The sequence below is a fragment of the Sturnira hondurensis genome, unplaced genomic scaffold (assembly GCF_014824575.4).
Source record: "Sturnira hondurensis isolate 20B ecotype Veracruz unplaced genomic scaffold, ASM1482457v3 Scaffold0018728, whole genome shotgun sequence".
Lineage (NCBI taxonomy): Eukaryota > Metazoa > Chordata > Mammalia > Chiroptera > Phyllostomidae > Sturnira > Sturnira hondurensis.
In genome coordinates, this window is record NW_028091359.1 from 9,436,495 (window position 1) to 9,574,949 (window position 138,455).

At 37.6% G+C, this 138,455-nt stretch overlaps 1 protein-coding gene, 2 long non-coding RNA genes and 2 pseudogenes across 4 annotated transcripts; 3 read left to right on the forward strand and 2 right to left on the reverse strand.

Moving 5' to 3' along the window:
* Positions 1–7,976: 7,976 nt before the first annotated feature.
* On the reverse strand, positions 7,977–8,726 carry LOC119003577 (spindle and kinetochore-associated protein 1-like; annotated as a pseudogene).
* Positions 8,727–27,169: 18,443 nt separating this feature from the next.
* Positions 27,170–27,505, forward strand: LOC119003672 (uncharacterized). The gene is made up of 2 exons (XR_005070005.1): positions 27,170–27,257; positions 27,469–27,505. It is a non-coding gene; the product is annotated as an uncharacterized LOC119003672 (long non-coding RNA).
* Positions 27,506–31,587: 4,082 nt separating this feature from the next.
* ABCA5 (ATP binding cassette subfamily A member 5) lies at positions 31,588–97,987 on the reverse strand. Its single transcript, XM_037069958.1, has 39 exons — positions 97,798–97,987; positions 90,911–91,027; positions 89,126–89,330; positions 86,225–86,386; positions 85,279–85,367; positions 83,505–83,734; positions 81,770–81,911; positions 80,674–80,862; positions 79,107–79,254; positions 76,372–76,540; positions 75,237–75,295; positions 71,663–71,773; positions 70,353–70,528; positions 69,769–69,888; positions 68,572–68,710; positions 67,222–67,312; positions 66,669–66,808; positions 65,622–65,741; positions 62,374–62,575; positions 59,588–59,757; positions 57,221–57,348; positions 56,675–56,812; positions 52,689–52,802; positions 49,920–50,090; positions 47,268–47,381; positions 46,725–46,859; positions 43,612–43,686; positions 42,991–43,082; positions 41,046–41,172; positions 38,872–38,986; positions 38,678–38,769; positions 37,682–37,857; positions 37,258–37,333; positions 37,055–37,149; positions 35,937–36,056; positions 34,390–34,539; positions 33,673–33,752; positions 32,392–32,447; positions 31,588–31,889 (listed from the first exon to the last, which is right to left on the reverse strand). Exons 2-39 carry the CDS (start codon positions 91,010–91,012, stop codon positions 31,782–31,784), a joined length of 4,926 nt encoding a protein of 1,641 aa, XP_036925853.1. The 5' UTR covers positions 91,013–91,027; positions 97,798–97,987; the 3' UTR covers positions 31,588–31,781.
* Positions 52,938–53,063, forward strand: LOC119003837 (uncharacterized; annotated as a pseudogene).
* Positions 97,988–98,190: 203 nt separating the features above from the next.
* Positions 98,191–112,819, forward strand: LOC119003721 (uncharacterized). 2 transcript variants are annotated; one of them, XR_005070011.1, is made up of 3 exons: positions 98,191–98,303; positions 101,155–101,295; positions 111,992–112,819. It is a non-coding gene; the product is annotated as an uncharacterized LOC119003721 (long non-coding RNA). The 2 variants fall into 2 exon arrangements; XR_005070012.1 differs by lacking the exon at positions 111,992–112,819 and adding an exon at positions 103,121–103,355.
* The last annotated feature ends 25,636 nt before the right edge of the window (positions 112,820–138,455 follow it).

The following is a 138,455-nucleotide window of genomic DNA, read 5'->3' on the forward strand; positions in this document are numbered from 1 at the left end:
AAAATAGATCGCTCAAGTCTAAAAAGCATATTAAAAGAAAGAGATTCAGGTCAATTTTTATGCATGACAGCCAGGCAAACAACCTGAAATTTATTCAGCTGCTCTTGCATAGTTTATCTCTCCCTGCAAAGAGTTGCAAACTTTTCTTGACCCACCAAAGTAAAGGGCAAAACAGGAAGCCAAAGTCCATGAATTGGGAAATCTCAAATATTTGACATGGCTCCTCCTGGTCCACAGATGTTAATAATCATAAAACTAAGAGATGTTCTGGAGAAAAGGGGGGTAATTTAAAAAATTAAAACCATGAAATTATTTATGTACATTTCTCTCATTGGTTATTAGTTCTGTTTTTCAAAAAAAAATAGTCAACAGTGAAATATTACACGTCTCTTACTTTTAAATCTGGCAAACCCAAAGGTAATAAAGATGTTCTAAACGTCTTGTCATTGGTGGGGGAGTAGAAGGCCAAAAACACTGTTAAAATTGTGTTATCAGTAATAGGTCAAGGGTCCGAACAAAAATCCTGTTTCTTTTCAATCACCTGAACCATATGTCAGGCTTTCCATTAGTTTTCTTGTTGTTACTGTTGTTTTACACCCTATATATTCTATTTAAAAAATCATTTTCCCACCCTGCCTTTCTTACAATTACATTGAAATTCACAACTGCAATTTCAATAATTATTTAGATTAAATATTTTACTAGGTTCACTTTTTGTCATTGATTTTTTTAATGTATTCTTTGTGTTCCTTTTTCTTGACTTATTTACTCTGATTGTCTGTATCTGGAGGGCCGCTTTTCATGTTTATACCTGGAGATTAGCCCATAAATCTGACCTGACTTGTTAGAGATGCGCCCAACTTTCATCTATGGAAATGGTGGGTAAAATAGATCTAAATTAGCTGTTCAGATATATAACCAAACTTTAAAAGAAAACAAGAAAAAGACAGAGAGAAGAGAGTAAGAATCAACAAAAGAAACAAAGAGAAAGATATGTACATACCCAGGTGTTAAAAAGTGAGACGGGAAATTAAAGCTGGAACTGTGAGCAGTATGTCAGAAATCCAGTAGTTTAAAAGGTATTTTTAGTCCTGGCTGGTGTAGCTCGGTGGATTGAGCGTGGGCCTGTGAACCAAAAGATCGTGGTTCGATTCCCAGTCAGGGCACATGCCTGGGTTGCAGGCCAGGTCCTGACAGGGGACTCACAAGAGGCAACCATACATTGATGTTTCTCTCCCTCTCTCCTTCCCTTCCCCTCTAAAGATAAATAAATAAAATCTAAAGAAAAATAAAAAGGTGTTTTTAGATGCCTGTGACCTGAACTTGGTGCTTGATAGATTCTGAAGCTGGACTTCCTATCTCTGCTTGAATCCAGAAGCTTCACAGAACTGTTCAGCTGTAGAAATAGAGACAAGAAACAGTTCACTTCCTACCCCAATGAAAAGTAAGGATGCATTAATGGGTTGGCCAAAAAGCCTGTTTAGTTTTTTCCATAAAATAAAAGACACTTTTCATTTTCACCTATAACTTTATTGATCTGGATATTTTGAGTATGTTAGCTATCTCCTGCTATTGGCTTCTAAACATTTTCCAATGCATAAGACAGTCCCACAGCAAAGAATTATTTGGCCAAATGTCAATAGTACCAAGAAGCTTTGCAAACCACTTTTGACATGTTCAATCAGTCATAGCACCTTCTTCATACATTGCACAAATCTTTTTTCATACATCCGTTGTGTTTTTGCCTTTCTTGAAATAATAAAGCATAATACACCAAAAGCGTTGCATAGTTTCCTCCATCTTCAATATTAAAATAGCTACCCAAAAATTCACCAATTTAGATAAGTGTTTTTACATGCATGCTAATAATGACAGCTATCACAATACAGTCTAACAATGTTTTGGCCAACCCAATATTTGCCAGTCTCTGGATTAAAAAATACATACCCTCTATAGAAAACAAAACAAAACAAGCATATGTAGCACATCTCAGATACCAGGACACAGGAGCAGGACCTGAATTTATTCTCCCTGTGTAGCAACATGTTTAAGGACAGCATCCTTGCAGTTAGTGTATGTGCTCTAGAGACAAACTTTGGTATGAATTCTGCCTCTGCCATAGATATGTGACCTTGTACCACGTACTTAATTTTTCCCCTCAGTTTCTCATCCATAAAAATGGAGATAATTGCCCTGGCCAGTGTGGCTCAGTTGGTTGGAGCGTTATCCTGTAACCGAAAAGCTATGGGTTTGATCCTCTGACCAGGGACACGTGGGAGGCAACCAATTGATGCTTCTCTCTTGCATCACAGTTTCTCTCACTCCTTTCTTTTCTCCCGTTCTCTCTCTCTAAAAGCAATGGAAGATGTACTAAGGTAAAGATAAAAATGGAGATAATAACTGCATATATATATGGCTATTGGAGGATTAAATTCATTAATATAAGGAAAGTTCACAGAACAATGCCTGAAAAACTATAAAAGCTCACAAAACTAGCTGTTGTTCTGCTAGCCTTCCTCCTCCTCTTATTGCTGCTATTATCCTAGAACCCTACAGAGAAGACAGAAAAAAATCTATAGAGGTATGTTGAGAACACAAGGCACAAGTATATATATATATATATATNTATGTAGCACATCTCAGATACCAGGACACAGGAGCAGGACCTGAATTTATTCTCCCTGTGTAGCAACATGTTTAAGGACAGCATCCTTGCAGTTAGTGTATGTGCTCTAGAGCCAAGCTTTGGTATGAATTCTGCCTCTGCCATAGATATGTGACCTTGTACCACCTACTTAATTATTCCCCTCAGTTTCTCATCCATAAAAATGGAGATAATTGCCCTGGCCAGTGTGGTTCAGTTGGTTGGAACGTTATCCTGTAACCGAAAGGCTATGGGTTTGATCCTCTGACCAGGGACATGTGGGAGGCAACCAATTGATGCTTCTCTCTTGCATCGCAGTTTCTCTCATTCCTTTCTTTTCTCCCTTTCTCTCTCTCTAAAAGCAATGGAAGATGTACTAAGGTAAAGGTAAAAATGGAGATAATAACTGCATATATATATAGCTATTGGAGGATTAAATTCATTAATATAAGGAAAGTTCACAGAACAATGCCTGAAAAACTATAAAAGCTCACAAAACTACCTGTTGTTCTGCTAGCCTTCCTCTTCCTCTTATTGCTACTATTATCCTGGAACCCTACAGAGAAGACAGAAAAAAATCTATAGAGGTATGTCGAGAACACAAGGCACAAATATATATATATATTCCTCCTAGCAACTACAATCAAAAGTCCAGTATGAAAGAGAATCAGGAGACCAAAATAATGGGACTATTGCCAACCTCAAGAACCTAATAATAATAAATAGTATGACAAAGACTATAAAGATATGTAATTAAAGAAGTAATGTAAGTAAGTAAAAACAGGAGGTAATGAAAAGGAAGACTAATAGGAAAATGATCCACTGGAATTTATAAATATTTATAAGAATTAATAAAAGTCAAGTTTAAAAACTTAATGGGAAAGTTTTATAGCAGACTAGACACAGGTGAAGAGAAAGTTAATAAACCAGAAATACTTCTGATGAAATCATATAAAATTCAGTGCAAAGAGAAGATAAGATGGAAAATATTTCAGAGGTTAGAACATGAAAGACAGGATGAGGGCATCTAGAATATATTTAATAGGCACTTTCGCTGAGAAAACTAAAGAGAATAAATAAGAATATTCAAAGATAAACTGTATAAAAATTTTCCAGAAAGAAGACATGAAACCTCAGCTCCAAAAAACATACAAGTATCCAGTAGTCTTTTCATTTTACAGCAGTCTTTCAAAACATGAGAGAAAGAGAGAAAGGAGAGAAGAAACAGGGAAATATTTAAAAACCAATAAAGTGATAAACATAGATTATCAACTAAGACTCAACAGTTAACCAAAAGACATCATAAAACAATGCAATAATGTCCTCAAAGAGCTGAGAGAAAAATGAACCACTGACCTCAAATTCTATACCCAGCTAAACGTACTTCATTCACATTACAAACAGAGTGAAATAAAGATATCTCCTCTTCCATAGCCAGGCTGAAGGAATACTAAACAATGTACTTCACATTACAAACAAAATAATTATCTAACAGAAAGTGTATTTCTGACAGGAAGAGTCACGCGTCAGAAGAAGTTGGTGAGTTGCCAAAACTGAATATTCATTGTTGTAAGCAATAATTTTGTGGGAAAGAAAGCAGAACCACCAACTAACACATTTTTTTCAGTTTGTGCTGATGGAATTGTAGGGGTTTCTATGATTTTTGTAGAGTTTTAATTACTGGTTAAGAAAAGGGATGGTCAGTATGGGAGTGAAGACTGTTAGGGGTTTTCACAAGTGTCCTATGTCATTGTTTTCCTCAATGACAGTTGTGGGACCCAAGACTAACTGAATAGCATTGTCTTTTTTTTTAATGTATTTGTCACTAGAAATTCTTCATTCTCCTTAAAAGGCAGCCCTTGTAAGCTGGAATCTTAAAATAATGCAGGCTGGTCAGGGAGGCATTTGACAGAGTATGTTCTCGAATAAGGGAGAGGGAATGATGACGGGGTCAGGGGCACCACTGCGGATGACAGTCTTACACAGGAATATCGTGCCTTTTCACTGATGAGAAGAAAGTTGGAGCATATAGGGACAGTGAAAGCTGGTTGATTGCTGGGTTGTGGAAGCTTATGACAACGTCCTCATCCAATCGTCTCCATTTCCACACTCACGTGGGAAGCAAGATCTGCGGAGAGTGAGGAGAAGGAGACGTTAGAGTTTGAGAAGCAAGGAGATGGGATAAAGTTATTAGTTATCCAACTCAGTGAAAGAGTGAATCAATTAGGGGGCTATAGTGCAGTTGGCAGGCAGAACCAAGGCTCCCCTGGAGGGCAGTGGTCATTTAAAAGTGAGACTAGGCATTTTGTTTGTGTGGATCTTTTACCAGCGTTCACCTGTCACACATGCAGCCACAATTGGGGTTTTGCCAAGCAATTACGAGGAAGGGGGAGAGGATCATACATTCATGTTTATATAATAGAGCGACTGCTGGCTGAGGTAGATGATTCTTTTTTCTTGCCAACATCATTTGGTCCACTAGCTCCTGAATTATGCTTTCGAGCCCATGGCAGAGGGCTGACTCATGTCCAGGAAGGTAGTGAACTTTGCGCTGGGCGGCCAAAGATTATGTGAAGGCTTTATTGAGGTCAAACAAAATATGTGGTCATGGTTCAGTTTCTAAATAAAGAAACTTTCCAAGTAAACTAGAACTTAGCAGTCTGGCATATTAGAGCAAACCACAAGTTTTCTGGAATTTCAGCTGCAGCAGTAATTTTATCCACCTATTTCTTCTGTTTTGCATGTTTTTCTCTTACAAACTTTAAATTTTTGCTCATGTGCCTTTTGGAGAAGATGAACAGACATGGCCAGAGGGACTAGGGTCAACTTCTTGGCACCAGGCGTATGCAGACCTCTCCACAGAGCTACCGCAGCTGCCAGCACCTCGGTACCTACCCAAACCAACCATTTGTCCAGGATGGCGCGGCTCCGGCTCCAATCTCTGTTATCCCCAGTGGGGTCACATGATGTGGGTGCAGGTGCTGCCCCCATGAGCTTCCAAAAAGGAGATAAAGCTGTTCCCAGAAAAAGGGAAGTTGTGAACTCAGTAAACACGTCCAAATGTGACCAACAGAATTTTACATAGTATATTTAAAATCTTCTGTTTCTGGAATTGTTTCTTTCTCTAGAGAACTTTGCTGATTGTGCTACTTAGGTTCACTCTTTCTGTTGTCTATTTCTCCTCATCTGGCCGAAGATATTTTTCATTAATGGTTCATAGTACAGAGATCTAGACTGCCCCACGTGGTGGTTGGTTGTTGACAACTCTCTCAGCAACTGACTTCTGTCAATTTTTCCCCCACTGCCCATAATGCACCATGTGATCATCACAGTGATGGTGTTAACGAGGCCACCGGGGCTGGTGAGACTGTTTTGTCTCCACTACAGAAATATACCTGCCAAGCCAATAGCATAGGCAGAGATGCAGCAGACGGTCTCTCCCTGAGGAAGAGAAATGGCCGAGTTCTTTTTTTTTATCTTTAGAGATGAAAGGAAGGAGAGAAGGAGAGAAATATCAATGTATGGTTGCCTCTCATGAGTTCCCTGCTGGGAACTGGCCCACAACCCAGGCATGTGCTCTGACTGGGAATCGAACCGCGATCGTGTGGTTTGCAGGCCTGCACTCAATCCACTGAGCCACATCAGCCAGGGCTGGCCGAGTTCTTAAAATCCATGCACCTGTTTCCTACGACCACTCCGAGCCTGCTTACACATTATCACCTTTTTCACCTGGTATAATTTTCACGCAATTTTATTACAGGCTGATGTTTTCTTGACGGGGTCAGCTCTTCCCTAACGACTCCAGGACAGCAGATGGATGACTTCCAAATCCAAGAAGCTGGCCTGTAGACTGAAATGCCATTGATGGACTTTAGACGCTAATGATTTTTCAAACTTCATTTTTATTGTTGACACTATTACAGGTGTCCCCATTTTCCTCCCTTTTACCCACCTCCACCCAGCCCCTGGCCCCTCTTCTCTCTGGCCATCACCACACTGGTGTCTGTGTCTATGGGTCATGCATACACGTCCTTTGGCAATTCCTTCACCTTCTTTCACCCAGTTCCCCTCCTCCCCCTCCCCTCAGACAGCTGTCAGTCTGTTCCATGTAGCCATGACTCTGTTTCTATTTTGTTTGCTAGTTTATTTTGTTCTTAGATTCCACATATCAATGAGATCATATGGTATTTGTCTTCCTCTGACTGGCTTAGCACAGTACCCTCCAGGTCCATCCACGCTGTGGCAAAAGGTGAGATTTCCTTCTTTTTTATGACCAAGTAGTATTCCATTGTGTAAATGTACCGTATTTTTTTATCCATTCATCTACTGACGGGAACTTGAGGACACACAGATAGCCAACAGACATATGAAAAAATGCTCAACATCACTAATCATCAGAGAGATGCAAGCTAAAACCATAGCGAGATATCACTTCATGCCTGCCAGAATGGCTATCATCAATAAATCAACAAACAAGTGCTGGTGAGGATGTGGAGAAAAGGGAACCCTGGTGCACTATTGGTAAGAATGCACACTGGTGCAGTCACCATTGGAAACAGTATGGAGTTTCCTTAAAAACATTAAAAATGAAACTGTCTTTTAAGCCAGTGATCCCACTTCTGCAAATATATCCAAAGAATTCTGAAACACTAATTCGAAAGCACATGTACACCCCTACACTCATAGCAGCATTATTTACAATAGCCAAGATCTGGACACTCATGATTTTTAATTCCAAAGGGTCTGGGCATCACTGATGTTATCTATCTTTCTGATCTTTGTCTTCCAGTAGCACATATGTACCCATCTTCCTGGTGTCTGCAGCATTATCTACAAAACAGAAAAACTAGACATGAACTTTTTTAAAAATAATGCTTATTTTTATTTTTTTAAATTTTTTGTTCTATTTATTTATCTTTAGAGGGGAAGGGAAGGAGAGAGAGAGAGAAATATCAATGTATGGTTGCCTCTCCTGAGTCCCCTGCTGGGAACTGGCCTGCAACCCAGGCATGTGCCCTGACTGGGAATCGAACCACGATTGTGTGGTTTGCAGGCCCGCGCTCAATCCACTGAGCTACACCAGCCAGGGCAGACATGAACTTTTTTTATTTACATCATGTGCCGAGCACAGAGCTGCAAATGGTAGGTGGTTAAATATTTGCTGAAGTAAATTTTACTGTGTATATACTTTATCAAAAAAGTTGTATTTTTATAAGAAATAAGACAATGAAAAAGCTAATGAAGTTATATACCCATATATACAGAAATTCTGGGTGTACCCTCTAGCCCCAGTCTTACTGTTGGTGGTTCAAAAGTTCACAGGAGCCACAGGTTATAACCTCATAGGCAAGTCCTCCCCTCGGAGAACCTCTGATAGCCTCAGGCAGTGTCATAAAACATTCAGTATCACACGAGATCCCTTGTCCAATTTCAAAGCTGTGAGCTTTTTAATGTCAGCTTCTACTACAAAATAATGACTTTTGCTATCCTCTATTTATTTCTACATCGAGAAATCTGTGATAGAGATTACTGGCCACAGAACTTGAAGACTTTGTGGTTGATATAGGATCTTATGTTTACTAGTTAGTACTTTAGTACTTTGTTGATGAATAATATCATTACTTTGACAATAGGTTCGGTGAGATTTCATACATGCAGGCACACCACAGATCCTGTTAGAAGTTATAAATGGCATTTCTTAAATATTTCTGTGTGGACTCAGGTTCCTCACATGGCACTGGTTCTCCAGGATCAAAATCTGATCTCTTAATACAGCTCTAAGACACTGTTCCTTGAGGCAAATGGGAGGATTGTTTTCTTTGAGATGTTCTGAATCTATATACAATTTTTCAAGAGATTCACAGAAGTCCATGAGTAAACTGTCAGTTTGTTCTTCATACTGAATCCCCAGTCCAAATTTATTTAGAAGTTCACTGTCTAAAGCGATCTCATCTCTCATTATATTTAAGGTAGTCTTTCAGGTAGGTTCTTGGTCACGGTTTCTTAATGATAGAGTTTTTAAAATATTACCAATCTTTTCATTAATATGAGAACATAATTGCTCCAGATCTGAGGAGTCCATTCTTTATGCTTCTCAAGCCAGCCCAGAAGCCAAAACCAACGATATTTCTTTTTCTTTTCTCCTATTTTTTTAACCCATCTCTTTGCCTTTTGCTCTGCAAGATGAGAAAATTCAAGAGTCCTCAGGAACAAAGTCCCTCTTTACTTAAATCACTACCACAGCCAGGGGATGGCTTTAGCTGAGTATCCAAAGTCCTCCCTCGTATTTCTTCTTCATGCACATGAACCTCAAGCTGGCTCTAAGAGGGGAGAAAAGCAGTAACGTGGTAGAACCTGGTAGAGTGAGCACTGACCTGAGCATGTTTGGCCTCGGCCTAAGCTCTCCCGTCTGTTCAGTGGTGCAGCGGGCTTTCCGCGAGCTCCATCATGCTTGCAGATGCCCCCGACAGAGGGGGAACAATGGAACGGGTGCTTTCAGACCCCACTTCACTTTCCACTGGTCACACGGCTCTCAGAGAGACGTAAGCTGGCTGTGGCATCTTCCTTTAGTTTAGTAAGTAAGTGCCACAGAAGCTAACGAAGCTATGTAGGGGTTATAAGAGGTTGATGTCTTTCTCTGTTCCACTTCTGGCATCATTTGGGGGCTTCTTTGTTTGTTTTGTTCACTTAGTGGATAAAAGGGAGGGCACTGTGGAAATGGTGCTTACCTTGGCTCTCTTGCCATTTCTGAAGCAGCCACATTCTACGTAGATGGTGTTGCCTTCCTGACCTCCTCACCTCACCCCATAGGTATTTCGTGGGTCACTTTTAGGCTGACTTTTTTTTTACCTTTATTAAGATATAATGAACATATCACACCGTGTAAGCTTGAGAGGTACAATCACTCATTTGCCACGCTTACGTGTTGCAAAATGATTACTACCACGTCCTTTGCCGACACTGCCATCATGCCTCATGGTTATCACTGCTTTCTGGCGGCGGAACATTTAAGATCCGGCAAATTTCAAATACGTAAAATAGTACTGTAAACTCTTACCCTCCTTCTGTGCGTTCGATCCCAGAACTTCCTTATCTTATGACTGGAACTGTGTACCAGTTGATCGACATCCCTCTCCTTCTCCGCCCCCACAGCTCCTGGTGACTACCATTCAACTCTCTGTTCCTCTCAGTCCATTCGGCTTTTTCAGAGTCCACACAGAAGTGATATCAGACAGTATGTCTTCCTCTGACTCATTTCCCTCGGCCCATAATGCTGTCACAGAGGGCAGGACTTCCCTCTGCCTCCTGGCTGAGTGATATTCCAGTATGGATAGTCCAAATGCTGTATCTTCTTTTCCACTCATCTGCAGAAGGACACGTAGGTGGTTTTCCCCCATTAGCTGTTATGGATGGTGCAGTGAACGTGGGAAGGCTGATCGCTTTTCACTCTCCTATTTTCATTTCTCTTGGTTACACAGCCTGTAGTGGAAATGCTGGAACATATGACAGTTCTATTTTTAATTTTCTGAGGAAACTCTGTGTTCTTTTCCAATATGTACCAGTTCGCATTCCCTCCAATGGTGCCAAAGAGTTCAGTATCACACTCGGCTTTTCCAACACAAGCTGAAGCTTATTGCTCTGGTGGCTTTGAAGTGGGTTTGTTCTATTCTATCCAGAGTTTCATGTGTTTGCAGTGGGGGGAGCATCTGTGTTAAAAGTCATGAATTCTGTGGGTTAAACTCTCTATATATGGATTTTATTAAGTATGACAGGCATGGGCTGACCAGATTCATAGAGGCTTCATGGGAAACGGCCCTCTGAGGGGTAAGGGCCAAGGCTGCTCTTAATGTAAGGCTGGCCATAATTTGTATCATGGGTACAAGGCTGTAGAACATTCATCCTATGTGTTGTTGATGGCAAAATGCTCAGTTCAAATAGAGACAAAGTTGATCACAAGGTTTGGCTCTCTAGAAACTAAACTGGGAAATACGGTCTTTACAACACTGTGCACAGAGAGAGGCAATGAGGCAGGAGGGACCATGTAGGTCATGCGGAAAGTTAAAGCCAAAAGTAAACTACAGCTCAGTCAGCAAAAGATGTGGGCTGAGAAAAGAGGTCCCAAGCAGTGGGTGCCGTAGCCAGTTACCTGGGGGGAGAAGTAAGACTCTCTGTATTGATAAGCACAGCCGTACAAGAAGCTTAGATTCTGCCACTGGTGGACAACTCTGTTGAAGTTTCACAATCTCTGGTCGTGAAGATTTCTGTGGCTCTCTCAAATTCACACTGACCTCCAAGCTATCTCTCCCAGTCCTGTGTTTACTCTTAGACACACTTGGGATTACACGAAGCCCTTCACTGCCTGAGTTAGCACGTGTGAGTCTATTTCTTGCGACCCGAGAAACCACAGAAATGCAGAAATAACTGTCAGAAACAGAATTTTGGAAATAAGAAATCACCAAGATCATGGAGATTTTGCAATAAGTTAAGACATCATGACTGGAAAGCACTGAGAACATTCTATCTATTCCAAATACGTGTTCCCTTGGTAGCCATACCTGTGGCCAGAGATGATGAAGCAATGGGTAATGACTAACCTGAAGGGTGTGAAGAATGAAACCATGAAGACGTGAGTGCTTTTAGTTTGTAGAAGTAGGAACTTCACAAATTTAAGTCCAAAGTACCCTACTCAAAGCAGCTAAAGACATCAATGAGAGGAAGTCTTTCCTCCGACAGCTGAGAGCATCCATTACCCACCAGTTGCCTCAGAAGAAATCACAGAACAATGCTGTATCTTTTTTTTTTTTTTTTGGTCAAGGCAAATCCTGTTTGACAGGAATGAGAACACTGGTGGAAAGTGGAAGGCCTTAGTTTTTCCTGAGCTCCTCTTTTTGACAAATTGTCATAATTTGTCATAAATATGTGGCAAACCTGAAACCGTCACCTTCTCTGCTGGTTAAATTGTTAAGACCAGGAAGAAAACTCATTAAAAAAGTCTCAAGACTGCAGTAGGGATGTGAGGCCGTCTCAAATGCCAGATGTTGAGTAATCAAAGCTTAGAGGATGAGCTCTAAGCTTTGCTTTTGGTTCCACAAAATCAGGGTGTCTCAATATGGGTACTATTGACATTTTGAGCTGGATAATCTTTGTTGTTGGGGGCTGTTCTGTGGATCGTAGGGTGTTTGGCAGTATTCCTAGCCTCTGCCCGCTAGATGCCAGCAGCAACTCCTACCTGCGAGATAATAAATAACTGTTGCTTGAAGACACTGGGCTTTGGGGTAGTTTTATATATAGCATTTTTCTGGCACTAGCTAAATCACACAGGCATTATATATACACTTTTTTCTTCAAGTCAGAGAAGCACAATCCTCATTTATTTTCTACTGCTAACATCTTAAAATCTAACACAGGTAAACCAATTAATTAGAATGCTTGCAAGAAAAACTTGCAAATGCATCCAATTTCTTTTATAAACTAGTGAGTTTCTCTATTTATTAGTGTGTGGTACACAGGTAAAGTACACTCAGCAGAATGCTGACACTCGGAGACCCACCACTGTCATCAGTTTCTTACATTGTTTCCTTTCTTTTGTAACATCTATGATGCAAAGTATTTAAAAGGGGAGAATAAACAATATGCATAAAAATAAACCACTCATTTATAGTTTTTTCCTTAGAAATTAAAGCTAGTGTCCTCATAGTTATTCCGATAACTGATCATCATAGAATGATTTGTTGTGACCTCACTTGGGATATTAACAAATTTATGGTGTCAACTATAAAAAATATATTAGAAAACGATTCAGCTTTTCTTTCTTTTCATGTTCAGTATTAACACATTTCCATTAATTTAAAAATGGTAAACTGTTAATATTATCCAAATAATCTTGACGGTCTTTGGTATTAATGGATATTAACTATGCGCCATCTGAAAAATCATGGAGGGAGTCTATCATGACCAATGTATTGTGGTAGGCGATTGAGGGAGAGCAGCCCTTTGGCATGAACATTCTCACTTCCAGGAAGTTTCACAGTTTACGATGGAGCTGGAGAAAGGAGACAGTTAGTAGCCCATTGCACAATCAGCTCTTTAATAACAACTGAAGAACTGTATTAAAGGAGAAGTAGAGAGTGCTATGAGAGCAAAGCCAGGGAAAGCTTCCCTGAAGAAGTGACATTTATACTGACAGCTGAAGGCTGTGATCTTATCTGAACAAAGATTATGTGGAGAGAGTAGAGAATGGAGAGGGAAAGTCGGGGCAGCTGAGACAGCATGTGCCCAGGAAAAAAGCAGCACAGTGCGGTGCATTGGAGGCGTGGAAAAGAGGTCTGCAGCAAAAATAGAAACAGATATGGCTATACAGCTAGGGAGTACATGAGGCTGCAGAGATAAACTACTCCCAGAGTTCAGGCTAGAGATGGCAGCGGCTTGGACGAGTGCTGGGGTGGTGTTGAAGTACATAGATTTGAGTCTAGGATTAACAGGGCCAGATGAGAGATCAGAGGTAATGGGTGAGGCAGAGAAAATTATCACTGATGATCCCCCGGTTTTTATTTGGTCCACAAAGTGGGTGGCTTTGGCATTTACTAACATAGAGAAACAAATTTTAACCTCAGTCACATCTAAAGAAAAATACCCATATTCAGTTTTGAACATGCCGGTTTTAATTGTGTCTGAGGCATCAAAGAACTGATCACCAGTCCATGATCACATACATGGGTGGGATGAGCGCAAAGGTCAGCAAACTATGGCCCACTGACCAAGTCTGGTCCACCATCTGACCCATGATAAGGTTTTACTGGGGCACAGCCACTCTCATTCGTTACGGTGTTATCCAGCGGCTGCTTTCACAGTACAAGAGCAGAGTCGAATAGTTGCTATAGAGACAGTGGCCCTCAAAGCCTAAAATATTCACTACCTGGCCCTTTACAGAGAAACTTTGCCAGTCTGCAAGTTGAAGTAGGGTTCTTCGAGTAATAAGCATTAAACTGTAATCAAAGTTATGGAAATGAATGACATCATCTAGAGAAAGTCATAGGACGCAGAAAGATGCCCAGGATAGAACCTTGTGGAACTACGATTTAAAGAAGCAGGAGTATAAGAATACTTAAAAGAAGCTGGCAAGAAGACTGGGAAGGAAGGGCTAGAAAAGTGAAAGAAAACCAGTGCCTGCTGTTATTTAGCTAAAAGGCAGAGTAAGACTAAGAATGAAAAAGGTCAGCTGTTCACCGGCATGGGGGTTAGCACTGATCTTAGGAAAAGCCAGCGTGGGGGTAGCATGGGGATGGAAATCATATTGAGCTTAGTTAGCAGTTAAGGGAAGGGAGCTAGAGTACTTGAGGGGGAAATGTGGAAGAGGGAGGGTCTCAAAAACAAGTGCAGAAATTGCCCTGGTTGGTGTAGCTCGGTGGATTGAGTGCGGGCCTGCAAACCACATGATCGCAGTTCGATTCCCGGTCAGGGCACATGCCTGGGTTGCAGGCCAGTTCCCAGCAAGGGACACACCAGAGGCAACCATACATTGATGTTTCTCTCCCTCTCTCCTTCCCTTCCCCTGTAAAGATAAATAAATAAAATCTTACAAAAAAAAGTGCAGAAATTAACAGCTTTAAATCCCAGGGAGAAGAATCTAGTTGAAAGAGGGAAGTTGAAGAAACAGGAAACAGAAGGGAGTGTTCATTGTGTGGCTTCCCTAGTAATGTTGACAGAGATGAGATCCAGCCTATGAACTGAGGAAGGATGTTAGGGGTGACTCAGAAGGGAAAGGATGGGTGTAGTGAGTATGTAGGTCTGTGGTTTCACAGGAACCAAGAGGCAATGTGTCATCTCCTAAGAGTGTAGTGACAAGGTGGAGGGTGAGGCAGAGGTTGGAAGAAAGAGAAAAATTACTGACGATTTAAAAGGGGTCTTTGATGTTAGGCACTTACCACTATAATTGCAGCATTAAGTGTCGTTTGAAAAGCCACAAACCCTCTTTCCCGGTACTTGTCAAGGAACAAAAAATTCATCTTCTGTAGCCGAACAGTGTTCTGTAAAGAAGAAAAACATGCCCATTGTTATGCGAAGGAATCAATGAACTGAATTGCAAACTTCACTTTGGCTCTATAGGAGAAGAGCTAAATGTGTGCTCAGAGTCCGTAATTACCCAATCTAGAGCCCTTGAAAAGCACTCTGCAAAGTGAAAGAATGTTGTCGAATGGTTGCCCATCCTGTAGCAAAGACCAGTCAAGTTCAGGAATAGAAGTATATTACTTCTTTTCCTGATTTTATTAAGTTTTCAACCAGTCATTCCCAACTAGAGATTTGACGTTCTAAGTTCTTGTGTATTTACCTGAGTATTAAAGGCATTCTTTTTGACTCTATATCCCTGATTAAATTTCAGCCTGCATGAGAAAGTACCAGTGAACACAGTCCCCACCCTGTCAAAGTGGCTCTCTGGAAGTACTGCATCCGCGCTTTCTTCATCAGGAGTCCCAAGGATAGTCCTTCCTGCCATGCATGAAAAATATAAATACTCCTATAAACTTACTGCCAACACCAAGTTGCAATTTAGGTCTTCATAAAATTATTGGTGTTGCAGACTCAGCCTAAGTAGGTGCTGCTAAGTTAAGGGCTGAAAGTCTTTTCTATTGTCCTAAGGTCAATGTAAACACGTAAAAAGATGTGAATGATGTACTGTTTTTAACAACTAAATTGCAGAATTTGTTTTAGCATGCTTCCTTTTTAGTAAAGAAACAAGGAGTTTCTGTGCCTTTATACACCTATACAAACATTAATATCTATGTGTGTGATCGTGTGAATGAGTGAGTACCTATTATCCTAAAAAGATACACACACATTTAAATGGGAGGTGTGGTGAGGGAGGAAGTAGTGGTGAGGATGAAAGCAAAGGTGCTCATATTTTTGCTTCATAAAAGTGTGTACTGCTTTTTTTTTCAGGGTGGCTAAAGTAATTAATAATTAAAAAGAAAAATATTTAAAGTAATTAACAGAAATACTTGAGAGCTGGGTGGAGCTTTTTTCTGCCAAGACTATAAACTACTTTTATCACATGAAAATAATATGCCAGTAAAAATAAGCTCTATGCAAAGAATCAAGTACAAAAGTCAGAAGTAAATGGCCCTAAAGGATATTATGCTAATAAATATGGCAGATGGAGAAAGATAAATACCATATGATTTCACTTATATGTGGAATCTAAACAACATAATATACATATAAACTCATAGATACAGAGAAAAAATTGATGGTTGCAGATAGGATAGGGGTAGGAAGGGTGGGTGAAAAGGGAGAAAGGATTAAGGTGCACAAATTGCCGTTAGAAAAACAATCATGTGAATGTTGAGTACAGCAGAGAGAATCTAGTGAATAATATTGTAATAACTAGGTACAGCGTCACATGGGCACTAGGCTTATTGGGGTGATCATTTTGTAAGTTACATGAGTGTCTAATCACAATGCTGTACACTCCAAACTCATATGATATTGTATGTCAACTGTACTTTTAAAAAATATTCTAAACAAAAAATAATAAATGGGACTTTGGGAGTGGAAAAACAGAAGTGAAGTTACACTTCACTTCATGATAGCTTCATGTAGCTATCACCCTGAGTGAGATTTAAACAGTGTCAGAATTAATAAAAATTTTAGAACATAAAATACATGAAAATATAAGAAAGTATTCGGAAAAAGAGCTTGAAAATTGGACCTCAGAGGTTTCCAAAACTTCCATTAGTAACAGACTGATTCACCACCTACTGGTTGGATTATTTCTGTAGATTGTAAAGTCATCTATTATGTTGTTATCTAGTATATTATTTAGTATGTTGTGGGCTTAATTCTTTGAGTGTATTGACTCCCGAGAATCACTCCACTGTGGGGAACCGTTCCACGTGGTGTGGGAATGTAGCACAGCCCCCACTCAGAAAGGCCAGTGGGAAGCAAGGTCCAGTACACAGAAGCCATGCCCACGGGGAGGTTCTCCTGTGGGGAATCAGGCCTGCATTATACCTAGGCTGCTATGAGACTTGCTTTTGCTAAAACTCCCTCACCCTGGATTGAGGCAGAAAGTACTTACTGTAACTTCCTAAAATCTGAGCCAAACCTCCCAAGCATGGAGTGTGAAGTCCAACTACTCTTCCCTTTACATTTGCAAATATCCTTCTTCTTTGATGTTATTAGCAACATCCTCTTCTTTGTTATCTGTAAAAGGCAATCACCTACAGCGAACCTGTGCATAGTAAATGAGGACCATCCTCAAGGTAATGTGCCCAGAAAAACAATAAAAGCCTGTCTAGGCGGGGGGTCAGGACCCTCTCTCTCTCAGTGAGTGGCATCCCTTTTCCCCACAGGACTTCTGTAGTCTGTGTGAATTTGTGCATAGCCTCCATAACACACAGATCCTGCTGGCCAGGATCCACATCGCTCCACCTGAAGATTCTCTAGAGTCCATACACTCAAAGAATTAAGCCCACAACATACTAAATAACATACTAGATAACAACATAATAGATGACTTTACAATCTACAGAAATAATCCAACCAGTAGGTGGTGAATCAATCTGTTACTAATGGAAGTTTTGGAAACCTCTGAAGTCCAATTTTCAAGCTCTTTTTTTGAATACTTCCTTATATTTTCATGTATTTTATGTTCTAAAATTTTTATTAATTCTGACACTGTCTAAATCTCGCTCAGGGTGATAGCTACATGAAGAAGAAAAAGGCATTACTTTTATAGTGTGGCCACATCTTTCAAAACCACTCATCTTTCTCAACATAGAGAAAAATATTAAATTTTTAGAGGACAATGCTGATTTCACGGATTTTCCCTAGAGGGATACAAGCTCTGTCACGGTCAGAACATGAATACTTGTGCCAAAAAGCATGTTAGATGACACGCATTGAGACGGGGGGAGAGGAGCTGTGATGGGGACAGGCTGGCGTGTTTGTGTAAGAGAAAGGCAGACTCGAATGAGCTAGAATAGGGGCCCTTTTTTCCTGCTCCAGCCTCACTTAGGAGTGCACATCACAGTAACAATGACTCACAATGGCATGCATTTCAAGGATGAGAGGAGTGAAGGGTATGTACAGTTTAAAAAAAAACAATTAAATCCCTTCCACGTCTTTCCCACCTATTCTTACCTATAATTCCACACCAACCCCTGACATATAAAACATATAATAATTTAGAATTATCAGGACAATATAATAATTTTAACAATGTCAATTAAGACGCTTGACATTGGCTAAGTACTTTATGCCTTAATTACCTTGTGCAAAGTGAAAGGTAAAAATTTCGCTTACTGTCAGGAAAATAAGAGTGAGGAACTTGAGTCACTGGTCCGTCTCTCTTTGTCCAGGAGAATGGCTGAGAATTCTTCAAGGACTCTCCTCTTGAAACTGATTTTACTCAATTTGGCTTCCGAAAACAGGCCATCACCTCTGTATAAAAAGCCTGCCATGCGTTTTTTGCTTGATAAGTTTTTTACTTTTTTTTCCATATCCTTCTTCTCCAGTTACTATGCAGGGAGGGCGGAGTTAAGAATGGTTGGCTAACTGTGTCACATAATATTTGTTTATTGCTCTATCATTCTGGAATATTCAAAAAATGATCAGATTCAAAAGAAGGAAAAACCTCCAGTCCTGGAGTCTGTATTATCTTTTATGATCAAAAATTCGAGAGGCAGCCCATAATGGAGCAGATTAAAAAGAAAGGGAGTTTAACAGAGAGAGGAAAAGGGAGGATCAGTCATCTCAGAAATCAGAATAATTAAGTGCTTCATCTAAGACTTAACTGTACTTCAGTTCAATGACACTTGTACTGACCAATTCCTCTGTGCTAGGAAGTCTGCTAGGGGTTTAAAACTAATTCTCATCTAATACGCTAAGCAAACCTATGAAGCTAGTGCAATATTTATGCCCATTCTACAGATTTGAAAAGTGAGGTTCAAAGGTCAAGTTATTTGCAGGTGCTCAAATGAAAACAGGTCTAACGTGAGAATCCAGAAAAATGTCTGGACTCCAAGCCCCTCACTCTTAAACATCACTGTGAAAATTATTCTCATCAGAGCACTATCTAATACCCAGTTAAATATTTTAATAGTTTAGACTAGACAGGTAAAACTTTATAAATTGGATATTGTCAGAATTGTAGATAGTTCCTACTTATCAATACAGAAAATCTCATTATGTGATTTTTACTGTATGCTGCTGTAACACATTTCTTGGTATGAATATACAAATTAATAACCACTCATGAGACCTGGCTGGCGTAGCTCAGTGGATTGAGCGCGGGCCTGCAAACCACACGATTGCGGTTTGATTCCCAGTCAGGGCACATGCCTGGGTTGCAGGCCAGTTCCCAGCAGGGGACTCATGGGAGGCAACCATACATTGATATTTCTCTCCTTCCCTTCCACTCTAAAGGTAAAGAAAGAAAGAAAATAACCACTCATGAAAGTGAAAGTCAAAAAAAGGGTGAAGCATTCTGAGACTGTTTAAACGATTACAGTTTTCAGTAAGACTATGGACATAGGCATTTCCTTCGACTTTAAATGCATTCCCTCCTCTGTTGTTAGTCATATTTCTCTTCCCCTTCTGCCAATCATTACTAGAGGTGAAAATCCATGAACTGGAAAACACCAAATATTTAACCTGGTTCTAAATTCAGATATCAATGATACTATTTATTTTAATAGGTGGGGGCAAACAACTATAATTGTATAATATACACATATACTATGTTAGTAACACAATTTTAAAAATAATTTATGTTTATAGTTTTAGAGATTTGAACCTCCAGTATGGTACAATGAAGCGGTCACAGGGGTAGGAGTCTGAGACCTACATTTCAAACCCGTCACTATGTGGCTGAATGCCTTGGACAGGTCACGCAAAATCCCCGGGCCTCTGTTCCACATTTACGACAGGGCCTGAACGTCTCTGTTCCAGGCCTCTCTGTACATTGACAACTGTGCAGCTCCGCTGCAGGGTCACAGTGCCTAACTCCTCCAAACATGGATTTAGGGATGCCCATGCAATATAATTTTAACCCAGCCCTCCTCATCACACTTTTTACAGTTCTCTTAATTCTTCCTTACTCTCCTGGGGTCCTTAACCTTATTCCATCACGCTCGCTCTCAGCAGATACATTTCCTGCTCCACTGAAAAGTCAGAGAGCATTTGGCACATATCCAGTTCAGTGATTTTCAACCTTTCGCATCTCACGGCACACACAAAGTAACTACTAAAATTCTGTGGCACACCAGATGGTTATGTTGGTTTGAGTGTTGTGATTTTTTAAAATTGACAATCTACGGGAAAAGAGGTTGGGGAACATCTTAAGGGCAAATAAGTACTCTGACTAAATAGTCAGGTACTGCATATTTTAAAGATTCTTGAGGCACACCGACTGAAAATCGTTGCTCTGGCTCATGCTAACTTCACAGAGGAAACCGGGCCAGTCCTTTCCAAACTTAGCCCCACTGTACAATCTCTCAGTGTGGTCTCACAACCAACTGTAAAATCTGGCTCCCTCTTTATTTGGTCGTTAACTTCTACTCTATCTTCTCTCCTCCCCCCTTTTTTTCAGACACACCTAGTAATTAAATTTGGGAAAAATTTTGTTACTGATGCCTGCCACCTTTAAGCTACCTTATCGTATCAACTACCTTATACACTGGCTCATCTTCTCACAGTTACTGCCTGAATCTCCATGGTATGAGTTTCTCAGGGCTTCTGTAACAACAAGGTACCGCACACTGGGTGCGTTACAACAGAAATGGATTCTCTCACAGTTCCAAAGGCTGGAAGTTCAAAATCAAGGCGTCAGCAGGGCCATGCTCTCTCCCTGGCTCCTGGTGGTTACCAGGAGTCCTTCCCATTCCTCCTCTGCCTTTGGCTTTGCCACTACGTGGTCGACTCATCTCTGTATCTGCCTTCGCAGGGCATTCCCTCTGCGTGTGTCTCTCTCTTCCCCTCTTCTTACAAGGATACCTGTAATTTATAAAGGTGCTTTTTCCAAATAAAGTCACACTCATGGGTACCAGGGTTTGGGACTGCCAATGTATCTTTTTGAGGGACACAATTTAACCCATAACCACCACACATATGGTTCAGTATCAACAGCTCAATTACATCTGATGGTTATTCTAGTTTTCCTTACCCTCGCACTCAATCCAAGGACATTAAGCTCTCAAAGCTTGTCAGAGACTTTGACATCTTGACACCAACATCTTCAGTGGCTTTTTAAAATTTTCTAACCTCTTTGCAGCATTTGACACTATTAAACTTATTGCTAGGAACTCTGATACAATTTACTGTGTTCTCCCGACTTCTCTTTTAAAAAGCCTCCACATATGTCCTGTGACACTCTTCACATCAAACTTTACCCTTTCTTTAATACATTCTCAGCTTCACCCCAGATCTATTCATATCCATGACCTCTACTAGATCTATTGAATCCATCTGTACAATTTCAACATGTCTCATCTCAAGTTGACTATTTATCTTCTTAATACTTAGTTCACTTGATCATCTCTTTTTTCTCTGAATAGACACTGGTTCAAAATTTTAATGGCGGGTTGATGTTATTAGTTATTATGTAATATCTCTACTTCATAATCAAAATTAATTTAAATAGCAAGCTCTATGGGCTCTTTCGGATGCCTCCAGAAAGGACATTATTTTTATTTGTCCTGTTGGATTAGTCCTTTTCCTGAACTGTAGGCAGGGATAAAGCAACCAGTTCTTGTCTCACATTCATCTTCTATGGTGACGCCGGAAGCTAGCTTCTTGAATTGTCTTCTGGTGTGGGTGGATCTATTTTAAACTCTTCAATTACGTGTTTTGCATCCCAGATTTATATTCTGAGTAAAGAAAAACAGTCCGATATCTTTCAAGAAGTAATTGCACTTTTAATACTCATTTTCTTCCTCTCTTGTTCCCTAACATGGACCATACAATTTGTGTTAAGAACAGCTTTAGCTTTAATGACGGAATCTATTATTTTACCTTTACTTAATTAATTTTTACTTTTATTATGAGCTCTATTATGAAATATCTAAAAAAGGTAGAGCAGAGGAATGTAAACACTTTTTGTATGCAACCTCCTCAAACTCAAAAGTCCAGACACATTTGCTTTAGTGAGGAAAAAAGTTATCCACCTATTTAAAGTGCCCTTTGAAAGCCCCGCCCAGATCTTATACCTGCTCCTCCATCCCAGATCATCTCATCCTACTCATCTTTACTTGTTTATATATTAATTCCTAAACAGAATATAGCACTTTGTTTTCTTATAAAAACGGCGTGATACTTTATACAAGGCCTGTCAAGAAAGTATCTGGTCATGTAATATGAAAAAGAGAGATTTTTATTGAAGATACAAGGTACCAGAAGCATTGTACATAGGTCAAGGACACCTCAGACCCCTTCAAAGTAGGCACCTGGGACCTCACATGGTTCGCCCAATCACCATCAGTGGTCCCATCATATTTTCCTGAATCTCATCAATAGTCTGAAATCTCTTCCCTTTCAAAGGTGATTTTAGTTTGGGGAAAAGCTAGAAGTTGCAGGGTGCCAAATCTGGGCTCTAGTGGGGCTGAGTCACCTGGGTGATTTGATGTTTTACACAAAAACTCTCCACGAGATGTGATGCATGAGCAGGCACGTTGTCATGGTGAAGCTGCCAATCACCAGTTGCCCATAGCTGCAGCCTTCTGAATCATCTGAAGTTTCCAAGAAGGTGCTTAATGCAAAATTTGATGCAGATTCATTGCTCTGCTCACCCCGTCATTCTGAATGTGACAGCCACATAGTACACATGCTCCCTTAATGACATCTATCTCCCCCACTGACTAGTACAGTGAAGTCGTCAGTGTTCACACACGTGCATTCCAGTCCACTCGCGTTGGCTACCAGGTTAAATTGATGTTGTGCAAACTGTTCTTGTTATATTAACAATGGCTGGAATTTTTCTGGGCAGACTTCGTATATCATTCAGCAATATGCCTTTCTCACTTAATATTTTATTTATATCTTATATATCCATGTTGATACATGTAGATCTAGTTAATGTTTTAAGTTTTTAAAAAATGAAGTACACCCTCAAGAATACATTCATATGAAAATGTTTGAACTTCTGTGCACACTTATTTTTCATCAGAAATATTAACAATTACTTACATTTAATAGATGGATTGAAAATGATGACCTCATTCTGTACACCTATAAATCAAAAATCTCTCATGGATACTACACAAAATATTTGAACTGTAAGTGGGAGCCTCATAATGCTAAGGCATTGTGGTGGCACATTTATCTTCTAACCATATAAGGTGGGGTACTTATATGTATTTACATATTATACTATTTCAATTTACCCTTGACATGACTTAAAAGGATTTCTGCAAAGGGGTTGTATACTGAGATTATTCTAATAATGAACATAAAAGTGGGAAATAAGAAAATGGCAGTCCATATTACAAGGTAAAATTATGATCACATATTTATAATTGACAAAAACTCATCTTTGGGGGTTAATTTTTCTTTTTTTAATTTTATTTTTCAGTTTACATTTAATATTATTTTGCATTAGGTTCAAGTGTACAGCATAGTGGTTAGACAATCATAAAATTTACAAAGTGGTCCCCTAATACTTCGAGTGCCCACCTGGGACCATACATGGTTATTACAATGTTACTGAGTATTTCCCTGTACTGTACTTTACAGCCCTGTGACTATTTTGTAACTACAAATTTGTAGTTCTTAAACCCCTTCACCTTTTTCACCAAGACCCCTAACCCCCTTCTCCTCTGTGACCACCAGTCTGTTCTCTATATCTGTGAGTCAGTTTCTAGTTTAAGAACTCTTTCATCTTTCTTATCCTTTCTAGTTGCAGTTGTGAATGCTTCATATTAACTCGGTAATACACATACATAATGTAGTTTCGAAAACTAAATTTATACACATATCAGGAGTGTATGACCAAAATTATTTTACTAATAAAGTTTGTCAAATTTTAAAATGCAAGGACATTGCTTTAGAAGTGGGATTTCTTTGTCCTGAGGTATGTACAGCCTTGGCTTTATTAATGTTATCAACCTATGTTCCAAAATTTTTTAAACATAAATTTTAACTAACAACATGTTAAAGTTCCCATTTCTCTATCTCCTCGCCAACTTTCTGCTATAATGATTATTACTATTTTGAAAATGGTATACGAAGTAATTGTTGGTTCATGAACTTACAAATCCTGAGAGAAATCTGGTACTGCCTATACCAGGGACAAGGAAAGACCCAAGAGAAGATGCTGCAGACAGGTAGGTGGTGGTTTCACGAAGCAAAGGAAGTTACTTACAAGACTGGTCTTGGGCGACCGCAGACAGACCTCTATTCCCACCAGCATCTTCACACAGAGGTCTCAACACAATACTGTCCAGATGGTGTCAACAGCACACTGCCCTCTCAAGGCTGCATCAGAGTGACTCCCACTCTGTGAAGGGTGGGCAGAATGTACACTCCAAGGACAGCTGATGGGTGAGGAGTCCCACGTAGCCTGTCCAGCTTGGGAGTCAACCAGCAGTCACATCCTCTTGATGACCTCCTCCAAGAGTATCTGATTTTTGCCTTTATAATTTAAGAGAATTTGCTTCTGTACCATGTTGAACTTTCCCTTCCCTAACATGACAAGACTGTTCATTTGGGTAACTTTTATGATCTTCAATAAAATGTTTAGGTTTTATCCTCAAAGTCTTCCAGGCTAAATATTCCAAACTCTGTTTCCATAAAGAACACTTACCTCCCTTAGCTCTTTCATGACTTTTGTCCAGACCCCCTCAGGTTGCACTCTATTCAAGATCTCAAAGCAAGAGATTCAGACACACATCGAAGTCTGAAAAACCAGTTTAACTAGTATCAGTTCTCATTGTACCTCGCACTGTGTAACTGCCCACCTTTGATTGTCTTCGGTTGACTCGGCAGGAAGACAAAACCATAGTGGAACTTCAGTCCCCTCCAGACCCCACCAGCCCCCTTTGGCAACACACAACCACAGGTGTGGGGAGGTATGGGCACACCCAGAACAATGTGCTACTACGCACACTGCTCTTACCAAGAGAACTCAGTATTTTACAAGTGAAGCCAGATACCACGGAAAGGCTAAGTAGCACTCTCTTCGAGGGCGAGAGATAAAAAATAAACTCTTCAAGTCACTATGCCTGGGGTCGCATCCTAGCTCACTATGGTTGTATTTGTATTAACAACGCTACCCCTTTCCCACAGCTTTTTGTTTTACCATCTCTGCCCATCCCCCTCCCAGGTATCAGTGAAGTTTACTTTCAGGATAAGAGATAATTACAGAAAAAGATTCCTGGCCTGCCTCTTGGAGACAGAGAATCTGAAAAGTTTCCGACTTTGTGGCTCCTTTAAGGGGACCAAAGGAGGTATTAAAACCGGTGTTTTAAAATTGCATCTCAAAATCTCTTGTCTACCCCTAATTCCTGTCCTTCCTACGGGCTCTTCTTCTGATTGTTGAATGGTGTGAACCGTTTCCCAACTGACCCTTCATTTCTTTTTTATTCTGACATCCTGAACTCTGTTGTCTCCTATTTTTCAACATGAACCAACAAAAGAGGACCCTTGGTTCAGTCGAGTTCACCCTGGAGCTTCCCAGACAGCCTTCCTGGCTCCAAGCTGAGCTCTCCTTAAGCCACTGCTCTAGCAGCCTTGCTCCCACCCCCGTTCTGGTACTAACAAGGTGCTGCTATCGGCTGGTGGTCAGAGGGTCCAAACTCTGCCCCCTCTCTACTAGGCAGGCACCGGAAGCATATACTGTGCTAACAGAGTAAGACACTGTGTCTCCTGGTCCCTGAGACGTGATGAGGAAGGAGAGAAGAGGAAGAGGAGGAAGAAGAGGGGAGGGGCAGGAGGGCAGAGGGGGAGGAGGAAGGGTCCCCCTTGATCAGTCCACAGAAGTCTCGCTGATCCTGTGTCTCTCCCTCAACTATTCCACACACACTGCCTCAGGGCCTTTATCCTTGCTATTCCCTGTCTATAATGCTCTTCCACCAGCTCATCTTGTCCTCAGCATGATGCTGCTATTCCAGTGCAGTCTCACCTGCAACATCCGCTCCATCTCCAGCACTCCTGTCTCCCCTTTTCACCACCTGACACATTATGAATTTTTTAGTAGTTTGTATCACTCCACCACAGCGAAAGTTCAGGGAGGGCAAAGATATTTGTTTCTTGTTTAATAATATATTCCCAGTGTTTGTGACAGTGCTCAATTTATAATAGACATGCAACAAAATATCTGTGCAAACGTAAGCAAGAAAACAGGACCTTAATGGTTTTGGACACTACCATGGATGGTTCCCAAAGACTAGCTGGTGCCTTAAATTTGGGGAAGGTAAATTCTAAAGCATGCGTACTTAGTGAGTATAGGACCCTTTTTATTTAATCAGCCAAATAAAAGCTGTATTTGCATGTATTTGAAGACTAGATCTTCCATTTTCTACTTTCTCTTTTCTTGGAAGGAAAGATGTATTCTTTTCTTGGAGAGTCAGAAGCGCAAAATGACTTACTTTTCACCTTTAAATTGTAAACTATGGTGTGTGTATTACCTATTTATTAAAAGGTTAAAGCAAAAGGTAATCCTGAAAAGTTAAAATACGTAATGACATTAGAATTTAGAATTTATCAACTTGTAAAGCTTGACCAAGAATAATTTTGATCTCACTCAACTGATTTCACATACTATTGATATGTTTGTTTGAATGTAGTCAACAGAACACAAATACCAACAAAATAATAATTATATAATAACAGTATAATTTGCCCCCCCAAATTATAGCCAATACATAAATAAAACAATGGGCATTTAGTATCTTTCCCTACAACTATGTAACAAAGACAATGTATTAATAAGAATAAGGTGATCCAAAACAATATCACTTTGTTAGTAAAATGACCATATACTATGGTTAGTGAAACACAGAAGCATTACAAAACACAAAGGGAAATACAATTGCAGCCCAAGTGACAGTTTAGCCAGCTTTTAATGAAAAGGGTATACTATAGTCACAACAGAACTTGGAAAACTCGACTGTAATAAATTTAGATGAAACCTAACCATAAAACTTAAGTAAAAAGAAAAATACTAGGTGGTAAAAATCTGGAACTTCGGTTAAGTCCCGGCTGAAAGCTCAAAAGGTCGAGGCACAAACATACAACCAGGGCCACCTGCCCGAACAGCTGCCAGTGTGCTCTTTGGGAGGAGATCCAGGTTTCATGCTGACATTAGCACTTCGCCACGTCACAGACAGATCGACTCCAATCATTAACTGAACAACCTGACCAGCACTTGCTTCTTATCTCGAGTTATCGAATGTGACCTTCGTGACCCGAGAGGGTCCTTTTACTGGTATATGTGTAACCCTGGGAAAGGCATGTGTAGAAATGGTAAAGTTAAGTAATAAAAATGATTGTAGTGATATTTTCTTGGCATCCTGTATTTATGCAAGTGTGGTAGCAAGCCTCCTAACAGGTAGTTTTTTTTTTTCTGTATGCTATTTTGAAAATGCTTGAAATTATTAAGAAGTTAATTTGCTTAATTTAAAAGGTAATTGATTCCCTGGCTGGTGTAGCTCAGTGGATTGAGCGCGGGCCTGTGAACCAGAGGATCGCGGTTTGATTCCCAGTCAGGGCACATGCCTGGGTTGCATTGCAGGCCAGGTCCCAGCAGGGGATGCATGAGAGGCAACCATACATTGATCTCTCTCTCCCTCTCTTTCCCTTCCCCTCTAAAGATAAATAAATAAATAAATAAAAAGGTAATTGATTAAATTTGAGAGAGTTGCTTAGATGCTTGGAAAAAAGTTCATTGAATTAAAAATCTTTTTTAAAAATTTATTTTCCAGTGACAGTTGACATACGTTATATTAGTTTCAGGTATACAACACAGTGATTAGACATTTATATACTTCGCAGTCAGCTCGATAAATCTACTACTCATCTGACACCATCCATAGTTAGTTATAGCCTAGGTGTTTGACAGAATCAAATCTCTTTGAAAATTCTAAGAAAATTAATAAGTATGTAAGTAGTATTAAATATCTGGAAATAATTTAATATGTTAAATATAATGAACATATTTACTCTGTACTTGAAAACAAAATTACTAACAATTATAGGGCCATATTTTTCTTCATTTTTAATATGAGCCACTTATTTTCATTTATCAACAATAAATAATAAACAATTCATTTTAGTATACAAAATAAAGTGTTGTCTTACATTTTCAGTTCTTAAAGCTGATTATGAACCATATTTATTTTTTCCTTAAAGGGCAACATCGAGACTTACCTACATACAACATCTTATGAATAAAAAATAAGTAAACTTTTACCTTATAAGAATAGCTGATATAAAAATTGTACACCCAAGAATAAATTTTCATTTTGTGTTATATGCTCTCTCAGAAAAGAAAAAAATCAATGTTAGAAATATTAAAAATACATTAAGGATAAGCATTTCTTATTTTTAAATAATTAATGCCTACATATGTATTACATGAAAATACCATATGGTACTTCATCAGAGTATAATCAATACAAAACATTGACACAAATAAACAATGACAACACATCCTAAGTAGAATTGTCTTCAATAAAAGTGTGAGTACAACCAGCGAAGTGTTTGTCACATTGGAGCGAGTTACACAAGGATCTCTCTTCCTCCTGTTAGACTTTGAGATCTTTCGGTCCAAAGGAACCACTGCTCAAAACACAGTCACTAATAAGTCTGTTAAGTTAAATAATTCTAAAAACATTTTCACGATTAAAATCAGAATATTAGTTTAAAGCCGTTTGTATCAATTTAAAGGACAAAAGAAAATCTACAGCCATTTACTTACTACTAAGGACAAACTGGAAAATAAAATTAAGAGCCCACGAAGTGAAGTACAAAGTACACGCAATCATGTTTTTAATTGTTACCAACAGCTGGATTCCTAAGTGTTGCAGACAGAGGTTTGCCTTATTCGTCAGTACCCAAAGACCGTCACTCAAATCAGCTTTTACTTTTAAAATTTGATCATGGACAGAAAGCATAAACGAGGAGGTAATGAGTTTCTTGCCAACTTTTGCCTAATGTATGCATTTACATGTATTTGTATTGCTATAGAAAAAATGTTTGAGACCCATAATGTAAGACGTTTTGAAATAAATATGTATTCAGTAACATAATCAGTACTCTGCAAATAAATATAAACTTTGTATTTGACTTTCCCTCCTAAGAATTAGTTAAATTATACTTCTGAAGAAGAAAAAATTTATTACTGTGAAAAAGGAAACAGAATGTTCCTATAATATTTAATTCATGACCAAAATATTTGCTCTAAGTATGTAGAAACTAAAAAAATTAATTAACATATCTTTTAAAAATACTTACAGGAACATGATAACAAGAAAGAAACAACACAGTAAAAAGAACGTGATTATGACTAGTCAGCATAAGTGTAACTCTCGCTTTGTGAGAAAACAGTTTTACTTTCCATTGATCACACACAAACAGACGTGAGTGAAAGTGACCAAATACTGTGCGAGAACAGGTCATGTTCTACATTAGTCACACTCTACTTCAAAAGAATACATCCTTCTAAGGATGGTCAGGTTCCAGAAAACTACTTTTTTAGTCACTGCCCTAGTAAATTGTAGGTTTATTCTTTACCCTCAGTTTAAGTGCTCAAGATAATATATAGCTGCAAAAACACATCCCAAAAGAGAAACCCCTGAGTATATATATGACTATTGGACACTAAACAACAGCTCTTTACATTTATGACACCAGTTATCAATGACTTGTTTAAAAAATGCAGTATGTCAGCCCTACCCAGCTGGCTCAATTGGCTAAAGCATCGTTCCATGCAGGTTGCAGGTTCGATCCCTAGTCAGGGCACAGAGGGGAGGCAACCAATCAAAGTTTCTCTCACACATCATTTCTCTCTCACATCAATGTTTCTCTTTCTCCCTTCCTCTCTCTCTAAAATCAATTTTTAAAAAATACAATGTGCTATTTACTAACTTATCTACAAAGGTAAAGATTTTTCTTTCAAATGTGTCTGGAATTATATTCATTGTGCACCTACCTATGTTTGGTACTAAAGACCTAAAAGTAAGATTCTCAAACCAAGATTCCAACAGCTTGGTATCATGAGGCAAATTACTGTCACTTAATAATAAAAGATTAAAAACGAGTGCCAAGCACATCTTACAAGAAAAACTAACTTAGCTGTGGGTTACGGATTCCAAGCCGAAGCTGTGAGACAGCTCTTTTAGGTTAGTTAGAAGACCTCTGAGACAGCCGGTAAAGACGGCATCTCTAGCAACACGGACGGCAGCTACCGAAGCAATGGGGGTGGGAGGATACCAGGCTTGTACCTTGAGCTGAAACTGAAACGGAGCATTATTTTACATCAGCTGCTAGAGTCCAAAATCACAGATGTCTGATTACACAGCAGAGCTAAAAGTTCATTGAGTTTGCCTATTTTAAATAGTTAATATTAAATAAAGGGCTCGGCTATTCAAAGTATATAACTTAGTATCAAATTCTTCTGTTGCTGCCATTATCACACTCCTAATATATTTGCTTTGGCAAAGTTAATACTTTCATTCATCTGGCTGAAATATAATGTCAACTAGTATTATTTATAGTATATTTTACCTATAGTCTACACATGGGTTCTACATGGAAGTACAGCTGACCCCTGAACAACATGTGTTTGAACTCTGCAGGTCCACTTACACACAGGTTTTTTTTCCAATAAATATGTACAGCACTGTAAATGTATTTTCTCTTCCTTATGGTTTTCTTGATAATATTTTCTTTTCTCTAGCTGAATTTATTATAAGAATACAGTACATAATACTCATAACATACAAAATATAATTAAATGACCGCTAATATCCACAAGGCTTCCAGACAACAGGAGGCCATCAGTAGTTAAAATTTTGAGAAGTCAGAAGTTATACACAAATTTTCAACTGCATGGTGGGGAGGGGATCGGCACCACTAACCCACGCGTTGTTCAAGAGTCACCTCTATTTTCCGAGTTTACATTAACCATAACCTTATTTCAACTCCAACAGAGTCAAGTTCTGCCTTCTTACTAAAGACAATTATGTGTGTATGAATTTGACTATAAGCAAAAGAAATGTAACTTGACATAGTTAAGCTACCATATTTTTCCATGTATAATGTGCACTTTTCCCCAAATATTTGAGGGAAGAATAAGGACACACATAGGTAGTACCTGAAATACCTTGTATCTGGTTCTTGTGTTTTGTAATTATTTGTTACATAACATTTCTTGTACCATATGTTCAAAAATAAATGCTAAAATTCCTTTATAATACAAAAACCAAAGAAATAAAAAACTGAAATAAAATTTTTTTAAAAAGATTTTTTTTCCTGAAAGTTTGTGCCAAGAACATGGGTGCGCATTATACACAGCAAAAGACTGTAGTCTAAAGACCTTGTCTGAAAAACAGAACAAGGCCTGATTTGATTTATTATGACTGATGAGCGCCATCTAGTGGATGTCACTTCCCACACACTTCTATCTGCAATAAGATTATTTAGCTTCTTAGAATGTCAACTTTCCCTCAAAATTTCTTTTTAAAAATAAAAAGGAAAAGCAAGAAACTTTTGATTTCTGTCTCCTTTCTATGTATTATTTATATATTAGTTTTTTACTTAGTTTGGAACATTCCATACTTGTGTAACAAGATTACATAAACTGAAAAATAAAGAAAATTGAAATAAAATTATTCTATCACTATTTCTTTAAATCATAAATTTAGCAGCACTGTTTTTGAGAGGAAAAAGGGTCAATATTCAACTTCACATACAGACTACAGTTCAATATACTTTAGATATAAACATGCAGTTTCAATTAATTATACATCAGGTTTTATTTGAAGAAAAGAAAAACATACAACCACAGCATTTCAATTAAGGAAGTTAGGAAATTTCCAAGTGTTTTCACAGTTCTTCAGTTACCACTAAAATAATACACTTTTTTAAACCAAAGTTAAAATAAAGTGAAAAAGAAATAAAGTCAGTAAGCAGAGTGAGCAACACAAATTCAAAATACTACTCTGTCTTCCTGTGCTCTGTCCCACCAAAGGGTGCTGTTGAAAGTTCCACAGCTGTTATCTTCTTCCTCTTGTTCTTTAGTGAGTTCAACAAAAACCTACATGAAAGTAAAGAAGTGAATACAGAATTCTGTATCTCATTTACCTCAAAGACTTTTAAACTAAATCAGAAATGGTATAAGGCTGTATCTAGTTACATTAATGATTCAAGTACTGAAATATTTGTTACTATTAATACATTTAAACAGAAAAATCTCCATTAATCACATAACAAAGATGAATATTTTGGTCAATTAATGGTCAATTATTTTTATTAATATACTTAAGCAGCATTGTCATAAATTATATAATTATTTAAATAATGTAATTTGATATGCCAATATGAAATACCATCATCATGACCCATTTACTTTACTAAAATTTGAGCTGTTCAAAATAAACTGATGGAGAACCTAGAGTTTTTTAAAATTATACAAAAGTTTAGAAATACTGTATAACAATTTGTCTCCGGTTCACGAACTCCCTTTCCAGTGTAAACCTAAACACTTAGATATTAGACACTTCCTTCTATAAAAGAATTTTTAAAAATGTTTAAAGTACCTGTTCCAATGTTGCTTGAGAAAAGCTATATTCTTCAATGGCAAAAGTATGTTTAGCTATGAAAATATGAAAACAATATTTTACTCACTAATATTTTAAAGAATTAAAATGGCAGTAACTGCTAAGTAGCTAACAATCCATCTTTAAAAAATATCTCTGTAATGAACTTGTTTAAATTGGAAGCTACCAAAACATGTCACTTTCCTGTATCTTGCTTAGGTTCTCCACCCCCACGCCCCACCCCCCGCCACAATCGCTGGGGGCCTAAGCACACTATAATTAACACCACTTGCCTCTTGCCGCCTTTTCCAAGCATCTCCTCTCTATCTTCTTCCTCATTATTCCTTTTCTCATTTCTTTTGATCTCTGCTCTCTATTTCCCATTCCCCAATTCCAAAACAGCCTGTTCTTGCCTTCTTGAACTAGATTCAGAACATTGTTCCCATGTCTAATATACTTCTTAATATTTATTTCAGGTCTTTTTGCAACCTAACACAAAATTCCCTGGTTTTTTATTTAGTTTTTAAAAGTTACTATTACTATTTTTATTCTTGTTTATTCTATTACAGTTTTCCCAATTTTCCCCTTTCATCCTCCTCTGTCCAGACCACCTGCCCCCTACCCCTGCTCTCACAGTCTACCCCCACACCTTTGTCCATGTCTATGGGTCTATTTATTCTTCTAATTTAATTCTCCCTGAGTAGTTTGGGGATTCTCTTTAATAAACGGGAAAGCACCAGGAAACACAGGTTGTTCTGTAAACACAGCCTGCGTTTGAATGCTCGTCCCATCCAGGAGCTGACCTCCCTCTACAGCCACCGGCGCATCTTTACCCTACCTACCACTTATTTTACAAAGGCCAAGAGTCAGCTGAGCTTCTTCAAAGGTTTCAGGAATGACTCCCCTCCTGCACTGTGAATTTTCGTCTCCTCTCTCCTTCTGGGATGAAGTCTTGCTACCATTGCTACTTCTATGGACTCAAGAAACTCAGTGCTCCCAGTTCCAGACTGAACTAGTGAGGGCTACTGAAGCTGAACTCTACCACAGATGCAATGTGGAAAACTGTGGTCATGCCTATCCAAACAGTAAAAGGTTCAGGTTGCAATACAGGTGATCTACCAAATCCCTACAGTATTAGTACTTATCTGTACCTTAGGTTAAATTAATAAAAGGTGACAGTACTTTCCTATTTATCACAGTAAACTGAGTCCCAGCTTCTAAACTTTTAAAATAAAATTCTTTATAACTTGAATCTTACCACATTCTTCAAATATTACTTACCTTCTTCCAGCTTAGAAAAAGATTGTGAAAGGGACTGAACATCTTCTTTAGGAATTTTAAAAGCCAAAATTGAAGAAAAACTGAAAACAAAGATAAAATTTTAAATTACTACTACTGTGTTTAGTAATAGTGTTTTAAAGCTAAAGTTCAAAATTATTTATAGTTTATAGTTCAAAATTATTTAGATAAACACTTAGATTACAACTGCTTGACATCTTAAAATTTTCCACGGACAAAACATGCTTGCAATCTTAAAAATTTCCATGTACAATAAAATAATAACTCTCATTACTACTAAATAAGACCTGAAAAAAGTTTAAGTAGTATCATATATATTAATTGGCTGGTTGATTGATTTTTGAGAGAAGGGAGGGAGAGGGAGAGAGAAAGAGTTAAACATCAATTTGTTGTTCCACTTATTTATTCATTCATTGGTTGATTCTCATACAATATGTGCCCCCCCCCCCCACTGGGGGGATCAAGCCCACAACCTTGGCATATCAGGACAACGCTCCAACCCACTGAGCACCCAGCCATGGCCAACAGTATCATGCATTGAAAGATCTAATACTAAATTAGATACAAAACTCCAGTCATTAGACTATATTAATCCAATATTGGTACCAATACAGACTTTTTCCCCTTATCCTTAACATAATAACAAATTTTTATGATTATTACTCTACAAAAATATAATTAAAATGTTAAAATCTTTACCTTTCCTGACGGCTTGCATTTGGGAAAATACACTGAATTTCTCTTTGAAGGCGGTCTATCTCTAAGTTTTCTATCCAGTCCTTCAATTTAATTTCCAAAAAGTAGCCTTTTCCAAATTTACTCTTTAGATGCTGGACTGTCCCAATACATCTGCAGTGATTTTTAAAAGAAAGCTCAGATAAAAGATGATAATTTCAAAAAATGGCTTCTCAGCTAAAGAATGATTTAAATAAAATGTTTATGAGGGAATACTTTTGAATTTATAGAAAAGTTGCTAAGATAATATGGTGAGTCTCCATAAGCCCCTCCCCCAGGTTCAGTGTCCCCAATATTGTCACCTTACAATGCCACGGCACATTTGTCAAAATTAAGAAACCAGCCTTGGTATATTGCTATTAACTGTCCCTGGGTTTCACCAGATTCTCCACTCGTGTCCTTTTTCTGCTCCACGATCTCTCTAGGACACCACCTCACACTTAGTTGTCAGCGCCCCTCTGTCTCCACTGATCTGTGACAGTTTTTTAACACTTTCTTTCTTTCTCGTGACTCTTGAGAATTTTGCGAAAGAACTGGTCAAGTGTTTTGGTAGAACGTTCCTCTATTTGGAGTACTTTGATCTTTTCTTACGATTAGACTGGGGTTATGGGGTTTTTGCAGAAAATGCCATGGGTCTGAAGCACCTTTCTCATCCTATCGTGCCAGGCGGTACACGATGCCCACAGGACACTGTTTGGTTCAGGTAGCAGTGTTTGTCGGGTCTGCCCACTGTAAAGTGAGTGTCTTCCCCTCTCTGTACCTTAGAAGAGACTGGCTACGCTGAGACCACACCTGAGGAGATGGGGGATCACACCCCCTTTCCAGAGGGGAGAGTGCCCATGTATTTTTTCAAATTTATTTTTACTGTTTAAACTACTAAAGATGTCTCCATTACCCACCCTTTCCTGTAAGGAAGATTTGCTTCTTCAGCTACATTTACTTATTTACAGAATCAGTTATTTGTATGAGTATGTTCATGCATATTTATTTTATACTTTGAATTATAATCCAATACACTGTCTAGCAATTTTTAAAAATAACAGACCTTATACCTGAGAATAACACTGGAAATTGTTGAATAATTAAGCCAGTTCCAAATGCAAAGAAACCAGCCATATTTGGGGGGGGGGGGGGGGAATGTACATATCCCTGAGTAATTCTACAGAAAGCAAATTGATTTAAAAACTCAAACAAGAAAAAAATGTTTTTGATCCTCACCTGAGGATGTTTACTGATTTTAGAAAAAGTGGAAGGGACAGAGAAGAGAGACAGAAACACCAATGTGAAAAATATCAGTTGCCTCCCCACACGCCCGGACTGGGGATCAAAGCCACAACCTAGGGAGGTGTCCTGACCCAGAGTCAAACCCTCAACCTTTTGGTGTACAGGACAATGCTGTTTACAGAGCCACCCAGCCAGGGCAAGGAAAATATTTTTAACGTTTAAATTAATATGCATTTTTCAATGATCCAGCCCCACCCCATTCCCCAAATGGCTACTCAGACACCTACCTTAACTGCCCAGACACCATGATGGCCACTCGGTCACAGACAGCCTCCGCCTCTTCCATATAGTGAGTGGTCAGAATAGCAGCCCGCTTTTTGTTTTTAAACGCAGTTCGAATTGCTCGCCTACAGAACGTAAAATAGAAAAAGAGGAAAGGATCTGAATGCTGATAAAAATATCTGGGTTTTTAAAAACCCAACAAGTTGGTTCGTTAGGGTTATTAAGACATCAAATTTTAGTTGCTACAGTTATATTTTTGTCCAATTATGATTTTTCTATTTATTTATTCCCCTTATTTTAAAAAGCTTATCAAATACACAGAAATTCCATGATTTCAAATGTTTCCATGCTTTAAAAAATGAATTACAAAAATTAATGTCTTTTCATATTATAATAAAATAGCCAGAGAATCATAGAAAAACCTTAACATGAATCTAAACCAAACCTATTTTACAGGCATATACCTAAGCCCCCAAAAGTTGGTCCCCTAACGGCACTGTGAATTCATAAAAAGAGTTCCAACATAAGTTCAAGACAGTATTATTACGAGAAAGAACTATAATTTATATGTCCAATGACAAGAAAAAAGCTTTTTAATAACTCTTCAGATAGCAGTACTCTTTATTTTAATAATTACCTATATACTCATTTTTGTTCTGAAATATATAAAATATTCATACTTCATGAGAAATACGGAATATGATAAAGTTTTAAAAGTTTAAGGGATTCTAGCCTTGGATGGTGTAGCTCAGTGGATTGAGCACGGGCCTGCGAACCAGAGGATCGTGGTTCGATTCCCAGTCAGGGCACATGCCTGGGTTGCAGGCCAGTTCCCAGCAGGGGACACACGAGAGGTAACCACACATTGATATTTCTCTCCCTCTCTCCTTCTCTTCCCCTCTAAGGATAAATAAATAAAAATCTAAAAAAAAAAGTTTAAGGGATTCTCTACAAATTGAAATATTTCATTTTAATGACTATTTCATTATTTGTATAGGATTTAAAATCAACAAGCATATACAACTAATATAAAATCATTTGTTATAACAGAACAAACTATTCTTTTATTCTAAAGGATGATCTCAGCATAACATGTCACCAGGGCATTCGATGTTATACTCACCACATGTGCTGTTTGGCCTTAGGATCCATACCTGTTGATGGTTCATCTAGCAAAGTAATCTGGGGGTTCCCCAGCATGCTCAGAGCAAAACACAACTAAATGGAAAAAAATGGGGGAGGGGGAAACCAGGAATTTTATCATGACAGTATCAGGCACTAAACTACCAATAAAACATACACATATTTGTTGTTTAATAAAAGTACCTTTCGCTTGATTCCCGCAGGTAGTTTCTTTATAGTTTTCTGAAGATGTTCTTTTAAATCAAGTGCACTTATTATTCTGCAAAATAGACAATACAAAATAAGTGCATTATCATTCACTGTGATCACTGACATTCTTTTATGTAGAACATTAAACTTTCTACAATGAGACCTCCAATTTATATCATTTTAAACAACTTAATGTCCTGATTAAAGGTTCAGTTTCAATTAAAATAAGTTGAATTCTATAATTAGAAATAGAAAAACTCCCTGTTTATTTCACAGCTGCCATAATTTTGTGAAGAATGTATTAAAAGGTAATAATCATTTTCTATGAAAATTATGATACAAAAACTGTCTGTTATGAAATTCTTAAGATGTGAAACATCAACTTTTATGCAGGTAACAAAAAGGTTCTAAAGTTTACCGATTTGTGATGTCCTTTAGGTCACTTGGACTCATTCCCTTCACAGCTCCATAAATTTCAAAATGCTCCTGCAACGTAATATCTGGCCACAGCGGGTTCATCTGAGGACAGTATCCCATACACTTAATGGAATCATCCTCCTCAGTTGGGTCTGATGAATAATCTCCTAGAAATACCTCCAGAAACACAAACCAATTTTAAATAACTATGTTGCTTAAGTTACAGTGTGAAGGAAGTAGCAAGTAAACTAATTCACATTCCTTCCTAGCGCTAGGGCAAGATTTTTATTCCTTTTGATGAAGAAAAGACACAGACAGCTAAACAGAGCTCAGTGACATGGCCAATAATAGTGATTAAAAATGCAGTATTGACTGGGAGAGCAGGCCCAGTTTTAAGTAGGATGATCCAGGGCTTAAATTGGAAGGTGAAATTGGAATCAGGAAAGTAAGCAAATTTGGTCATTGGGATTTCTACAAGGTAAGGAATAGCCAACATAAAAAATAATTAAGGCAAAAACCCAAAGAAAAAAGTGTGCCTGGCACTTTCCAGGAAAGCAATGAGCCAGTGTGGTTGGTGTGAAGTGAGCAAGAGAAGAAGAGATAGGATCAGAGCAGTTTTGTGACGTTTCCAGAAAGTGACGAATGATACTCTTGCAATCAAAGACTAACTGATGGTAACGAAAACACCAGCAACCACGCCTCCTCAAGTTAACAACACTGTCTTAACAGTAGTTTTAAGTTGGTGGACAAAGCACCCATGCATGTAATAATTATAAAAGCAGACACACTATATACCTGTGTCTACATGTATGTTATAAAAAGTTTACTATGTGCATATTATTTTCATAGATAACCAAAAAGATCACAATTTTATACTATAAATTCAATATTAAAAACATAATATTTAAGCATCAAAATCCTAATTTGTGATTAAAAATTGATTTTAATGAAAATTACGAATCGTAGTCAATATATCCCACACCCTTATATGTCGTACCTGGCCTGAAGTTGGTTCAATTTCACCAACCAGGATGTTAATTACTGTGCTTTTGCCTGCACCATTTGGGCCCAACAGTCCCAAGATCTCTCCTAAAGGAAATGAAAGAAAAATCATCATATGTAAATCAAATTTAAAATGGAAATTACTCTTCTGAAAACATTATTTAAGAAAAAACCTAATTAAATACCAGCCTTTTTTCACACAGAAAGAGATGTATTTGGTTGCCACTTTCTTTACTTTTCTTGTGAGAAAATCTTTCTTGTTATCATATTCCTTATGCAAATTGCTGACCATAATGGCTGGTTTCTAACAAGGGAAACAAAATTTAAAAAGAGAGAGTTATAAATCAGAAACCTATCATTAAATAACAGGCTGCACACAACTCATCTCCGTATCATAAGAACTGTTTTGGCCCTGGCTAGTGTAGCTCAGTGGATTGAGCAGAGGCCTGCGAACCAGAGGATTGCGGTTTGATTCCCAGTCAGGGCACATGCCTGGGTTGCAGGCCGCCGGTTCCCTGCACGCCAACTCCCAGCAGGGGCCGCACAAAAGGCAACCATACATTGACGTTTCTCTCCCTCTCCCCTTCCCCTCTAAAGGTAAATAAATAAATAAAAATCTTTTTAAAAAAGAGAGAGAACTGTTTTGCAACATGTATGAATGACTCCTGGACATGGATGGCGGAGTGGGGATTGACTGTGGGAGAGGGGGTGGGCTGGCGGGAGTGGGGCAAAGGGAAAAAATTGGGACTGTAACAGAACAAAAAGTAAAAAAATAAAGTAGAAAAAAAGAACTATATTTGCTAATAAAGGATACTATACAAATAAATGTCCATTTGTTGCTGAAATAATGACATATTCAAAACTAAGTGGACAATCTCAGAGAGGTGCCAGAGCAGCGGTCATGGGATGGCCGCAGTCCCCCAGCAGAGCAGAGGGGGGCAGCCCAAGAGCCTGGGGAACTTTTCGGAGCCGACAAAAAATACAGCAGTTCAGTCAATATTGTTTTAACATGCCTGAAATAAATCAGATGCTCTCAGTGCAACTGAGTCTTGGCGAGCAGACATGGGAATCCAAAAGGAGAGGTATAAAGACGGCCAACAAACTGTTGTTAATAAAGCTTTTAACCCACGCTTCCCAAACCAGTTCAGAAACCATCCAAAAGTAATGTTAATAATAGCCCAGCCTAGACAGAGCGCCAACTATGGGAACTGAATGGGCTTGCTACGGAAAAGGGAGGGCCTGCTATCTACAGGCCTTTAGATCCAAGGCCTTTTCCCAAAACACAGAGCTAATTACAAATTTGGGGTGGGCACAATCAGAGGCCTTCTCAGAACTCATGATATGTTTACATGCATTATAAAACGTCTACAAAGCATATAATGTACAAGATTCCCCATACTCATTTGACCATAGATCCTGTTACATTGATGAATCACATGTGGATACAGAACAAAATTTAGGAAACACTGGCTTTCGTGATTTGTTCGAGGTGCTAACAACCAGTTGAAAGATGATTAATTTCACTCAGTTTGGCCAGGAATGTCAGAAACACCCAGTGAAGTCTTTGAAATAAACAAGCCACGGGTTGACAACTGAGTTTAAGGATATCCTGGAAAATACTAAGTCTAGACTTTCAGCGGATGCAACTTTGTTAAACTGACAGCAGAACTTCAGTTACGTCTGAAGTTACTCTAATTGACTAAATCTTTTTAAAAAACGGTATTTCAAATGACCCAAGTAGTATCTGTATTGTTTTTATCGAGCTCAATTAATCGAATAGTGATTAAAAAAAACCATCTGTACCTGCCATACTAGCTTCTCTTGGAATAGAATAGCTGTGTTTTGTTTTTTGTTTGTTTTTTTTAAAGAGGAGAATCTGTTTCCTTTAGTCTTTCAGGTTTGGGAAATGCTAAGTCGAGGAAAGGCTGAAAGTTTTCTTATTGTAGAATTTCTCAGAGCTCTTACTTTTCAACTTCGGTGTATATTTTATCTTTTGATTTTTTGTATTACTTTTATATATTAATATTACAAAAATTAATTTGAAATGAATGTAAATGTCACAACATCCCTGCATTTCAGCATCCAATCTGCCATTGTCAGTTTCCTGGATATCCTCTCAGGATATTCTCTGGATGTATTTTTTTTACTTTAAGAAAGTATCATTCTCTAACAATAATCTGAATCGTTTTTTAAAATTTGAAATATACCTTGAAGATCATTCAAAAGAAAAGTGGACAAAATATTTTTCAAATACTTTTTTCATATTGCTTCATACAGAAAGAAACTATTTTCCAGGTTAATTCCTGCACATGGGGGCCGATCACTGCACATGTAACAGGACTTAGCAATGAAGACTGTGGTACCTCTTCACAGCACTGGCAGCTCGTCAGCTCTCTGACCTTCAGCCTTTCAGCTCTGACATCTTCATCTTCATCTTCATTGATCGGTGGTTCTGGAAACTTCCTGTTTTTGGGTTTTGTTGGAAGGGTCCTAAAGATATCAAGATAGTAGATTTTCAGATAATTAAAACAGTTGGAAACTAAAGCGCTACAAAGAGATAAATATGACTAAATACAACAATATAAGATCCGTGGTTATCTGTGAAAGATGGAAAAAGAGCTATTTTTCATTCACTGATACCACTTAGATGATATTATCTAAATCCATTCATTTACTTCTATTATTTATGACCAGTATGCGTCGAGCACTACTTCACAAAAAGATAAAAAGGTAAAACCACCACCACCAAAAAAAGAGGGGCCCCTCATGCAAAAGAATTTACAGTCTGGGTATAAATCAGATTGCACAGAGCAGATGTCAAGAGCTGACACTGGAACCAACAGAAACCACCACAAAGGTAGGCAGTGAAAAAAATGCTTCCAAGGGAAAATCTGACTTTAAGCAGTAGCGAGGAAAGTAGGAGCTGACACACGGGAAACAACAGAACAAGGGGAAAGTACAGAGAAGAAGTCAAGCACCAGAAAGGCTGCAGATGAAATACACTGAGCCTACTTGACAAGACAAAGAGCAAGTCATTAGCTATCTCACTGAAAACATTGTCAATAGAGAGGTAAGGACAGAAACACCTGAATCATCAGGGAAATGCAAATGAAAACCACTTCATACCCAGCAGATGGCTACAAGCAAAAAGATAAACAGTAGCAAATATTGGCAAGAATGTGAAGGACACAGAACCCTCATATGTCCCTAAATGGGAACGCACAATGGCCTCCCCTTTCAGGCAGTTTTGCATTCCACAGTTTCCGTGACTTGCCATCAACATCAACAGCAGTCCAAAAATGTTAAATGGAAAACTCCAGAAACAAACATTCGTAAGTTTTGAGTGTCATGCTGTTCTGAGGAGCATGATGAAATCTCACACCGTCCTACTCCCTACTGTCCCCGTGGGAACACGAGTCATCCCTTTGCTATCAAATCCCTCTGGGTTATCAAACTGACCATTTCAGTATCGCAGTGCTTATTATGTTCAAGTAACCCTTATTTTACTTCATAAATGCCCCCAAAGCATAAGAGTAGCAATACTGGCAATTCAGATATGCCAAAAAGAAGCCATAAGGTGCTTTCTTTAAGTGAAAAGCTAAGTATAGTTAGGAAAAAAACACATCATACATAGGGTTTGGCACTATCTGTGAGTTCAGGTCTCCACTGGGGGGTTTTGGAGCATGTCTGCCACAGATAAGGGGAGACTAATGTAAAGTGATGCAACCAGTTTCGAAAACAACAGTCTATCAGTCGTTCAAAAGGCTAAACACTGTTACCATGTGACCCATCAATCCCACTCCTCGGTATCCTCCCAGGAGAAATAGAGATGTATGCCCACACAAACACCTGAACACAACCGCTCATAGCAGCATTATTTGTACTAGCCAAAAAGTGCACACAACTAAAATGCCCATCAACTGACAAATAGAGAAAGAGTGACATAATCATAAAATGTACTTATTACTCAGCATAAAAAAAGGAATGAAATACTACTACATGCGACAACATGGATGTGACTTAAAAACATTACGCTAAGTAAAGGAAGCCAGGCCAAAAAAAAAGAGACTATGTAATTCCACTTATATGAATGTTCAAAATTGGCAAATCTACTATTTGGAGATAGAAAGCAGATTTGTGATTATATAGGGCTAGGGAGCATGGGTGGGTGTGGGGAAGAGTGACTACTAACGGGTGCAGGGTTTCTTTTGGGGGCGAGGAAAATGATCTACAGTAAGATTACGGTAAAAGTTGCACAACTCTGTAAACATGCTGAAAAACTTTAAAGCGAAAGAAAAATCGGCTAACCTGAAAAAGGGATCCTTTCTTATTGACCTGCCCCCATATTTTTTCTCATAGTACTGTAGGAGGAAAATCCATAGTACGCACTGCAGGTAAGGCTGAAAAACACAGAACCGCTCATGAAGGAATCTCTTTTTTCTCTATCAACAGCACAACGCCCCCACACCTCAGTTTCCTTACCAACGCCAAAAAAATTAACCAAAATTGTTTTGCATGTCTTATCATTTAAGAATAGATTTTAATACAAACCAAGGTAGATTTCTAGTAAGATAATCTTTCACATATTTTTCTCTCTGTAAAGTTCATTTCTATCTCTGTAAAGTTCATGGGTTGTCAGGTTGTCACAAAATAAAAAGAGAAAAAGCCTTTGTTTATAGCTTTTAAGGAAGACAGAATCATAATTAAATAGCATTATTAACATGAAAAAGCCAAGAATACTAAAATGGACATATTGAGTAAATGAAAGGTATTACCATCAAAATGCACACCACTAGTATTAACTAATGCACTTAAGTTTTTATGCACTTTTGTATTTATGCAATAGGATATAAATTAAAGAAAGTTAAAATCATACAACCAAACTCTTAAGGTAACATGCTAACACAGAAACACTTCATTATTGCTTACCGATATAACAGCCACGAAAAGCCTATCCCATGGATTATAGGTTTCCTCATTGTTTTGACTGTTCTTCCAAGAAACCTAAGAAAAATTATTGAAAATGTACACACTGCTGTGATGTCGTGACATATTAGTCTTTGACCCTGGTTCCCGGCACAGAGCATCTAACACCGTTGGAATTTCCTGTGTGTCAAAGGTAACAAGAGCACCTTTCATTATCTGAAAAAAGCCCCTTTCTGCTTTGTTGTCTGGTTCTTTTGCAGTGTGTGCATGGGCTTTCTAGTTTGATTAGTCCCATTCATTTATTTTTGCCTTTACTTCCCTTGCCTTTGGGATCAAACTGATAAAATGTTGTCTGTGACCAGAGTCCGTAAGTTTAGTACGTGTTTTCTTCTATGTAATTTATTGTTTCAGATCATATGTGTAGGTCTTTGATGCATTTTGAATTATTTTTTGTACATGGGGACAAACTGTGATCTAGTTTCACTCTTTTGCATGTGGCTTTCCAGTATCATTTATTGAAGAGGCTTTCTTTACTGCACTGTGTTTGGTATTTTGTTCTTTTTGTTGCAACTTCAATAGGAATTGTTTTTTCATTTCTTTTTCTAAAGTTTTATTGTTGTATAAAAGAAAGCTGTGGATTTTGTACATTGATTTCGCATCCTGCAACTTTACTGTATTTACTTATTGTTCCTAATAGTTTTCTGGCGGAGTCTTTAGGGTTTTCTATGTACAACATCATGTCATCTGCAAAAAGTGACACCTTTTTTACTTCCCATTTCTGAACGGGACATGGTCTTTGCAAACAACAGATCCAACAAGGAGTTAATACCCAAAATGAAATAATATAAAGAACACACACAACTCAACACCAAATGAACAACCCAATTCAAATGAGCAGAGGACCTGAACAGATACTTCTCCTAAGACATGCAAATGGCCGACATAAATATATATATATAGATATATATATATATATATATATATATATGTATATATGTGTATATATGTGTATATATATATATATATGTATATATGTGTATATATGTGTATATATATATATGATGTTCAGTTTCACTAGCTATTAGAAAAATGCAAATCAAAACTACGATGAGGTACCGCCACACACCTGTTTATCAACAAGACAACAACAAGTGTTGGAGAGGCTGTGAAGAAAAGGGAACCCCTCATTCACTGCTAGTGGGCATGTCATGTAGACTGGTCCGGCCACTATGAAAAATAGTCTGGCAGTTCTTTAAAAAAGTAAGAGTAGAGTAACCACTTGGGCCAGTAATCCCTCTTCCGGGTATCTACCCCAAACACTTGAAAACATTTATTTGCAAAGGTACATGCACCCCTATGCTCACTGCAGCACTATTCACAGTGGCCAAGACAGGGACACAACTAAAGTGTCCTTCGATAGTACAAGGAAGATGAGGTGCATTTACATAATGAATACCACTCGGCCCTAAGATAAGATGAAATACTGCCACATGTGACAAGATGGATGGACCCTGAAGATATGCTAAGTGAAATAAATCCAAAAAAGCTAAGAATTATATGATTTCACTCATATCTGGGACCTAAAACTGAAACTCACTGACACAGACAACAGTATGGTGCTTACCAGAGGTAAGAGAGTGGTGGGGTGGTGGGGGCCAAATATTCGGTGATGGAAAACGATTTGACTTTGGGTGGTAGTCACACAGTGTAGTATACAGTTCATGTATCATAGGAATGAACACCTGAAACCTATGTGATCCTATTAACCAAGGTCACTCCAATAAATGTAATAAATTTAAAATAATAACAATAATAATAATGAAACAAGCCCCTTTCAACCACAGCTGAGGTGGCTGTTAGAAGATGAGGGCTGGTTGCCAGAGGAACCGACCAGGGGATTCGAAGGCTGGGACTTTCGGTGCCATCCATTCGCTGCCCCGCAGAGGGGAAAGGAGCTGAGAGGTTAAGTCATCAGGCCCCAGGAATGGAACTTTCAGAAAAACCCTCCACACAGGGTTTGAAGAGCCTTCAGGTTGCTGAACGCATCCACATGCAACAGAACGGCACAATCCGAACCCCACAGGGACAGAAGCTCCTGCACCTGGGACCTTCGGTGCTTTGCCCGGTGCACCTCTTAACCTGCCTGCTCGATTGCATGTAATAAGCTGGACAGGAAATACTGTTTCCTTGAGTTCTGTACGCCATAATAGCAAATTACTGACGTTAAGAAGGGGTCATAGGAACCCTGGGTTTATAGCCAAGTCAGATAGAAGGATAGGGAACAGGGAATCCACTACTTGTAACTACATCTGAAGTGGGCGGGGTGGGGGGGGGCAGTCTTATGGGACCGAGCTCTTCATTTTTTTTTAAGTGGAGTCTGTGCTAACTCCAGGTAGTTCATGTAAGTACTGCTTTATGTGAGGAAAATAACCCACACATTTGGTGTCATAAATTTGAGAAATTGTTTCATTTTAGCTGCAATGTGTAGAAATATTTGGATTAAAATGAAAAAAAATGCATGTTTGTTCAGCCAACATGCATTCTGTATAAACAAGTTAGCTACTACTATTAATAGCTATGATTTGTTCTTAGATTACATTTTCCCCATCCCAAAATATGGGGGGAAAATTAAACTGATCAAAAGGGAGGGGAGTAAAGAGATTAGTGAATAGAATTAATCAACAATCACCCTAGGTCACTTACTTTTTTTAGTCATATAGAATTTTTAAATTATTTAGGCTAAATAAAACTAATCTGTGGCTTTTTCTTTGAAAAAAAACTCTATACGTTATTTTTATTACCCCTTTATAGGACAACATATTATTTAATCCTTGCTAATTGAAGTCAGATCATACTTACAATTTATGTACATATACCATCTGGGCATCAAAGAACACATAATAGACATAGTCTTTCTCCTCTGAGTCTTTAAGGTTTAAAAACATGCTTAAAAAGATTCCACAGTGATTTTAAACTGCTTCATTAATAACATTTAAATCAAATAGTAGCAGCTAACATATGGGGTTTTTAAAAAATTATTTTCAGTACAAGAACTAAGATGTCAAAGGTTTATGAGATCTTAGTTTTTTAAATATTAAAACACCTAATAGACCTACCTTTATGAAACAAATCAGACAACCTAAAAGTGGATAGATCGGAATGGCTATGCAAAAGGTATAATGGAGAACAGCTGTAATCGTGTATTCCAAAAAGTAAGTGATTTCAGTGACTGCAATGCAAACCAACGCCGTCTAACGGAAAAAAAAAACAACAAGAAAACAAGTGAAAAAGTGTTTAGAAATTTCATACTGAACATTAACTATGTTGTCAGTCTTCTACTGAACCATGGAACCAGAGATGGTACTGGGCAGGGAGTCCCTGTCCACTGGCACCGGTTGCTATTGGCTGGCATCCTTGCCATGCAGTTCCTAAAGTGCTTTCAACATCACCCCTTCCTGGAGGGGACGATGCAGAAGACAAAGATGCAGACACTGAGATGCTGCCAGCGATCGAAGTGCTGTGCTTAGAAAAGACACAGCAACACTTTTCGGTGTTAGCCTGAAAGAGTTCATGACTCTGTTTTTCTAGTATAAATGTGAAAGAGTTTCAGATAAGCTGCTATGAAAATCTGAAATGAAATAATATAAAGCGTGACTTACCACAGAATAGATAAATGACCAGATTTCTTTGGTATTTACAATTTTCTTAAAAGTGAAAGAAGTAATATAGGTAAACAGAATAACTGACGGAACATAGCCAATGAGACAAAAAACCTGTAAAACAAAAACATGTAATTTTACATAAAAAGATGAGTGACTAGCAATGCATAAAGTATTAAAATATTAAGGAATAATTATTCTCCAAATTTTATTGCTTAACGAATCCCTCCAAAAATTGGAATTTTGGTTCCTTGAGGAGCTACCATACACATTGCTCCTAAACAGTAAAACTCATGCCTTTAACTAATTAACTACTTTAAACTGAAGAACAGTTTTCTTTGCCAAGTACAATGCTATCTTTTATTTTGTTACAAAAACAGATGAAGCTGGTTAAAACTTTTTCTCAATGAACTATTGGTTACCATTTTAATATACAGCACTTAATGCATTTTGTACATTTTAAAAAAGCCTTAGTAATTTATAATAGAGAAATATGTAAAATCAGTATGATTTCTGGCAAAATAGAGAAATTTATTTTCAGCAACCCAGACCTCATCTAGCTCTGTTTTCCTCACATAGATCATTCATATAAAAGGGCCTAGTAACAGTCACTTATTTACATGTGAACATGAATGCAAATCATATGCCTCCTTAGTATTTCAAACCATATTTTAGATTATGAAACAAAGGAGTTCCTTGTGAAATTATTTCCAGGCATAGGGACAAGTAAGACAGTTTAAGAAAGGACTGGTTAAGTATTTCTAATTATACATAAGTAGGTGGTCTACGCAAAAGACTGCCTCAGTTTCAAGGAATTATTTTATAATGGTTGCAAGTTATTGCTTTAAAAATTGTTTAAGTGACACTAATTACAAGTATCTTATATTGGGCTGGCCAAAAAGCTCGTCCTGTTTTTAACTAGAAATAAGACACACATTTTTCATTTCACCAATAACTTTATCGAACACCGTATTTGCCATTTTCTTCCATTCCCTTAGGCCAATTCTCAAGCAACTCTGTAAACGCATCTTCCAAAATGTTTTGAGCAAAGAGCTGTTCCAGGCGCTTTTTGCAGTCTTCCAGGGAACTGAAATGTTTTCCTTTAAGAGAATTTTGTAAAGACTGAAATAAGTGGAAATGCAAAAGCGCAATGTCTGGTGAACACGGTGGATGAATCAGAGCTCCTCAGGCCAGCTGTAACAGTTTTGGCTTGGTCATCAAAGAAACACGTGGTCTTGTGTTATCCTGATGTAAGGTTATGTGTTCTCTGTTGACTAATTCCAGGCACTTTTCATGGAGCGCTGCTTTCAGTTGGTCTAACTGGGAGCAGTACTTGTCGGACTTAATTGCCTGGTTTTCCAAAAAGAGCTCATAATAGAAGCCTCCCTTCTAATCCTACCATATACACAACATCACCTTCTTTGGATGAAGAATGGCTTTTGATGCGGTTGGTGGTGGTTCATTTTGCATGTCCCTTGATTTTCTGTTCTATATTATTTTATTGTAAAGTATCCACTTTCCATCAACGGTCACAATTTGTTTTAAAAAGAAAACATTTTGGTTAAGTTAGAGAATCACATGCGGAACAGTCGAGAAGTGGGGTTTTTTTTGTTTTTGTTTTGCTTAACTTATGTGGAACCCACGTCAAAGTAATTAACATAACTGTGTGGGTGCAAATGATTTTCAATGCTTGATGTGGATATTTTGAGGGTGTCAGCTACGTCCTGCTTGTACAACACTGACTGTTCTCAGTTAATGTCTCAACTTGATCCTTGTTACCAGTGACTTCAACTGATCTACTTGACCGTGGAGCATCATCCAGAGAGACACCTCCGGCATGAAACTTCGCAAACCACTTTTGACACGTTCGATCAGTCACAGCACTTTCCCCACACACTATACAAATCTTTTTTTGTATTTTGGTTGTGTTTTACATTTCTTGAAATAATAAAGTATAATATGCCAAAATACTGCTTACTTTCTTTCATCTTCAATATTAAAATGACTACATAAAAATTCACTAAATTTTCATAATTTTTAAATGCATGCTGATGTGACAGCTGTCACAATCCAATCTAAGAAAATTGTTTCTCATGAAGTTAAAGACAACTAAACACTACTAGAGCCATTTTACAGGAAGACAAATGAACATTTTGGCCAACCCAATACAATAATTAAATAGAAACTGGTTCTATTTTCTATTTAAAAAATTAATATCCAAATTACTCAACCAGTCAATTGTTACGCATGTAAAGACTCCATTTTTTAAAGTGGCATTTTATTTATAAATACAATGAGTACAACTGATGTTAACTCACCACAGAAAGGAATTTTACAGGATAAAAATATAATCCATAATGAAATGCAANTTTTAAATGCACGCTGATGTGACAGCTGTCACAATCCAATCTAAGAAAATCGTTTCTCATGAAGTTAAAGACAACTAAACACTACTAGAGCCATTTTACAGGAAGACAAGTGAACATTTTGGCCAACCCAATACAATAATTAAATAGAAACTGGTTCTATTTTCTATTTAAAAAATTAATATCCAAATTACTCAACCAGTCAATTGTTACGCATGTAAAGACTCCATTTTTTAAAGTGGCATTTTATTTATAAATACAATGAGTACAACTGATGTTAACTCACCACAGAAAGGAATTTTACAGGATAAAAATATAATCCATAATGAAATGCAAATAAACTTCCCAGCATCAAAATAAGAATAGCGTAAAATATAGGGATATCAATAATAGCTTGTCCAATCCAATATGCAGATGGCAAAAGACCTGAAAGTTTAAGCTGAGTATAAGCTTTGATCTAAAAATAAATAAAAGGAAAAAAGCTGATTATACTTTTAAATAGTTTGCAAACAAAAACTCTAGCAAATTATTGTAGAACTCTTAATTTTCACATCAACAACCAAAGTTTATATTCCAGGTATACAGGTAATAAAAAAACCCTCCTTATAGCTGAATATAAATTCGATTTAGCACTTAGATCATTATTTCTGAGATGTCGCGATTTCTATGAGGTTTTCAGAAGCAGATCACAGCAGTGCTGCTAAGAAACACAAAACTAAGATAAAACAAAAGGTCACTGGGGTGAGAGCTGTACAATAGTGATTCTACACTACAGTAGTCAAAACATGATTGCTTGCGGGAACAGATGGAAAGGTGTGCTCTAAACAATAAAAGGAATCTCACTTTTAAAAAATGCCCTTTCTCAAAAACACTAATAAACTGACAACTACCCTCCGGGTTTACATGAGGCTTTGATCTTATGTAGAGATGATGCATTTAGAAGCATTTTATATGTTCTTGTGTAGTACGTAACTGTAAGCTGTTACTGCTACCACAGTAAATAGCATTTTCATGAGTATTAAGAGTAACTTAAATGATTACAGTTTTTCTTTCTAATGCTCTCTCATTATTTATTTTGAAATTTTGAAAATCTTTTACAAATCCAAATGCCTAACATTTGTATTTGGTTGATTTCTGTCATCTATAAAAAAATCACCTCTGATAATCAAAAGTTATTAAATGAAAGAACTAGCCATAGAATGAGGTAAGGGAATCATGGGATATAGAATTAAGAAGAGGAGAAGAAATGATTTTTTAAAAAAGGGACAGCTTTCATGTTCAATGAATTATAAAAACAAAAATATAAATTCCAATATAAGTATACAAACATACGTCAAGTCAAAGACAATTATTTTCAATAACCCAAGTGAATGCTTTTGTTATTCATACAATGCTGGTGGGAATATCAAACAGAAATACACTCTGGAAAACAGTTTGACAGTTTTTTATAAAACTACCAGTAAACTTTCAGTCACTTTACAACACAGCACTGTACTCTTGGGCATTTATGCCAGAGGCATAAAAACTTACGTTCACACAAAAACCGGTACACACATGTTCACTGCAGTTTAATTCTTAATAGTCAAAAACTGGAAACAACCCAAACCCACACCATGAAATACTAACCAGCAATAAAACAATGAAGGAATGATGCATGCAAACTGGATGGATCTCCAGGGAATTATGCTGAGTGACAAGAGCCAAGCTCAAAAGAAAACATGCTGTTATTGCACTAAATCATTTTTGAAACATCCAAGTTATAGAAATGGAGAACAAACTACTGATTTCCAGAGGTCGGGAGCGGGTAGGGTGGGCAGGGGGGCTTGGAAAGGGCATCGGAAGGGACCTGTGTGGTGACAGGACTACTCTGTCTCTTGACGTCAATACCCTGGTTTTCCACTGGACCACAGTTTCGCAAGATGTTTTTATTGGGGCAAACTGAATAAGGGTACACAGGATCTAACTCTATCATTTTTTACAACCTAATATAAATCTACAATAACCTCAAAATAAAAACTTGAATTAAAAACAGTTTAAGTGGAAACAAAAAAGAGAAAAATGCAATTGTCCAGTAAGTTTTATATCTGAGTGGCAAAGATTATGGATAATTTTTATTTTCTTTATACTTCCCTATATTTTCTAAATTACTACAATGAACATGTATAACAGACAAATTGAATATACTTTTTAAATATCTACTGAGACTCATGTATTACTTTTATATGAGGCTTAATCTCATTATTAATCTCACTGTATAAATTGATTTAGACAAATCTGCTTCCACTGAACTGAGTAAAGAGACACAACGAGAACCTTTTGTAGAGGAGTAAGAAAGAGACAATTTCAGCACAGTGGAAGCATGGAAGACTGAACTGTCAAAAGCTGTGTAAGATCACCTGCATCTGCTGGGCTGGAGGATATTAAAAAGAGAAAGAACCAGAAAAGAAGGTGAAAGAATACTGAAACACCTCTACATACACTGCAATGTTTCCTCGGTCCTTGTGATGACAATCGTTTTCCACCTTATTTTTTATCACTTAACATCAAATTAAGTGCCTTATTCAATCAATACATTCCATTAAAGGCTAGAGGAGTGTGTACAAACAAGAACGTAGGGTTCATAGTTCCCAGTCCCACCAGTTAAACAAGATGAGTCAAGCTAAACACATTATATGAATATTCCATCCTCCATTTCCTGACCTAGAAAGTCAGGAAATGGAGGATTAAAACTTACCTTACAATGCTGTAAGGATTAAAGGATATAACTTCTAAAGAAGATGGCAAGGATTTGAGTGATAATTGACACTTATTACTACAAGGTGAGGCTAATGTAGGTTTACAGTTGTTCATATGAAAAATAATACAATAAATAACAATTCAAGAATAAATTGTTTCCTGTACCTACTTTGCTCTACCTCTACTACTATAACAAATAATAAATGCATTTATACACCATCTGCCACTCCTGAAATAATAATTATACATAGGTCTTGCATTCATGCAAATATGTTCTTATTAGCAAACTATACCTGTAATTTTCTAACTGAGTCATTACCTTGTGATTCTCTGCATTTTCCATGGCAAAGTAAGGCGGCATTGCAGTAACAATGATTCCAAGTAAAGCTGCTTGAAAGTACAGCTCAATTTTAAAAACTATATCTGTAATTTCCTAAAAAAGAACCACACAATAAGAAATGGAATTAAGAATCACTTGATATCATCTCAGGACCTTCTGTTTTCTTTTTCTTCTTCTTTTTTTTAAAGCAATTGATTTTTAAAAAGATTTTATTTATTTATCTTTAGAAGCTTTGCGCAGTGGCAGTATCGTAGCCAATGAGGTTTATCTGAGGTGCGATTATTGCTATTTATCTTTAGAGGGGAAGGGAAGGAGAGAGGGAGAGAAATATCAATGTATGGTCACCTCTCGTGCATCCCCTGCAGGGAACTGGCCTGCAACCCAGGCATGTGCCCCGACTGGGAATTGAACCGTGACCCTTCGGTTCACAGGCCCGAACTCAATCCACTGAGCTACACCAGCCAGGGCTTTTTCTTCTTTTTTGTTAAACTTATCAGGGTCACATTGGTTAATAGAGTCATGTAGGTTTCGAGTATACACGACTGCGATACGTGATCTGTGTTCCCCACGATGTGCCCACCACTGACAGCATTTTCTAAAAGACCGTCAGAACCTCTGAACAAACATATCAGGGTAATCATCCTAGGCAGAGTCTATATGAAGAAATGGGTGGCAGAGTTAACTGGCAGTGAGCCACAGTACCAACTCTGCTTTTTACTAAATAGCTATAAGATCCTGAGCGAACCACTTTTCCATTTTCTTATATACAACACTGAATATAGCATATAAATTAAGCTTCACCACTTAAAGTAATAATTACATGAAAAGCTGTTAATATATCCACCAGCGGTCCTTTGCAATGAACATGACTATCTCAGAATGATCTTTGGTGCCTTCATTAATTTTCCTAGACTGTAAGCCAGCAGGGATCCTGGAGTCCTACTTCTCTCCAAAGGGCCCCAGACCAGGAGCTTCTTCTCCCAAGCAGGGGGGACTATAGCTGCCACAGGCCCCAAAGGTCCCTAGCTATCCCAAGGGTGGCGCAGACAGCAACCTTTTCCAAACAACCTTGTAAACAGCTGGTGCCCAAATGCAAACAACTAAGAACCAAGTGCACTTGGTTACCTCCCACCCTCGACAAGGCCATTTCCTTGCCCTTGTTCTGTCAGATACACCCATGGGACAGGGAAAACACTCTGTGCTAGAACGGGACAATTTGAATGTCTAGCAGACACTGTGGCCCTGGCACACCCCTTCCCAGGACTATGTGGAAACAGCGCATCTTGGTGACCCTGGCCTTCTGAGTTTTTAGCAATAAAGCTAATTCCTTAATTCATGCCATATGACATTATAGCATTTTGCCCCAAACTCTGATACATTACAGTGGATAGAACCAACAAATACGTAAGATAATTAGTACAAGAAGTGAAGATTAATGAGACTACAACTGGATTCAATCACACAGAATCTGATGAATTATGAAAAAATATGGACCATATAAGACTACATCAGTGAATAGTGAGCTTTACAAAATCTCATTTCTTTCCCTCCAGTTTTTAAAAATCGTATGATTATGTCAGTGTTTGATGGAAAATGAAAATTGCAAGATCTACTGCAACAGTTATGGATACAGACAAATGAAGTAACATCATAAAAACAGGTATGAGAATCACAAATTTTGAACTGTGGTTACTTTGGAGCTGGAGAGGGAAATGAGATTAGGTAAAGGGGATTTCAAATGTATCTTTGAAATTTAACACTTTTCCCAAGTAGAACAAGATATTGACATTCGAAACATTTGGGTAGTAGACAATTGGTTATTTTCTGTAGGCTTGAAATATTTCACAGTAAAAAAATAAGAAGGGATGATCTACAACTTTGATGACTTCAGTGTCCCCTATGTACTGGTGACTCACGAATATTTCCTTCCTATCCAGAAGTCTCTCCAGAATGATATAGCCAAATGCCCCTTAAATGTCCGGCAGGCGCAAATGCCAGATCTTAGTAGATTCAGAACTGAAATTGGTATTTCCATCCTATCATAACAAAGCAAAAATCTCTCTTCCGCCTGTATTCTCAAAATCAGTAAATGATACTACCATGCACCGTATTACCCCAAATTATAAAAAATATAGGCTCCTTTCTTCTTCTCACCTCAGAAATTTAACAGGGATGAAGTATGCCACATATTTCTTAAACATCTTTCTACCCCATCATTATGATTACTACTTCTGAATTAACTCTCACACTTATCATCACCTCTCATTTAAGCTACTTAGTAAAAGAATCTTTGATTTGATTTCCTTAACTTTCTTCCACCACAATTCTCCGCACAGAAATTCCTCACCACCCTGATGCCAAGGAACTTTTTAAAATGTACACTTAATGTTATTTTGTCCCCATATCTACATATAGCTGTAACAAGAGTTCTAAATTAATCTTTGATGTGACTTCCATTTAAAGACGGCAAAAGATTACAGCCAACTAAAAAAAGTTCTAGGTGTAGAGTACATGGGCATAAGACAGAAAGTGGATTACTGGAGAGCTGGTGGTGGAGGTGGGAGAAACCAGGAGTGATTAACTAGTAGGGACAGGGATTCTTGGGGGTACAACGGAACATGAAACTGACTGTGCAATGGTTACAGAGCTGTTACCACTGAGCTGTACATTTTAAATGGGTGAATTAGATGGTATAAGATGTACATACACAAAAGAACCTATGCACCCCGATGTTCATAGCAGCACAATTTACGATAGCCAAGAGTTGGAAGCAATCTAGATGCCCATCGGTCAATGACTGGATCAAAAAGCTACGGTACATTTACACAATGGAATTCTATGCTGCAGAAAGGAAGAAGGAGCTCCTACCCTTTGCAACATCATGGATGGAACTGGAAAGCATTATGCTGAGCGAAATAAGCCAGGCGGTGAAAGACAAATACCATATGATATTACCGTTAACAGGAATCTAAACAACAAAACAAACAAGCAAGCAAAATACGACCAATGACACTCAAATACGGAACAGGCTGACAGGGTCCAGAGGGGAGAGGGAAGAGAATCACAGGGGAAAAGGGGATGGACTCACATGAATAAGTATAAAGGACACATGGACAATTACTAAGGTGGGGGGTGAAAATGGGAGGGAGGTAGGGAGCACTTGGGGGGCAGGGCTGGGATTATAAGACAGAAAAGTGTACTTGAAAAAGAATTAAATAAACATTTTTATAAGTGAAAAACAAAGATGTACATACATGTCAATAAATTGTTAAAGACAGAATGGCAATAGAGAATGAAACATGCTATTACAGAAAGATATTTGTCCACTTATTTTTCAATATACAAAAAAACAAGGGATAAGAACTAAAAGAAAATGTGGAGTATTTTTTTGGGGACGAGTTAATTTTCATATTTGTGACCAACAGTACCACCTAGAAGAATTGTCTGGATGACTTCTCAAGTTTCTTTCAATATCCCAGTTTCCAGATTTTAGACCAACAATATTCATTTTTAAATGACCTTAACTTTTCTCTGATTAATCTAAAAAATACACCTATAAAAATATCCATACCAACACAGAACACCTCCTTGATCCTGAAGCAAATTAATACTGAGGACTCCTAAACCCAGATGTAAACTAGCCCAAGTCACTCTTTTTTTATAGAGAGAGGAGAAGGAAAGGAGAAAGAGAGGGAGAGAAACATCAATGTGTGGTTGCCTCTTACATGGCCCCCACTGGGGACCTGGCCTGCAAACTAGGCGCGTGCCCTGACTGGGAATCGAACCAAGACCCTTTGGTTCACAGCCAGTGCTCAGTCCACTGAAATTATACCAGCCAGGGCCCAACTCACGTTTTAAGAAGACTAAGAGATGTCAAAAGATGAGCTTCTTCACATTTTGGTACTATCATTCATTTGGCTTTTAATAATTATTTTATATACACAACACACTTTAAGTTTGCTTACTTGGAAGAATGGGGTATTCCAGACCTGGATGCTTTCAGTCACATTTAAATGATAAAGGTAGTAGTTACTAATGATATTCATCAACACAGGTAAAGAATAAACCATAGTACTGTTGAAAACAGCTGTAAAGACATAGTCCTACAATTTAAAAAAGAGAGACTTATTACATGACATATATAAACATAAATAGATCTACTATTGCTAGGTACCAAGGTTTTCTCACCCATGAGGCTAATTCTCACTATCTATACTGACGGCTAGGCAGCAAATCGTAGAAGTAATACTCAATGATAAAGACACCCTGGTTAGAAATCTACACATATTTTTAGTCTTTTAACTAAAAATATAACATGAAATTAAATTCCTGTAAGCTTTATTTATTGATAATCCATCAGGGCATTAAATATATTATAAATATTACTATTTCCAGGAGTAAATTCTAATTGGCAACTAATGGGGCCAAATCAGCAAATGATTAATTCCAGAGGAAATATCTTAACCTTCTGTAACTTTGAAATGGGTACTCACTCATGCACTTGCTCTTACCTTGTCCGAGGGCAGCACATTCAGAGCTGCACTATGGGGGGCGGCAGATACATAGTCACTGCCGTTAAACATCGTCACCAGTATGTTCTGCTTTGTGAAAAAGCTAATGAGGTCGCTGATATCTGAGTCTGGTATTAGAAAACAAGCAAATAAGAAGGAATCAGTTCAAATGAGAAACATATACCGGCTTGTAATAACTTTGGAAAGGCTCTCTCTCCTTTAAAAAGTATTTTATCTTCATAAACTAAGGACATGAACTGGAGCCGGTCAGCCTGGATTCAAATCCAGAATTAGAATTCTGTCCAGGTTCCTAGGACAGAACCTGAGAGAGTAACTGAAAATTTTAGCAGCTGATGCTGCTACCGCTACTGCTGCTACAACTACTACTCACACTGAAATTCTATCTGTCATACCTGAAATTAGGTTACATAGTTACAATAACAATCTGGCAATTTTATGGAACAAGATAACCTGCAGGCTCAGAAAGGGAGAAGTCATGGCATGAAGTTAGGTAACATCACTCCTTAGAAGATTTCCAGGTGCTCCGAAAAGACATGTTTTATAGATATTGACTGCCTTAATTGCTTTAAAATATTAAAACACATAATCATCAGGTCTCCATCTATATTCTTTAAGTTGACTGGAGCCAAGGAAAAAACTTTTGAATTCGGTCTAAGGTTTAAATTCATACCAGCATGCCCAATGAACGAAAAATATTTCAATATCACAAAAGCCAGGACTCAAGGAAGGACAAAAGTGACTTTGAGAAAAATTGAACCCAACCGAAGGAAAACACTATGAGTAACTAAGTAGTATGGCAGAGTGGATCAGGCTCAGCACCAAACCCGAGAGTCAGAATCATGATCCTGGTAATACCACATTTATTCCCAACCTCGTGTCTCAACTGATCGCTCTTCCCCAGCTTACCCGAGTGGCTCTGTGCTCTTGAGAAGAGAGCTATATTGTAACTAAGGGAACTGTGTATACACAGAAGCCAATGATGCCTTAAGAAAACATGGCTTTGTCTAGGACCAACGGTAAGGCCGAAAAAAATATGGGATACGCATGTAAGCAACTCCTGAAGTACTAAAATATAACCGAAGGGACAAAACTGAAAATACTAGTTTTGTGGATCAGTTCAGAGTGAACTCAAAGCAGAATGATTGGAGGTACATGTACAATTCCCCAAACACACAGAAACGTCACAGGATCAGAGTGTAAGGCTCCATGCAGTACTATAGTTTAGTAACATGAAATGTATATCAAAACCCAAAACAAGAATTCTAATAAAAGAGAAAAATTACAAAACATAACATTTCCTATCAAAAGTAGTTTTCTATTACTAAACACATTTTCCTCCAAAAGAATAAAAGTTTTATAGTAAACTGAGAGCCATAGTTTAAGAGTAATGATTTTAAGAGTAATGTAGAATCATCTCCAACTACAATTATTTTAGCATTAGGCAAAGTTCTTCAGTTAACAATGAATTGAAAGGAAAGATACTAAAATAAAAGTGAAGTGCTGGGAGATGTTAATACCCCAACGAGTTTCGGAGTACAGAAAGGGTTGTATGAACTACAACTTTTGACATATTTCAGCAAGATAAGCAAATGAAGAGGCTGCCGTTTCTCTGTAAGTTTGCCAGTTAGCTAGTCTTGACTTGTCCTTCAAGCCTCTGGGACTACTGTACAAACCATCTCTGCAGATGGAAGATGTTGAAGGAACCACTACCGATCACGTATGAATGAAAGTCTGCATTAGGTTTTATCATTTTGACAAGCAGAATCCTAAGCCAGTTGTTTTTTTAATTTGTTCTACTTGTTGCTCAGGCCATTATGTTTTTTAATTATTTTTCATATTTGACAATTATGTAACAAGAATAATCCAAATAGCCATTGCAAATGTATTTGATTATAAATATTTATACCTAAGGCACTTATTCTTAATTCTGATTTTCCAGATAGCCCTTGAAAATTTTGGTTATACTGCATAAATATGACACGCAGTAACTCTAAAGTGAGTGTTTCCAACTTTTGAAATTTATTTTTCTCATCATAAACTTGGAGCGAAACATGCTACTCCAGAATGTTCCAGAATAATGCTGCTACTATTAAAAAGGGAAACTCTATGATCATAAGCAACATAAATCAGAATATTTTTTTAAAATGTCATCTATACTTTAACCAAAATTTCATTTCTGTAATATATTGCTCAGCCGCAATAAAGACTTTCACTAAATTTAGATTTGTGCAGAGACAACAAGTCTTTAACTTACACACATCCCTACAATCCGCATCTTGGCCCCATCTTGCCCCTCCCCCCTCCACCCCAACCAACACACATTCACAGACCTGCACACACTCTCACCAGTAGAATTTTGGAGAAGCAGACTTGTTTTATATTTATGAGGTTTATCTCCAGGCTTTAGGAAATACAAGTCTGGAACAAGTTTGATGGGAACCACGGCGTTTTTGAAAGAGCGATGCACCAAAAACATAAAAATCTGAACTGCAAAAAAAGTTAAAAGCAGAAGCAACCTGAAAGGAAAAAAGATAATACAGCTCAGTACACATTAATATGTAAATCTGTTCTTGAAATCTCCTTTTACATGACAGTTAAAAGGTACTTATTTTTTAAAAAAAGTTAAAGGGGAAAACTTGTAAAAAATAGCCCTTGCGAGTAGAATTTCTACTCTCCAAAATGATCTCATGACAATATTCAACAGAAGTTCAATATTTAATGACGAAATTAAAAGTTATAAAAGCATATTTTAGATCAAAGTTACCCTAAAATTCAGCTTTTAAAGAACCAGGCATTATGTCAAATTTTCATCTCTATTCTCTTATAGAAACTATTTCCTGCCCTCTCTCTATTCTAATTACTGTCCTTATATTTTAGGAAATGTGTGACACAAAAGTATTTCAGATACAAGAAAATAAAAATACAGGGAAACTTTGAATGATTGATATCTTTGAAATTTCGTCCTAACTGCAAAACAAGACACGCTAGAGTCAGTTCTAAGGATCATCACTCGCAGCTGACCCACTACATAGTTCTGTTACCCATTCAAACACCCTTCTGTCTGGAAGACAGTCATCTTTCTATCTCATTGGGTGAAGTATCTCCACACTATACATGATGTGTGTCCCAGGTGGGTAGAGAGAGCTTGGACTATCATGCTTAAATATTCTGTCATTCTCAGAAACCCTATAATTTTTAAAAAGTCTTTCTTAAATTGTTGTAAATATACCTACATTAGCATTTCCAAAAGCATATTGCATGAAACTCCAATTCCATAGTAATAGGGGGAATCATGGAAATTTTTTTAAAAATTCATGATTAAAAAATGTTTGAATGACATGGTTTGGATTTGGGGCTGGTGAGTATCTAGGGAAGTGCTGCGGGTTCAGGGGACAAAGCAGGGCAGTCCCCCCTCAGCCCACAGGGCCTCACTGATGTCCAGAAGTCTCGCTCCCCAACAATTTTCTTTCAGGTATTCGTGATTATACAGAGTGAATTTTTGAGAGCATTAGTGGTAGTGAAATGTGAGTCTGTAGGCAAAAAGATTTCCGGTAGGACCAATGGGGTGGGATTCCCAGGAACGGTCACAGTGTATCTGCTGCTTTGGGAAGGAGTGTCATACCAGAAAGAAAAAGGAAGTATGTGGGCAAGTTTGCTTTTTGTATCCTATTCTAATGACGATAGGAAGATGTATTGTAGCTCTGGGCTTCAAGTGTCTTGTGTTTGTAACCACCTTTTTGCTCTATTTTAATATTATTTTTCCAAACGACACTGATTTTCCTGCATCTTTCAAAATGAAACAAAGCACAACACACAAAAAAGACAAATTTGGAAACTGCACATTAAATAAAGTGGAAGCAATCTCTTTACCATACAACCTCTCCTGTGTTTTATTATGCTAATGAACAACTCTTTAAGAAAGAAAGAAAATACAAAATAATCTCCTAAAGGTATAGACGGTTAAATGCATATTTGTACCACTGAACAACTTTTGCCTAGGAACTGAATGTGTCACCCTCCCCCCAAATTCATACATTGAGGCCCTAACCTCTAATGTGATAGCATTTGGAAATTAAGGCCTTTGGGAAATAATCAGGGTTAGAGGAGGTGGCGAAGGCGGGCACCTCATGAAGAGACACCAGAGGGCTCGCTCCTCCCCGTCTCCTTTTCTGCAGGCGAACAGAGCTCCCGTGGGCTCCACAGTGAGACAGTGGTCCACGCGCAAGCCAGGCAGAGAGAACCCTCGCTGGACATGGACTGCGCTGGTGCCCTAATCTAACTCCCAGCCTCTGGAACTCTGAGATGATAAAGTTCTGTTGTTCAAGCCACTCGGTCTATATTATTTTATTATGGCAGCCCAAGCTAAGTAAGATACTCCTGCTGTTTTTCAGGAAATATGAGAGTAGTGTTCAAATAAACTGAAACATATATATTCTTTTCGGAATGCTAACAGAGGAATATATCAGATATTTATCTGATACTGAATACATGTGGACAAAAAAGTAAGTGAATTCAGCACATTTCAAACATATAACAAAACTCTGATTCTTGATGAAGTTTTATTTCCACTGCTATTTTGATTCTAACAAGACAGGTGTACGGTACGCGGAAGTACGTAATAGCATTTCAGGTAATTGAGTGTCCAGCACCCCAGCACCGCGCGGGGCGCTAACAGAGAAAGGGAAAGAGAACAGGGCGCCCTTCAGGTCCCTGCTCTGCTAGCTCCAGGGCCTCCTCCACGTCTCAGTTCTTCATCTAACGGATGGCGGTGGAACTTGTCCATCCCGCTGTTTACTAGTAAGTATTAGCAACAGGGGCAAAACAATTATGAAAACAGAATAAAATTTGAAAACAGTGACAGTAATTCAAAAATTTCACACAATTAGAGAATGTTATGTCTCTCCCTCATTTTATAAATAAGACAAAGCTGCTAGTTTAAAAAAAGGGTAAGGCTCTAACAGTGTCTGATGAAATTACCACCGCGTATTTTTCTCTCTGACATACGAAGTTCTAGTTTTAATCTTTCAAAACCACAGAGATTACTTACATATGTCTACATTTTACAAATGAAAATGGTAAACCCATTTGTATTCTGAAAAAGACAACGTATCAGGTAAAAGTGACATACTTACACTGATCTCACAGATTTGCTTTCGCGTTTCAAGGTAAGGAAATGAAACTTGGCTACCGTGTGCACCTGCTGTCTCCAAAGGCTCACGGTGCTCACGAGAGACGCCCTGGTCTCGGAAAGAATGAGTAAGCTCTGCTCCATCGCATCAAAGGATTTTGAATCCACTTCTTCCTCAAGTGGCTGCTGAGTAAATACACTATAATCTATTTGCCAAGACGAAAGAAAAAGGTAGAAAATTATGATACATTCCTTAAAAAGATGAAAATCTTTCGGAAGCACGTGGGGGATCAATGGTGATAGGAGATTTGACCTGGGGTAGTGAACAGGCAATACAGATGATGTATTATAGAACTGTACACCTGTATCATTTTATTAAGCAATGTCATCCCAATAATTTCAATATAAAAATAAGTAAATAAATAAAGAAGCACACATATGGCAGTGATGTAGGTCAAATGGAACCCTCACATACTTTGGCCATACTATTAAAACTGAACAGATGCACAGCTTACAGCCCGGGAAATACTAGTAGGTGTAAACCTAACTGAAATATGTACGTGTTCACCAAAACACACACAGAGGAATATCCGAGTAGCACCATATGTAGAATAGTCATAAAGTGGGAAGAATCAAAAGGCCATCAACAGGTAAGTTGTGAAATACTCCTATAATAAAATAGTATACGACAATGAAAGTAAACAAGCTATTGTTCAAGTACAGTAGTATGAATCTTAAAAACATAACATTAAGTAAAAGAAGTCAAACACAACCCTGCCTGGTGTGGCTCAGTGGATTGAGCACGGGCCTGAGAACCAAAGGGGTCACCTGTTTGATTCCCAGTTAGGACACACGCCTGGGTTGCAGACTAAGTCCCCAGTAGGGGGTGTGCGAAAGGCAACCACATATTGATGTTTCTCTCCCTCCCTTTTTCTCTCCTTTCCTCTCTCTAAAAATAAGTAAGTAAAATATTAAGAATAAAAAAAGAAGTCAAACACAAAAGAGACATGCTATGAGTGATTCCATTAGGCCCAAAACAGACAAAACTAATCAAGCAGGAACAGAAATCACAGTGTTATTTTTATAATAGTGATTTAACTTCAAACAGACAAAAAATAATAATTAAGATGGAAACTGGCTTCAGTATGAGAGCCACAAAGACTTTTTAGACTTATGCTAAATTTTAAAAATGAGTCAAAATTAAAGACTTTAAGAGTGGGACGAAATAATGCATAAGATAATATTTACGCACAACCTGGCTGTTCTGGCATCCTACCAAATCAATAAGTTTAGACAAATGACTTAGTAAGATGAACAGTCAGATCCCTCTCTGCCCTGATTCAGTGAACTAATCAAACTAAAAACAGGTGCTCAATATTGTGTATCACAATCATGGTGTTCAGTAAGCACCAATTCACCTTCCATGAATTTGATATATACCAACACTTAAAAGCTAAAGCCATTAAAATCAGCCAACCTAAAGGCAAGCTGATGTTAGAAGTCAATTTATTTTTTCTGGTGGACTTAATGGTACTATGGAAAAAAGAACCAGTACGACCTAAATAGAACACACCCTTCTTAACTTCATTCCCACTACTCAAACATTTCTAAAAACGACCTCACATTCCTCAAAATACTCATGTACAAGCATTTTCTCATCTAATTCTCTCCCATTACCCTATTTACTACAAACACATTCACTGATAATGCATTCTACATCCTGACTTCTAACCTCCTTTATTTCCTCTATCCCCATACCTTTCACTCCACTCAATTTCATCAAACTGGATGTATACTCAAATTTAAGATCTTGCTATCTCTCCAACTGCATAAGATCCAAAATTATTATGTGAAATTTCCCTCTGACTACGATCTGATACCATGTCCTCATCATAAACTTGAGTTTTCTACTATCTCCATGTTTGAGGGAAGCACCCCTGTCTCCTTTTCGCCCCGACCTTCCACTGCCCCATCCTGCCACTTCAGTCATTACAAGTCTCAACTCACAATCTCACCTTAAACTACACAGATTCAGCTTTGACCTTTACTGCACCGAGATGGCTCTTGTCGAGGTTACCACTGGCTTTCACACTACCACAGGCCTCAGTGTCTTGTATTTTACCAAACACCCTTGTGTTCTCATCTTACTCTTCACAGCACTCAACACATAATTGCCCACTTCCTCTTTCCTGAAATGCCATTTTGTCTAGGCTTTTAACATCTTTTTCGGCTCCTTCTCAGTTAGTCCCTTTTGGCCCTTCATTGCTCAACCTCAGGGCTTGCCTTCTACTCTCATCTATACTCTGTACCTAGGTGATTCAATCCCCTGGCACCATTTATATATGGGTGACTCCAGAATTTACATTTTCCATTTAGCTCAAGTATGTTAACCCAACTGCCCACTATACATCTCCACTTGTACGTCGAATAAGCATCTCAAACAATGAAGCCAAAATTCATGCCTAAACTCCATCTTTCCACAAATCTGCTCCTTCCCCATTCTTAGGAAATGGCAATCCCATTCCCAGTTCTCAAGCCAAAAGCTAGAAGTTATTCTTGATTCTTCCCTTTCCCCAACTCCTGACACTTAATCCATCAGCAGTCATCACCAGTATCACTACTATAACCCAAATCTCTTCATGTTTCTCTATTTTCACTGCCATCCTAGTTGAAGCTAAGTTTTCGAACTGGTCTTCCTGCTTCCATACTTCCTTTATAATCCACTCAACAATCATCATTTACTCCTTTGCTTTAAAGTTCTCTGATAGCTTCACACTGCACAAAGAAAACAACCCAAATTCTTTTCCAGGTGTTCAAGGACGATCTGTGCCCTTGCCGACCCCCCTGACATTCTTGGCTTACTAAACTCCTTCCTTGGTGCCCTTTTCAGTCATTGAAGACATTCAACTCATTCCTCAAGGAGTACCTTTGCAGGAGCAGTTCCCTTTATCTGGAAAGCTCTGCAATAAAATCTTCACCTGGATTTTTCTTGCCTTCCAGGTCTCAGTTTAAGCTTCATCTTACCAGAGTCCTCCTTGAAGACATAATCTAAGTTATCTGCCTCCTAAGACCACCCTATTATTTCCTTCATAACTCCTATCACTATTACTAAATACCTCAATTACTTATTTACCTGTTGATTTCAGCCCTTTCTTCCCTAAAACATATATTTCACAGGTTTATATAACTACTTGTCTCACTTGCCATCTGTCTGGTGCACTGCCTAAAATGTTTTGTTACTTTTGTTTTTACCTGCTTGGTCAATTTCTGCTTCAACTTCTAGCTTTAAGAATACATCTTCCAAAGTTGTCATGGAAACACCATAAGAAATAACACCCAAACTTGAATGTGTGTCTAGAGCAGAAAATAAACCTAGAAAAAAATATGACAGAATGTTGTGTAGTTAAGCATATTATCATGAATTATTCTAAAAATGTTCTTTAAAAACAGGATATGTCTAAATTTACTCTGCTGGCACAGTGGTTCTCAAAGTTTTTGGCCTTGGGGCCCTTTTAACATTCTTTTTAATTGGTAAGAACTCCAAGGAATGTTGTTTATAGAAATATATCTGTCAGATATTTATCATATTATGAATTGAAGGAAATATTTTACAGACAGAATGCCAGGCAAGGTATATTAAGTTGGCATAGGTACTTCAATCCAGTTAATGATTTTGTTTTAATTCTTGAAAGAAACCAATTAACACAAAACATTTCTGACTATGAGATAAATCTCCAGAAATTCTGCACATACATGCACATTAATAATATCCTTTTGGTTCTTAAGAGATCCCTAAACAGATACAGAAGACTGAGTTTGACTTCCTTCCTCACTATAAAGGGGAAAACTAGGGCCTCAATTAAAATAATTCAGTGGTTTACCATACAATCACGGATTTTATTTGATACCAAGAAAAGGAAAAAGAACTTGAGAACATACACAATTATATGTGTGTATGTGTATATTTGCATGTGTATATACACATATATGTGTGTGGATATAGATACATGTAGACATACAAGTTAATGGAGCCATTTGTCTCCTGACAACAAAGCAAACACAATTATTTACTTAAGTTAACATACTAGTTACAGTTTCCTGCGTGCCGTTTGTGAAAAAAGAAACATGTTAGCTAGCAGTATTTCTGATTTTCTAAAGCAAAATAAAGCAGAAACGGATTATTAACTCTGGCCACCTGGGAGCATGTAAATATTGCACAGAAGAGTAAACAAGGTAAAGCAAGAATATCTATTCCCAGTGCAAATCCTGGTTTAACAACCAAGAAATTGAAAGCAATACCTGGAAATTTCTCCATGTCCTTCAAAGGCAAGCTATACACAAGCTGTTGGTCATTCTGCTGTAGTAAAGTAGCTCCAGGTATATGTTGTTTAACAAGAGACGCGAGAGATTCTGTGGCACAGTACCTGTCTATGTACATGCTAGAAAGAAACCAAAAACCGTAAATTTTTATGATTACTCAGTACATAACCAAAAGCAAACTCTGAATGCTTCCAATTAAAGTGAGTGCCATAAAAATTAGGCCAAAGCACATTATCGCAAGCCCTAAATATAGTACCAATAGATCAAGAATATATATAGAGAGAATAGAGCTAATAAACAATGAATAGGCCCTGGCTGGTGTAGCTCAGTGGATTGAGCGCAGGCTGTGAACCAAAGGGTCGCCAGTTCGATTCCCAGGCAGGGCACATGCCTGGGTTGCAGGCCAGGTCCCCAGTCGAGGCTACATGAGAGGCAATCACCCACTGATGTTTCTCTAACTCTCTCCTTCCCTTTCCCTCTCTCTAAAAATAAATAAATAAAATCTTTAAAAAAAGAAAGAATGAATAGATACCTCAGGCGGTAGCCAATCCCCCATTTACTTTTGAGAAACAGTGAGGAACCAACACATTTTAACATTCCTTGTGATATGACAGCTTTCCTATCTGCAAACAGAGATTTGCATGTCAATTTTTAAGTTAGTTACAGCATTAACAATTGGCATTCATATCTTATGGATTATCATACAAGAATCAACGTATTGGCTGGTTAGATTAATCACAACCTGATGAGAAATATACTAGATTAGCATCACCCGTTTTTCAGATGAATCCACTGAGGCAATGAGAAAATACACAATTCATCCACGTTTAGCATATTAAATGACAAAGCCATGAAGTGTACCCAGGCTGCCAACACTAGAGTCTTACTTTCCTGAAACTATTCCAAATATCTGTCTCTTCCTAAGACTTCACTAATGCGAGCACTTTCACAATTTCCTTTGTAACCAATGGTAAAAACAATAATAAAAAGGCAAAAAAATATTAGTTTTTTCAAAACAAAAATACTACTGAAAAAACAAATAGCACACCAAAGTTTTCTGTTTATATATTACAAACAGAAAGATGTTGCTCTAGAATTTCAAACTCCTGGATCTTGTCACAGTTATTAAAATCGTATGTTGGATTTTCCTCGTTATACATGTGTTTGTTTGTGTTGAGAATTGTGCAGAAAACAGTTAACATAGCAGACTTGAGACTATTATTATTAGAAAGGTGTGCTTACAATGTTGGTTCCTAACTGGTGTCTGGAAACCTGGATTTTAGGGGTGTTCCCACCATTCCCAAAACAGATCAGGGTGGCTCACTGTACATAAACTTCACAAGCAATGTAGAGTCTTCGTAACTCCTGCTTTTGTTCCGGGAGTCTGTAATCTGGGTATATACTAGGCAGAGGGTGCCTACACGACCATGCCCGGTGAAAACTTTAGGCCTTGAGTCTTAATGAGCTTCCCTAGGAGACATTTTACACATGTTCTTAACATGCATTGCTGGACAAATGAAGCATATCCTATGTGACTCCGCTAGGAGAGGATTCTTGGAAGTTTGTGTCTACTTTCCTCTGGACTTTGTCCTGCGTGCCTTTTCAAGGTCCTGACTTCGCTTTGTACCCTTTAGTCTCACTGTAATTAACTCATATGCATGAGTATGACTGTGCTGATTCTTGTGAGTTTTCCTAGCAAATGATTTAACCTCGAGTAGTCTGAGAGCCTCCCCAACACAAATATATGTAATTTAAAATTTTTTTTAAACCTTTTTTTGGTTAAAATCATCAGCTTCTTCATTCCTCAAAATTTGGCATCTCTATGTCCAATCTCCATTTGGCCCCATGACCTTATCCTTCAAAGATAAAGTAAAAATCTCACCAGCAAGAATGTCAGCTTCATCCATGAAATGAGTACTAAATACTGTAACCCGATTAGATTTTCTGTATTTTAGAAGATTCCAAACAATATGACGAGAACAGGGGTCCATTCCAGCTGTGGGTTCATCTAGCAATAATATCTGTGTGAAACAGGGTCGAGAGGGCAGGGAATCCTCATGAAAACTAAAATATCTAAAACTTATGTGGACTGAAAAGTTTCCCCATTTCTAATTATTATTTCCAACTGGAAATCTATTAGATCTGAGTATTTCACTCATATGAGCATAGATTTTAAAAATTATCAGTTTGGCATACGCATGTTTTCCTTGGTTTAATTATAAAAGACTAGTGTCTATAATATATATAAATGTACTAACAATTAAATAAAAACAAAACATTAAGTATACTGCTCTTATCTGAACAATTAAATTCTGTAAATATATCAACTGCTTATTAGAGAAATATGTCCTATATTAGTCCATGGGAGGCAATTTATTTTATGTGCATTTTAAATTCCAAAGCATCATGGTGAGGGTTGGGAGAAAGATAAATTCACGTAGAGCCAGAACCCAGAGTCACCCCCAAACTGCAGCAGCAAGGGCAAAGGTGAAAGGCTGGTAGGGACCAGCAGCTGTCCTGGCTGCAGGCACGGATGTACATAGCAGCTTCCTAGCTCCTTGCAAAGCAGGGTATCAACTAGTTCCGTTTCTACAGGACAGGGAACAGCACAAAAGGGACACATACAAAATTAAATCAGAAGGATGGTGAAAACTAAACTATTCCTTTGATTTTGTTCCATTTCAAAATTTTTATTTATATTATGAACTATTATAGATATATGAAAAATTGCAGAAAATAATAACACAGTACTATTATAGCCACCAGCGAAATTTAACAAATGTTATTTCTGGCCACATTTTCCTCAGATCTTTTTTTAAAGAAACAAAACATTGTAGATATAACTAAAGGCCACCCTTTCCATTCCTCTTCCTAAAGGTGGACACTTATCACAAAGATGTTATATATCTTTCTGACTACAGTTTTAAAACGTCATGACTATAATTACATTTATAATACCATATAGTATTTTTTTATGTTTAAGTTTCATAATGTGTGTGGATGTATCTTCCTACAGCCTACCTTTTTTTTTATTTAACAATTTAAAATGATCTCATCAGTGACAATGATATTTGTTTACCTTTGGATTCCCAAGAACAGCAATTCCTAAAGACAGTTTTCTTTTTTGACCACCACTTAACTTTTTAGCTTGATTATCTTTGATAGCCTGCATGTCTAAATCCAGTAAAACCTTCTGCACCTGCAGAAGTAAACACAAACAATGGTATTTTTTAAACCACACCATTTACATAACTATCAACATTAGTTTGTGTGTTTCAATTTGAATATCAACTTTTAAAATGTTGTTTATAGTGTAGAAGTTAATTGACAATATTCATATATAATTTTGAAATAACAGATAAAAAGACTCCTGCTGGAAAGGTCTGTCTTACTTTTGTGTGAGTTCCTGGGTGGTGGGGAGGAGAATCAGTGCACAGGCCGTGTGGGTGATGAGACAGAAAAGAAATACCTGGATACTAGTAGCCTCCCAATGAAAGTGACAATTTCCTGTGCATAAAAACTTTTACTTAAAATTCTAATTCTTTGTAATAATTTTGTTGAATGACTCAGAACAGGTGATAAAAAGATTTATTATGTAAGTTACTATAAGAGGGTATTGATTTATAGGAAATAAAAGCAAAGGTTTCAACATGAATAACATACTTCCTGTATTATATTATTAGCTGGTATTCCTTTGATTGAAGCCAAAATGGATAAGTTTTCTTCTACTGTCAACACATCAAAGTGTATATCCAACTGTGGACAAATGCCAATCATTTTTCTTGCTTCAAACATTTCATCTATTTCTGAGACGCTGTGTCCATATATCGATGCAAACCCTGAAACCAAAATGTACCTTTAAACTCATATTAAATATATTAAGTATTAAGAACCATACATGCTTTAATATACACTAATAATCTCCAATTACTTATATGTAGTAGACATAGAAGGTAAGAATTAATTAATATAAATTTGGAAAATACAATGCACCCTCATTATCATACTGTTGGTGATTTATTCCCACTTATACTCCAATCTCATGTTCCCTCATTTTCAGGACATAATACATAATAGAAAGAGCAAGGAACCAGAAGTTTAACCGGTACATTATTGATACTTTCGTTCCAGTAACAAATTTCCTTCATTCCCAGGCATTACACAACAGTAGAGAGACCAAAGAGATATAAATATTTCCCTAGTAACTAGCAGAGTGATCTTGAGAAATCACTTAATCTGAATTCCAGCCTCTTCTTATATAAACTTAATACAAATACATCCCACTCAAGAATTGTTAAACCAATGTGATAATGTATGTAGGATCAAAACAAAAATCATACGTTCTTATATAAACGTATATTACCATGAGAGACACAGTTATAGATAAGCAACAAAATTTTAAAAGTTAAACTACATTTAAAAAGATGCAGATTCGATACATGAAAATTTGGCCCTTTCTAAAATAAAATATTGTATTGCCACTCTCTTCGCTTATTGTGGAAATATGTAACTGCCAGGTTGAGTTCTTACCTATAGGGCAATCACACACAACAATTACATGTTTGGGACATTATTCTTAAAATTCTAATTTAGGAGATTGTATTGACATGTTGTCTATTTTCTCAACCTGAAATGTCTGTAAGTCTCATTTAATATCCAATTAATTACTTATTTATCCTTCATTAAAAATGAAAAATCAACACACACACAAAATGTCTGATTAAAAAAAGGTACAAAATTAGAAGCTTTTTACTTTATTAAACATGACTGAGTCATCTTTTGCTTCCTTTGAGAAACAAATGTGTATCACCCAAAAAAGATAAAACACCTTTACAGATACAGAAGTTGGTCCCAAATCATTGACAAAAATCAATCAGTACATATTTCAAGAATAATTATGCTGTGACCGACACCTTAGTTAATAACACTAATAAAACAAGTCAGAGATTTTTTTTACATCAGAAAACTCTCACCATCAGAAGGTGGGCATAGTCCGCAAAGAATATTCATCAGTGTACTCTTGCCTGTTCCACTGTGGCCAAGTAACGCAGTAATCTGACCCTCATATATATCAAATGACAAATCTAGTTCAGGAAAAAAGAAGATTCAAATATAATTTTTATTTCTGTTGAGCTGTACAAGATAATTCATACTACTTGAGCAATCTTGAAATAAGTCAATAAATTTAAAGCCAGATTTATAGTTACCAGCATACTTAAGTGTATAATATTTAACTGTACAATATTCAAGTGCATATTATGCAATATTATTGCATAATAATTCTTTGTTATAGTCAATAGTATGAACAATAAGTAATAAAAATAAACTTCTTTTTGTTACACTGATTTAGAGGGTGTATAAAATATTGAGGGCAGGTCTATATACCTAGTCTTGGGAATTTCCACAGCAATTATCACTGATCAACAAACAAAAGTTTGTTCCCAAGGATATTTATAGGCATGTTAAATATATTGGCAAAAAAAACTAGACACTGACCAATAGCATGGAAACAGCTAAGTTCATACATGAATGGTTTAATATAAATAAAGAAAAACAGAACTTAAAAATGTCGCTGGACGAATCAATTGTGAAGGAAGACAGAAAGCAGGGATCTGGAAACCCATTTGCAAACACAGGGGTGCGCAAAAGTAGTCATGCTGGGAGTGCACAAAATAGTTTATTTTTGTGTTTTTGTCTATTAATTATTGTAGTTGTATTACAACTGTAAACCACGTTTGCGCATCACTGCAAATACAGCCTTTCCTTTAATGAAGGCGGTCTAGGATTTAGTATCTCTAGAGCTTCAGACCAGAAGCAAAAATGAGTCCTCTCTCAAAGATTGTATGACCCAGTGCATAGAATTATCTCTATAATTATTCATATACAATATGTAGCACTTAGCCAAAATTAACCAGGTAGGAGAAAGCAAGGTAAGACCAAAAACCAATAAAAAAAGATTTAGAGGTGATTTAAAAATCATATGGTATCATGTTCACAAGAGAATGCTGGCAGAGAACTAAAAACTATATAAAAGAACAAAGTGGAAAGATAAAAACTGTAAAAGATAAGTGAAAAAATTTCAAATATAGTTTAGCAGCATATTATACCTAACTATAGAGACAATTAGTGAACAATAAGAAAAGTCAGCACAATTTACAATAGCCAAGAGTTGGAAGCAACCTAGGTGCCCATCAGTAAATGAATGGATCAAAAAACTATGGTACATTTACAGAATGGAATTCTATGCAGCAGAAAGAAAGAAGGAGTTCCGACCCTTTGCAACAGCATGAAGGGAACTGGAAAACATTATGCTGAGTGAAATAAGCCAGGTGGTGGAAGACAAATACCATATGATCTCACTTTTAACAGGAACCTAAACAACAAAACAAACAAGCAAGCAAAATATAACCAAAGACACTGAAATAGAGTATAGGCTGACAGTGACCAGAGGGGAGAGGGGAGGGAATTTCAGGGGAAATAGGGGAAGAGTTTACAGGAACACGTATAAAGGACACATGGACAAAAACTACGGGGGGTGGAAATGGGAGGGAGGTGGGGAGCACTGGGGGAGTGGGCTGGAATGGGAGTAAAAGAGAGAAAACTGTACTTGAACAACAATTAAAATAAATAAAAAATTTTAAAAAAGAAAAGATGAAAGTTTAAAAAAAAGTCAGGAGAAAATACCTAGACTACAGCAAAGAGAGACAAAAGTATAAAAAAACTCAGGAAAGCCCTTGGCTGGTGTAGCTCAGTGGATTGAGCACAGGCCTGCAAACCAAAAGATCACAGTTTGATTCCTTGTCAGGGCACATGCCTGGGTTGCAGGCCAGTTCCCAGCAGGGGATGCATCAGAAGCAACCATACATTGATATTTCTCTCCTTCTCTTCCCTACTAAAGATAAATAAATAAAATTAAAAAAAATAAACTCGGGAAAGAGAATAAAAGACAAATGGGATAAAAATGGAAAGTCATAGCATGCAATAAAAAACAGAGGGAGAGGCCTGACTGGTGTAGCTCAGTGGATTAAGCACTGGCTGTGAACCAAAGGGTCGTTAGTTTGATTCCCAGTCAGGGCACATGCCTGGGTTGCTGGCCAGGTCCCCAAAGGGAACCATGTAAAAGGCAACCACACACTGTGTCTTTCCCTCTCTTTCTTCCTCTTATCCCCGCTCTAAAAAATAAATACATAAAGTCTTCAGGAAAAAAAGACTACCCANAAAAGAAAAGATGAAAGTTTAAAAAAAAGTCAGAAGAAAATACCTAGACTACAGCACAGAGAGACAAAAGTATAAAAAAACTCAGGAAAGCCCTTGGCTGGTGTAGCTCAGTGGATTGAGCACGGGCCTGCAAACCAAAAGATCACTGTTTGATTCCCTGTCAGGGCACATGCCTGGGTTGCAGGCCAGTTCCCAGCAGGGGATGCATCAGAAGCAACCATACATTGATATTTCTCTCCTTCTCTTCCCTTCTAAAGATAAATAAATAAAATTAAAAAAAATAAACTCGGGAAAGAGAATAAAAGACAAATGGGATAAAAATGGAAAGTCATAGCATGCAATAAAAAACAGAGGGAGAGGCCTGACTGGTGTAGCTCAGTGGATTAAGCACTGGCTGTGAACCAAAGGGTCGTTAGTTTGATTCCCAGTCAGGGCACATGCCTGGGTTGCTGGCCAGGTCCCCAAAGGGAACCATGTAAAAGGCAACCACACACTGTGTCTTTCCCTCTCTTTCTTCCTCTTATCCCCGCTCTAAAAAATAAATACATAAAGTCTTCAGGAAAAAAAGACTACCCACAGTAACACTGGTGAACTCCATTCAATCAGTCAAAGGCCCGAAGAGCAAAAACAGGTTTCCTGGAGGAGAAATCGAACTCAGTATCGTAGCACAGATTTCCTCTGAAATCTGTCTGAGTTGCCTGCCTGCCTGCCTGCCCTATGAATTTTGGACTCGAGACTGCAACCTCAACTACTGCCTGAGTTTCCAAGTTGCCAGTTTGCCCTGCAGATTTCAAATTTGCCAGAAACCACAATCACATGAACCAATTCCTTGAAAATAATTTCCCTTCTTCTCTCCTGCCCTCTCCCAACCAGCTCACTTGCTCTCCGTATGTGCATATACAACTATATATATATTGTTAGTTCTGAAGAACCCAGACTGACAAATTGCTTCACATACTACAATTCACAGGACAGCCCCTCACAAAAAAGAATTATTAGATCCAAAACAGCAGTAGTGGTGAGGTTGAGAAACTCTCTGTAGGTCAAAAGAAAAAAAAAGCAACCAATCCACAAACACATGCATGATAATAAAAGGAAAATGGACATAGATTTGTTCAAATAGTTGAATATTCTTCATCTTGATATTACTTTTTTCTTTTACTACTTCGATATTAGTTTTATTATGAGTATTAATCACATACATATAACTATCCCTAAAGAAAAAAGAGAAAATTGTAATGAAGTTGTTTAAATTTTCCACAAATTATGCAAATTGCTCTTCCATTTGTACTTTAATATTGTGGACTGAATAGTAAGAAAGCTACTTACTTCTCAAAGCCTCCACATTTTCACCCTTCTTTCTGTATGTCTTCTGAATACCGCTGATTCTGAAAAACACCATTTTCTACTTTTACGTATTTAAAGCAATTTATAAATGTGTGTTTTCATGTACATTTTTATCAAATCTGTCCTAGTTCATAGGAATACTAATAAAGTACCTTCCTACTAAAATAATTAACCAGAGTTGACAATAATTATAAAAGCAGTTTAAAGAAACTACAAGAGAAAAATACAGAATTCCTCTCCACTTTAAATGCCATTCATTCATTTTTCATAAGCCAACTTCTAAAAACAAAGTGAAGCATCTGACTCAAGCAATTTAGAGATTTGTTTTCACCTTTGATATTTTTCTGCTTGCAACTAATCAAATACTCGTTACATCAGTTAAGGGAAGTTAAAAACCAAATGCTATTTATTCACATAAGCACACATTTCAAACTGTCTACAAATGTGAAGTGGTTCTCTCATCCCACGTTAAATATTTTACTTACATTTTATTAACCAGTTTGAATTTTATCCTTGAGGGGGTAGACCGCTGGTTCGCTAATTATATCCTAAGTATTTCATTCTCGCTAGCTTTTATATATTTTTGTTAAACTTAAAAAATAAATTATACTTCACTTTTCCTGTACTTTTTATTTCTTTTTGCTTTCTAATGATTATTTTTAAGTTAGTTTTGACGGACCTGGTAAAAATAGTGATTCATTTCTTTGGTCTTTAGAAATTAAACTGATACTCTCTAATTATGTCACAATACCTAAAAGTCAATGAAATTAACAGAAGACAATTTAATGTCATATAACCTAGACAACATATCCTGAATCGAATTATAAAGCTAATATTTATTATTGTCTGATTGACAAAACAAAGTTTAAAATAACTCAGTAAAAACCTAGTTTTATTACTTTCAATTTTTTTCTATGACACATAACATTCCAAATCTAGCAGCAACCTTTTTTCAAATGGTTGCAAAGAAAATAAGAACTTAAAGTATCAGTAGCCCTTATCAACACTGTTTTAAAAACCACACATTACTATCATATGTTATTTAAAAGATAGGATTTAAATGGGGCATGTCCCATCAGCAGTTCTTATGCCTAAATTGTCAAAGATTGAATCATACCTTATGGCTTCTTTTCCTGTAAATTCTGAAGAAACAGGCTCAACAATTTCACTAAAACTAATATTCCCATTCACATTGCCCTCAGATAACTCCTTATAATTTCTTTTGTTCTTTGACCAATACGATGGCTTCAGAAAATATAAAGATGATCTCCGTAAGCCAAATTCCCCTGAAAAATAAAAAACTGAGTTATCATAAATTATTTCTGAAAAATGAGTTTTCAAATCATAAAGGTAATATGTGAAATATATAACAACCTAAATGCAAAGTTCAGATATAAAGTACTAAATCCATATTGTGTGAAAAATAAGTTTTATTGACAAATAATTCAGTCCATAAATAGTTTCAAGAGTTGCTAAGGGTGCATGGGAATGTACAGGTGACTATAAAACACCTTTCCTGCCCAAAGGAACTTAAACCTTTATGAGTGTATATATACACAAATGGCTAAACACAATGCAGAACATGAGGCATGTCATCCAAAATGCTAGTAAGAGCCCAGACGAGGAAAAGTTTTTATCTGGATAGGAGATATATCCTCAAAGCCTAAATATACCATCTTAATCTTTGAAAATAGGAGGTATTTAGAAAAACAAATATAGTTCACATAGAATACTTTTTAGAATTGGGAGACTAATACAGCAACGGGACAGATACAGACTTATATATATGGCAGACAGTGAGAGTTGCCCACATAGCATGTACCCATTTCCCCCTCTTCTCCAAAGCCAACACTCTCTATTTTTTAAAAGATTTTATTTATTTATTTTAGCGAGAGGGGAAGGTAAGGAAAAAACAGAGGGCGAGAAACACCGATGTGTGATTGCCACTTACGCATCCCCTACTGGGGACCTGACGTAGCCCACAACTCAGGCATGTGCCCTGACTAGGGATCGAACTGGTGACCCCATGGTTTGCGGGCTGGCACGCGATCCACTAAGCCACGCCAGTCAGGGATAACACTCACTCTTTAAATATCTACTACTCTTCTAGATGGCCACCTGTTTCAAAGAAATCTAACTCCAATTACACAGAAGATTCTAATTGATCTAATCAGTTCTTGGCAGGCTCTAGTAGCTATTCCTGCTCCAGATATAAACATGTAACCAGTAAGGCAGAAGCAAAGGGCTTAGCTGGGGGAAGGTGCACCCTCCCCCTCCCACTGGCCATGAACACAGAAGCATAACACCCTGCGGCCATGAAGGAGGCAAATCTGCCCGACTCTGAGACAAAGGTGCCAAAAGCATGGAGAAAGTGGGTCTCCCATGGCACAGTTGAGCAAGTCAAACAGCTTGGAGCCTAGCCTACCTCTCAACTTCCTTTTAAGTCAAACAATTGATTTCCTTCTTGTTTAAGCCAATTAGATTTTCTGATATGAGTAGCTAAAAACAACCTGATACGCTGGGAATGTGTTTAAATAGGTAAGACTGTACAAATGAATATTACATATAATAAGGAAGAAGATAATGATAAGGAGAGATTAAATATATACAAGTATTATGGAAGATATTAAAATATAATGAGTTTCTATTTAATTAGTACAGCTATTTAGTAAGGATATGCCCACTAAGTTTTTTGAGAGGTGAGTAATTTGATTAAAGGGAATGGTGAAGTTCTTAGATTGAAGTTAGGGAATTAGATAAGCAGTATCACAACGGTCCAGACTAACGCTGCCCAGTACAACCTTCTGTAATGATGCAAATGTCCTATGTCTACAATGAATATGGTAACAATTGTATGCGGCTACTAGCATTTGCAGTGTGGCGTGTACTATGAGGAAATGAACTGTTCATTTATCTAATTCTAATTAATTAAAAATTTAAAAGCCACAACTCTGGTCAGTGTGGCTCAGTTAGTTGCAGCATCACCCTGTAAACCAAAAGGTCTCAGGTTCAATTCCCGGTCAGGGCAGATGCCCAGGATGGGAATTTAGTCCCCTGTTGGCATGCGTACAAGAGCAACTGATTGCTGTTTCTCTCCCTCTCTCTCTTCCCCTCTCTCTAAAATCAATAAGCATGTCCTCAGATAAGGATTTTTAAAAAGAAAAAAAAATTAAAAGCCACATGTGTCTAGCAGTTACCAAATAAAACAATGCAGGTCTGGAACACAGACAAAAGTAATGAGGAACTCAAGAAAAAAGTTAACAGGGTACTGGATATTTAATAGAAGATCAGAGATTTTCAACCATGTTTATCTCATGGCATACATCAAACTAATTATTAAAATTCTACAGCATATCAAAAATTTTTTTCTGATTTGACAAAAAATAGGTATAATTTTGATTCATTCACAGCATATGGTTATTGTTATATTGTCTGTAGTCATTTTTTATTTGACAATCTTGTGACACAATGGTTGAAAATCACCGCGACAGACGCAGGAAAGGAGACAAGGGCAACGGTAGGAGACGCAAGACTGCTTCGTAGTTCTGGACCTTCGAGGGTAAAATAATGAAACACTTTAGCCAAAGAAGATAGACATAAAGAAGTTAAGAAGTTCAGTTAGGGACTCACAACTTTCAAAACAGATTGTTCTTTTTCTACACAATCTTCCTATGTTCACTAGTTAGTTAAGACATAAAGTAGAAAATATATATGTTTAAAATTAAATTAAAAGCTTTAACATGAATTTAAGTTGGGTCCTCTGGCTAGAAAAAAAGTTAAAATTAAGTTGACCCTATGTGGACAAAAAAATCCTTAAAAAATCTTTAAATGTAAAACCAATCATCTGCCTACCTGGAATGACTTGATCGAGATAAACAGCCAAGAGCACATAGATTACACTATTAAATGCTAGCACAATAATAGTAATAATTAGAGGATATGGGCCTTCAGTCAAATTAGAAAATAAAGCACCTTCATTAATATCTTCCAAATGCATGACCTGAAAAACAGAAACAGCAACTTTATTATATAAAAATGGTAAAATATCGGTAAGCAACAGTTAACACAGCCTAGAGTTACTACTTATAGCCAGAGGGGCAGTAGTTAAACTGGGCCTCTTAACAGATTCAAGTTGGAAATATAAGTTTATAAGGGAAACGGTAAGAACTTGAACTAACTATGAGTTTATCTCAGCCATCCATTTCAATCATGTCTTTAATGCTGTGCTTCTAAAACCAGTATATCATATACATCCCCTCTCTGAAGCATTTAATTCTATTACTATTAAATGAAATAAATATAAAGTATGAGGTTAATACTAACTAATGCAAACAAAAGGGTTATGGTCCACAAAGAAGGCAAACAAATTAAGCATTAGAGGACAAAATTATGGTCGGCACCTTCTTAAAACTGAAAAAACAGAAGGCACTATAATTAATTAGTTATTAACACAAATGTTAAGTTATTCAGAGTAAACATATGTGATAGAGCAGAAAAAAATGCACTACAGTTTGGCACTTCATTTTGGCCCTAGACCTGTCATTAAGTGAATAAACTCTAATTTACCATTCTGAATTCCAGACTGCTCATCTAGGAAACGAAGGGAGGTGAAAAGTACCTTCCACTCACAACAAAGACCTATAAATCTGTAATTCTACTTTCCAAAGGGAAGGGGACTCAGTGGATTTCCAAAATGTGTAACATCAACTCTTAGATCATAATTAAAATTCACTTCACTCAATATTGTTATAAATAATCTATCTTAATTCTCACAAATGAGAATATTCTACCTAGCCAACATGAATAATCTCACACTAAGTAGTTACATTAACCAAATTAATTGTTACATAAAACATTTCCATATAAGAATTTTCCCTAAGTTCCTGACAGTTCTTTTAAAGACTAATAAAAATCAAATTTATAAATCTAAATATTATTTAGGTGAACAACAAGTCCAGGAATCCTGGACAATAAAATCTACCAGGTCTACTTATTTTACTCTTACAGTGATGAAAACTTTTTTTCTGCTCCATACAGAATTTTCTCCAGGCACATGTCTGAGATTATTTTACATCAGGCAGCAAGGTACGAGGCCACAAAGCTATCTAAACTACCTGATGCTTAAATTAATGACTTCCGACAACTGAGTTAGTGCAATGGACTAGATTGCTGAGATACACTGAAGTAGAAAGTGGGGAATTTATAAACAGAGGATATAAATTAAAAAGGGAGAGAATATAAATTAAAAATGGAGAAGAAATCAATGAAACCCATATAAAATATACCCCAGTATTCAAATATCATTCTTTTCTCATGTTGAAACATTTTTTTTTCAAATCAGAGGTAGTATTCGTGGTAGTGTAACATGCTGTATGAAATAGAAAATGTTTCGCGAAAGCAACGTAAACACATCACCTACCTGCGCAATACCAATCAAAAAGGTGCACTGACAGAGGGGACTCAGGAGCCACACTAACGACTTGGGAAAACCTTCCAGGAAGACTATCAAAAGGCCAATGAATCCAAAAGCCACAGTGACTAAAAATTCAACTATTCCCACATGTTTTGACTTTTTAAAAATAGGTGTCAGCATTAAAGCAAAAAATACCTATAAAATATAAATGTTAACACTTTGTTCACATACACTGGTATTAAAACGAATACAATTAATTTCTGAATGCTCTGGTATTTTATTTTCATAAAAATAGTAACATACATTTAAAAATTTAAACTGATAAGTTTTATCTACGTAACAGGCAAACATGATCACCTGTACGCTACAAACCATAAATAGCTGTGCAATTCTGCAGTTAGATGCATATATATATATGAACAAAACAATATAGCTTTTAAAAAGCTTTAGGTGAGCCTTTAAATACAGGAACCACCTTTAAAATTTTATGCATTGATATGAAACAAAACCAGTTAAAAACTGGGCAATTATATAGAGAAGTATACGAGTAATACATAAATCATTACGTTAAAGAAAACGGGTGATCGTCAAATATTTAACAACTAGTACAGCACGGGTACATAAACCAGTCAGAATGGAAACCGGAACCACTTAAAGGCTGGTCATTCACAGCCAGCATTCAGCCAACATACCAAATGAATACCTAAGAGCTATATTTACAAAGACGTATCTTTATACGTCATCATCCTGTAAAATAAATTAACTTGAAACAGTGAGAATTTCAGGAAAACTAAGGCATAACAAGTCCACTACTACACACTCTTCATTACACATGTTACGTGAAGATAGTAAAAGACAGACTCCAAGGATTTGTATGTGAAAATGTATTAGATGAAAATAGGTAATATTTAAACTTGAGACTATTTTGTACCTTTCCTTATAATATGGAGGTACAACGATGCTATATGTAAGTCATTTATCAGTAGCCTTGCAACAATCTCTCTTTCTTGGGAAATTGACTATAAATAAAGAATAAGACTTTGCTATAGTAATCAAATATTTTGGCAGTTCTTTATTCCCATCTCAAAGTTAAAATACTTACAGACGATTGACCATACAGGTAAAAAAGGAGAAATATCACAATGCAGCTACTTTGAGGGAATAACGAAGAAGCTGTTGCAATGACTGCCATAAGAATGGACATAAGGAAAATCAAGCTTGTATAGAGAAGAACCCAGGAGAGCCTAAAAGGAGAATGCAAATACATCTACAGTTAAAAGCATAGGCTTTAAAAGTTAAAAACAAATCACATTAAATAAAATGTCATCTTTATTTCAGCCACATTATCTTTAAAATTAAGTCCATCTATTCATTTCTGTTTGTTCTTTTATTGAAAATTGATGCTCTTAATAAGTAATTAAAATACAGCAGTAGTTAAGTTATATTCTGATACATATAAGAAATGGTGATTATCTTTGCAAGAGTCAAAAAACAAATTACTAACAATTCATGATTAACTTTAATATTTCAACAGTTCAATAACACAAAACATTTCTGACTTTCTTAAAATACAAGAGTCACTAACAATTTTCTCTATGGCTTGTGCTACAATAAAACCTTTGATAACTTACAGCAGTTTAAACAATAAGTACCACCTCACCAATCAACAGCATAATTACTACATATTTACACATCACATCAAGAAGATCAACGATGAGTTCATTATATTTGCTCGAAAATCCTCCTTTAATTAGAGTTCAATGGAATTTCTACGGCATTTACTTTCATTCTATCTATATTGTTCAAGTTAGTAGACCATGATTTAATGTATGCTATCATAAAAAATCACTGAAACAGGAATAAAGGATATCTAAATTACCAAAACTGAATGCATTATTCTACAGAGGTAAAACCGAGGCACTGAGATGGATTTGCCTAAATTCTTCCAGCTACTGTTTCCTCACGAAGCACTTTAATAATCCAATGCATCTTAAAAACCAATCACTACTAAAACGACAGGAGAAAAAAAGGAACAAAGAAAATAGGTCGTACAAGAGTAACAATCCCATGAGGTAAAGTGTTACAATTAATTGTTGCATTGGGCTCAATGGAATAAAATTTTGTAAAATGGACTATAATGCCAACTCACATGCTTATTAACTTTTCTCCCAAAATACATTAATTTTTCTCCCTAAATAAAATCAAAATAAATCTTACAACGTATTGGGGAAAGTAAGGAAAATAGGCCTAGAATTACTAATAAAAATTCATGTCTCTATAAAATTATCATTGTATAAAAAATCGCTCACTTGTAAAAACATTTTTCTTCATTTGTTTATTTATAAATTATTTGTATATTTTCATCTTAATTCACACAAATAACTTTTTTTTCCTCAGGAGAAAAAAGCCTATGCACTACATATGCAAACTTCAATCATTTCAACTAAATTTTTAATAACATGTATATATTATGATATTGGGGGAGGACTATACCAGGCAATTAATTTATAGCTTTCCAAGACTCATATATTCTATGCACTGTAAAATACCCCAAAATGCATGGTGGACACTTCATCTATACAAACAAAATGTGAACTAAAATTAAACATGTCATGTTACCCCTACTGTACAAATCTCAATTTCCTTATGTTAAAACAAGCCAATCGACAGCTGAAGCTTGTTAAATAGTCTCAAATTTTAAGACAAAGATAATTATTGTAAGAAAACAGGATTAGTACCCCTCTTACCAAGCCAGGTGAATAACAAAATTAAAATTCTGAATATTTGTATATTTAATATAATTATTAATCATACTGAGTAAACTTTTAATAACTTACCAAAAGGCAGTGTCGTGAAGTCCCATTATCTTTAAAAACTCTTTTAACTTCTTTTCTTTTTCTGCCACGATATGAATTGCCAAAAAGTATCCAAAGGGTGAAAATGCTATTATTAAGTATATTAAAATTACTCCTCGGGGAAAGGTATCTATTTCTACAATAGCAGTTTCTCCCATAATAACAGCTTTAGTTGACTCCAGCTCCTTCCACAGAGAAACATTGGTCTTCAACTATAATTGGAAAATAGTAAATACATTTGATTAATTTTGTTCTGACAATAGTCCTTAACAAAGTGTGATAAACACACACAAAAATATAGTCAATAACCTAGTACAAATACAATCCACAAGAAGCTATACACCTGAAATAAAGTGATTGACCACAATATCATAACAGAGCAGAATATTGATTTTATTCATTCTGGAAACAGACCACCAAGTTCAAAGTCTACAATTGGGAAGTATACAAGTTTTGATAAAATAATTTGTCAAAGAAAATAAAATTTCACAAGTATTACTGTAAGCAGGCAATTATTTAGGTATATTAACAAAAATACGCATTTGCAAAATTGAGGAATGAAAGAATGATTATTAGTACCATGAAAGAATGACTCTCATTAAAAATGTTCATTTAAATAGTATTTTTTAAAAAGTATGTAGTGTGCCCTTCTACTGTTTTGAAAAATATGTATGTTCAGCATGAATAAATAGAATAAAACTATGCCCTGTGATACTTCTACCTAACATTCAACTGAATGTCTAAAATGAGATCTGCTTGGCCTACTCCAACCAGGGTGGTCTGGTTTGAAGATGGTTAACATCTTTGGCCCAAGCATAAATAAGCACTAAAACAGCTGCAAAGTGGTATATTGTGTATTACACTGTCTTTACCTTAAACTTTTGTACTATTGCATTTGCATAATATTACGTATCTGTAATAGATATACCACATGTGAGAGTTTATAAGACAATTCTATGTAGATCATCTCATTTGGGTCTTATAACAACCCTGTTAAACAAAGCAATATTATAGGTCATTTTATTACATAACAATCTGACAACTAAGAGAGACAGGTCTTCTGTTCAAGGTTTCTTGTTCACTTACAAAAATGGGAAACACTGAATCAAGTCTAAGCATGTCTTTAAAATATAGCTGTCACATGTATATGCAATCCTATTAGCAGTATGGTATTAAAAAAAAGACTTTGGTGCCAAGAAGTCATAGTTTGAACTAAGTTTGCCACTAATTAAGTAAGTTTTGGAAAAATTACTTAATTTCTCTGTGCTTCAGTTTCATACATAAAGTAGACATAATAACAGCACCAATCTCGTGAGGTTGGTAAAAAATAAACTGGTTAATATTAGTACATAGAATAATGTTTGGCAAATAAGCAACCTGTTTCTTAAATTAAAAAATAAAACCTATTACTATAATTAAGACAAAGATATGCACTTTCTTTAAGTTATTTTTATTCAAGGGGAAACATCTGCAAATACAGATCTTTCATAAATACTGCCTGTGGTCAACCCAGACGAAAATAATACAGATAATGTAGAATGCTGAATCACACACTTAGAAACCATCCAGTAAATGTGGGTTTCAAAAACATTAAAACAGAAACCATCCCTTCTTCCTTATCTTTTTTCTTAAAGGCGTTGTAATAAGTCACGTATTTCATACATTTGACAGGACTTAAACCCAATCCTGTTGTGAAGACACAAGGCTTAATTGTTAAAACGGGTTGGCTTTATTTTCCTTCCTTGATCATAGTTACCTGTATAATGGCAGCATCTATGGATGCTTGTAACACTGTGAATCCTGAGGACCAGTACCGAACAGCTTCACAGGATTTTGAACAGCCAGCTATTGGGGGCAAATGCGAGACATAAGATTTTGCAAGACTTGCAAATGCCACTTTTTAAAGATAACTTACGGGGGCTTACCAAAGTAACATGGTCACTCAGTCTATACAGGACCAAAGAAAAGAAGCAATTATCTTTCGAAGGCAAATCATATCACACTCCTGACTGGTTATTTGAAATTTCTGAAATGTCTTAACATGTGTTAGGATAATGAATAATAAATGAAAGCAAGTAGAAAGAAATTAATTGTAAACACGGTTATCTAAAATAAGTCACTTTTCTGTTTTAACATAAGTTATTCTACAATGACAGCTTCAAAGCATTTCCAGATGCAAAGACAAGTCTGGGTGAAGACAACAGAAAAACATTCTCTAAGGGAAAAATTCAGTAATTAGCATAATGACTTTAACAATGCTCAACAAATGTTTATTGTTAGTAACATCTCTTCATAAGTTTAAGCATTGAAGGCTATTTTCCATGTTTCAAACATAAAACTAATAAAGTTTGTGAGTGGAAAATTTGAAATTTTAGATATGTAATATACCATTTCTAAAAATAACTATATAGAGAAAAACACAGATTTATAAAGTCATATATTTCAAGATACATTTTCATTGTTACTGTAATTATATAAATCTATTAAATGAAAATGGGTGTTATATAAACATATATGCAGACGTAGACAGGTAGTTATTTGAGCATATTTATATTTTTATGCTACGCTTGACAGTTTTCTTATCTGAAAAAGTATATTTAAAAAATGCCAATGCTGAACCCCATTAAAATTTTGCATATGAACTAAGAGCAGCAGAAACATGCATTTAACTGATTTTCAATTATTTTTTTAGAGCTATTTACCTCTCGAATCCATATAAATTGAAGATACCGGTATCATATCAGGAAAAAAACGAAGTTCGTAGGACATGAAGTCTTTGAAAATCACACCTACAAAGTTGTTGCTCTTAAAAAGGCTGGATGCTAGCAACTCTTTTTCACTTGTATATTCTTCAGTAATTATGACTATAAAATATTATAACAATATAGTTAACTCACAAATTAAAATAGTTTAACTAATACAACAGACCAAATTTACCATTGTATTTGATATATGTAATATTTTATAAACATTTATTTTATGCTCTAGCTTCCTGGAGAATGAAGAGCCCTTCTAAAATACACTAAAAAAAACCCCACCAAATAGTAAATTTTACACACTATTTAACTGTCATTTAATTACATAAATTATGTCAGTATAATACATGTTATTAGTATGAGTACATACTTCATATGTAACATGAGCAGTTCACTTACCTATATCCAAGTAAACCTATACAAATAATTCCTTGATAAATGAGTAGATATTTTATTCTCAAATATTTTATATTGTATTTTTCCTATAACCATCTATCCCTCCATACCCCACATACCTCTACTTACCTGCCTCCCTCTCCACCACCCCACAGTCACCATCCTGTTACCCTCATCCTGAGTTCTTTCTCTTTCTTTTTTGCTGGATCCCTCCGCCCCCTAACCCCCACCCAAAGCTGTCCATCCACTCCATGATTCTGTCCCTATTTTGCTTGTTAGTTCAGTGTGTTCATTAGATTCCACATATGAGTAAAATCATATGGTACTTGTGTTTCTCTGACTGGCTTATTAAATATTTCTTCTTATGAAGAAAATTCCATAATCCTTCTCAGATACTAAGTATGTAATTTAGTAACCATGATACAATCCTTCTTTGAGTAAAAATTGCCACTTAAACCCAATATTGCTTGTTCTTTTCTTGGAAGATATATTAAGAATATACCATAGTCATCATTCAGCTCCTTTCACACCAGATAATCTTAATGTTTCAAATATTTTCTTGAGATTTTATTGATAAGAAACTAGTTTTATGTACAGAGCTTCAGACCACGTGGTGAAATGGAAAGAACACAGATCAGTATGTAACTTTATCACTTCTGAGCTATGCAAGCACAGGTAAACAATTCTCTAAACCGGAGCATCCTCACCACACCATCTACCTGATCACCCTGGGATGTTCATATGAAGTGCGGCCACACACATGAATAGGCTTTGTCACTTACAAAGCACTACTTAAATGTTAAATTGTGGTTTTGTAGACTTTTAAGGAAGACATGCAACTTCAGGGCTGATTCGGATGAAAAGGGTGTTAAGTTCAACATCCGCTCAGTCATGTTACCGTGTATGCATGTGTAACCCACTTTTGGATAGTTCTGTTATTAAAAAGACAGGACTTCTAAAAACCCTATATATGTTTCTACTACTGTGGCACTTAAGTTGATACACATTGACTTGAATTTCTTTGCTGTATATGTTTTCTCCTACTTAGACTTGCCAATGAATTTTTGTCCTCAGCATTTCTCATCAGCTTTTGAGCTGGTATGCTAAATTCTTATAGTTATCCATGCTAATGTGCTTAATATGATAAACCAACAAACATGTTATATACCCATAAGACATGTGTTTGATAAAAAATATTAAGTATCAATAAGCAAAAAAAAAATCAGTGGGGGAAAACTTGTTTGACTCCTGACTATATAAACATCTTCTACTCAATGACACACTATCCAATAATGTGATAACGCATACTAGAAGTTAATTATAACTACCCCATAGACGACATGTTGATCTGTTATTTTCTACAGTTGAGCATTTTGTTAAATCAACCACCATAGTATGAATATTTCTGTCACTTTCTCCAGTTCCTGCCTTAGGTTCTTTCTCAACCACTTTAGACCCACTAGTACCTCATTGATTACACTGTTTTCTAGTCCATTTCTTTGTGAGAAGTACAAACTGAGGAAAATAGACTTAGGTACTTAGCAACAGTCATAGTCTCCAAAACTAAGTATTTCTCTAGTTTACACTATATACCTCCAGAAATAAGCATGGCAATATGAAAAGGTCACTGCTTTATAATCCTAATCATATATTTCCAGCTTGTTAATTATTATATGAGAGAATCAACATAAAACGTTCCTTCAAATCTTTTATCCCAGGGGTGTCAAATTCATTTTCTGCATCAGCCTTGCAGTGGTCTTCAAAGGGCTGAATGTCATTTTAGGACAGTATAAATGTAACTATTCCTTAACTAGGGGCAAAGAGCCCCATGCTGCTGCTGGGTGGAAACAAGATGTCAGGCTGGATAAAACAAGGTAAGGGGCCGGATTTGGCCCATGGGACTTGTGTCTGCCACCTGTGTTTTATCCCATATAAATATACTTATTTTATAAATGGCCTAATAATTAAATATAAGCTACTAAAACATAAAATTAGCCCTGGACAGTGTGTAGCTCAGTTGGTTGGAGTATCATCCTGTAGACCAAAAGGTCATAGGTTCGATTCCCAGTTACGGCACATACCTAGGTTGGGGGTTCAGTCCCTAGTCAGGGCGCGATGTTTCTCTCTCACAGCGATGTTTCTCTCCCTCCCTCTCCCTTCCCCTGTTCCTTCCTTCCCCTCTCTCTAAAATCAATAAGCCAAGTCCTTGGGTAAGGATTAAGTAAATAAATAAGCAAACAAAGAAAATATGCTTTCTATTATAAAAATATAAATTAAGGGCTTCACAAGAAAAATAAGGCAGAAGAATTAAATGATTTTAATATTTTCATAAAACTATGCTTTGGTGAAGGGGCATGTCTAAGAGTTAAGAATATTATTTACTCAATAAAGCAAGAGGGAAAACACTGCAGAAGCTTTTTGTAACAGAATACATATAGAAGCTCAAAATACCATCAGAAAGATGATCAGTAGAAACCTTTTGCATGATGTTTCTTGTCATATTTGTCACTGGAGTATATCCAAGAATTAGATCAGAGAGAATGGATTTGTCCATAGAGTTAAGTTCCATATCAGGCACTTCTTCGTATTTCTTATTTGGATGCATCATGCTAATCAATATTAACCAAAATAAAAAAAATAGTGGAAATAGAATTTCCTATAATAAAGAAAACAAAATGATTACAAAGTGTAACAATGGTAACAAAATTCATCAAGATTTCTATGCAAATAATATAACTAACACTAAGAAAAAAAAACATAAGAAATTTGGTTCTTAAGTACAAAAAGCAAAAGCAATTCTATCCTAAAAGAAAAACTGTGTTGACCATCTCACCTAACTCAACAGGCATATGAATTTTCCTTTACATTTAGTTTTACTGCAGTATTGGGCTGCCCCAAAAGTTCATTTGGTTTTTCTGTAAAATGACTCTAGTAGCGCATAGTTGTCTTTTACTTCTTTCAAAACAATTTTGTTAGATTGTCTTGTGACAGCTGTCAGATCAGTGTGTGTTTAAAAAAAACAAGTATCAAAAATCGTGAATTTTTATGTAGCCATTTTAATATGGAAAGCGAAGAAAATGTACTACATTTTCAGCACATATGCTTTATTATTTCAAGAAGGGTAAAAATGCCCACTGAAACACACAAAAAAGACATGTGCAGTGTATGGAGAAGGTGCTGTGACTGATCGAATGTGTCAAAAGTGGTCTATAAAGTTTCATGTTGGAGATTTCTCAGTGGACCATGTTCTACAGTCAGGCAGACCCCTTGAAGTTGACAGCGATCAAATGAAGACATTAATTGAGAACATTCAACATTATACCACGCAGGACATAGCTGACATACTCAAAATAGTAAAATCAATAAAGTTATTGGTGAAAATGAAAAATGTATCTTTTATTTTATGGAAAAAAACTAAACAGACTTTTTGGCTAACCCAATATTTTAAAATTGAAGTTATATAATAAAAAGATACAAACTAAGATGTAAACATCTAAATGTAAAATACAATAAAATATAAAACATAATAAATTCACTCATATATAACTTTATTTAAAATAACTTACCAAATATCCTTAATAGAAACACCATGAAAACATCTTTATTTAATTTTAAATTAAAACTCATGCTTTAATAATACCTAAATAAATTGAATCATCCACTTTAACAGGGATGAACTATCTATTATTTCATCTTGCTATTTAATTGTTCTGTTGGGTTTCAGGAGAAGATAAACAATATATTTTCATCCTTTAGAATTATTAATAACTGGTTAGCCAGAGTTTTTACTTTCTTTTAACTTTTGAAGTAATGTATGCTTTAAAACATTACTTTAAACAAATATATGACATAATTTTGGTAACATTAAGCAATTCAATCCAGAGGCCAAAAGATGGGAAACTATGAGGAAAAAAACTGTAAAATAATGTTCCACAACATTGTCTGTGAAATTTATTTTTCATTTTCATGCAACTTGGGGAATGCACGCCTAAAAGTTCAAAATTAAGCACTAATATCAAAAATTAATTAAATTTAAGAACCATCAGAATTTTTAACATTTAGAAAATTGGTAATTTGGGTACTTTCCTGTGGCTAACCTTTTTACTTCACAAGCAAAGTAAAGGAACCTAAAAATATGAAATTATGATGAAAATATATCCAGCAAAATAAACATCTCTTAAAGATGGAAGCACAATAAACTGCAATAGGCATAAGAAAGAAAAACATTTAACTTACCTGAACACTACTTTTTTTAGTCCTGCATTTAATTAGGTAATTCTTCAGCAGGAGTGTTCTGGTCTGTCTCCAAACTCCCACCTCCCTAATTGCAGTAGCCATGTTCTCTGAATCAGTCTATGAAAGGGGGGAGATTTTTTAAAAAGTGGAACCACATAATTAAGAATGTGCCAATTTCAATGCCAAAACAGAGAGATGGCTTAATCTCAAGGTAGATGAACTTAAACACACTGCAAATGTCTGTCCTACCTGGACAGAATGCATGTGACGGCAATTTGAAGGCCCTGGAAAGTAAATTATAGCATGTGAAGCAAGAGGGAAGCAGAATTATAACTACTGCCCAACCCACAGTGGATTTACCCTCTTTCCCTGGAATGCACTGGAAGCAAGCACCAGGGCACCCATCTTCTTTCTTTTCTACTTTCTCTTGTGACCCTGTCCCCAAGTAATCCCATGACAGTAGTGCCAGACCGCAGTAACAGAAGTTTAACTCAGCCAAAACTCTAAAGCTGGGGAACCTTTCTCTCCATTAAGTGGAGCTATGGTTCCAAAAGGGTGGGGCCAAATCCTACTGTTTTCTCCTTTACCTCCCACCGGAGGACCCTGGGTTCATGCAGTGGATGTGGTTGCAGATGGGTGTAGCCCAATGATGCAAATAAACCATAGATTTCTGGCTGGAGGATGGAAAAGAGGAAAGTAGCAGGGAGGGGAAAATAAAAAGGAGCTCAGGAAAGAAACACAGTAAAGTTATTTTTTATCACCTGGACTAACCCCCAAACTGGGCATACATGGATATCTACTCCTATTCTGTGTACCAAAGACTTGAGGAACTGAACAGATAGATGTCAGTTCCACTGCCCAGATCCAGACCTGTCATTGGGTGTCACACATGGGACAGGTCCAAATTGCACTGCAAACCCTTTGGAGTGAAATCCTATACCAACAACGCTCTAAGTCGAAGTCTTTAGGAATGTTCTTGCTACACGGTCTTAGTACTTATTTCTTATGACTGGAATTCATTTACTCATGCATTCACTCATTCCATGAATGCCTACTGACTACTTCATGTGCTTGTCCATTCTTTAGGGAGCTGAGAAGATAAAAGAATGTTTCCACACCTTATCGCATATAAAAATCACCTAAGAAATTTGTAAAATCCACTTTATACATGTTCCCCTCAATTAAGACTGAGAACAAATTTGAATTTTGAATAAACAACCAGGTGATTTTGATGGTGGCACCTGGACCACATTTTGAGAAACAAAATGAGAGCAGGCTACTTTACATCCAAGTGACAGATGTCGTGAGAAGTGTTGGCTGACGGAGCTGGAGTGGGCGTGCAGGTGGGGTCCTTAGTTGATGGAAACAAGGGATGGCTATTTAAAGGAAAGAACATTCAAACAAGCACTGAAAAATAAGTAGAATTCTACTAGCTCAAGATGTGGATGGAAGGCATTTTGGACAGAAAATAGCTTCAGGCAAGAGGGGAGGTGGGAGGGGGTAATGGAAGTAATGAGAGAAGGAATTTCAGGAACAACCGTAAAGGACAAAACCAAGGTGGGGGTGGAATCAGGGGAGGGAAGTAGGGGTGGCTGTGGTGGGGGAGGAGCGGTGGGGGTATAATGCAGACTACTGTACTTCAACAACAATAAAGTCAATTAAAAAAAAATAGCTTAGCCCTGACTGGTGTAGCTCAGTGGACTGAGCACGGGCCTGTGAAGCAAAGGGTCGCTGGTTCGATTCCCAGTCAGGGCACATGCCTCGGTTGCAGGCCAGGTCCCCAGTGGGGGACACATGAGAGGCAACCACACATTGATGTTTCTCTCCCACTCTTTCTCCTCCCCCCTCCCTCTGAAAACAAATAAATAAAATATTTTTTTTAAAAAACAGCTTAGGCCAACATTGGGCATGAAGTCAACCCTGAGAGAACTCTCCAAAAGCCTACATTGAACAATGTTTCCCACTTCAAACTCCTCTTCAGAAGTATTTCTGAAATTAATAAATAGGTAGATGAAGGGATAAACTAGGAAGTGTTTAATAGCCTATGGATGGTGGCATACTGGGTCTTTGGTGACATGCCAATAGCAAGATACAAAACTTGCCAAGGAATGCCTGTATCTCCACAGAAAATAATTTGAGTACTTGATGCAGCACAAGCTGATAACTAAGCGGCCCCCCTTACTTCCAGCACTTTTGCATGTATCCTCTCATGAAAGAAAGAAAGTCAAATTATATTTGTGCATCACAAAAAAGGGAAAAAAAAACCAAAACTGAAATTAGAGCCACAGCTCAAAGAGTGTGGGCAGAAACCTGCAACCTGAACCTACTGGGTTGACAGCAGGCTAAAAGAAAATATCAATGCTCTCCACCGGAATAAAACAAAACTCAAGAGTTCCTTCCAATCCAAAATTATTTGGCAAATGAATCATGTGGAACATATTGAGTCTTTTAAGAAATGAAAATCAATAGAAGCCAATGCCAAGATTTTGGAATTATCTGACAAAAACTTTAAAGCAGCTATTAAAAAAGTGCTTCAGCAAGTGGAGGTTTTCAAAAGAGTAAAAGGGAAGCCCTGGCTGGTGTAGCTCAGTGGATTGAGCGCAAGCTGTGAACCAAAGGGTCACTGGTTCGATTCCCAGTCAGGGCACATGCCTGGGTTGCAGGCCAGGTCCGCAGTGGGGGCCATGTGAGAGGCAACTACACATTGATGTTTCTCTCCCTCTTTCTCCTCCCCTTCTTCGCTCTCTAAAAAATAAATAAAATATTCTTTTAAAAAAGAGTAACATGAAGAGGGAGCAAAGAATGTCTGGACTGTGCCCAAGGTTAACACTGGCTGGAAGTAGCACCTGCGTCGACAGACAATCTCCAGGAGTTAGCTCCGTGGTAATACAGTTCGCACAGCACGTGGCAGAGTTGGACAGGTGGAGAGGACCACGTAACACCGAAGAGCAGCTCTTTGGGCAGACAACATATATGAGACCCTCTCTTTTGCAACATACATTAGAAGATGATCCTTGAAATACAAGTTCCCAACTGAAATACAGTAAAATGTCTAATAGCTTTTTTAACATAATTTTTAGAGCTTATAATATTTGATATGGTTCTAACTCAAACTCTTACCAATGCAGCATCTTTAAAACTCTTTAACAAACCCAATGCTTAACTGGTAGAGAACAATGAGAAAGACAGAAATAAGGGCATACAAATTTAAAAAAATTTTTTAAAGTTACTTTTCACTGCTTCACGGCATACCTGGGGAAAGGGTTAAGTGTGCTGTACAGCTTTAAATAATAATTAGATAAGTTTTAAACACCTAATATCATTAAAGAATTCATCAAATACGTAACTTTTCTAGGTGAATGTTTCCTAGAAAAAAATTCACCATACATCCAATAAATTGCAAGAAAATTGAAAGCCTACTAAAGCCCACCTTCCTTTCGTAATATATTAATAATTGACTTAAAGACTAGAAGTTACATGATCCAAAATTCAGCATCAAAAATTCATTTATTAATTTATTAAGGAAGTATTGCTTACTACACTGATGTGTTGTGAAACATATTTCACCTTTCTTAAAGCAATACAAAATGTACATGAACTTTAGAAATAACTGTTAGGGAAAAATCATTCATTTGAAATGCATTAGTTTTATTACAGCATATAAAGAAAAGGAATCATCCTGATGTTCACAGCCTCCTGGTTAACGGATGCAGTCAATCACCTTAGCAAGCTTGAAAGAGCCTCAGAAAGGCTGAATCTGTTCCCTGTCGCCAACGGACGACTGTTAGAGGTTACTTCCAGTCCACACAAACAAAGCTGATTATATCATTCTTTTGTTCCACATCTATATCTAATAAACTGTAACTGCAGTTACCAAATTGTGTCAGCACTATTTACTTGTTTACATGTCTTAATCTTGAACTTGATCATGAGATCCTTGACAAAAAAAACTGCCTTATTTATCTTTGCTTCTCTAACACTGATGGCAATATTATAACCAATATTGCCTTCCTGCAAATTACTTTATCAGTGCTTGCTGAGTGCCCTTGTATACAGATCGAAGGCCTGCAAATTACAGTGGAGGAGGTGGTGGTTAAATCCAGCCTGTTTTGCACAGCCTGAGTTAAGAGTGTTGCTTCACATTTTTTAATGGTGGGGGGGGAATCAAAGAATAATAATTTGTGACATGTAAAAATTATATGAAATTCAAATTTCACATCTATAAATAAAGTGTTATTGGAACACAGACATGCTCATTCCTTTCCTTATTGTGTATGATTGCTTTGGTGCTAAACAGCAGAGTTAAGTAACGGAAACAGAGACCAGATGGTCTGCAAAACCTGAAATATTTACTATCTGGCTCTCTACTGACCCGTTATGGATTAAAGGAATAAGAAAGAAGAAAGGTGGCAAATTCACTTAACATTTACTGAGAAATTTATGCACTAAACATAATGACAAAAAAGAAATTAAACTCTGTCATTGATTTTACAGATAGATAAAATTTTATGTGATCAGGGTAAGGAGGAGAGAAGAGCTTGAAAAAGACTGGAATGGAAATTCCATGCAGAGAAAAAAGAATGGAAAAGCTTGACTAATAGAAGGGCTTAACTTGCATAGAGAACCCGGATACCTGTGCTATGTCAGGGGCACAGGCAAAGAGAATTTGTATGGGCCAGACAACTGTAAAAACAGGTCATGGAAACAGGTTGTGAAATACCTATCTTGCCAAACCAAAGCAGACACAATTTTGTGTATCCATCTATAGCACCCCATTATGAGGCTTTTCATACCTCAGTGTGATTGTTTCATTGCTTGGCAATCACACATTTCACGGGTCCATTCACTTGCCCAAACCCCCAAACCTCCAAGCATCTACCTGCAGAATCACCTTCAGATTATGATCTGATTCCTATTTCACTGAGAAAAGTGAGGCTATCAGAAATTTCCAAAATACCCCACTAATCCTTCTACCCACTTACCTACAGCTATGCCAAATGTAATGTTATTAAACTGAAAACTCTGTTCATTAGAACTTTGAGCCATAAATGCTTAAATGAAATGCTATTTTTCTATGCAGGACAGGGCCAAAGTAGGTGTACAGTTGTGAGTCCATGAAACTCAGTTTAGTCTTGTATTCTTACTTAGTATTGTATTATTTTCTACAGAACAACTGTAAACCTACTTTTGCCCTATCCTGTACGTTTAATTTAACGTTTATTTTTTGGAGGAAGAAGTTAAGAACATACTTGGCAGGTGACTTGAAAGAAATCCTGCCCACACTGGCTTCTCAACTAATGAAATAAAAGCAACATAAAATCAAGCCTTTCAATTAAACAGGGAATACATTATAAATGTTCTCTACTATTTTAAAATTCACTGAAGGAAGTGTAAATAGTATAGCAAAATACTAATTATCAATACAATTTAGCCTAAATTTTATGACAGTATTTCTCGCTGAATGGGAAAATAATAATGCCATGGTACATGATAAGCTACCCAACACCTTTTCTTAATGGATCCTAAAAGTTTTGCTTACAACTATTGAAATCCAATTAATCCACACACTTGTGAAGATGACTACTTAAATATTACAAAATTACTTTGTAAGATCATCTTCTGAATTAAATTCAAAGGCAGAGATTATAAATTGTATTCATTTTGGCACATAGTTTAGTATCTAGAAAATAAGACATTCAAATAAACATGGAATTTACTAATAAGTTTGTTTTACCCTGAATGCAAGATTTCCCTATACTACAAACTCCTTCGAAGACAAATACACTTAAACAGCTCATATTCAAAAATTAATGCATTATTAGTTTGATTTTAACCCAAATACCCCAAGAGCCCTAATTGCCCTAATTAAAGCTCTCTTGTCTGGAGTTTTCCCTGGAAACATGTAATATCTCTCTCTGGGCAGACACAAAATATAAAGCATCAGAATCTAGAGTCTAGCATCCCTGGATTGAGACCTCCACAAGCGACTTAACCTCTTGGCGGCTCATTTTCTACATCTGCACAACTAGAATAACCCCTCCACCCTTCCAGGGCTGCTGTCGTGATTAAAGGAGTGAATGTCGAGTTTGGCTCATACTCGGGAGTCCAATGTATAGTTTTGTCCCCTTCTGTTCCTTCAGAATGTCCTCGATGGAAAGTAGACGTGAATGTCCTCCTTCTTTAAGACTTGTTTATTGTAAAATGCACATCTAAGCCTCGGGAGCCCAAGACAAACCCTCCTCGGGCTACTATCGCCTCAAACTGAGCTCAGTTCCTCCAGCCTGCCTAACTTTCATATATACTGAAATATCTGCACGCGTGGGGCATTTCTTCGGGGTTTCGGAATCAGGGTATCTTTCCCCCAAACCGTGTCACGAGATGTGCGCATTTCCACCTCACCCAACTCCCTTCTGCATGCACGCTGGTGATGAGCACGAACCCTCAGGAATAACGAATACGCTAATTAATGATCCTGCAGCTCGGAGGGAACCTGACTGCACAATATCTTCCATCAGTCACCGCATCCTGAGGATGGACACCACCACGTCCACCCAGACGCAGCCTCGCAGGCGCCCCACGGCCGGTCCCGGGTCCTGGGTCCCAGACGGAGCCCCTCAGCATCCGCACACCATCGCCCTGGGAAGAGCAAACCGCATCCAACCGCGCTTCTCGCGCACTGGGATTGCTCCCCGGAGACTGGGCTCACTGGCTAGGCCTCCCTCCGAGGCCCGCTGCCTCCACACCTTAGACCCCCGACCCTTCCCCCTACCGCCGCCACTCTCACGCCAGCCCTTCAACGGCCGCCTCCGGCAGCCAAGCTAAACCCCTCTGGCCCCCCAGGAGCGGTTTTCCCGGCGAGGCACCGCTGCCCTCCGATCCACCCTCACCTTAGGGTCCGGACAGATCAGCAGCGGTGACAGGCCTGGACGCGCTCAGTCTGCGAGAAAAGTATGTGAGGGTGCGGACCCGTGCACGCGCATGCGCGCGTTCCCTCCGCTGCACCCCGCCGTGCACCCCGCGAGCTGCAGGGCTGGCTAAGCTCCGAGAAAGAGGTGCTCGGCGCCGGAAGCCTGACTCCGCCTCCAGCCGAACTCACCTGGGGGCGGGACTCCTAGAAGACGTGGCTTGGTCGAGGACGCGGCTCCGCCCTCCGAGACCTGGCGCAGGCTGGGAAGGCCTCGAGTCAGGGAGGGGCGTGCTCCGGGGGGCGAGGCCTCGAGTTAGGGAGGGGCGTGCTCCTGGGGGCGTGGCTCCGAGGGGCGCGACCAGCGGGGCAGGCAGAGACTTGGATCCAGCACGCCCTGGAGCCGCGGAGCCGTGAAGCCTTAGAGCCTTGGAGCCTTGGAGACCCGCGTGATGTGACTGCTCTGTGGAGACCTCCCAACGCTCCCTGGTGAGGCGCAGGCCGAAGCAACTGGCTAGTACTCGGGAGCTGGTGTGTGAGTCCGAACCCGTGTGACCTTGGCCGCCATCTAGTTTTAAGAACACGTTCTTATAAGGGCTAATTTCCCCGTGCCGCCATCTAGTTTTAAGAATACGTTCTTATAAGTTTTCTGGGCGTTTGAACGGTCCTCTCCCAGGATTGCATTTTGATTCACTCCGCAGCCCCTTCTTTGCGCAGCGTCTGGGGTGCAGTGACCTCGTTTTCCTAACCGCTGCCTCGGCCTCGCATCAGACACCGACCTAGAACACCTGGACGTTGAGGATGCTTTCAGTTTCTGAAGTGTTCTCTTGAGAGCCTGGGAAAGTGGCAGATCCTGACTTTCAAAACCGGCCTGAAGCACATGGTCTCCTCGAGAGGGTCTCTATCACCTTGTTTTCGCTAAAAATAGAAACTGATGTTTTGAGTTTTATTACCCAAAGTGACCTAAATGGTAGTCAAACGTTTTCGTGAAAGAACAGGTCACAACGTTTAGCATCACTGATTTTTCCTCTTCTGGTTTCTGATGGCCACGTTTCTTTGCTCAGTTTTTTACTTTGGGTAATTAAATTTATTATTTCTGACGATTCTATGTACATTGTGTATTTTTTAAACTTACCTTTGTTTTTCTAAAATTTAAGCCAAATCTCCCACCAGTCGCAATACTAAGTTCTACCAGAAAAAATATCAAGTTTTGTCTATTCTATCAAATATTTACTGAGTAGGAAATTCAAAGAGCTTTAGCAAGAATCCATGATGATTAAACATCTGGCAGTGGAAGTTGGGGGAAAGGAAATAGACTGTAGAAACTACAGTCTATTAGAAACTACACCGGAATATTGAAGAAGGCAGATAATGAAAAGTATTCATGATCTATTTTTTTCTTTTGAAATACCTAGAACATTTTTGTTACCGATTCAGAATTTATTTTTTTTGCATTTTATTTAGGCTTTTCAATTACAATTTGCATTCACTACCATTCTGCACCAGTTTCAGTTGTACAGCAAAGTGGCAGAAAACCATGCACTCCACAGATGCTCCCCTCCCTGCCCCAGCCACCTACCTGGCCCCACACTCCATTATCTCAATAGTACTGACTATGAGAAGAATGCATTCTTAATGGCCTTAAATTTGTGGGCCAATAAATAAATGTAGATCAAAGATAAACTTGGTAAAAATATGTTATTGAATTATTAATTCACCCCCAACCCTCCAATTATACTCTGACTTGTAGCCTTAACTTGCTTTAACACCAGTACTTTACTCATCTTTCTTCCTACCACTATTCAAGGCATTTGTTTCCTGAGTGTCTTATTCTTGTGCTGTTCTCCGTTCTTCATTCTGTCTGCTTATGCCTCTACCCTTACTTCAAGATAACAGGACCAAAAACCAATGATTCTGTAAAAATCTCACCCCCTCCAGACAAAATTATTTCAATTTCCCCTCGACAGCACAACACCTTGTCCATATCATTTTATTTATGCGCTTTCTTCAATTAAATTTTAACTAGTATGGGATTAAGAGCTTTTTCTTATACCATTATTCATTTCCAGATTTTGTGTATTATAGTGTGCAGTGAATGTTGTGGATCCTACTACTGATGAGAAAACACATGTACAAGAGTATGCAAATACTGTTGTCATTATTATCCCCACAAGATGTCCACAAACTCAACAAAATAGACCTTTAAGATAAAAGGAAAGGAAATTTTTATGGAAGAGTGACAAACATAATGATCTTGTGGCTGTGGGAATAACATAGCAGTATACTAAAAAAGACTGCCCCGAGTATTGTATTGGCTACGACATGTTTTCTTTTTGAGTGGGATACCTATCAGATTGCATGAACCTTGTAAACAATTGAGCCACATAATTCCAACCCACATTTCCATAGTTACCAGGTCCAACTATTAAATACGCATCTACGGGGAAGATGTTGCTCTCTCAGTTTCTGTATCTAGGAAATAGCAAACAAGCCATGATGCCTGGTTGTCATGGTGGCAACCTAAATCCCCATACCTCATTATTAGATTCTTAGACAAATCGCATGGGAATATGTCGATCATGGAAGTCGTAGATTGAGATTTAACAGGTTGCCTGGCAGGACAAAATGGAGAGTGAACCAAAATTTTGACAGTATTTAATGCAGAGAAAGAGAATCAGATCTGCTACCCAAAATACCAATCTACAATATAACCTTCTGCTGGTGAACAATGGGTTCTGTTTGTGTTGATTTTGTACTTGACTTATTTAATGGGTTTCTTATGGTTTTTTTAGCCAAAATTAAGAGCAAGATTTCTAAATTGTAGGGGCAATGTATTCCTGATATCTAATCAGTACATTATTTTGTATGATTATAAATACCTTGAAAATTCCATTGTCATTTTAAAAACTATTACTGTTAAACTCCGTTATTAATTGTGTTTAAACATTTGCCATTTCTACAGGCTAAAAATAAAGTGCCAAGAGAATGATGTGATTTCTACAGTCAGGGTTTAAATTAGGTGTAATTTCAAGTTGGTACTTTTTTCTAGAACAGGGCAAAACATATAAAGAAGCACAGTCTTGACTGAGTAAATAGAAAAAGAATTCCACAGTGTTAACAATAGAATCCCAAACTACCATTTCAAATGTGGCTGAGATTGTTTGTTATTTAACTGCCTAGGGAAATGATTGTTCAATGATGGGTGGAGGGTTGAAGAAGAGAATGACCTTTGAAAGTAGTTTTAGTTTGGTTTTTATGACTACTACTAATGTTGTTGTTGTCTTATTACATTTAAAAGAATTCAAAACATTATATTCTTTCTTTGCATTTCTCCAAACAGAAAAATTATTCAAGGAGATTAATAATCAAAGACTACCTTGACAAATTTGATGTCTAAAAAGTCAACTAACCAATAAGAGTATATGAAGTGCCTAGCCTCTTGCTTAGCCAGAACCCCAACTTTGCAGCTGAACAGAAAAAGGTAAAGAAATCAACATTTATTCTGAGAGACCAAAAAAAAGTATCAAATAGGAGATAATATTTGTTTCACTTTTAAACTACGTGGTGCAAACGATAGAGTAATATAGAGGAATTATTGAGGGCTGGAATTACCTGGTATCTTCACGAGGAAAAGATGGGGAGAATTGTTTAACTGTAGTGGCAGAGGGAAATAAGCCTGAATAGGTTTTAATAAATACAAAATTATTAGCTTACCTAAGATACAATGCAAAGACTCAAAAAGAGACTTGACTCTATTTGTGTGTTCTTTCTCTGCTCAGTAAGGAAGATAGACTTTAAAGTAGTAAAGGTGAAACAATGTAGAAAGAGAAGTGAAACTTGAGATAAGTGAGAAGATAGTAAGCAAACACCTATCTGTTTCCAATAAGTTCATGTGTTCCAGGCACAAATTACATCCCACAGCTGTTTACAGGTAACCTAAGACCCATTGCTATGAAGTTCAAAGAAACTATAAAAAATGAAAAAGATGATAGATCACCTGCTTTAAAAAATTGTTTAGAAGGTAGACATTAAAAGCTTTAAAACAGAAAAGTAAAATTCCAGAGTACATAGTTAAATATATTTTATGAACACTTATAGGAGTTTCATTTTATTTTTCAATGAAAATGGAAATTGTACAGTCTTGATATAAATTAATTTCAGCAAAGCATTTATTCTTCTATGATATTTGTGGGTGGGACATTAAAATAAGGGCTTGATATAGTTGCAATTAGGTAAAGTCAAAGTTAGTTGGATCATTGTAGCCAAACTTTTGTTTATAATTTTTCACCAGTTTTATATGTGAGGCCATAATGATCATTGTGGTCAAATCAGAGGATGAATAAAACCTATATAGCCTAGAAAGTATGGCTGAAGTCAGAATCAGGAAACAAAATTATACTAACAATTTAAACTCTGAGCTAAAATATAAGAATAAAATTTAGTAGAAATGTATAAAAATCCCTACATTTATTCAAATTGAAAAAAAACCTGCAGAACTCCAAATTGGATAGATTCTGGTTTAGCCATGTGAAAAACATCCAGAGGTCCTAGTGTCTGCCGAGATCAATGTGAGTTAATAATATAGTAGGTAGCTTGCAGTGATGCCTCTAACACTTTTCATTGAAAACCCGTGCCCACCATCACCCGCCCTTTCATTTGGGGGATCCCCTGGTCCGTATTTCCCATAGACTTCGCTAGTCCTCGACAGTCGGAATAGGCAGAATAATGACCCTGGTCCACTCAAAGATGTCTGCGTCCTGATCCCAGGAACCTGTGAATATGTCACCTTACGTGGAAAAAGGGGATGAAGTTTGCTAATCAGCTGACGTTTAAATAGGGAGATTATCCTGGATTATCTAGGTGGGCCCAGTGTAATCCCAAGGGTCCTTAAAAGCAGAAGAGGGAGGCAAAAGAGAAAGTGAGAGTGATGCTGTGTTCTCACTCCACCCATCATTGGGTTCTCACTCAACCCATCATTGCTGGCAACGAAGGTGGAGGAAGGGATGTAGGTGGCCTCCAGACAGTGGAACAAAAGAGGAAACCTTCTCTCCTAGAGCCTGGAGAAACAAATGCAACCCTGCCACACCTTGACTTTGTCCTAGAGAGAACTGTGTGTTGGACTTCTAACCTGCTGAACTGTATGTAATACAAGAAAAGTGTGTTGTTTTAAGTCGCTAAGATTGTGGTCATTTTTTAAGAGCAGCAACAGAAAAATAATACAGCTTTTACCACTTGTGTTCATTCTCTGCAAAGGAGCTGCTGTTATTTAGCATCTCAATGTCCTTTATTTTCTTGTCTCCCAGTAGGTTAGCAACATTATGCCATAGAAGGGACAATGAACTATTACTTAAAAATTATGGGTTCAGAAATTTAATAGCTGATGAGGCTGTGTAATCACTCATGCATCATTAGCCTCTATAATCACTAATTTTCTAATTTGCGAAATTGGATTTTAAAATACCTGCCCTCTTTGACTCTCTGTGTTGCTTCGCAGTTTTGAGATGAGGTGTGCGAAATAATAAAAGCCAACTATTAAGGACATAATATGTGCTACACATTGTTCTGTGTGCTTTACAGGTAGTCTTTTATTTTATCTCTACAATGACAATGTGAGCCATGTACTATTGTTCCTTCATTGAGGTGGAGAGAAATTAAGTACACTAAATACTACAAAGCACCAGAGGTCACAAAGAGATTACAGTCCTGTAGGGAATGGATATACAATATATAAAAAAGGTTACTAATAATTTTCCTGAAAATGTTTTTTCATTTAAGCTTTATTGATAGTAACTTTCGATAGTTGTTCCTTGCACATTTCCGTGACAATGAAACTCTCCATTAATCTAGCCATTCGTTCTGTCAGTAATATTTGTGGAGTGCCTATTAGACAGCTGGCGCTAACGTAGGTTTACAGTTGTTCATATGGAAAACAATACAATAATCAATAAATAATTCAAGAATAAACTTTCGTATTCTTACGACTGTAAACTTACTTTTGCCCCACCCTGTATGTCAGCTACTATCCTAAGCATTAGGAATTAAAGAGTAACTAAAACAGACAGGGCACCAGCTGTTAAGTTTAGACTGCAATGAGGGCTATAGATAAAAATGGGAAGTGACAATGGACTGTGGTGAGTAGCATACTGGGCATTGGTGTTGGCAGGAAGACATAAGTGATTCATCTAATACAGACCTGAGAGTTCAAGGAATATTGTCCAGAGGAAGTCACATCTATATTAAGATCTGAAGGCTAAGTAGGAGTTATGTAAAGAGGAAGTTGAGTGTATTATAGTAGAACACTGTTACCTTCAGGATTTCAGCCTCTTCCTCATTTACACCTGTCACCTAGCTCTGAAAACATAATAGGCCCTGACTGGGTAGCTCATTTGGTTAGAGCATCCTACCCAGATCTCCGCCCCCCCCATCCCTCCCTTTCTCTCTCTCTCTCTCTCATAAGTGTTAAAAAGGTAAATAAATCCTGCTTTAAGGTTCATTCCAAAATGTAATATGATGTTAAGTCCCTGATGTGAAATTTTCGACTATTTCATATTTAATGAGTTCTTTGCCTATAATCCATTTTTATATGACCCCACATTTTCATAATCCAATCATAAGACAGTGTTGTCTTAGATTACTTTATTTCCAGGCCTAGTTAACATGGCCTACTTTTATTACCTAATTATGATATAAGTGGTAAGTGAAAAAATAAAGAGGTAATACTTTCTATAATTTCATTCCCGTGGTACCGCTCTTGTACCACTAGATGGCACTTGTATACCTGAGAGACAAAAATGCTGTTTTCATTTAGGTCATGACCCTGAGAATTCATTCCCCAAACCAGAATTTACGTGATCCTGGTTCTTAAATTTAAGCTTAAAAAATGAGCCCAAAGTCTTCCTTTCCTTTTGTATATGTAAGACAGTAAGAAATTTAAAAATAAATTACCTGTACATACCTGCCCATCCTGTACTAAGTCTCCCCACCCATGCTTTATTTTCACTTTCTAATAATACTATCATTCTAACATCTAAGCTGGTAAGTTGGACTACTTGTTCCCTGTTTATGCTTTCTACCCTCTGTCTTCTTATTTAAGCGCATGCTTTTCCTTCAACCTGGAAGACCCACCCCCTCTCCTCTAGGACTCACCCCCATATAACATTTAGAACTCCCTCTCAGTCTTCAAGACAAATTTCAACTTACATCTTTTCCATAAAATTTTTTCTCTTACTGCCAAAAAGTGCCTTCTTCCTATTTCCTTTTCAATCTTTGAACAAGCTTAGTATTCTGTTTAATAATGTATGTATTGTAGCATGCATTATTCTAAATCTGTGTGCACCTCTATGGCACATAAAGACTTTCTGCCTTGTGATTTTATATGAACACTTCTTAATCTCTGTACTAAGTAATGTTTGTCTTGAGTGCAGAGCCTATCTTAGTCATCTTTATATTTCCTAAAATATTTAGCAGCATATTATTCACTGGGTTGATTTGAATGGTAATGTGCATAAGAACATTGCCAAACTCTAAGAATAAAAAAATGAGATGATGATTCTTAGTGATAAGGTCTTGGATAATTTGGATTAACATTAAAACAGCAAAACTACGGAACCAAAATCATCTTTCTACCTAGACATGATATTCATGGCATAAGACTTCCCACCTCCTCCAAACTTACAGAAACAATGAATATAGCATTCCTATTTTAATGTATAAATCTGATCTCAAGATTGAGAAAGCAAATCTTCAGATAGCAGACATGAAGAAGAAATTCAAAGTAGTGAGGGCCAGAAGTTTAGATTTTTTAACCCCATGTAGGACCAAAAAATGTGGCCCTAAAGCCACTTAGGGAGGAGCTAAAACTGGAATTCCTGGATAAGTTAGAACTCTAAAGAGGTTTTCTACTTGAAGGTTAATGAAGTTTCACTCTTATCTTTTACACAGTAGTAGGTTGGGTGGAGGTGGAAAGTAACATTCACTGAAGATGAACTCTCAAAATTTACATACCACACAAAGGAACATCTACCACAAGGAAGAGCTGGCAGATATATCAAACTGAAAAATATTTGTACCCAATAACTTCAGTTAATTAAACAACCTGAAATGACTACAAAAAAGTTAAAAATATAAAAGAAAAAATTGCTTCTGGCCAAGATGGAGGCATAGGTAGACACACTGTACTTCCTTGAACAACCAAAAGAAGGACAACGACAATTTAAAAACAAAAAACAACCAGAACTGATGAAATCGAACTGTATGGAAGTTCTACAACCAATGAGTTAAAGAAGAAACTTTCATCCAGACTGGTAGGAGGGGTGGAGACAGGCAGCAGAGCAGAGAGGACTAGAGGAGAGGCGGCAGCGGTGGACCGAGTGAGGCTGTGGATTGTGGAGTGGGGCGCACAGGCTGCAGCTGGCTGGCAAGGCTGCAGCTAGCAGACCTGGCGAGGCAGTGGCTGGTGGAGCAAGTGGTCCCACATTCACGCACAGATAAACCAGTAGAAACAACTGGGGAGCGGGAAGGACTGCGCAACCTGGGGTCCCAGCGCGGTGCAATAAAGCCTCAAACCACTGATTGAAAACACCTGTGGGTGCTGAGGCAGCAGTGGGAGAAACTTCCAGCCTCACAGGAGAGTTTGTTGGAGAGACCCATAGGGTCCTAGAATGTACACAAACCCACCTACATAGGGATCAGCACCAGAAGGGCCCACTTTGCTTGTGAAAAGCAAGGGAAGTGACTGAAATCTGGCAGAGATCTGAGCAAGCACCATTGTTCCCTTTTGTACCCCTCCCCCACATGCAGTGTCACAACCCAGTGATGTGGGTTGCCCCACCCTGGTGAACACCTAAGGCTCCGCTCCTCACTATGTAACAGGCATGTCAAGACAAAAAAAACATGGCCCAAATGAAAGAATAGATCAACCTCCAGAAAAAATACAATTAAGCAATGAAGAGATAGCCAACCTATTAGATGCACAGTTCAAAATACTGGTTTTGAAGGATGCTCACAGAATTGGTTGATTTTGGTCGCAATTAGATAGAAAAATGAAGGCTATGCTAAGTGAAATAAGGAAAATGTACAGGGAACCAATAATGCCAAAAAGGGAACTGGGTCTCAAATCAATGGTGTGGATTGATTTGAGAAGGAAGGAAGAAAGAAACATCCAACCAGAAAAGAATGAAGAAACAAGAATTCAGAAAAAATGAGGAGAGGCTTAGGAACCTCCAGAACATCTTTAAACATTCCAATATCTGAATTATAGGGGTACCAGAAGGAGAAGAAGAAGAGCAACATGTGGGAAAGTTATTTGGACAAATAACAAAAGTTATTTGAACAAATAAAGAACTCCCTCAATCTGGCAAAGGAAATAGACATCCAGGAAGTCCAGGAAGCTCAGAGTCCCAAAGAAGGTGGACCCAAGGAGGAACACACCAAGGCACATCATAATTACAGTACCCAATATTAAAATTAAGGAGAGAATCCTAGAAGCAGCAAGAGAAAAAGAGTCAGTTACCTACAAAGGAGTTCCCATGAGACTGTCAGCTGATTTCTCAAAAGAGACCTTACAGGCAAGAAGGGGCTGGAAAGAAGTATTCCAGGTCATGAAAGGCAAGGACCTACATCCAAGATTACTCTATCCACAAAGCTATGTTCCATTCTACATTTAGAATGGAAAGGCAGATAAAGTGCTTCTCAGATAAGGTCAAGTTAAAGGAGTTCATCATCACCAAGCCCTCATTATATGAAATGTTAAAGGGACTTATCTAAGAAAAAGAAGATAAAAAATACCAATGGTTAAAATGACAACAAACTCACAGTTATTAACAACCACACCTAAAACAAAAACAAAAGCAAACTAAGCAAACAACTAGAACAGGACCAGGACCAGAGAAATAGAGATCACATGGGAGGTTATCAACAGGGGAGTGGGAGGGAGGGAGAGGGGGGAAAAGTACAAAGAATAAGTAGCATAGATGGTAGGTAGAAAATAGACAGGGGAGGGCAAGAATAGTATGGGAAATGTAGAAGCTAAAGAACTTATGGCACATGGACATGATAAAGGTGAGGAATGTGATTGGGAGGGGGTGTGCAGGGGGTGTGGATGGGAGTGAAGGTGGAGGAAATGGGACAACTGTAATAGCATAATCAATAAAATATATTTTAAAAAAGAAAATATAAAAAATAAAATGAAAGCACCAGATTAGATGAAAATATAAATATCTGGAAAAGAATAGGACTTTATAGATTCGTTAATTTTTTAAAATTTTTATTTATTGATTTTTAGGGAGAAAGGGGGGAGAGAGAGAGAGAAACATCAATTTGTCGTTGCACGTATTTATGCACTCGTTGGTTGATCCTTGTATGTGCCCTGACTGCGAATCAAATGTACAACTTTGCTATATTGGACAGTGCTCTAACCAACTGAGCTACTTGGCCAGGGCTAATTTTTTAAACAAATATTTATTGAACACTTACAAAATTCTAGCACTATTTTAGATACTGGAAATAAAATGGTAAAAATATACAAATTGAGCTTATATTTTATTTTTTAAAAAGAACCATCTCACCCTGGCTGGTGTAGCTCAGTGGATTGAGCGCAAGCCTGTGAACCAAAGGATCGCAGTTCGATTCCCAGTCAGGGCACATGCCTGGGTTGCAGGCCAGTTCCCAACAGGGGATGCATGAGAGGCAACCATACACTGATATTTCTCTCCCTCTCTCCTTCCCTTCCCCTCTAAAGATAAATAAATAAAATCTTAAAATAAAAAAGAGGAACTACCTCAAGGAACAAGTTAAACAGATGGACTAGAAATATCAAGAGAGATGATTATTAAATCAGAAAATGAATCCAAGGAAATCACAGCACAGAGGACTTTTTTAAATGGAGATTATAAAAGCAAAGTTAAGTGAAGTGGAAGAAAATAAGAAGGTCCAACATACATCTAATGGAAATTCCAATGAGAGAGAAAAGGGGTAATGAAGGGAGGCACTATTCAAAGAGAAAATGGAAGAGAATTCCTCAGAAACAAAAACACAGCCGTGGAATAATATGAGTCCTCCACAGGATATATTTTTAAAAAGAAACTTATGTCTGGATACTTCTAATTAAACCCGAAGGAAAAAAGACGAGGAGTAAACTACAATAGCAAAGAAGAAGAAGAAAAGGAGGAAGGAAGGGAAGAGAGAGAGAGAGAGAAATAACACCTACATAGTATGTACATTGACAAAAGAAATCCCACTGGTAAAAATAAAATTGAGCCCTGGCTGGTGTAACTCAGTGGATTGAGTGCGGGCCTGCGAACCACACAATCGCGGTTCAATTCCCAGTCAGGGCACATGCCTGGGTTGCAGGCCAGTTCCCAGCAGGGGACTCACGAGAGGCAACCATACATTAATATTTCTCTCCTTCTCTCCTTCCCTTCCCCTTAAAGATAAATAAATAAAATATTTAAAAATTAATTAATTAATTAAAAATAAAATTGAAATGAAAAAATTTCAGTGCTAAGTAAATTAGTACTCGCCCTCAAAATTTTGTAGACACACACATACACTGTTTCAACTGCACCATTTGAGAGTAAGTTGCATACTCCATATTCCTTTACCCCTAAATACTGTGGTGTGTATTGTCTAAGAACCGACATAGTCTCCTGCACATACATAATTATTAATTTGTTTTCTCTCAGTTTTTCTTTTAAGAGGGACAATATCTACTTTTTTGTCGGTCCCTACAAGTACTATTTTATCCCCAGGGGCTAGAATAGTACCCATCATGTATAGACCAGGAGTAGACAAACTTTTTCTGTAAAGGTTTAGAGATAGGCATTATAGGTTTTGTAGGCCAAGAGGCAAAATCTGGGATTTTATATAGATACGTAGGTAAAGAGCAAAATCAAATTTTTGTAACTTTTAAAATTAATGTAGTTCACAATATAATAGTAGCAAATGAATGTGATTTTTTGTAATACTACAGAGCTGGATTAGGGAGGAGGCAAAGGAAGGCAGCAATGGTTTGGCCAAAATTAGGTCAGTGAAGCAGAGACAATTCTTTGGGAGAGGAAATAACCCAGGGAACAAAGCAGAGAGCAAGGGTCACTGGTAGCCCCACCCACACCTCCAGTCCTGATGCGGCTCTCAAGTGCTTTGCGAGCTCAAAGAACTAAGGCGATTTCAGAATACTTTCAGTTGGTGGGAGTCCGGTCAGGACAGATCTAGGGAAGAGTCAAAATGTGTAGGTGAGTAGGGAGGAGGCAAAGGCCAAGAAGGCTGAACCTGGCCTCTGGAGTGACTACGCAGCTCTGCTGTTGTAACAGGGAAGCAGCCGTAGAAAGTATGTAAACCAATTAGCATGGCTGTTCCAATCCGACTTTACTTGTGGTCACTAAAGTTGAATTTTGTACCATGTTTACATGCCACAAAATATTTTTTGTTCACTAAAAATGCAAACATCATTCTTAGTGGACCAGACAGAGACAAAAGTTGGGCTGGATTTGGCCCTGTAATGGATACTCAGATGGAAGGAAGTGTTAAAGGAAAAAAAAAAACTTCAGTGGTGCAATCATGATTCATATACAAATACAAAATGAAGATCATCTGTATTCCTCTGAACGAAATTCATTTGCCTTTATAGAGACGAGAATCATCTGCGTTATCCCAGCTCTTCTGCAATTTACAGAATTGTAAAGCAATTAAAAGACAACAGGAGGCCCTGGACCCTACCTTCACAGCTCCGTCAGGGAAACGAAGACCATTTGCCAGTTAAAAAAATCAAGCATGGTGAAATCTTTAAAACGTGTACTTATTCCAAAGTGTTGAATGTGTACCTTCAGCTCCTCGATAGGGAACAAACTATAACTTAATGGTATGGGGGTCACAGAAATGTTATATTCCAGCTCCTCCATCACAAGAATGCTGCTTATAACCTCAAAGACTTTGTGGAGAATCAGGGGCAATAAAGTAGCTTTCGAAAATTGTAGATTCAAATCACAGTTCTAACACATAATGGCTATTTGTTCTTGGGGAAATAAATGAACATCTCTCAGTCTCAGTAACTTCACCCTTTAAATGTAAATAATAATAGTAACTATTTCACAGGGTGGTTAAGAGAATTTAATGATGTAATACAAGTGACCTGGGTAGCATACAGCCTGGTGCAGAGTAATCTTGCAATATAGTTATCATTTTTTTCTTTTAGATCAGGGGTTAATAACTTAATTTGTCTAAAACACGTTGTCTTGAACAGTCTTGATAAAGCTGTGACTTACTATTTTATGGCACGTTGGTATGCTATTAGAGGTTTCCTCTTTTGGCAGAATCCCCAAAACACTCACTCTCTAGCTCCTGGTCAAAGTGTAGTGGAATGTAGCTTACCCAGGCTGCCTTCTATGAGAGGTACACCTGTCAACAGAAAGATGAGAAACACCACCTGATTTTCAATAGGAATCAAAGTTAGACATGTTAGAATCAAAGTTAGAATCTTTGCGTTAGACATGAGTCTTTTCTAAAAGTCTCCATTGAAACTATGGGAACCTTATTTTCCAGCGTGACTTCAATTGTACTTGATCCCAATATAAGGAAACATCATTCTTCTATAAGACTTAAATAAACTGGCGTTTCCTACTACAAGGGGCACGGAGGAAAACTTAGATTTGAACTGAATTTCATTCCAAGTAAATTATACACACCTAATTACACGTTTTTCTGTTCAGTTTAAAGAGCATTAGACGTGTGAGAAGTTAGACTTGCTATACCTGCTGAACAGAATGAGCAGTGCTGAAATGGCTTTTTTAGAACCACCAATGTTTTGTTTTTCTGAAACAGAACGTTGTTTCTATATGAAGAACTGGTGTTCTTATTCCATAGCCTACCCACTCATCAGCCTGCTCAAATTATCATTCCAATTCCTCAACTCAGTGGTTTGTTGGGTTTTTTTTTCTCTATTTATGGCGATTGAAAACCAACACAGATGCTATAAAAATAACCTTAAGATGCAAACTCCAAGCCCATAAGAACAATTTCCTGGGCTAAGGGCATTTATGGCTGGGTTTTCTGCAAAACAAATGTTCATTAAGATTAACTTCTGAAATATCCTTAGTTTGACATTGGATTGTCCTCTTCTGTCATGAGGTCAGCACAGGCGAATTTAATTTTCTCTTTTCTGTTTTCGATGATCGGCTCTGCAGGGACCTCTTCCGTGGAAACCCAACCGGCTTTCAGAGGACAGAATTGCCCTTGAAAATGCTAAAATGGGGGGAAACAGCTTGAGAATGCTGTGAGGCGAGACAGACTGACGTGAAAGATATTTTCATTCCCACTCCCTGGGTGCCAACTCAGGGCAAAGTTGGGAAACCAGTGCACGATGTGCTGTAAAGTAATACTGAATGGAGCAGGTGAGTGAAGAGTGGAGTGAGAATGGAAAAGTGAGTCAGACATGAAGTCACAACCCTGAATTTATCCTCAAGGCAATTGTCAGTGGCAATAATGGGCAAATTTCTTTCACTATTTAATGGTACATTAACTTATGCTGTAAATATTGGCATTCTCCAGAGCACAGCCTAATGTTCTCAGTACAGAAGTAGATAGGGAGTGGAATTTAGTTCTTAATTTCATTCTGTTTCTTCAGTCACTGGTTTCTGTTGTGGGCTGAAGGAGAGAAAATCACTCTACACCAACAGGTAACAGTGTAGGGTGCACAGGGGGAAAAGGGCGGTCTGCTGCCACAGCTTTATTTAAAAGCATGATAAAAGAAATTACTGCAGGAGCATATACTTTGGTTCTATAGCAATTTTTCTGTGTTACTGTTTTGTAACAAAAATGACGATCTTTTTTTGCAAAATAGGTGAGGGTTTTAGATTGAAAAGGACCTATATCATAGGTCTTTGAGTATTGGTCCTAGAAATAAATGGCCCTAAAAGCACCTCAAGTCTTAGTTCTTAGCTTTTCTTTCCTACAAATATAAAAGTGGAGACAATAAAATGATGGAAAGTTTTAAATTTTTTTCTTGTGTGTTTGTTGGCTTTGTTTTGGGATTCCTGAGTGGACATTTTTATCTCTATGAAATATTACTGACACTGGGAATTTCAAAATATAGTGGTACATCCATGAAAGAATTCCATGGAAGCTAAGTCTAATCTGATGAAATAAAATGTTAAAAGAACAAGCTTCAAAAAACTTTAAGAGGATAGATAGATAGATAGGTAGATAGATAGATAGATAGATAGATAGATCTGTATCAAAAAATAAAATTTAAAAAAGTTTCAGATACGCATGTAAGGGTACAGAGCAGTGGGGCTCCTTATACACTGCTGGAGTGGTATGTAGCAGTAACACCTTTCAGCAAAGTAATTTATGAATATGAGTCAGTAACTTTAAAAATGTTTGTATTAGTCTGCTCAGACTGCCGTAACAAAATACCGTAGAGCAGGAGACTTAAACAACAGAAATCTATTTCTCACAGTTCTGGAGGCTGGGAAAGTCAAGTGCCAGCATAATCGGTTTCTCTGAGAGCTTGCTTCCAGGCCTGTAGACCACTGCCCTCGCTCTGTGTGCTCGCGGAGTGGAGCGAGATTGCGCTCGTGTCCTTTTCTCATAAGGCCGGGAACTCCAGTGGAATTTCATCCTGCCCTGACGACCTCATTTAGCCTTAATTACCTCCTAAAGGCTCTGTCTCCCGATACGGTTACATTGGGGGTAGGAGCTTCAATTTATGAATTTTAGAGGACATAGTTCAGTTCAAAGCAGTGTTCATCCCCATTGACCCAGTAATTCAACTTCTAGGAACTCATCCTGTGTGTGGTATAGGTGGGGGTACAGAGTCTACAGAGTGTGGAGAGGTAATGTAGAAAAAGTAGCCCTACAGGCCTGCAAACCAAAGGATCACAGTTCGAGTCCCAGTCAGGGCAGATGCCTGGGTTGCAGGCCAGTTCCCAGCGGGGGACCCACAAGAGGCGACCATACATTGATATTTCTCTCCCTCTCTCCTTCCCTTCCCCTCTAAGATAAATAAACAAAATCTTTAAAAAAAGAAAGAAAGAAAAGAAAAAGTAGCCCTAGATGAAAACTTAAAAAATAATCACTTTTAGCCCTGGCTGGTGTAGCTCAGCGGATTGAGCATGGGCCTGCGAACCACACGATCGTGGTTCCATTCCCAGTCTGGGCACATGCCTGGGTTGCAGGCCAGTTCCCAGCAGGGGACTCATGAGAGGCAACCACACATTGATGTTTCTCTCCTTCTCTCCTTCCCTTCCTCTCTAAAGATAAATAAATAAAATCTTTAAAAATTTCTCTGAAAAAATTACTTTTAAAGACTATATTTTATATTAGAAATTATATTATTTTAAATTTTAGACTAAGAAAATAAACACAGTGTTCAAATATATTAGTAGTTGAGAGTGTTGTGGTAAAACATAAGATAGAAAATTAAACAATCAATAAAAGAGGTTTTTTTTAAGTGTTTCTAACCATGGGAATATGCTTATATTTTTAAATGTAAGATGAAAATTAGTTATGTACTATGATATCAACTATGTAAAACAGATGTGTAAATGTATAGAGAAAATCATTAAGGAATATATAACAAAATTTTAACAGTCATTATGTCTGGGTGGCAGGATTATACCATTGCTTTCAAATTTCTATAATAAGCATATATTATGTTGATAATATAAAAATCTTTTTTCCAAGTACAGAATATATAAATGCAGACTAAAAGACAGGAGAGCTAAAGGTACAGTATGTAGGAAACCCACCAACTATCTTAATAAGAATAATTAAAGAATTTTATAATAAAATTTTGTGCAAATAACTTAGGACTTTATTTATTTTTACGATGTCTTTCCCTGTAAACCCAGATGGGGCATTATATTCTTATTCTGCCCATGGTTACACGTTGGAGATAGGAAAATTTGGAGAACTACTTCTGTGTTGATTTAGTCCTTAACATTGGATTATTTAAATTACAACTTGTAAACCTACTGTATGTTTCTTCGCAGACAAGACTGCTGAGTGAACACACAAACAGCTGTTTTTGTTTTGTGTCTAATAATGCCTTGCCTTATTTCCAGTATAGGGAATCCTCAAATTCTCTAAACACAGTTAAATTGTAGGCTTCAAGGGAAATAAAAATGAACCAGATCTTACTCTGATAAAGAAAGCTCTTTCCTGCTCCCCTCCCCTAAGCTTTATGTGATCCCTTCTGAAAATAAACTTTTATTAATGTGGTCTATGCTTAAATATGACTTTTGTTCTTGTGGATTGGTTTTCTTTTCATCTTACACCCTTTCTCTTAATCTCCTAAGTCTTTCTATATGAGCATATTCAGAAAAGAATTTCTAAGCATTTGCATGGATAAGTGATCTATGCAAATATCTCATAATTATTTTATTTTAGGCTTATAAGATTTAATAAGTAGTTTTGCTACTTTATTACTTAGTTGAGAATTTTCTAGTAACCAAGTAGGTATATTGGCTCCTTCCTAAATGAATAGATATAATACAGAGAGCAGATATAGGAAGGTCCTAAACTCAGGTGTTTGTGGTTCTAATTTATTTTTATGAGTACTTATTCTCCATATAGTTCCCATTTGGCCTGGTGGCTGAAAATTTAATCTAATATTGTAAATGTCAAATAAGGTCAATGACCTCACTAGTTTATTATTGAATTCCGAGCCATCCAAATCAAAACCTCAAACCTTGGGCTGATATTAAATTGACTTCATTAATGGATAATCATTACATACATCTGGCTTTTAATTTTACTATGGAGATACTATAGTTTTGGGTTATATTAACACACATAGTCAGTTTTTGGTACTTTAAAAATATGTAAGAGATGTATGTCTTAGTCTGTTCAGATTGCCATACAAGAATACCATACACTAGCCCTGGTTGGTGTAGCTCAGTGGATTGAGCATGGGCCTGCAAACCAAACAACCATGGTTCGATTCCCAGTCAGGGCACATGCCTGGGTTGCAGGCCAGTTCCTAGCAGGGGATGCACGGGAGGCAACCATACATTGATGTTTCTCTCCCTCTCTCCTTCCCTTCCCCTCTAAAGATAAATAAATAAAATATTTTTTAAAATACCATACACTTAGTGGCTTAAACCAGACTTCCATTTCTCACAGTTCTGGAGGCTGGGAAGTCCAAGACCAAGGCCCTGACAGATGTCTGGTGAGAACCCACTTCCTGGTTCACAGATGGCAATTTTCGTTGCAGCCTCACATAGCAGAAAGGGTGAGAGACCTCTCCGGGGTCTCTTTTCTAAGGGCACTAATCCCATCCATGAGGGCTCCACCCTCAGAACCTAATAACTTCCAGAAGGCCCCCACTTATTGATACCATCACGTTGGGGGATAGGACTTCAATATATGCATTGGAGGAACACATGTAACTATGTAGCTGCAGAAAGCTGTGTTATGTATATTCATGAGTGATGCTAGTCTGCTAATTGAAAGGTTAGTCATCAACTGATGCACTTGAAGATAGCAATAATGAGCACGTTGCATACTGACATTAATCTCATCCTAGTATTATTATTATATTAGTATTATTTTGACATCACAGATACCCCAAGAGAGGAGTATCATAAAATATCAGTTGGTTCCACAATAGGAAAGAACATAATTAAGCAGAAAACTTAACTGAGTCTTGATAAAAGCTATGAAATATTAATAATTATAACAAAATTTTCTCAGTTCTGATGGGCTTGCTTCCTTGGTTTACTGATTAGTACCTTTACCTATAATGTCAAAGTTTGTTTACTTTATGTTTAATCTGCTTACATGGCAAAGACTCTGTGTCTTACCAGAATAATTTTGGGGCTTTATATTGACTTTTTCATATTATTTATTATTTAAGAAAAGAAAAATAAAGGTTCTCACTTATTAAAGGCCTAGGGTTCTTTGCAGTAACACTAGTATTCTGTGCTTATTCTATGCTTGCGTAAATATTAATCTTTAAAATAAACAATAAAAATTCATTTCTTACAGTTCTGGAGATAGTTTCTCAGGTGCCCATTATCCGGTCTTAATCAAGTCCCTAAATTTCCTTTGAGAATATTTTAAATTGCCTCTCCACAACTCAACATGAAATATAGAAAAAAAAATTAAATTTCCAGACATCTTTTATACAAAACTATCTTTGAGATTTCCTAGAGGGAAATCATGGAAAAGGCCAAAGGTTTATTATTTTACTGTTTTATAAAAAGAGATGCCAGAAATAATTAGGTTAAGTTTGTTTGATGTATTATGATGGTAAGAGTTGCACAGGAATTTGTCAAGTTGCAATATGCACACAGACTGGCCCAGGTTAAATATGTATAAATAAAATGTTATTGACATGAATGTTTTAGAAATCAAATGCTTTACAGGAAGTCCCTGGAGGTCTGTTAATGTCATCATTCACCATAATGTTTTGCCCTCATCAAAACTTATAAAATAGTTATTTAATGTTCTGTGATAGAAAAATTCATTCTGTTCTGATATTACTGGTTGCAGTAATAAGTTAGGATGATGATGGCTTGGACCAAGCTGCTGCAGAGGTAGTGACAAAAGTCAATTCTGGGTAAATGTTGAAGGTAGAGCCAGTAGATTTATTCATGAATTGGGCTGGGGTTAGTGAGCGAAAGAGGGGAGTCAAAGCCATCTTCAAGGTTGTTGGCTTGAGCAAGTGGCGGGACTGAGATGCCATTAATGAGATGGGAAATACCACAGGAACAGTTGGTTTAGGAGGGACTGCAAGGAATTTAATATTGGATATTAAATTATTAATAAATAAAAGGCAATGCTATTAGTACAAATGCAATAAATCAAAATACATACTATAAAATATAATACATTTATATGTGTAATAATGCATTTTATGATATAAAAATATTTAAGAAAACATAAATGTTATTCCCTGACATTGGAAATAAATGGGTGTAGCTCAGTGGGTTGGGCATCACTCCACCACCAGAAAGTCATAGGCTCAATTCCCGGGCAGGGCACATGCCTGGGTTTCAGGCCAGGTCCCCAGTTGGGGGCGTGCGAGAGGCAACTGATGATGTTTCTCTCTCATGTTAGTGTTTTTCTCTCCACATCTTTCTCAGTATCTTCCCCTCTCCCTAAAAATAAGTAATTAAAATTAAAAACCAAAAGTTATGGCTAAAATAATAAATGTTAATAAACCATTAGTAACATTGGTCGTATTACTGGTATTTATTAATAAATATTTTACATTGTAGGTGTTAAGTAGGAATCTAGAACTCAGGGCACAAATCCAGGTAGGAGATATAAATTTACATCTTCCCAAATTGTAGCCCCAAGACTGGATGAGATCGCCTGAGGAGAGAATGTAAATAGGAAAAAGTAAAGATTCATCTGTGTTGTTGCAAATGGAGGGATTTCCTTTTTATGGCTGCGTAGTACACCACTGCATATATGCATTATATAGATAAAGGTAATAGACCATTTTCTTCATCCATTCATGGGCTCAGGTTCTTCCCACATTTTGGCTAATGTAGATAATGCTGCAGTGGACATGGGGGTGCACATCGTCTCTTTGAGATAATGATTTCATTTCCTAACAGTATATCCCCAGAGGAGGAATTGCTGGATCATGTGGTAGTTCCATTTTTAACTTTCTGAGGAACCTCCATGCTGTTTTCCACGGTGGAAGTACCAGTTAACATGCCCCACAATAGTGTATAGGCGTTCCTTTTCTCCACATCCTCACCAACACTTGTTATCTCTTGTCTTTTTTATAATAAAGTCAGGGAAAGTGATATTTAAAAAAAGAAGTAAAGATGCAAGGATTTCAATGCCAAAACCTAGAAGGCCCGACTTTTCACAAAGATAGATTTCCAGCTTGTAAATTTATGAGGAGAGGAGCATAGGAGTCCATAGGGCAAGATTCAGGTCACATGGGGGTGACTTTTAACTTCTGTTACAAAGCCCTTACTTGTCTTCTTCCTTGGTCTCAATTTCCTCTCTATGTATTAACACCTGATGGAGTCCAACATTACCTCAGGATTATGGGTTTATTTGTCTAAGTTATGTATTTCATGATGTTTCCTATGTTCTTGACTCTGTCCTAAGCATATAACAAACATTACCTCACTCAGTCTTCTTCATAACCCTTCTGGTAGGCAGTGAGCCTTATTATCCCCAACTTACAAAGAGGAAACTAAGGAACAGAGCATTTTAGTGACTCCCCCAAGCTCTCACAGCTACTAAAAGGCAAATTTAAATCTACAAGGAGGCACCTCCTTTTCAGTTGCTGTAACAACAATGTAGAGTGGCTTTCGGATAATAGGAAGTCACGACCTTCACCAGCCGTACAGGGGACCCAGAGCTCAGGAGGCCTCTGTGTTTACTGAATCAGTAACTCAGAACTTAAAAGTCATCTTTCTCTTCTCATGATTAAATCTCAGTTTCATTAGACCTCTATATTCTATACTCTCAAATCTGAATTTGTAATTTTAATGACAGTTGTTCTCCAGACCCAACGTTTTCAGTATAAAATTCAAATTGCAATATGTAAAATTCAGCATGCTACTGGATGGAAGACCAATTAAAATTACAAATACAGTTAGCCCTCATTTAATGTTGTCGCTAGGTTCTTGGAACTGCAGTGAAATGACAGTTAATGAAATAACACTTAACACAGTTTTACTGTAGGCTAGTTGGTATAAACAAGAGGTAAGCTTCTACAGCATCTCATCAACGTTATAGTGAAACAATGTTGAATAAAACCTTTATTTGAAGACCCCCTGTGCAGATTTCACAGCAGTTTTCCCCAATGCAAGATATACCTGGAAAGAAAATCTCATTGTTTGGAAAGCCGGTGCCCTTGCCAGCCCAAGCGATTTTCTAAGAATCACTGAGAGCCACACACGTATTAGCACAGGACAGGCAATCTCTGTTCCAAAGGGAGATTGCGACACCCCTTTTCCTTCACCAGATGTGTGCGAGCCTTTAGATCATATAACAGCAAAACAGGCTTTCTTCAGGGCTACTGTTGACTGATCAGTTGCTACTTGAATCCAAGGTAAAAACATACTTTCTCAGAGTCAAAGGGAATGGTTTTGGAATAATAGAACATAGGGCATAGACTATGTGACTCAGTCCGTCCCGGGAGCCTTGGCTTCTTTCCCTAAACAGTAAGGCATAATATCTATTCGCTTACTGCTATTTTGGAAATGCCAGTCTGAATGAGCAGATCAGTGGGTTTCCAGGAATTTCCCACTTGCTAAACTATGTTAAATGGAGCTATGTTTATTACCTATATTGCATTTCAGTAGCCTAAGTAGCTAAGAAAAACAACTCATTTTTTTATATATATGAGTCAAATCATGACTTGATTTTTAATTTGAATATGGTAGCACTTAGCTGAGCTGTCTGTTGGATTAAATGTCAAGCACATCCTTAATATGCTACATCAGTGTTCAAGTCTGTAATTGAAGTAATCTCTTTGATAATGTATCCTTAAGGCAAGGGAGTACTTTATTTTAATTAAAAGGAGAATGGCTTTGATGAGTATGTCTTTTCAGAGAATGTCTCCTCGAAAGTATACTGAATCAAACAATAATCCATTCAGTGAAAAGGTATGAATAGAGAACATATTCATAATTTTAAAATGAATATGCCATCTGTGTATTGAAGCAGTGGGACTTCATCACATTTGCCCTGCTGGGAGAAGATAGCTTTTCCGATACCAATACAGTCTCTGATCTTATCCTGAAGTATGATCTGAAGGAGTTTTTCTAACTGATGTTTGTGTCGGTTCATTTGTATCTTGGAGGGGCAATTCATTAAGTATAGTATACACTTAATGGGCAAAAGTAGGTTAATATAATAATAAATAATACAGGAATGAAGTCATGTACTTGCAAATGTAAACCTACTTTTGCCCACCCCTGTATTTAGAGATAATTTTAATACAAGTTTTTAAAACTTTTGTTTCTGTTTATTTTAGTAATACTCTAAGAGAAAGGCCTAGTTTCTCTGTTTTTTTTCCCCTTGGTCTGCCAACCACCAGCTTTATGAGTTTTGGCAAATTATTTAACTTTGTTTTTTTTTTTGTCTATAATATGTGCAATTTGATCTGGAATATTTGATCCAGATACAATATTCTGTGATTATTTGCTTAATTTAAAGATCATTTTTTGTTTTCCAGATATAGAATATCATATATATACATATATATTACACTAATCTTTTATTTTTATGTAATGAGTTCTAAAGTCTATGAAGTTAGAATAACACTGTCAGAAAAATACTGAAACAACAACAATGAAAGACTTTGAAATGGGCAGAAACTAGGTGTCCTGTTTGGAAAGTCCTTCTGGGTTATCTCTACCTTTGTCTGAGCTGTTTTATAACTTCAGAAGATGTGAAATATGATTATAATTCAAATGATCCTCATCCCTAGAGAGGCAAGTTGTGTCCACTGAAATGCAATTGATCATTGCCTTTGGATAGTAACCTGTTTTCATTCATTCATAAATTCATTTCAGCAATCCCAATTACCTCAGTATATGTAGTTCTTTGAATTTTCCTTTGAATTGGACTACAGTATATGTAGTCCTTGGAATTTTCCTTCCATCTTATTGGTTTCCTCATTAATCAATAAGTTAAATACAATCTTGGGCATGTGTTCAGTTTATATTTGTACTAAAGTCATGATTTTAACCTTTAAAAATTATCCTTTAATTTACTTAAGTCAGTAGATTACTGTGAGGACTGACTAAAAGGTGATGCATGTTAAGAACCTGGCAAAGTGCCTGAGACATAATGATGATAATGATTCATATTTATTCTACTGACCAAGTGAACTTTGATTCTAGTTCACAAGTGAACGAGATCTTCTTCACCACTAACTGGTAAGAATCCAAAATAACATAAAAGTTGGCCGAAATGGTTTGATGACAATGAAGACTACAGTATACTTGAGAAGGAGGACTTAGGATTCATTTAACTACGTATATTTTGGTATAAATGTTCAAATATTCATGTCACTTAAAATCATGTTTTGATGTCATATTAAATACTTTAAAAATCTGGAAGGGGTTAGCAGACATTTAGTTACCACCTGAAGTGCCTAGAGATGCAGAGGCTCAAGAAAACCACTTGGAAAAACAAGCAGTAGTATTTGAAGGGGCCCAGCTTCTCTGCTCACGGTCCTGCCGTTTACAGAAGTCACCCACTTGCTGATTAGTTAACAAAATGGCCTTTATCACCATGGGGGGAAATAGGAGGAGTGGCAAATACAAGAACAAAAATAAGGGAGTCAAAATAACTTCTAACTGCCCTCTATTTTTTCCCTCCTAGCCCATCCTGCAAGACAGAGAAGTGAAGGGTATTTTATTTAGGTGTGTATTTCTGTTACTTCATCGAACAAAGAAACCTGAGCTGGCTCTGGTTAAAGATATAGTTTGAATAAATAGGAAGGAATTCTGATTACGAACTTATTACGCACTGGAACAGGTTTCCTAGGAACAAGACTGACCTTCATCAGGATATATTAAGAAGTAGTTTCTACAGATTAAGTGAGAAGAGTTAAAGGGGCAGGAGAAAAAGCCTTGCTCTCCCTCGGTGTCATGATAAGCAAAATAAACAACAAAAACAAATACAAAGATTCAACCAACATTCGTTAAATACTCTGCATGTGCCAGGTACTATTTTAGCCAGAAGAATCTCTGCCTTCATGAAGCTTACCCTGGGAGAGAGCAGGGAGCAGAGTAGGAGGGACAGCTGGTGATTAAACTGAAGAAATAAATGATAGGGCATATTAGAAAGTAATAGGTGCTATGGAGAAAAATGAAAACAACAAGAAGGGAAAGAATTGAGGACTGTAGTTCAAAGTAGCTTGTACAGAGGTCACTTTGAGGGGATATTTGAACAAAGATTTAAAGAAAGAGAAGGAGCAAGCCCTCAGGGTATGGGGTGGGTGGGGGAGGGGAGAATGTTCCAGGTAGAGAGCCCCGAGGCAGAATACTTGGTGTGCTTGAGGAATAACAAGGCCAGCTGGCCTCAGCAGAACAAGCAAAATGGGAACGGACAAGGTCAAGGAGGTAATGGAAGTGAGGACACAGAGACAGATTGTTATGGATCCAGTGAGCCAGAGTAAACTCTTCTGCTTTCATTCTCGGAGCCATCAGGAGCCACTGGAGAATTGTAAGTAACGAAGTGATAGGACCTCACCTAAATTTTAAAAGGATCACCAGGAAGAAAAAAATCACCAACTACGATCAACAACGAAAAGGTCAACAAGAGATGGAATAGTCTGCAGAGGAAAACCAAGGAGGACTCAGCTCTAAACTGCTCCTATGACTGCCCTACCCATCGCCCCACCCAAAAAAGCCTTAGTGAAAAATTTGCCCCCCAGATCTGGAGACTGCCAGTTTGAGTTGGATCATTCACTTTATTTTTTCTCTTTGAATAGAGGATTAGTACAACAGTTAATTTTGGGTTTTGTACCCAATTCCAACGTGTGTGCGTGCCACGGTCCCCCCCCCCCCATCACTAAGCAATACTCAGGACACCAGCTGGTTGCTTTAGAATTCATCTCAGTTCCACCAGAGATAGCGGCAGATTCCACAGGTAAAGGGCCCAGTCACACAAGACCGCCCTCCACTTCAGACGCCAACTCCAAGTACAGGGTGTTACTTACCTGTGCTGACCAACTGGCTACAGACTGGAGGTTCCCAGGGACCCCGTCTTGGACTTCCGACTCCAGTCACCAGTCCAGGTTACCTGTATCTCTAACCACCTGGCTGTGCACCAAAGGTTCCCATGACCCCCTCCTTAGGACTGAATAATCTGCTAGAATAGATCACAAAACTCAGGAAATCTATTCACTCACTAGATTACCAGTTTATTACAAAGGATATTAGAGGACACTTGTCAATAGGTAGATAGAGAGATACAGAAGGCAGGGTACCAAACAAGGAGACTTCTGTCGTTATGGAGGTCTGGGCCCAGCATGGTGGCAGATAGAAGCATTCTGGTTCCCCAGCCTGGAAATGCTCTGATCCTTCTCTCTCTCTCTCTCTCTCTCTCTCTCTCTCTCTTTGTTTTTATGGAGGCTTCATTACACAGGCATGGTTGATTAAATTATAGGCCATTGGTAGTTGGTTCCTCCAGCCCCTCTCCTCTCCCCAGAAATCAGGAGGTAAGTCTTACCTGAAGAGGTAAGACTGAAAATCCCAAACCTGTATTCTCTCTTAGTTCCACTGGCAACTAGTTCCCAGTTTTAGTTACTTTCCCAAAGTCCCCTCATTAATACAAACCCAGTTTGGGTGGAAAGGGGCATGCTATGAATAACAAGACACCCATTTCATCTATGTGAGTCCAAAGCATTCGTAGAAATGAAGGACAGGAGACCAAAATTATAACAAAACATTGCTTCCATTGCTCTTACCGCTTAGGAAATCACAGGGATTGGGGGAGCTGTGAGCTAGGAACTGTGGATGGAGCCCACACATGTATATGAAAAATATATTTGGTTATCTGAATAACCAAATCTATATATTTTCCATTAATCAGAACATTGGGCTGCTGTTGAGGATGAGAATCTGAGATGGATAAATGAACAATGAGTCTCACTCTCTCTAATGAGACTCCAGGACTACACTCTGATTTGAGGAAAATGGTCCAACGATCGAATAAGCAGGTGTAATGCACTGTGAAAAAATATTGTCAAGAACTCACCGCATTATTTCAGGTGAAACAGAGGCACTCAATTCTTAGCCAGAGCAATACCTCAGTAACTGTGCAAATATAGGAGGGGAAGAGGGGACAGAGCATAGAAAAGGCACAGAACACCTTAGAGGAAAATGTATCAAGAACAGAATAAAAGGGCGTAATATTGACCTAAGAAAAACCATAGCAAGGTCCAATACAATATACTATAGTTTACCATGTATAAGGCATACATTTTTGTCTGACTTTTTGAGGGGACAAATAGGATGCACTTTAAACATGGGTATAATGACTACATGCCATGAGTGTAATAATTCTGTGTAGAAGGCACACAAAACATGAGTTGCATTATACGTGGCAAAATACGGTAGTAACAAAACTGAGTGAAAACATTGAAAATAACAATTGATAGAGAAGACATTACTGAAAATTAAATTAGGGACATAGAGGAGCTTTGGATAATCAGAGTGATTGCATGCGTGTAGAAATACAGAGAATAAAACAATAGAAATGATGCTGAGAGATCCAGAGCACAGACAAATGAGAATAATCTATAAGAATAACTTCTCTCCATGAAATAGGGTCCGCATCAGATGATACAGAAGATGTATTTGAATATATACTTCAAGAGAAATATACTATACATTAAGAACACATCTCAATTTAAAAGAACGTATTTTTTCTTGTTAGTCTGAGAGAGAATGCTCAAATCCAATATGATGACGGAGTCTTAAGGATAGAAGAATTCTTCATGCATTCAGGCAGAAAAAGCAAGTCATCTTCAAGGGAGGAATAAAGCTGGTGTTGAACCTACTCTATAGCAGCATCCGGGATCCCAATACAATAGAGCCAAGTCCACACCTGTGCTGCTCAAAGTGGCACAAGTGAGTAGCATGGGCAACACCTGGGTACTTGTTAGAAATGCAGACTCTCAGGCTCAATGCCAAGCCCATTGAATCTGCATTTTTAACAAGTCCCCAGGAGATTTCTGTGGATATTGAATTTTGAGGATTAGTAACCTGTAAATCTCTCGCTGAAAGTGTTGTCAGGAATATTTCGTTCCAGTTAGTATGCCATTTAATTTGAAAGGTCATATTTTCAATCATGAAATGACTTAGGGAAATAACACCCATGAGTCCTTTTGAAGCCTTGATAAAATTCAGATGTTTAAAGAATTCAGGAACAAAGAATCAAGAAGTGAAATCATGGTGTTTACTTTGAATCTATTTGAACAGAGAGCAAAATGACCATGAGAACTGGAAAGAACTGAATGTGCTCGCAGTAACCTGGATGATATAAAAATGATATCATTCACAACAGGGAAGAAGAGAGGAAGAATATTCCTATCCTTCACGCAGATAGTTGATAAATACTTTCTAAATTTGAAGCCTGCCAGGACTCCAATATCTTAATGTTTTTACTGTTGACACCTGTGTTTTGTTTTTATTAACCTTAGAGATGAATTTTAGGAAATGAGTTTTCCTGTGATAAAGAGACATGCAAAATTTGACAACTCCCTCAATTTCACTTCCTTCTATCTTGATTACATTAAATTCAAGAAAGTTCAATATAGTAATTACAATAGCATTTATAGTTACCATTTTTTATGAAGGTACTTTTTATCTTTCTTTCTAGGTACCCATCCATCCGTGATATTTTACCTGCTCATATATAAAAAAAGTTGCCTATGAACCAGTGGTGTCTAGAATGTTGTTTAATATTGACAACACAAGTTCTTAAATGCTTGTATTTCTAGATTTCTTTCTTGCCTAAATTACTTCAAAGGGGCATGAATAATTTTTTAAAATGTAGCAAAAGAAATGTGAGAGGATATAAATAGTAGATAGTTGTAGGTGATAGAAATAATGTGTTTTTCTTTGGATTTTTATGTATTTTTTAATTTCAAACAAAAATTAGCCAAGCTTTACATCAGAACACCAAAGATATTTTTGACCTAGAGAAGACATGTGCTGACCCCTCACACATGAGTTCAGTTCCATTGCCTTAGGTGGCAAATGGCAGAGGCCAAGGAGCAAAGCACATGTGGAGTAAAGTGCCTTAGAAAGATCCCTCCCTCCCTACATTGGCTTCTTTGCTTCTTCCTAGCCTCCGGGCTGCTGGCAATTGTTGGCATTTCTTGGCTTGTATATGCATCACTCCAGGCTCTGCCTTCATTCTCACGTGGCGTTCTTTCTGTGTGTGTGTCTTCTGGGAATCCAAATTTCTCTGCTTTTAAAGGATAACATTGGGTTAAGATCCACAATAATCCAAAATGACTTAGTCTTAGCTTGATTGTTATCTGCAAAAACCTTATTCCCACAAAAGCTCAAATTCACAGAGGTGAAGACTTGAACCTTTCTTTTTCAGAACAACCTGTAACAGGTGGTTTGCCCTCAACAGATAATATTGGAAGTAGATGAGATGGTAATAACTTGTAATATAGTTTTTTTTATAGAGGTCATCCATGGGTCTTTGGTCTACCTTACTAGGGTTTTTTTTTGGGGGGGGGGGTGCAGGAAACTTGGAGAGAAACCTGAAAAGTGAACACGATAGACACCAAAGTAACATAGTGACTTGCATAGGTTTTATAATGGGAGAAGGCCTATTGNGGTCTTTGGTCTACCTTACTAGGGTTTTTTTTTGGGGGGGGGGTGCAGGAAACTTGGAGAGAAACCTGAAAAGTGAACACGATAGACACCAAAGTAACATAGTGACTTGCATAGGTTTTATAATGGGAGAAGGCCTATTGTTGCAAGGAGGTGAAGAAGACAGAACAGCTGGAGGGAATAAAAGCAAATTTGCTTTTAGCATAAGTATCATCCAAGACACAAATTATAGGCCTACTTAAAATAGATTGGAAAATCCTATTTTAAAATTAATGAAAGACTGAGGCAAAAACATTTAGAATATATATTTTAGGATCTAAAGTTCTAATTATATTTAACGCATAGTAAAATATTCCAAATGGACAAAATTGACTTGCATAACATCATATAAATAGTAATATAGACTCCAACCCATTATGTTCTTCTATGCATTGAATAGTAAATAAGTAATAGTTATTTATTTTACATTTGTTTCTTTTAAAAATGAAAACTATTAAGCCATAATACTGAAAATGTATTTATTTTATCTTTAAGTATATTTTATTGATTATGCCGTAAAACAGTTTTGCCAATTTTTTCTCCTCTTTATCCCCGGTATGCCCGGCACCCCACCCCTTCCAGCATTCCCCCCTCCCTTAGTTCATGTCCATGGGTTGTACATATAAGTTCTTTGGCTTCTCTGTTTCCTATACTATTCTTAACCTCCCCCCATCTATTTTATGCCTACCAATTATGTGTCTTATTCCCTGTACCTTCCCCCCTCCCATTCCCCCTCTGCACCCCCGATAACCCTCCATGTGATCTCCATTTCTCTGGTTCTATTCCTGTTCAAGTTGTTTGCTTAGTTTTTGTTTTTGATTTTTAGGTTCAGTTGTTGATAGTTATGAGTTTGCTGTCATTTTACTGTTCATAGTTTTTGAGATTCTTCTATTTCTTAGATACGTTTCTTTAACATTTCATATGATAAGGGCTTGGTGATGGTGAACTCCTGTAACTTGACCTTATCTAGGAAGCACTTTATCTGCCCTTCCATTCTAAATGATAGCTTTGCTGGGTAGAATAATCTTGAATGTAGGTCATTGCTTTTCATGACTTCAAATATTTCTTTCTAGCCCTCTCTTGCCTGCAAGTTTTCTTTTGAGAAATCAGCTAATAATAATAGTATTATGGGAACTCCTTTGTAGGTAACTCTCTCCTTTTCTCTTGCTGCTTTTTTTAAAAAAAATATTTTATTTATTAATCTTTAGAGGGGAAGGAGAGAGGGAGAGAAACATCAGTGTATGGTTGCCTTTTGTGCATCCCCTGCTGGTAGTTAGCCTACAAGGAAGCTGCCTGCAACCCAGGCACGTGCCCTGACTGGGAATCGAACCGCAATCCTCTGGTTCGCAGGCCCGCGCTCAATCCACTGAGCTACACCAGCCACGCTCTCTTGCTGCTTTTAAGATTCTCTCTTTATCTTTACTCTTGAGTAACTTAATGATCTGCCTTGGTGTGTTCCTCCTTGGGTCCAATTTCTTTGTGATTCTCTGGGCTTCCTAGAAATCTATTTCTTTTGCCAGATTGGGGAAATTTTCCTTCACTATTTTTTTAAGTAAGTTTTCAATTTCTTGGTCTTCCTCTTCTACTTGTGGCATCCCTATGATTTGGATGTTGTAGCCCTTAAAGTTGTGCCATAGGTTTCTAAGCCTCTCCTCATTTTTTTGAATTCTTGTTTCTTCATCCTGTTCTGCTAGGATGTTTATTTTTTCCTTTTGCTCTAAATTGTTGATTTGAGTCCCAGTTTCCTTCCCTTCACCATTGGCCCCCTTTTCCTTTGCATTACTTCACTTTGGGTAGCCTTCATTTCTTCCTTCATTTTGCAAATCAGCTCAATCAATTCTGTGAGCATCCTGATTAACAGTGTTTTGAATTCTTTATCAGGTAGGTTGTCTATCTCCTCGTTGCTTAGTTCTTTTTCTGGAGTTTTGATCTGGGCCACATTTCTTTGTCTTGGCACATCTGTTATGTAGTAAGGGGGCAGAGCCTTAGGTATTCACCAGGGCAGGGCAACCCTGTGCTGCACTGTGGCACTGTCTGCGGGGAAAGGTCAGAGAGGGGGAAATGCCTCTCATTTGCTCCACTCTAGCCCCACTTTCCAATGAACTCTCCTGTGAGAGTGGGATTTCTCCCGCTGTTGCAACCTCCACAGTATGTTATAGCTTGAGGTTTTGAGTCTTTAGTTTCCCATTCAGCCCACCCCACCTCATCCTCAAGGTCCACCCCCTTGCCAAGTCCTCTCTGCTCGGCTGCCTGTCTCCTATCTCTGCCCCTCCTACTGGTCTGGATGAATGTTTCTTTAACTCTTTGGTTGTTGCAGTTTCATGCAAATTGATTTTTCTGGTACTCTGGTTGTTTGTTGTTTTTAAATTGGTTCTTATCCTTCTTTTGGTTATGTGAGGAAGCAAAGCATTTCTATCTACACATCCATCTTGGCCAGAACCTGAAAATTTCTTGAATGGCAAAAAAATCATCTTAGCTATCTTGCTATCATAGGACCAAAACTATTATTTTTTGCATATCATCTGCCTCATTTTCCATTTGTACCAATATTTTCACATATTTGCAAAAAAATCAAGGGTGTAAACTTTTAAATAAAAGGTAAATAATAGAAATCATGTATAATTAAGGAATTCAGTTACAAAAATTAATTGCTTTGTTATTTTCATGTTCAATGAAATCCATAGTATAGTACCCAGGGGAGTTTTCTAGGTCTTGTCAGCTGCTTCTTGGAATCTTCCTTCAGCAATTGCTGATATTGTTCTTATAACTGTTTTGTTTCACAAAGGCACATTATGTGATTCAATACCAAACCTGCAGCACAACTGCCCAAGCTAATAGGCCTCAAACATTATTATTAGCCATTTCACTGATGTCAGCGAGTCTAAGGTGTAACAATTATAAATCGAACAAATAACTTCAGTGACTAATCATCATTCATGATACATAGGTTACCATTAAACTCTATATAAATTTGATGCAAAAGATTAACTGTAATAAAAACACAAATGTCCAAAATAAAAATCAACCAGAGATGTTGCACAGAGGCAGATGTGCCTTGCAGTTAAGAATGAGTTTTGACTTGGAAAGAGTTGAGTTTGGATCTGGACTCCTCTTGCTCACAGGCCAAGGTGCTTCAGTGGTAAAAATACAACTCACATCACAGGTTTTCTGAGAATGTTATATGACCAAAAGAATGCCTGACATTTAGACCTTTAGTTATTGAATTACTCCACTGAACGTTGAAGTGAATATTGAATTCTTCAATTGTTGAATAAATATTTAAAAACTAGTGGGTACTAGAGAGATACTACTCTGTAATGCATGCTGTTGGCCCGAATGGTCCAACTCTGGTCACTGGAATCACTATTGTAACCACTGCTCTGGTCTACCTGATGGTTGTATTCACCTTTAATACTCAAATGTGCACTTTCAAGCCACAACTTCATCGTAATAGGAATTAGTAGTTATAAATCATAAAACTCAAAACATAAATTTTACTAGACATTTAACTCAAGTGTATGTGTATTTGTGTAGATAGATAAATATGAAGTCTGACCAGAAAAAGTACAGCCATTGTTAATATAATGAGGATGGTTTGTGCAACATGGATGTAACCTGGCATCCATGGAGAGTACACTGCAATGTGCATGTGTGAACAATAATGACTTCACTGTACTAGTCAGTGGGGCAGTAGACACCATTGAGTGAGCATAGGTACTGTGTGGCTGTTGTATTCAAAATGACTGAGCAAGTAGAGCAATGGATCTGAATCAAATTTTGCATTAAGCTTGAACATTCCTCTGTGGAAACTGTTTGGGTGATTTAGGCCACAGCTTTGGGCAACTGGTGATTAGCAGCTTCATCGTAACAATGTGCTGTGCATGCATCACATCTCATGGAGTTTTTTGGCAAAACATCAAAGCCCCCCTACAGCCCAGATTTGGCACCCTGCAACTTCTGGCTTTTCCCCAAAGTAAAATCACCTTTGAAAGGGAAGAGATTTCAGACCGTCAATGAGGAAAACGTGATGGGGAAGCTGATGGTAACTGGGAGAACTGTGTGAGGTCCCAAGGTGCCTACTTTGAAGGGGACTGAGATATCATTGTCCTATGTATGATGTTTCTTCTATCTTTTTCAATAAATGTCTCAATTTTTCCTATTACATGGCTGGGTACCTTTTGGATAGGCCATGTGTGTGTGTGTGTGTGTGTGCGCACACAGTAACTATAATTAGTAGTGGGTTGGCCCAAAAGTTGGCTTCGTTTTTTTCCATACAATGGCTCTAGTAGCGCTTAGTTATCTTTGAAACAATTTTGTTAAATTGTATTGTGACAGCTGACATACCAGCATGCACTTGAAAAATAAACGTTAAAATTGGTGAATTTTTGTACAGCCATTTTAATGTTGTACATGGAAGAAGATATGCAACATTTTGACCTAATATTCTTTAAAATGCAACTGAAATGCAAAAAAAGGATTTATGTAGTATATAGAGAAGGTGTTGTGACTTATCAAACATTTCAAAAATGGTTTGCAAGGTTTCTTGGTCCTGTTGATATTTTGGCCAAATAATTTTTTGCTGTGGGACTGTCCTATGCATTGGAAGATGTTTAGCAGCATCCTTCTACATGCTAGAAGCCAATAACAGGAGATAACTGACATACTCAAAATATCCAAATCAATAAAGTTATTGGTGAAAATGAAAAACGTGTCTGTTATGGAAAAAACTAAATAGACTTTTTAGCCAACCCAATATATATAGTCTTAAGCATAGTGTGTCCAGAACTTCATTTCAGTCCTCAGTGTTAACTTCAGGCAGATGAGGCAAATGTTTCAATCTGGTACCAATCTTTCTCTTCTTTTATTGTCTAGGCTCCGGTGCTGTTCTGTCTCCTTGTTTACATTGACCTGTGACAAATTCATCACTTCTTCTTGGTCTGGGAATATGGATCTTAGACTGCAATTATTCAAAGTTCATGCAAGTGTTGATTGATGGTATTTATCTGTTTTTTGCACTCTTTCAAATCTTCACCATAGGTTCTCTTTCGAAATAAACCCATAACTCTCCCCGGCTGTCTGATGCAGCTGCCTCCTGCCTTTTGTGTGATAATTTTCCTCCGTGAAGGGTGACATCACAGAAGACTTCGCAGAGGCTAATCCATTTCGGCTGAGTCCTGACACGTGTCCCGAAGACCATGTAGTGGCGGAGGGCATTCCAGGACAAGGAAGAGCCTGACAGTGCAGAAAACACATCTTGTGCTCACTACTCTAGTTAGCAGGAAAGTAGCAATAGATAAGTGTGGACAGGGCCCAGATTATGGTGAGTTTTACATACCATGCTAAGGACTTTGAATTCCACACTGCACATGTAGCTGTACGCATGAGGAGCCACAGGTACACACCGTGGCTTTACATTGCTGTTTATACTACATTGGCATAAAAAAAGGGTGTCTAAAGTATTATTCCTTCACTACCTCTCCTTTCTCTGCAACACACTGCAATGGCTTGTGCTCCACCAACCCCTATCTATTTCTCTACACCACATCCATGCATTCTTCTCTTTATTGCAGATGTCTCTCACTCTTCAGTGTTTTTTATTTACATATGTGTGTCCTCTGCTAAGTGTCCAATCCTAAGTGTATTGACTCACTTGTGAACACAGCCTAGAGCCTAGAAGAAAATAAATTCACTATTGTACTCATTCAACATTTACTGAGTGCCTACTATGTATTACCTTGGAAAACTGCCAAAGGCACTGAATATGGGACAGTGAACAAAGAGAAAAAGCCTTAGTTTCTTGGAGTCTGCATAATGAGAGTCACACAGTCAAGGAGGAATTAAGTAAATAAATGATTAGAATTATAGTGTCAGATAGTGCTAAGGGCTATGGCAAAAAATAAATCAGGGAAATGAATCAAGGCTGTGATTTTCAATAGGGCAGTCAAAGAAGGCATCATTGTGAGGCTGATATTATAACATGGATGGAAATCTATAGTAGGGAGAGGGGGGAGGCTGTAGGTAGAAGGAACTGACAGAGGAAAGCCCTGAAACAGGACATGCTGGGTGTTCAAGGATCAGCAGAAGCCAGTATAGCTGGGACAGTGAGCCCAAAGGGATCGGGTCGGAGAAGCTAACTGGAGTGAGAAGGTGGTGGTTAGGGAGGTCCTGAAAGGCTACTTACAGGCCGGTGTAATTACCTTGGCTTTTCCTGAGATTGGAATGGGAAGCCATGGAGAGATTGCGAGCAGAGGAATAGCATGATGCAACTTGTTAACGAAACACGGTAACTTTGGCGGCTGTGCTGAGAACAGCATGAAGAAGGGCATGGACTCTTCTAGGGGACAGAAGAGGTGGCTTAGACCAGTGTGGTATCTGTAGATGTGGATGCGAAGAAGTGCTGGACACTACACTTCATTTGAAGTAGTTTTTATTCAACTGGATTTGCTAATGGTTGACCAAGAGTATGGAAAGAATGAGAGGAATGAAGAACATCTCCAACGTTTCAGCATGAGCAATTGGGAATGTGCAGTTGCTATTTACTGAGATATCTTGGGTGGCCATTTAATTCTCTGGCCAAATTATAACACTTCTGAGGGTGAAAGGGAAGGCTGTGCACTTGAGAAGTCACGTGTATGTTGGGACTGTCTTGGAAAGTCTGTGCATCCTGGAGCAGTGGTTATCAGGGGCAATTTTGCCCCCAGACATTGTTGGTTGCCATGTCTATGTGGCTGCTACTAGCACCCAATGGGGAGAGGCCAGAGATGCAAAGGACGGCACCCCACATCAAAGAATTATTGATGCAAAATGTCAACAGTGCCAAAGTTGAGAAACCCTGCCCTTGAGACTAGGAAGGGAATGAGGCAGCCAGGATTAGTGAGATGAAGATCAATGTGACGGAAGAGATAGGTTATGAGAATGCTTATTTCTTTGTTTATCATTCTATCCAGCCTACTTCCAAAAAAACATACGAGGCCAGCAAATCATTAAGAGATTATACAACTGAAAGAATTAGTTAGCCTTAATGTTATGACCAGGGTTTTGCTGGGACCCTCGCCCACTCCTCAGCTATCCTTTCCTTTACCCAAGGTTCAGTTCAGCTACAACACCATGGTGCTGGGGCCTCTTGTATTTTCAAAGGAAGTTCAAATGCAACTTTAAGGGAAATGATTGCCATGATCACAACCCACCTAAATATAGTTAGCTGAAATTGATCTTGCAAGCAAAGCCCCTTCCTATTCACAATGGATAGGTCAACCTTTCAGGAAGAACAAGATTATCAAGTGAGATGCCAAACTCACTTTTTATCTCTACTCCATCTTCTCTCCTAAGCAGAATAAAATGAACAAATAAGTGAAAACACCATTAAAACGAGTGGCAGAACTCAAGAGGCAGTTGGGCCTATCTCTACAGCCATCCATATTCCTCTTCATCTGTTTGGACCACCTGTGAAGTTATAACTAAAATCTCCTGCCAGCTGGCATAGAGGCATTCTTTCAGTCCCAGTGTAGATTCTTGCAGTTTTGTTCTTCCCTTCTTCCCGCCCCCAAATTTAGTCACTAAATGAGGCGACTCCAGTAGTTGGATATATCTGAATGAGCCTATTGGTTTCTGAGCATCTGGAATCTGAGAGTAACTTTCCAACTATTAAGCTAATAAAGCCCATGAAACCTTTCAAACCAGCCCTCATTCTCCGCATTGAGGTTTAACAGACAAGGGTTTATAAACTCAGACCCTTGCTTTTTTCGATTTTCCTCTGTGATCATCTGATGGTGTCCCAAGCTTTCGCAGATTGGTCCAAAGTAGGTACTGAGAGGTACCTACGAAGGGTTTTTCTTTCTCTTTTTTGGTAGAAACTATGTTAAGGCTTAGTGTTGCACTATCCTCCTCCTTCTTGTAGTTTATATGCAGGCACACAAGGGCATTCACAGCTATTACATAACAAGAAACCGGGCAAGCGTAGAGTGTGTACACATTCAGAACTCTGCCCTCTGTGTGGAATGTGACAGAAACAAGTTTAAGCAGGACTGTGCCCCCAAAGATGGGGAACTTAGAGTGTGCGGAGAAAGTCTGTTCATTCAGGTTAGATTTCGTGAAAAGGGAGGAAAGCTATAAAGTATCCGTGCCTCTTGAAATTCATGGATTTCCACATTGGATTATTTGTCAGGTACCTATGACCCCTGAAATATGAACACTGTTTCTATGTATGTTGTGAGGGAAATAGTTCTCCCCCAGGGCACCATAGGTACAATTAAAGATCAAATACAAACCATGTAAACATTCAAGAAAGAACAAGTGAGCAAAAATACAGGGCTACTTGTGAACTCTGGGATCTTCCATGTGGCTACTGTGTGCTCAAATGCGTGTCGTGGTCATGTGTACAGTCACAGCAGGAGGTCCAAGTGTGAGGCATTTCAACTCTCTGTCCTACGCCTCCCCCCAAAGTAAAACAAAACAGGCAAAGGGGCTAGGAGGTGCCAAAAGGAGGAATATGTCGTCCTTACTTGACCTTTTCCTCACCTTTATCTGAAGACAACAGGCGGTTCATTTCAGTCACAAAGAGATTCAGGTCTCAATCCTGAAACTTAGACTAAGGATCATTAACAGATCAACTGGCTACCTGTTTTCCCAGCAGTTAAAGACCTCCTGTTCGGAAGCCAATGCCCAAATCCTTTCAGCCCTCCATCTTCTACAAGACTCGCTGTTAATTATACTTGCCAATGCTTGTTAAGAACTGTCTACATCCACTTCATGAATATACACAGTGGGCAGACTTCCTGAGATTCATCATGGAGATTGTAAATCAAGCTCACTTCATTACCTAAATGCGACCACACGAAAATAATGTCTTTTTGTTTGCATTTGTAAAATTCAGGAGTGCTCATAACCTTCAGGGAAATTGGTCTTTGTTCTTGGAATATTAGAAGCGCATCACTTAAATGGTCTGTTCTAAATGAGTACAGAAATAGAACAAAGAGTGTGTACATATAGCATCTTGAAAAATGATTTCATGTTGCTCGTTCTGTTTCTAAAGCATTACACAAAATTGACTGAAGAGATAACTGGAATATCAATCTGCCATGGTGCAGCCCCTCATCTCCCTTCTGACATTTTTAAAAGGTTGTTTTTAAGACACTAGGCTCCATTCATTTCCCCCCTGAAGGTTCCCTGATAGATATTCGCTCAGCTCGTGTTGCAGAGACATTTTTCTTTGAAGGATTCTCAGTCACTGTGAACGGGAAATCTTAAAGGTAATTTATTTGTCTCACATATGATCTGCTCAAAGTGAGCACTAATCGTAAATTCCTAAAGTAATTCATTCGGATGAATTATAGTTAAAAGTTGAATGCACAGGAAGGGGCAAAAGTAGGTTTACAGTTGTTTGTATGGAAATTAATATAAGAATGACTGCATGGCGGTACAAGAATAAACTATTTTGCATGCTCACAACAGTAGACCTACTTCTGCCCACCCTGCATACATTTTAAGGTGAGTTAAAACTTAGCTTTAGAATCCATAATAACTGGAGAAACATTGTGGAAGGAAAGCAACAGAATACGCTACCTATGGGCTGCCTTTAATTGAACACTTATTAAAATTTCAATATAATCCTATCCTTTTGAAATGATGAAGATTCTTACTCAACTCTGAACTTCTTTTTTGTTTCAGCTCCTTAAAAATATTTTATTTATTTATTTTTAGAGAGAGGAGAAAGGAGGAGAAAGAGAGGGAGAGAAACATCAATCTGTGGTTGCCCCTAAGTGGGGAACCCAGGCACGTGCCCTGGCTGGGAATCGAACCAGGGACCCTTTGGTTTGCAGGCCAGCAGTCAACCCACTGAGCCACACCAGCCAGGGTTAGACTTCTCTTAATATTGATAAAGGAGGACTACTTATTTTTATGGAAGTTTTTAAACTCATGATGGAAAGTAAAATAATTTAGATTAAAAATTATCTAATTTTTTTCTGGTTCTAGTGGATCACTTTTTATAGGCATTAAACAATTTTTTAAACATAGATCAGGCAATAAATTTTGATAAGAATTTCTGTTTTTAAATAATAATAACAATTATTTTATTATTAACCCCCTTTACTGTTTAGTTTTTAGGTGAACACACTTAAACCCCCTACTGTTTACTTGTTAGGTTTACGAGGCTACTGGGAAAACGTATTTTGGTGATTCTAAAAATATGCCTAATATAAATTTTAAAATTGAGCTAAAAGGCAGCAACCACTAGTAATGGTTATGACAGAAGTTAATACAAAGGCAATAAATATAATATATAGAAAAAATGGAATGATTTATATAATTAAGGTTCTAATGCATTCAAACAATTAGAAAGAACCAAAATAATGTTATCAGTGTTATTTCTTTAGTGAGGAAAACGATAGAAAAACTGACCTTTGAAGACTGACAACTCTTTCCACCTCTCATTAACTACCCCTATGCTCCCTGCTGTTTGCTACGTTAATCTATGACAGTGTATGGCCAAAGGCCTCCATAATTCATGCCTCAGCTATTCAGCTGTCCTTTCAATCCATCCCACAGTGTGGAATGGAATTGTTTTCTCCAGATGGCCTCCATTTCCTCCGAACAAGCATCCAACAGTGTTTCGACTTCCTACAATAATATTACAATATTTCTTCTCCTTTTCCCTTCCATTAAACTAGGCATTTCTGTTTATATTTCTTTATGTGGTGGTACCAGTCTTCTAATTTCAAAGCTTTCTTATCTCCCGTCTTAAAAGTTTTTTTTTTCTTATCACTTGGTAGGACACAATGCTCTTACATCCCAGTGTTCTTCTACTTCAATGCCTGGAAACTTCATAGAAATAATAATAACCAAAAGCCTCAATAGCTAACAGCCACTGAGCATACATCAGAGACCAGGCACCCTTCTTAGAGCTTTGAGTGTATTAATTCACTTCATTGTCTCAACTACCCTGTGAGGTCAGTACTATTCTCATCACCTTTATAGAGAAAAGAAACTGAGGCACAGAATAGTGAGCTGTTTAGCCCAAGTCACAGAACTAGTAATTACAAGAGGCGGGAGTCCAAACCAGGAATCGAAAAATCTGAATCAGCCCTGGCTGGTATAGCTCAGTGGATTGAGTGCGGGCCTGCGTGCGAACCAGATGATCCTGTGTGCGAACCAGATGATCGTGGTTCGATTCCCAGTCAGGGCACATGCCTGGGTTGCAGGCCAGTTCCCGGCAGGGGACACACCAGAGACAACCATACATTGATATTTCTCTCCCTCTCGCCTTCCCTTCCCCTGTAAAAGATAAATAAATAAAATCTAAAAAAAAATCTGAATCAGCTTG

What these genes read in the sequence shown, in the direction of transcription:
- ABCA5 (XM_037069958.1), bottom strand. Translation starts at nt 91,012, where the DNA reads ATGGCTACTGCAATTAGGGAGGTGGGAGTTTGGAGACAGACCAGAACA. An exon ending in AATTTATATGGATTCGAGAG is followed by an intron (nt 85,368 to 86,224) that starts GTAAATAGCTCT and finishes TGCCCCCAATAG; the next exon opens with CTGGCTGTTCAAAATCCTGT. An exon ending in ACTATGCCCACCTTCTGATG is followed by an intron (nt 70,529 to 71,662) that starts GTGAGAGTTTTC and finishes TTTTGGTTTCAG; the next exon opens with GGTTTGCATCGATATATGGA.